Source organism: Schistocerca americana, chromosome 6, assembly GCF_021461395.2.
Source record: "Schistocerca americana isolate TAMUIC-IGC-003095 chromosome 6, iqSchAmer2.1, whole genome shotgun sequence".
In the NCBI taxonomy this organism is placed as follows: domain Eukaryota; kingdom Metazoa; phylum Arthropoda; class Insecta; order Orthoptera; family Acrididae; genus Schistocerca; species Schistocerca americana.
This window is the reverse complement of record NC_060124.1, coordinates 646,906,029-647,042,521: the sequence shown is the minus strand read 5'-3', so window position 1 is coordinate 647,042,521 and position 136,493 is coordinate 646,906,029. Positions and strand designations below refer to the sequence as shown.

General features: G+C 40.0%; 1 protein-coding gene across 1 annotated transcript; it reads left to right on the top strand.

Moving 5' to 3' along the window:
• The first annotated feature begins 20,093 nt into the window (after positions 1-20,093).
• LOC124619522 (molybdenum cofactor biosynthesis protein 1-like) lies at positions 20,094-69,373 on the top strand. Its single transcript, XM_047145970.1, has 4 exons — positions 20,094-20,303; positions 29,536-29,681; positions 42,318-42,403; positions 69,318-69,373. Exons 1-4 carry the CDS (start codon positions 20,094-20,096, stop codon positions 69,371-69,373), a joined length of 498 nt encoding a protein of 165 aa, XP_047001926.1.
• The last annotated feature ends 67,120 nt before the right edge of the window (positions 69,374-136,493 follow it).

The following is a 136,493-nucleotide window of genomic DNA, read 5'->3' as shown; positions in this document are numbered from 1 at the left end:
AGCACAATAATTATTATTTTTGGAATGTAATAATTCACTATGGCTTCATTTTAATTCTAATAAGTTTCACACTGTAATGAAACATTGTCTAAATGCCTCTCTCTCTCTCTCTCTCTCTCTCTCTCTCTCTCTCTCTCTCTCTCTCTCTCTCTCTCTCTCTCTCTCTCCCATTTGTTATAACTTACCGCTGTTATTTTGTATTTGTATTGCAGTCATTACATTAAAATTGGCTATATTGATTCTGCAATTTATACTATTATGTTATTGCTAAGAATTGATTTAAAGAATAAACGTATATATTTATTTATAAGATTTTGTAAATTTATACCACTGGAACTCTTTCAAAATATTTGATTGCGTAATACTGCCAATAAATACAATGACTTTCTTTCTTCTGTTTATGATTGTAATAGATGTTGGACACGTTGATTCCAAGTATGTTATACAGAAACGCAGTGATTTTTTACAAAAGGCAAAACTATATGTTCGAAGAATTGTGGAGAGGAGGGTACGTGATGTATTTTAAGTAGGTTATAAAGAGTGACTATAACAACAAAAACAATATATTATTTATAAAATTATTTAATTGAATAGATAAAAAATCTACTCACCAAGTGGCAGCAGAACATACACATAAAAGACTGTTATGATTGGCAAGCTTTCGGCGCCAGTGGCTCCTCCAGACAGAAGCATTGAAGGGGAAGAAAGAAGGGTAAAGGAAAAGGCCTGGAGAGTTCCAGGAAAAGGTGTAGATTTTGGGAAAGTCACCCAGAACTGCGGATCAGGCGAAAAATAGAAACGACACATGTCATATACCAGCTATTATATAAACACTGTTCAGCTTTCTACATCTGCATGACTACCACCAAATTATTAGTTACGATAAATGGGCATAGGCATAGTGTATATACTGGAAACACACAATATCCTGTTGCAGAGCATGCTCTACAACATAGCATACGTGACCCCGACACTTGTTTCACCACACATGCCACCTGGATTCTTCCGCCAGACACCAGTTTCTCAGAACTCCGCAGGTGGGAACTAGCACTACGTGTCCTTGGTTCTCACCACCCACCTTGCCTTAATTTACGTTAATTTCTCCTGTTTCAGCTTTTCTTCACTGTAATTACTCTTTGCTTCACTCCGTTTTAGCTTTCTACATCTTTCATTGTCTTTCCCGTCTATTTTCACTACCCCCTCCCGCAGCTGTTGTATACAATACGCTTAGCTTCTCACTCTTATTAACTCATGTACAGTTTTAGTAGTAATCTCTGTCTTGCATATTACCCTGTCTTCCACCTTTAAGCTCTCAGGTTTCCGAATCTTGCCCGATGCAGTCCCCAACAATTAGTCTTTCCTTCTCATCCTGTACGGTAAGTCACCCATGACCCACGGTTCTGGGTAACTTTCCCAAAATCTACCCCTTTTCTTAGACCTCTCCAGTCCTTTTCCTTCACCCTTCTTGTTTCCCCTGCAACCCTTCAGCCAGAAGAAGGAGTCACTGGCTCCAAACGCTTGCCTATCACAACAGTCTTTTATGTGTGTATTCTGCCACTGCTTGGTGAGTAGATTTTTTATCTATCCAATTAAATAATTTTATAAAGAGTATCTGTGTGTGATGTTTTTATTGGTATACAACTTGTTATAAACAAAACTTATTTTTACCATTTAATATGTTTCCAGATATTTACCAGTGGTAAAGATGAAATTGGGTTGATTGTACTTGGTTCTGACAAGACACAGACTCTACTTGATTACCCAAATGTGAGTGTGGAATTTCCTCTTGCACTGCCTACATGGCAGATGATACCCTTTGTGGAGAAATCTTTACATGAAAGAGAAATAAAAACAGATTGGATAGATGGTGTTGTTGTTGGCATGCAAGTCTTGAAAGATGAGCTAGAGTAAGTATTTAAAGCTGTCTGTTTCATGACATTCCTGGAACATGTTCCAGAATGTGTGTTACACAAATCACAGCGACATAGTTGTGACTTTATAAATTTGAATCAGTATGTTTTTGTAATGAAAAGGAAACAGAAGGCACAATACCTGCAGAAATAGGAAATTTTTTTGTGTGATTTTACTGTATGAATGTTTTTTACAGTTTTTCAGCTCAATAATTAAGGAGGTATTGATACAAGGCTTTGCCAAAAATCAATCTGTCACCTACAATTCCAGCCCTGTCACTGGCATTCCCTATCCCCACAACATGACTGGGCCACCATGAAAGCAGCCACATCATTGTCAAATTCACTGAAACTACTGCATAGCAATTTACTTGAGTATGGCTGCTGTTGTGGTCTTCAGTTTGGTTTAAGCACTGCGTCAATACCTTCTCTTCATAGCACTCGGAGGTCGCGATCTGCGACTGTTTTTACAAATGGCAAGAGAACTTTTCCTCTAGTTGCTTGTTTTTCAGTGAAAGATGCAAATATTTTAGAATGTAGTGCCTTATGTATATCTGTTAGAATAGCCACAAGGTCTGAAAGTTATTTTCAAATGATTGAGCTCTTCTACAGAGTATTGAAATTCACAGATTCTTCCAACCTGGTACACCAATGTCTTACATACTCCTCTTCCTCCATGGATTGTTTCCAGCATTTGGAGATGAAACATTAGGCAGCAAAACGTGCCTTATAACCAAAATCTAATGAACATATAATTAAATTAACCAAAGATGTAATGTTGCACTCTCAGGTAAGACTGATCTTGAATGCAAAAACCTAAGTGGAAATTAAATGTACGCTGCAACATTCATCACACTTTTTGTTATTGAAATTATTCACAGTGCCATAGGGAGAACTGAGTTTATGTGTTTTGTAGAGTCAGATACACGCTGTGGTGCAGGGTGCTGTCCGTTATTCTCCTGACTATGATGTGCAGGAATGGTAGTCTTCCTTCTTCTTTGGTCTCCATAGTGAATTTGATTTTGTGGCGTGTGGAGTTCAGATGTACAAAGAAGTCAAGAAGTTTGTCTCTTCCATGAGGCCAGATGACAAGTGTGTTATCCACATAACAGAAGAAGAAGAAGAGGAAGAAGAAGAAGGATTTCCATTTGGATGACATCAGGGCCTCTTCCTCGAAGTGCACCGTAAATATATTCACAATCTCTGGTCAGAGTGGGCTGCCTATTGTGACTCCATCTGTTTGCGGGAGGGGGGTGTGCCACGAGTCAGTGAAGTGGGAAAGCTGACCAAGTAATATGTGTGACGTGTCATACCTCGACCGATATTGAGAACAGAATAAAAAATTCAGAGGCATTACTTTTCAGCACTCCCATGCATATTCTGTATGCAAGATAAGCTTATGGAGCAGGTTTCTCATTCAGAAATTCTATTTCGGTGTTGATTGTTTACATGAAGACCGTGTTAAGCATAATGGAAGAAGGAGAAATGTTTATCAGCATTCCAGATTTGGCAGTGGCAGGCTCATGGTCTGCTGAGACTCTGGTTTATTGTTTCACTATATTGCTGCTTGCATTGCTCAGAATCTCATTTTGTGCGAACATAGAATTGGTAGGTTCAGGAGGGCCATGCTAAATGCCTTGCAGGGCCTCAGTAGTGCCACCCAACTAGCACCTGAGAGGGCAGACAAGTGTTTGCTCATGCGTACGTGATCCTGCAGTGAAGTTGTGTACATTTAGTCAGGAAGTGGGCTTGTATACAGTGAGACAAGTATCCACACAGACAATGTGATGGCATCTGGAGCAGCACAGACTGTCAAGCCCTTAATGCAGCTCTAGAGAGAGGTGAACTGACAGCGGTGCAACTAACAACAATGCCAGACACAGGAATGGCACTGTGTCATCGTATCAGATGAGTCTCGGTTCTGTAACATCGTCACAATTGATGTACTTGTGTGTGGAGGCTCTGATGCCAACAGACCTGGCCAGATTGTACCTGTCATTCCCATGCGGGTCCAGCATGTGATGTGATGGTATGGGGTGCAACTGGATACATGTCACAACCTCTGGTTCACATAGCCAGTAATTTGGACAGCAGCCATTGCATTTGTGTTTTGTTAAGGCCTATCGCTGTGCCGTATTTTCAAGGGCTCCGTGATGTTATCTTTTAACGAGATAATGCAAGACTACACATCACCTGAGCTGTACTGAGCTACCTCGATACAGAGAGTGTTCCACTGTTGCCATATCCAGCATTTTCTTCAAATCTGTCACCTGTGGAGAACATCTGTTCACAGGATGCCAAGAGATGGGTATGCCACCAGTCGCCAGCCACCAGTCGCCAACCACTACAGTTGATGAACTCTGACATATGACATACAGTTGAGTAGCATGAATTAATGTACCCATGGCTGTAATCCAACCTCGATTTGATATCCAGTGTGATGAGAGCTGTTCTGCTGTTCCAGTTTCAATACTGAAATTCATATATTATTTTTATGCTATCCTTACCAGATTGGACTGTGGTGTCATACAGCATAAAATACCTTACAACATGTTGAATCAGTGATGAGAAGTGTAGAACAGCCAGCAGGGGAAAGATGTTGGCAATGCGACAGCTTTTATGTAGAACAGCAGTACAGTGTTTTACAGTGCATAATGCTTCCTCAGATTGAGAACAAAATGTGCAGTTTGCTGTCATCCAGTTTCACAAACATAGCCTTGAAAAATAATGTTGACATTACTGTGCATTTCACTCTGAGGCATATTGCACTCTGAGAATGTTCATCAAATTCAGTTACTTAGTATTATATTTCAGTAACAGTGACATAATAGCAAATTGGACTGTATGAGTTTTTATGGATTTTTTTTCCAGAGACACACTACCATTTCTTCAGATTTATTTAATTTGGGTATAAATCCTTTCCAGCATATATGCTGTACACAAAATGTTGAACATAAAATATAGCTATCTGCTGATTTAACATCTTGCTGAGTATACCAGTACAATGTTTTGTTGTAACAAATAGTTCAATGTATTTTACACACTTATAAACTTATTTATACAGTTATAGTAATTTATACCATTACATTAATATTGTACCTTAATGTTCTGGAAGATGATATTATAAGGAACCTCATACTTTTCCTGGATGATAGAGTTGTCTATAATGAATTATTGCCTGAAAAAGATCTGTACAAATTTGAGTCAGATCATAACATTTCAAATTGGTCCAAAGATGGGCAACTGAGTTTAAGTTTTCAGAAATGTAAATTGGAGCACATCACAAAACAAATAAAAGACAGTATTGTATGACTACATTATCAAATAATCACAGTTTTAATTGGTCAACTCACACAAATATCTGGATGAAATGAAATGGTGACATAGACTCACTTGTAGGCAAAGCAGAATGCAGACTTCAATTCGTTGGTAAGATACTGGAAAATGCAATCAGTCGATAGAGGACATTGCTTACAAAATACTTGTGTGGCCCATTCTAGAATATTGCTTAAGTATGACCCATAACAAATAAGGCTAATGGCAGACATTGAATGTATACAAAATAGTGTAGCATGATTGATCATAGATTTATTTGATGCATGGGAGAGCATCAAGAAGCTACTAAAAATTGGAAATGCCAGACAAGTGAAGATAGACGCCAAATATATGACAAAACCCAACTTATGAAATTTCAGGAACATGTATTAAGCGAGGTATTTAGGGATTATACAATAACCGCATATGTATCACTCCTATAGGGGCCATGAAGGCAAGATTAATTACAGCATGCACAGAAACATTTAAAGAATCATTCTTCCCACACTCCACATGAGCACTGAATGGGAAAAAACCATAATGTGTGGTACAACAATGTACTTTGTCGGACAAACCCACAGTGGTTTATACAGTGTGCATGGAGACATGGAATCAGTTGACAGTAGTGGTAATGGTTCATATTGATTCCCATTTCTCTGTTTCAGTAGGTGATCTTATGCCTCTAATTATTTTTTCATTGCTATCTTAACTTGCATTCTTCAATTCAGTTTATTAACCCTTCTTATCTCTTTGTATTAGGGCAAATGTACAGTTAACTTTTAAGGAATTTGTATTTTCAATTTATCAACTGGAGTTTTGTTTCATATGCAGCAGCAATGTTACAAATTATTTGTTTCAGTTTGTTTAGAATAATTTGCTGTTTCACAGGTGCCCTGAAAAAAATAAAAGATCGCGAAAGTGTCTTAATGACAACCGATGGCCTCATATTGACAAGACAGCTGGTTGCCTTACAGAGGGCAGGGCTTGACGGTCTGAACATCTGCTTAGACACCCTGCAGTCCCAATGCTACAACCAGATCACGAGGAGGAAAGGCTGGGAGCGTGCCATGGCTGGCATAGATCTAGCCTTGCAACTTGAATACGACCCTGTGAAGGTATTACTAGTGCAGCTGTCATCGCATGCAGACTTTCATAAGCAAGAGATATAAATCTGTTGTTAAGAATATCAATACAAGAATCACCATTTTAAAGCAGTACGCCCTCACCCTCGACTCCATCCCCGCTCCCACCCTCACCCCTGTCTCCACACTGCAGCTGAAAGTGAAGGAAGGTATATTAAGACAGAAGAAGTAAATTTTAGCTGAAGATGCTAACAGTTTCGTAGTTTATACAACATAAAAAAGTATGCCTTGCAAGTTTACCAATTAAATATCTTATATTTTCCTCCCAAGAGAGTCTTATGAGACTCAAGATCTTTACAGTTTCTCTTTTTTTCTTTTGTGTCATTAGTTTAAAATAAGTTTCCTCTATTGTGGTGTTGTTTTGAAAAAAATACTCAATTGTTTGGAAAAATTATTCTTAATTCTGTAGTCACACTTTTGTTGTGTCTAAGTACTACTGGTTTCAGTAGCGAGTACCAGCATCAGTTCATCTTATTATCAAAAATTTCTTTGCAAAATAAAAGCTGACCACTGTGGCCGAGCGGTTCTAGGCACTTCAGTCCGGAACCATGCTGCTGCTACGGTCGCAGGTTCGAATCCTGCCTCAGGCAGGGATGTCCTTAGGTTAGTTAGGTTTAAGTACTTCTAAGTCTGGGGGACTGATGACCTCAGATGTTAAGTCCCATAGTGCTTAGAGCCATTTGAACCATTTTGCAAAATAAAAAGCTTCTGTACAACTGCAAACTAGACATACCATTTTCAGGGTGCAGTTCACATCTATTGAAAGCACAACAGTGACCTTTACTTTTAGTAGATAAGACACCTACTGGGGTAAGTGACTTGATGAATGCACACAAGAAGTTGTCATTTATTCCATATGTAGCTGCCATGCAGAATCATATTTTGTATTAGTTTGTCCTTACTCTTCCAAAAGGTTAAACCTTGTCTCTGCAGCCACAGCTTCCTCTCTTCAGCAGTTGTTTTCATCTCCATGTGTGAAGAAAATCCCATTCATTGATCATATTGTTTAAGTAGGATGTTCTCAGTCATCCCCTTGTTTTCTTACCTATGATCTTGCCTTCAGAAATGTTTTTTAAAAGATTATCATCTCCAGTTAAGTGTCCAGTGTATTTTGCTTTGCTCTGGCCTATAACTTTCAGTGGTTCCTTCTTCTCTCCTATTTCCTTTAATTTTTCTGTCAATGCAGCTAGTTCTTGTACTTCTCCTCCAGAACCACATTTCAGCAGGTTTGAGGTGAGCTTCCTTTGGCTTTTCTAATGTACAGATTTTGCATCTGTGTGTCAGAACACTCCACACAAAGGTCTTTACAAATATTTTCTTAATGTGGGAGCTGATATGTTTATTCAGTTGCAGCTTCTTCTTATTTTGGAAGGAACTCTTCACCTGTGCTATTCTTTTCTTGAATGCCTTGAAATATTGATTGTTTTCTTGCAAAATGCTACTGAGATAGTGAATTTCAGTTCCTTTCTTGAGTTGCTCATTGCCTGTTCTTGCGTCAGTCCTGCCTCCACCTCCTTTCTTGTCTGTAGCCATAACTTTTGTCTTCTTTGTCTTCATTTTTAGCTTTAGTTTTACCATTTCTTGATTTAAGGCCTGAAACATTTTATTTAGTTCCTACTCTGATTTACTATTGTGATGTCGTCAATCTGCAGTGTATATGCATGCAATTAAATTTCCATATCGACATCATGCTCCAAAAACCACCTAACTGTGTGTGACAGGGGGTACGTCTCATGCCACCAACTGACCCCCTCTGCCTTGTTCCACTTGTGAACAGTGTTTGGGAAGAATGACTGTCAGTACGCTTCTGTATTATCTCTAACTTCTCAAATTTTCTTCTCGTGATCATTTCGTGAATTGTATATGAGAGAAACTATTATGTTGTCAGACTCTTCTCGGAAACTACTCTATCGAAACATGGGTAGTAAATCTTTCCGTGATGCACAACTGCTCTCTTATGGCATCTACCACTGGAGTTGCTGAGCATCTCTGTAATGATCTCACAGTGACTAAATGATTCTGTGACAAAACACTCTGCACTTCATTGGATCTTCTTTCTCTCTTCTGTCAGTCGTACTGGGTAAGGACACAGGGGTAATTTACATTCACTTAAGATTCTTCCTGTGGATGTTAGTCTGGCATCTGCTTTTCTATTGCTGTTTTGTGTGATCATTCCACTTTAAGGTTGCTCTGAATAGTTACTTCTAGATATTTTATGGTAGATTCTGTTTCCAGCAATTTGTCATTAATAGTGTAGTTGTACAGTATTGGATTTCTTTTCCTGTGTGTGTGTGTGTGTGTGTGTGTGTGTGTGTGTGTGTGTGTGTGTGTGATATGTTACATTTATTTATGTGCAGGGTCAACTGCCAGAGCCTGCATCATTCACCAATCCTTTGCAGGTCATTGTGCAAATTGATACTGTCTTCTGTTGTTGACACTTTCTTATGGACAAGTGTAATACCTGTGAACAATATTAAGGAGCCTCTGACACTTTCTACTGGATCATTTATATACATTGTAAATGTAATGGCCCTATCACATTTCCTTGGAGTATTCCAGAAATTACCTTTTGATTCTTGTCATCTTTTCTTTGTTGTTGTTATTACTTCCTTGATGAACATATTAAGGAAGTAAGGTGATAGAAGGCACCCGTCTCTCACTGCCCTTCTGGTTTTCCTTCTTTCATATCCGGTTCAGTACTCTGACTTTTGTATATACTCAAAATTAATCATCTGTCCTTCCAGTTTGGACATTACTTTAAGGAATGATGATATAATGGTAATCTGTTTATTAAACAATATTTTAATGATACACTATGCTTTCTGATCATATAGTGGCTTGATGATGGAATTTGATACTGAAATTAGTAATCATTAGACAAAATAAAAGTGAAGCTATAATAAAAGAAAGTAATATTTTGGATCATGTCAGTCGTTGTTCCAAACAACTGCACGTCAGGAATAGGTTCAAATGGCTCTGAGCACTATGCAACTTAACTTCTGAGGTCATCAGTCGCCTAGAACTTAGAACTAATTAAACCTAACTAACCTAAAGACATCACACACATCCATGCCCGAGGCAGGATTCGAACCTGCGAACGTAGCGGTCACTCGGTTCCAGACTGTAGCGCCCAGAACCGCATGGCCACTCCGGCTGCCTAGGAATAGGTACTAAATTATTTGTCCGCTGATGACCTCACAGCTTAGAACACTAAAAAACAAATGTTAATTGTTTGTTATGTGCCCTGGTAGAGTGTACAACTGTTTACAGTTCACAATTGGTTGTTGGAGCTTGGGCGTTACTCACATAGTGTATTTGGTGCACAGTGCAGAAAAAGGCAGTGTCCAGAAAAGTAAACAAATGTAAAGGCAAAAGTTTCATGACAGGATGTTGTGTCACCATACTTGGAAGACAATTATAGCCAAAGACAGAAATTTAAAGGAACTGGCTCATTTGAGCTGTGGAGACCTAGTCGAGGATTCTCAGTAGATAATTGTTAGCACAGTAGAATTTATAAAGAGACAATGTCAGTTCATGTGAGGGAAGGTTGATTGGTAAGTACCTATCAGCTTTCTCATAAAACTCACAATTTGAAGAATACACATCAAGGAAAAGGTAGAAGTCCAACAGTGTCAAATCTAGACAATAATATCGATCATCCAACAGTTTTGCAAAATCCCCAGTTGTACTTACTTTACTTACTTACTTACTAACTTACTCAGATTTGCTGTGTACCATACAAGGAACTGGTTTCCACTAGTTCACTCGATCAGCTGCCAAGTTCTCACCTTCCTCCAAGTTTGTGTCCATGCATTGAAGATTCATTGCAAAAGTTCCAGGTGTTAAAAGGTCTTCCTGTACATCTGTATCAGTCCATTGATTTCCATAACAGTGTTGATTTTGGGATTCTTCCACCTTACATGTGTAGAACATAACCTGCAATCTTCAGTCTTCTTTCAACAATAATTTTGTGCAGGCTGTGTAGACCTCGTATTCTCAGCACTACATCGTTTGTAACTTGGTCGGGTTAACATCTTCAGAATTCATCTCTAGCATTGTTGGTGAAAAATATGGAGACTGTGTGCTGATTTTAATGACATTTTCCAAGTCTCACAAATATAAACAATAAAGGAGTACAGGCAAAGCTTTGTTGACATATTACAGACCTAATTGCCATATGGACTGATTTTCCAGTTCTGCTGGTGATTTCTGCATCTGTGACCTCATTATTACATATAATGCTACCGAGATATGGCAATCTGTCAACATCTTGTAGTATCTTCTATTGCACTGTAATCGGGGAAGAGACGAGTAATTTCCACTTACTTTGCACATTCTGTTTGCCTTATCTCTATTAATTTTCAGCTGTACACAATAGGGCATTTAATGAGAAAGCAGATAAAAATTAACTTGATGCCTTCCAAGGTGACGGTCTCTACTAAGTCTCTACTCCTTCAAGTCTGACTATGTAAGTGTAGACCAGAGATGGTTTAAATTCAGAGAAATAGTATCGACATCAATTAAGAGATATATACCAAATAAATTGAATGGATACCAAATAAATTAAAAGGGTGGTGCACAAAATATGTCAAAACTCAGCTGTAGAAGCAATGAAAAAAAGCATGTCAAAATTTAAAAGAATGCAAAATCTCCAAGATTAGCGATGTTTTACTGAAGCTCGAAAGTTAGGGTGGGTTTCAGTGGAAGATGTGTTTAATAATTCCCATAGTGAAACTTCGTTTTGAAATCTGGAAGAAAATCCAAAGAGGTTCTGGTTGAATGTATAGTACACCAATGGCAAGACACAACCAATACCTTCACTGCGCAATAGCTGTGGTAATGTTACTGATGACAGTGCTACTAAAGCAGAGTTACTAAACACGGATTTCTGAAATTTCTTCACCAAAGACAACAAAGTAAATATTGCAGTATTCAAATCAAGAACAACTGCAACTGTGAGTAACTTAGTAGTAGCTCTCCTCAGTGTCATAAACCATTTATGTTTCTTTCAGAGAATGTTGATACAATAGCTCCATTAGAAATCATATATAGCCGCTCATTTGATAAAGATCCATACCTAGAGACTGAAAAGTTGCTCAGGTCACACCAATGCTCAAGAAAGAAAACAGGAGTAATCTACTAAATAACAGACTCATATCACTAAAGTTGATTTGCATTAGGATTTTGGAACATATATTGTGTTTGAATATTTTGAATTATCTCAAAGGTAATGATTCATTGATAAATAGCTAAGATAGATTCAGAAATATCGACCTTTTAAAACACAGCTAGCTCTTTAGTCACACAAAGTAATAAGTGCTGTCGACTGGGGATCTCAAATTGATTCCATATTTGTAGATTTCCAGAAGACTTTTTGAAACAGTTCCTCACAAGCATTTTCTAATCATATTGTGTGCCTATGGAGTATTGTCTGAGTTGTACAACTGGATGTGTGGTTTCCTGTCAGAAAGGTCACAGTTCATAGCTATTGATGGAAAATCATCAAGTAAAACAGAAGTGATATCTGACATTCCTCAAGGAAGTGTTATAGACCACCTGCTGTTGCCGATCTACATTAACAATTTAAGAGAGAATCTGAGCAGTCCTCTTAGATGATGCTATCATTTACAGTCTCGCAAATCATTTACTGTCTTGTAAAGTGATCAGATGATCAAAATGAACTGCAAAATGATTTAGGCTACCTATCCATATGATGCAAAAAGTGGTAACTGACCTTAAATAATAAAAATTTTTATGTCATCTGCACGAGTAGTAAAAGGCATCTACTAAATTTTGTTTACATGATAATTCACACAGATCTAAAGGCTGTGAAGTCTACTGAATACTTAGGAATTACATTTACAAATAACTTAAATTGGAATGCTCGCATAGATAATGCGGTGGCAAAGCAAACAAAAGACTGTGATTTAATAGTAAAACATTTAGAAGATTAGGATTACTAAAGAGACTATCTACAACTATACTTGTCTGTCCTCTTTTGGAGTATTCTGCATGGTGTGGGATCCTTACCAGATAGGACTGACAGAGGACATCATTTAAAAGTTCAAAGAAAGGCAGCTCATTTTGTATTATTGGGAAACAGGAAAGTGCATGCCACAGATATCACATGTGAATTGGGGTGGCAGTCATTAAAGCAAAAGCATTTTGCTGGAGCAGGTTCTTAAAATTTCAATCATCAACTTTCTCCTCCGAATGTGAAAATATTTTGTTAGAGCCCTCTTACATAGGGAGAAATGATCATTGTAATGAAATAAGAGAAATCAGAGCTTGTACGGAAATATTGAAGTGTTTGTTTTTCCTCAAATGCTGTAGGGGAGTGGAATGGTAGATAAATAGGTTGAGGGTGGTTCTCTGAACCCTCTGCCAGCATTCAATTGTGAATTACAGACTAGTCATGCAGATATAGATAATGTAGATAGGCTTTCAATATTGTGCACCGATTCTCTAATTTTATACATTGCTCAAATACTTTCGTGGCGCTTTGGAGTGACCCCTTTAAAATAAAAATTTACCAGTCTTCTTAATATGTATTTTGGTAATGAGGTTGATAAGAAGTTACAACAATACTTTCTTATTACTCCCCAGTTTTGGGTTTTATTAATGAACAAAATCGCCGCAGTGTTCCATAACAATTACGGGTTGAAGTTTCCTGCTGATGGAACCAATATGATTTTCTGTGTTTCTGAGCATACAGGTTGTGTACGCTGTTTGGAGTCTGGTGTATGCTGAATCAAATGTTTTTATTGTTGTGATCTTCCATCTGAAGATTGGTTTCATGGAGTTGCCCATGCTAGCCTATCCTGTGTGACCCTCTTCACCTCTGCGTAACTACTACAGCGTACAATAACTTGAACTTGCTTACTGCAGTCAGTTTTTGGTCTCCTACAGTTGTTACCCCCATTATATTCACAGATGACCACATATTGTGGAAATTGCATATTGTAATGTAGGATGCAATAATAACGTACGGAAAGTTTCTGTTGAAAATTACGAATTATTTAGGAATAAAGCAGATGGCTCACCAAAAGGCAGAAGCACTGTCTCATTGATAGGCACACAAACAAAAGGTTTGTAGAATGAGATTTTCACTGTGCAGTGGAGTGTGCACTGATATGAAACTTCGTGGCAGATTAAAAGTGTGTGCCGGACTAAGAGTCAAACTTGGGACCTTTGCCTTTTGTGGGCAAGTGCTCTACCATCTGAGCTATCCATGCATGACTCACGACCCGTACTCACAGCTTTACTTCCACCAGTACCTCGTCTTCTACCTTCCAAGCTAAAAGGTACGTTGCTTGGCGAGCTTCCAGAATGCACTTTCTTTTTCTAGCTGTAGGGAAAACATGCGCGCGTGTGCACACACACACACACACACACACACACACACACACACACACACACTCACATGCACATGCATGTCTCCTTATGTTGTGGTCGCTCAACTGCCAGCTCTTTACTGGCCCATGGTGAGTGTTCTGGAGTGAGGTGGGGCTTTAGAGTGGGGTAGGATGGGGTGGGTTGAGGCAATGTGAGGGATGGAGAGAGATGGGAGGGGTTTGGAGGGCAGCATTTAGTGGCTCGTGGGAGAGTGGGGAGCCATCTGTGGGCTAGCTAGGGGTGCAGGTAGAGGGGTCAGGCGACAGACAGCTGGGCACTCATAGACTAGGGTGTGACGTGAGATAACAGCACACAACTAGCTGATTGGGAAGGGGGAAGAGGGGGGGGGAGGGGTGGGGCAGGGGCGTGTGTGTGTGTGGTGGGGGGGGGGTGCAGGGGGGCTGGTAGTTAACTTGGATTTAGGCCAGGAAGCAAAGGATGTGCTGTAAGTATGGCTACGAAAGTTGAGTATTCTTAAATAAGATCAGCTGGTGGCAATGTATTGGAAAGTAACTGGCACACAAAGTGCAATTTTGGCTCCTTTTTCTTTGTGAATTTTAAATAGTCTGCAGAGCAAATTGAATTAGGAGGATCAGGCATTTGTGTGGGTCTAGGAAAGTAAATTGTAGAGCCAGATAAAAGGCGCGCAAGACAGGAGGGGTACTACTGCTCATCACTGCTGTATCGTGCTACTAGTACATGTCAGTGTGAGTGCACCGAGAGTGGTGTTGCCGTACATGCGTCTTTAAATTGGTCACCCACTGATCATTGCAGGCTGGCTGCTGGATTCTGTCTCTGGGAGCCAAGCGTGTGGCGCGGTCGCTGCCATGCCATCTGCTGGTGACTCGCACATATATTAGTGTGGAACAGTGCTGACTGATTCTCTGTGTGATTCTAGTTTGTAATGTGCACATCAGTGTTCTGTGCCTTGTTGAGTCCTTAGAGGCATATTGTTGGGAGGTTATTATTAAAGCCATATTTGTGCGACTTGGATCACACTTCAGTATTACTTGGTTATTACATCACCACAAACATATGGACCGGGAATGTACATGCTTTGACAGTTTGCTACGTCTCTCTCTTCTAGGACTGACATGGTAGCTGCCTTGCATTTCTTAATGACTCTGACCTTGTCAACCACAAACCGAATCTTAGTACAGTCATGATTTCCCTGAAGAGATTACATGACAGCAGAGACTTGTAAAATTGTGTTACCCATTTCTCTAGCCAGTGAAGATTCATTCTGTACCTTCAGATACAGTGTCATGTAGGAGTAGAACAGCAAGAAATACGTAGCTCCTCTAACCGTAATGACAGTTTATTACCTCCCAACACTACATGTGCCAATGTTTCAGTGCATTTTTGAATATGTTTGTTAACAGATTCATCAACACAACAAAAATTTACGATCTCAGTAGCATCTTATTTCTTAACTCATACTTTACTATTCATCAGAATCTTCATCGCTGCTCTTTGATTTGTCAGAGCTCCCTGCCATACTTTGTTTTATTTCATAGTCAGAATTAGGTGAAATACCACCTACCGTATTTACTCAAATCTAAGCTGCACTCAAACCTGAAAAATGAGACTCGAAATAAAGAAAGGAAAAAAAAAATTTCCCGAATCTAAGCCGCACCTGAAATTTGAGACTCGAAGTTCAAGGGGAGAGAAAAGTTTTAGGCTGCACCTCCAAATCGAAACAAAGTCGGTCCATTGTAATATGAGACACAATTTAGGTCGAATGAATGACGATACAGCTACAGTAGTTTGGTTCGAGTCGTAAGCTTAGCACTTAAGCTTTACCAGGTAGCCTTTGCTATGCGTCAGGCCCTCCGTCCGTATTTATACTGGTACCCTTCCTTTTTCACGTGCTTCGTCTGGTTTGAATCAATTGCTTATTTTGCTTTGATCTGATAAGTGCCGTTTTCCTTGTTATAGGCGTTTATGTCACTCTAAGCTGAAAATACATTACTGTACTGTGTCATGCATTGTTTGTCGCATTCTGATGGTGCGTGTTTGCGGCCTGTCGTCGCTCGCGGCATGGCTTGCTTTTATGCACGCTACCACCGCCTACAATTAAAAAAAAAAAAAAAAAAAAAAAAAAAAGAGAGAGAAATCATCTCATTAGCGAAACAATGGCAAGAGACTATTTGTTGTTACTTACACTGCTGCTTTCTTTGATAATGATCAACAAGAACCAAATAATAGACTGCGTATGATAGAACATGTTCTGAACGAGAGTTAGGCGAAAATTTTTCTCCGTTTGAAAATCTTTGCGGCCGCTTCTTTAGTACATCAAATTCTGCACAGAAATTAGAGTCATCTTAGATTTAAAAATCTAGTCAGTTGCCGTGCTTCAGTTCTGACTGTATCACTATTAGGCATAAGAATAATACGAATATAAACATGACACGATACGTATATTCTTCCACATTTGCTGTTGTCTCACTCTAGTTTTGTAGTTTATTAGGCAGACAGGATTTAAATAAGATAGCAGCAAACACGAAAGAATACGTGGCAACATGTTTATATTCGTATTACTCTTATGATGAAGAGAATACTGCATGTGATTCACATTTCATCAGGTTCCTATAAGCAACCATCTCTTCTCACAGGTAGGAAAAAATTCAGAACGTAGAGTTGGCCATATTGACAAACATCCGAAACAGTCTTGCCAGTCGGATTTTCGTAATGCATTGAAGTTCTGCTACATTCGAAGATGAACAATATGGAATTTATATTTACTTCGTTGGATAATGTATGAAAATCGTCTTCCACCTTTTTTTTTAATTTATTTACTGACGCAGAGGTTTTGGCGCAAGTATTTATCTTTGTGCCTACGAAGCATGCCTGTGTAGCACTACATATATTGGACGGCAAAAGTTAGTTGTGGCAGCACCTACCGACATTTTTCAGAACTTCCACTTGCTTTGCACTCGATTCTAAGCCGCAGGCGGTTTTTTGGATTACAAAAACCAGAAAAAATGCGGCTTACATTTGAGTAAATACGGTACATCCTCTCCTTTGGATTCAACTTCTTAAGAATTATCTTTCAAGTCAACACCTGCTAATCTATGAGACCGAAATGATGAGCCATACTACTCTATTTCACTGTGCCTGTTTGTTTCATTTGTATAACATTTTATTCCATCATAGATGCTGCACTTACAGTTTCATATATGCATTGCAGCAGCAGACACAATAAAAGTAGCAATCAGCAGTGCTTAGTTTGTGAATGGGTAAAAAATATGCCGTCGTCCCAGTTCCACATATCCCCAAAATTTGATTCTGCCAAATTCTGTACTCTCTGAAATCGAATGTTTAATCCAAAGATGAAAGTGAACAAGTTTGATGCAGTATTGCTAATATTGTTTATTACTCATCTTGCTGGATGAAGTGCATACTGTGTCCTTTCTGAAAGGTTTGCAGAAGTAATGCACATACCAGTTTTCTAAAAACTTACATTGAGATTGTGCTCTCCTTCCTCTTGTACAAATTAGTAGAACCCTTTGGATTACTCCACAATATGCCTCTTGGCAAGGTGGTAACGACAGTATTATGAAAAGGATAGATTGGCACTCACTGTATAGTGTAGATGTTGTGTTGCAGGCAGGGGGAAAAAAAAAAAAAAAAATACACCACCCATTAAACACGTAAGCTTTTGGTGCAAACCTCCCCCCCCCCTTCCCACACACACACGCACACACACACACACACACACACACACACACACACACACACACATGCGCGCAAATGCAGATCACACATACATGACCACGGTCTCTGGCTGCTAGGGCCAGACTGGGAGCAACTGCGCATCATGGGAGAAACAACAGTCATATGTGTGTGTGTGTGTGTGTGTGTGTGTGTGTGTGTTTTGTCCACTTACGAAGAAGACTTTCTGATCGAATGCTTACGTGTTTAGTAGTCTTTTTGTTGTGCTTGTCTGTGACCTAACATTTCCTGTGTACAGTGAATAGCAATGTATCTTTTTTATAATATGGTCATTATTCCAGCCTAGATTTTCTATTGTTTGTTTCCTTTTAAGACCTTATAGAGACAGTTACTGACAATTTCTTTTTTCTTATTGGAGAAAAGTAAAACCATATGGGGGCAGACGTAGATTGTGAATGAATATGGAATAGAGTATTTTTATTCTCCCTGTATGCAGTGTCAATAACGTCACCTCACACACTTCATTTCTGGCAGCACCTCCTCCTCAACACATGACTGTCCCCCACCACCTCACCATAGTCTTCAAGTTACATCCTATAGCACTTCTGGGTGGACAAATAGATGAAGGATGTAGTTTAAAACAGTATAACTAAACTTAAAAGCCGAACTGCCCTTTTATAGAGACTGCCATCATCATTTAAACATACTAAACAACATCAAAACAGTCAAAAGAAATTGTTTTTCAAAAGAGCAGAAAATTGTAGTGAAATTCATGAAAGGATTGCTTTAAATTGTTATATCTTAAATCTGTCAGCATTTCCCAAGATTTTCTGGCTTAATTAAGACTAGGTCATGCCACCACAGTGGTCAAACAGTGGACTTGCCTTCGAGAGGACAACGGACCCGAGCCCCATCGGGCCACCAAAATTTGGGTTTTCCTTGATTTCCCTAAATGATTTAAGACAAATTCTGGGATGGTTCCTTTGAAAAAGATGACATTCAGCTGAGGAAGCTACACAGTGCTGGTGGAAGCACGAGTATTTCAGAGCACACCATCCATTGCACATTGTTAAACATAGGGCTCTGCTGCAGACAACCCCTGTATGTTCCCATGTTGACAACACAGTTGAATTACAATTTCTGTGGCTCAGGAGCATTGAGATTGGGCAGTGAATCAATAGAAATGTGTCATCTGGTTGAATCATTCGAGTTTCGCATTACACCTGCGTGACGGTTTTGTGCACATACACTGTCAACAGAGTGAATTGGTGCTTGAAAGGTGCACTTTGCTACAGACTTAGGCCAGTGGGAGCAATATTATGCTATGGAGGACATTCACCTGGTCTTCTATGGGTCCTGTGGTAGTAACTGAAGGCTCCATAACAGCTTTGTTCTGTGTGAACATTATTGTGCACTGTCCGCACCCTGTCCCTAATGAAGGTGACATGTTTCAACAATATGACTTTCAGTGTCACGAGGCCAGAATCAAATTCACCCCTTCTGAATCTGATGGAATACATCTGCAATGCTATCAGATACCAGTTCTGCACCCAGAAACCACTGATCTGCAATTTATGGGAATTACATGACCTGTGCTTAGACATGCGGTGCTGCATGATGCTGGGAACATACCTCACATAATGCTGGGAACATACCTGAAATTTGTTGAACTTGTCCCACACAAAATCACTGCTGTATTGTGTTCCAACAGTGGACAAACACATTATCAAACAGGAGGTCATAGTGTTTTGTCTCATCAGTTTATATATTCAATGCTTGAATGAAAGGTGTGCTCTTTTCCTTTTTTCTGCCATTGCGTGTATGTGTAAAGCAGGATGTTCTACCATTTGGGCTTGTTTATATGATGGCTGTCAGTATTACCACCTGCACAGATACTAAATGCTCCTTTTGTGAAGACCTTTTATCTTGAGAACACTTTCAACTTTGTCTCACAAATGGCAGCACAGTTTCATGTAATAGTTAAAATAATACCTTCAGCAAAAGATGTGTGCGTTGGAGTGGGGAAAAAGATTGGAGATGTATGTAGTTTAATTTTCATAAATTGTTAAGAAGGTTAACAGCTTGGCATGCTAAGATAAATTCAGACATTCTCTAAAAAGAGAGAAAAAGATTAATTTAACAGAATCAGTGAGGTATACAAATATAACAACAGACTTGTAGAACCATTATTTTGTAGGTTAGATTAGATTAGATTCAGCTTTTGTTCCAAGACCCAAAACATGAGACGATTCTCATGGGTGAGTAACATGCCAGAAAGTATAACATAAAAAATGTAAAACATTTGAATACCCTGATCATTTGTCAGGAGATTGTCAAACTAGGTGAATACAATACAAACTGGAACAGCTAATATTTTCAGAATTGATACGCTGTCAGACTGAAACATCGTTATGCACTATTAATAAATTTATCAAACAAAAAGTACATAATCTTGACTGTTATGGCAAAGTGCTCTCAGAACTGAAATCTAACAGACATTCTTATTTAAGCTGGCCTAACAGCCACTGTTAAGATATTCATCTATTGAGTAGGATGAGTTACCTATCAAAAAGTCTTTCAAACTCTGTTTAAACCATGCTTTATCTGATACCAAGTTTTTAATGGTGTCTTTCTTCCACAGATAAATTGTGTTGTAATGCGAGGTTTTAATGAAAATGAAGTGTGCAGTTTTGTGGAGTTAACAAAAGAGAAAAATGTTGATGTAAGATTTATCGAGTACATGCCTTTCAGCGGCAACAAATGGAATGATGGGAAGATGGTCTCATTTTGTGAAATGCTCCAAATAATTAGAAAGCAGTGGCCTAATTTTGATCCTCTTCCCAATGGGCCCAATGATACCTCAAAGGTACGTGCAGTATTACGTATGAACATACATTGAAAATAATTTAATGTTTATGACTTACTACCAATCACAAGAATACTTCACATCTGTTGGTGGTATGAGAGATGGACTGGTTTAGTTACATATTTCTCATCCCATTCAGTAAGTCTGTCCTGGCCTGGGTTTCTCTGCAGCTTTTCTGCAACTCTCCCCATTTCCTAAACCTTGACAATCCTTTTCTTTCTTCCCTTTTCCTTCCCCTTATTGTTTCTGCCAGAAGAAGAAGCCACTGGCTCTGAAAGCTTACACATTTCCATAACTTTAAGGGAAGTTAGAAGGGGAAAACATTCTTTTTCACTTTTTCGGGTTTTTATCTGATTATAAAATTTGCCATTTTCCAAATAAAATGATATGTATATTACTTATAAACTTGCGTGAGAAGTATTTTATTTTATTTTCTAAAATATAATCTACACCAGTTGAAAATGTTAAAATTTTTACATGCATTACTTCAAGACCTAATAAAATCGGTAATTTTTTATATACAGGGTAGTCCATTGATCGTGACCAGGCCAAATATCTCACGAAATAAGTGTCAAACGAAAAAACTACAAAGAACGAAATTTGTCTAGCTCGAAGGGGGAAACCAGCTGGCGCAATGGTTGGCCTGCTATAAGGCGCTGCCATAGCTCAAACTGATATCAACTGTGTTTTTTAAAATAGGAACCCCATTTTTTGTTACATATTCGTGTAATACATAAAGAAATATGAATGTTTTAGTTGGACCACTTTTTTCAGTTTGTGATAGATGGCACTGTAATAGTCACAAACATATGTCTCATAATTTTAGACGAACAGTTGGTAACAGGTAGGTTTTTTAAATTAAAATACAGAACCTAGGTACATTTGAACAATTTATTTCGGTTGTTCCAATGTGATACATGTACCTTTGTGAACTTATCATTTCTGAGAACGCATGCTGTTACGGCGTGATTACCTGTGAATACCACATTAATGCAACAAATGCTCAAATTGATGTCTGTCAACCTCAATGCCTTTGGCAATATGTGTAATGACATTCCTCTCAACAGTGAGTAGTTTGCCTTCCGTAATGTTCGCACATGCATTGATAATGTACTGACGCATGTTGTCAGGCATTGTCGGTGGATCACGATAGCAAATATCCTTCAACTTTCCCCACAGAAAGAAATCCGGGGACGTCAGATCCGGTGAACGTGCGGGACATGGTATGGTGCTTTGATGACCAATCCACCTGTCATGAAATGTGCTATTCAATACTGCTTCAACCGCACGCAAACTATGTGCTGGACATCCATCATGTTGGAAGTACATCGCCATTCTGTCATGCAGTGAAACATCTTGTAGTAACATTGGTAGAACATTACGCAGGAAATCAGCATACATTGCATCATTTAGATTGCCATGGATAAAATGGGGGCCAATTAACCTTCCTCCCTTAATGCCACACCATACATTAACTTGCCAAGGTCGCTGCTGTTCCACTTGTCGCTGCCGTCGTAGATTTTCCGTTGTCCAATAGTGCATATTATGGCGGTTTAGGTTACCGCTGTTGGTGAATGATGCTTCATCGCTAAATAGAACACTTGCAAAAAATCTTTCATCGTCTCGTAATTTCTCTTGTGCCCAGTGGCAGAACTGTTCATGACATTCAAAGTCATTGGGATGCAATTCCTGGTGCATTGAAATATGGTACAGGTGCAATCAATGTTGATGTAGCATTCTCAACACCGACGTTTTTGAGATTCCCAATTCTCGTGCAATTTGTCTGCTACTGATGTGTGGATTAGCTGCCCCAGCAGCTGAAACACCTACTAGGGCATCATCATTTGTTGCAGGTCATGGTTGATGTTTCACATGTGACTGGACACTTCCTGTTTCCTTAAATAATGTAACTATCCGGCGAATGGTCCCGACACTTCAATGATGTTGTCCAGGATACCGAGCAGCATACATAGCACACGCCCCTTGGGCATTTTGATCACAATAGCCATACATCAACACGATACCGACCTTTTCCGCAATTGGTAAACGGTCCATTTTAACACGGGTAATGTATCACGAAGCAAATACCGTCCGCACTGGCGGAAAGTTATGTGATACTACATACTTATATGTTTGTGACTATTACAGCAGCTGGCCGAAGTGGCCGAGCGGTGCTAGGCGCTACAGTCTGGAAACGCATGACCGCTACGGTTGCAGGTTCGAATCCTGCCTTGGGCATGGATGTGTGTAATGTCCTTAGGTTAGTTGGGTTTAAGTAGTTTTAAGTTCTAGGGGACTGATGACCTCAGAAGTTAAGACCCATAGTGCTCAGAGCCATTTGAACCATTTTTGACTATTACAGCTTCATCTATCCCAAAGTGAAAAAGTGGTCCAGCTAAAACATTCGCATTTCTTTACGTACTACATGAATATGTAATAAAAAATGGGGGCTCCTATTTTTAAAAAATGCAGTTGATATGAGTTTGACCTATGGCAGTGCCATTTAGCAGGCCAACCATAGCGCCATCTGGTTTCTCCCTTCAAGCTAGACGAATTTCGTTCTTTGTAGTTTTTTCATTTCATGCTTATTTCGTGAGATATTTGGCCCGGTCACTATCAATGGACTACCCTGTAGAAAGCTGTGGATTGCTGTGTTATAAAGGTTAAATTATGTGTTTCCATTGGTAGCACTGTCAAAAATAGTATCGTATCTTTTCATAGTATAAACATGCTTTGTATATCAAAGTGCTAACGTTTTTCCAAGGAGAAGTGATGAATAGACTGGTAAATCTCTCAAAAAGTATGACTCCAAAATGAAGTGTTTTTAAGAAATGTGGGTTTCATGGTAATAAATTTTTGAATAAAGAGAAACATTGTGTTCAGCATGTGGTGTGTGAAGTTGCAGACAATGAAATACTGGCAAACTCATGAGTATCTAGCGAAACACCCATTAGTGCTTCGAAGATAAAAATAAAACATAGTGATAACACAGTTATCTCAAAACAAAACTCATGTAAACGGTAGGTTAGGTTATATTCTGATACATTTACACATCCTAACAGGGGTGTTATGTGAATGTGTGTGCTGTATGTATGTGGAGGGCCAGTTAGTTTACATGAAGACATTGAGGTATCAAATGGACTAGCCAGGAAACTTACCATTAATTCTGCCATTTGTAAATACACTCATTCATTTTGGAATTCTGATAAGTGTAAAGATAATTATTTTGACATAAATGTTAGGTGGTTTTATGGATTGAGAGCTATTGGCAAAGGACACACTGCAGCAGAAACAATGTGTGTCGTGATGTATATGCCACGCCCACTTTGTAAAATGGACAAGTATGCAGGATTTATTGGAGCTGCTGTGAAATCCACTGCATGTGAGTCAATTAAGGGTGCTACAAATGAAGCTGCTGAAATAAACGATGGTATGATTGTCATATCAGTAGCTTTTGGGGCACTTGGTAGAAGCGCAGCTGCAGTTCTAAGAATTCTGTTGCTACAGTGACCAGTGTTGATACTGGAAAGCTAATAGATTTCCAGATTTTAACCAAACATTGTTATAAGTATAAATCAGGGAATGAAGAAGGGCATATCTGTGACAGAAATTATGAAGGACAACTAGTCGTACGGAGGCCTGTGCAGCTGTTGAAATTTATAATCGATCTGTAAACTAAAGGGGAGTGTGTTACACTAAGTTCTTAGGTTATGCAGACTCAAATGCATATAACAGTGTAGTAGCCACTCAGCCTTATGGTGAGAAGCTTATCACAGAACTGGAATGTGTTGCTCATGTCCAGAAGAGGATGGATACCAGATTGAGGAAGTTGAAACAAAGTTTGAGAGACAAGAAACTTTCAGGTGGTAAGACCATAAGAAGCAGGCTGACAGACAACATGATTGATGAACTACAACAGTATTATGAGATTGCCATTAGAAATAATACTGAGGATTTGTTGAAAATGAAGCAGGCAGTATGGGCTACCTTCTTCCAGAGACTGTCAGCTGATGATAAACCAGTACACCATCTTTGCCCTCCTAGATCTGGTTCATGGTGCAATTACCGCAATGCCCAGTACTCAAACAGGTCATACAGCCATAAACATTCTATCCCAGCAGCAGTTGTGGATATCATAAAACCTGTTTACAGAGACCTGGCAATCCTGAATTATTGAAGAAGTGTCTGCATTGTCAGACTCAAAATCCGAGTGAGTCGTTCAATAATCTTATTGTGTCAGTGTCGTTGTAACTGCCATCTGCGTCACGTCTGCTGTGCAGCGAGCTATGCTAATTGAAGTATTAACTCTATTTTTCTTACTTGTCACTTCCTTTTCCGTGTGTTTTTGCTTTTAGGAAGCTTTAATTGTCGGGTGCTAGTAATAGTGTTCCATAGATTTCGTGTTTGTTTTGAATACAGTCAGAGAGAGTCCGTTTAGTCAGCCATAGTGCCAGTAGTGCTAGTGTTTGTTTTCAATACAGTCCAGAGACAGGTAGTGCTATTTTCATTGTTTTCTACAGGAAGTGTCTAGTAACCACAGTTTAGTCAACTATCAGCCGCCTTTAGTGAATTAGCAGTCTAGTTATAAGTTGATTAACTCTCTACAGTAAATTGATTTCTTATGATGGATAGGATGTGTGACTGCTGTGTACGGACACAGGAGGAGCTGGCCACTGTTCGCAAACAGCTGAATGTGTTGAAGCCGCAGTTAGCCATCTTCAGGCTGCTGCCTCAGAGTGTAGCGGCAGTGGGGAGTCTGGTGCGTTGCATGGTACACCCCAGGTGTTACATTACATGCTTCACCCACTGACCCTGCTGTCAAGACATCTTTGCGGCTACCGGGCACGGTTGGGCCACCCTCTTCCCAAGGGGAGTGGCGGGTTCAGCGGCATTCGCGGCGCATGAGGCGGAGGGTCAGTGTGGAGGCTGGCCGTGTGGCATCGCCCGTTCTGCCTGTGAGTGGACATGTGGCCACTCCTTCAGCAAGGTCCGAGCAGGCACATGGGGGGAGGGGTATATTAGTTATTGGGAGCTCCAACGTTAGGCGGGTGATGGAGCCCCTTAGGGAAATAGCGGAAAGGTCGGGGAAGAAGGTCAGTGTTCACTCTGTCTGCTTGCCGGGGTCTCATCTGAGATGTGGAGGAGGCCGTGCTGGCAGTGATAGAGAGCACTGGGTGCACCCGACTGCAAATTGTTGCTCATGTCGGCACCAGTGACTCCTGTCGTATGGGTTCAGAGGTCACCCTCAGTTCGTACAGGCAGTTAGCGGAGTTGGTGTAGGCGGAAAGCCTCGCGGGGTGGAATCTGAGCTAGCTACTTGTTGTATCGTTCCCAGAACCGATAGTGGTCCTCTGGTTTGGAGCCGAGTGGAAGGCTTAAACCAGGGGCTCAGACGATTCTGCGGAGATCTGGGGTGCAAATTTCTCGACCTCCGCTATCGGGTGCAGAAATGTAGGGTCCCCCTGAATAGGTCACGCGTGCACTACATGCAGGAAGCGGCTACAAGGGTAGCGGAGTATGTGTGGAGTGCACATGTGGGTTTTTTAAGTTAGAGAACTCCCTCCCTAGGCCCGACAAGACACCTCCTGAGATGCGGCAAGGTAGGAGTAGACAAAATGCAGCAGGGAATAACAATATTAATGTGCTAATAGTAAACTGCAGGAGCGTCTATAGAAAGGTCCCAGAACTGCTCTCATTAATAAACGGTCACAATGCCCACATAGTACTAGGGACAGAAAGTAGGCTGAAACCAGATGTAAACAGTAATGAAATTCTATACTCAGATTGGAATGTATACCGCAGAGACAGGCTGGACAGTGAAGGGGGAGGCATGTTTAATGCGATAAGAAGTGCAATAGTATCGAAGGAAATTGATGGAGATCCGAAATGTGAAATAATTTGGGTGAAGGTCACGGTTAAAGCAGGCTCAGACATGGTAATTGGATGTCTCTATAGGCCCCCTGGCTCAGCAGCTGTTGTGGCTGAGCACCTGAAGGATAATTTGGAAAATATTTTGAGTAGATTTGCCCACCATGTTATAGTTCTGGGTGGAGATTTTAATTTGCCGGATATAGACTGGGAGACTCAAACTTTCATAATGGGTGGCAGGGACAAAGAATCCAGTGAAATTTTTTAAGAGCTTTATCTGAAAACTACCTTGAGCAGTTAAACAGAGAACTGACTCGTGGCGATAACATATTAGACCTTCTAGTGACAAACAGACCCGAACTATTTGAAACAATTAACGCAGAACAGGGAATCAGAGATCATAAAGCGGTTACTGCAGCGATGATTTCAGCCGTAAATAGAAATATTAAAAAAAGGTACGAAGATTTTTCTGGTTAGCAAAAGTGACAAAAATCAGATATCAGAGTACCTAACGCCTCAACACAAAAGTTTTGTTTTAAGTACAGATAGTGTTGAGGATCAGTGGACAAAGTTCAAAACCATCGTACAATATGCGTTAGATGAGTATGTGCCAAGCAAGATCGTAAGAGATGGAAAAGAGCCAGCGTGGTACAACAACCGAGTTAGAAAACTGCTGCGGAAGCAAAGGGAACTTCACAGCAAACATAAACGTAGCCAACACCTTGCAGACAAACAAAAATTACGTGAAGTGAAATGTAATGTGAGGAGGGCCATGCGAGAGGCGTTAAATGAATTCGAAAGTAAAGTTCTATGTACTGACTTGGCAGAAAATCCTAAGAAATTTTGCTCTTATGTCAAAGCGGTAGGTGGATCAAAACAAAATGTCCAGACACTCTGTGACCAAAAAGGTACTGAAACAGAGGCTGATGGACTGAAGGCCGAAATACTAAATGTCTTTTTCCAAAGCTGTTTCACAGAGGAAGATTGCACTGTAGTTCCTTCTCTAGATTGTCACACAGATGACAAAATGGTAGATATTGAAATAGATGACAGAGGGATAGAGAAACAATTAAAATCACTCAAAAGAGGGAAGGCCGCTGACCTGATGGGATACCAGTTCAATTTTACACAGAGTATGCGAAGGAACTTACCCCCCTTCTTGCAGCAGTGTACCGTAGGTCTCTACAAGAGCGTAGCGTTCCAAAGAATTGGAAAAGGGCACAGGTCATCCCCGTTTTCAAGAAGGGACGTGGAACAGATGTGCAGAACTATAGACCTATATCTCTAATGTCGATCAGTTGTAGAATTTTAGAACATGTATTATGTTCGAGTATTATGATTTTTCTGTAAACTAGAAATCTACTCTGTAGGAATCAGCATGGGTTTCGAAAAAGACGATCGTGTGAAACCCAGCTCGCACTATTCGTCCACGAGACTCAGAGGGCCATAGACACGGGTTCCCAGGTAGATGCTGTGTTTCTTGACTTCCGCAAGGTGTTCGATACAGTTCCCTGCAATCATTTAATGAACAAAGTAAGAGCATATGGGCTATCAGACCAATTATGTGATTGGATTGAAGAGTTGCTAGATAACAGAACACAGCCTGTCATTCTCAATGGAGAGAAGTCTTCCGAAGTAAGAGTGATTTCAGGTGTGCTGCAGGGGAGTGTCGTAGGACCGTTGCTATTCACAATACACATAAATGACCTTGTGAATGACATCAGAAGTTCACTGAGGCTTTTTGCGGATGATGCTGTGGTATATCGAGAGGTTGCAACAATGGAAAATTGCACTGAAATGCAGGATGATCTGCAGCGAATTGATGCATGGTGCAGGGAATGGCAATTGAATCTCAATGTAGACAAGTGTAATGTGCTGCGAATACATAGAAAGAAAGATCCCATATCATTTAGCTACAATATAGCAGGTCAGCAATTGGAAGCAGTTAATTCCATAAATTATCTGGGAGAATGCATTAGGAGTGATTTAAAATGGAATGATCATATAAAGTTGATCATCGGTAAATCAGATGCCAGACTGAGATTCATTGGAAGAATCCTAAGGAAATGCAATCCAAAAACAAAGGAATTAGGTTACAGTACACTTGTTCCCCCAATGTTTGAATACTGCTCAGCAGTGTGGGATCTGAACCAGATAGGGTTGATAGAAGAGATAGAGAAGATCCAACAGAGAGCAGCATGCTTCGTTATAGGATCATTTAGTAATCATGAAAGCATTACGGAGATGTTAGATAAACTCCAGTGGAAGACTCTGCGGGAGAGACGCTCAGTAGCTCGGTATGGGCTTTTGTTGAAGTTTCGAGAACATACCTTCACTGAGGAGTCAAGCAGTATATTTCTCCCTCCTACGTATATCTCACGAAGAGACCATGAGGATAAAATGAGAGAGATTAGAGCCCGCACAGAGGCATACTGACAATCCTTCTTTCCACGAACAATACGAGACTGGAATAGAAGGGAGAACCAATAGAGGTACTCAAGGTAGCCTACACCATCAGGTGGCTTGAGGAGTATGGATGTAGATGTAGATGTAGACCAAAAAATGTTTTTCTTGTAATGAAGACACTAAAGTGGGGGTCAGTCATGCTGTTATTGCTTTTAATGATGGCAACATTGGTAGCGTGAAAGTGCTACAACATATGGGAATTAATTCTGGAGCAAACTGCATCAGAGAATTTGAAGGGATGGACAAGGTTTGCACTGGTAAAGCAGAGTATGCAGCACAGTTGGCCACTACGGAGTCCAGAAAGAAGAAAACAAAAAAAACTTAAAAAAGATCAAGAGGATGATATACAGTATGGTGCAGGGTGCTTCTGAGTGACTAAAAATAAAATGTTAAGCATATATTGAGTTACAGTCTATTGAAACTTTAAAAACTCTTCCTGAAAATTTAGATTTTCTCTTGCATTTTTCCCTAAATCTCCGAAACTACGGCAAGTAGCGAATTCAGATTTTCAGAGAGTAATGACATATGTATCCTGAGTCTTCTGAACTAAAAGAAAAACGTAATGTTATGTATAAATAAAATTATTTAGAATAACATACAAAAAGGTACACAAAATTTTAACTGTGTAATTAAAAAATTGTATTTCCAAAAGCAGTGGCTGAAATGCAATTATTGTAAGACTCAGAACATATAGTTTAATGTCCTGTAAAAGTTTCTTGTCAATGGCTACAGTTGTTCCTGAAGTACGGGGAAGTTAAGTCACTAAATGTAACATTGTCAGGATAGGGCGTTCAAACTCCCCTTAATGCACATTTTCTCCTTCCTCCACTTGGTGAGCAACACATTTATAGTATTTTCACAACAGCAGTACCTATTTTCTTACAATTTCTTTTTGCAGGCATACCATGTCCCGGGCTTCAAGGGACGTGTGGGATTTATTACCTCAATGAGTGAACACTTCTGTGGCACGTGCAACCGTTTACGGATAACAGCTGATGGCAATTTGAAGGTGTGTCTCTTTGGGAATTCAGAGATATCTCTCAGGTGAGTGATGAAACACAGAATAATCATGTCCAAGTGAAAATTCATGCGAGGAAACCATAAAATTACTAGAAGACTGACAGACTGATCAGTATTTTACCTTCAGGAGGTGAAATTCCAAAACTTCTTATAGACACATTTGTTCCTCTTGTCCTCACATTAGTTGTGGAGTCCGAGTGACCTTTCAGACCTTCAGAAACTTATCCCTCTTTCCTCTCTCATGAAGGAACTGATAGTTCCAAATGCTGAGTATAGAATAATACTTTCAAACTGTTTGCCATGCACATTAGGTATGTGGTTGGTATATGGAAGAGATAAACTGCAGTTAAATCCAGCAGGTATGAAATGAGTAATCTTTTCTTGAAGTTTTCAGCTTGCACCCTCCTCCCTCCCAGACATACAAACCAGATACCTCTAGCTAAATAATTTGTGAGTATATATAATTTGCCTCTGTCAACATCATGTTACACTAACCTATTTGTTAGATTAAATTAAAGGAAAGTAATCAGAACTGGAAATTATGTAAAGACATTTTTAGCTATGTCCCTATGTTGTATTAAAGTTAACACAGTATTTCTGTCCGTGTGATGGTAACTATGATTCGCCAGCCACCGTTGCCGAGCGGTTCTAGGCGCTTCAGTCCAGAACTGCGCGACTGCTACGGTCGCAGGTTTGAATCCTGCCTTGGCTCAAATGTTAAGTCCCATAGTGCCCAGAGCCATTTGAACTGTGATTCATGATTATCAGAGTCTATATGTTCCAAATAAAAATTGGAACTTCATGTGTATAAATGTACAAATTATTAGACAATGGGACCAACAACTGACACTTTTAAATTGATGACTAGACTAAGAGATTAATAATAGGAAAAAAACTGCAAGATACTTGGCGAAAAGTTTGTTTCCGGACAAGGTAAGGGGGGTGAGGGGTGGGAAAATCAGCTCTCTCTTTGTGAGCATACCAGAAATCCTTTATCAACCGAAGGTAAAATAAGATATAAAAATACAGGGTCAAACAATTAATTTAAGTATCTTAAAAACCAAATGACTAATAAAATTGGAAGCTAAGAAAAGTAAGTTCGTAGTAAGTAGGGTGAAACACAGGGGGCTGCAACATATTGCCATTGTTGTTTGACTTGTCTATCAAAGAAAAAAGAAATGGATCAAAAGAAAATAAAAGTGAGAATGGAAATGTATCAGAAGCAAATAGGAATAAGCAAGGAACGTATTCTTTAATAAAAAAAAAAAAAAAAAAAAGTGACATGTGAGGCATATGTTCCTACAATTTTATGTTCAAAGCACAGCAGTCTGTGAAAGCAAAATATTTATGACATTGAAAAAAGAAAATCAATGAGTGAAAAGTGTGTGTAGGTGAATTGTGGTGAAAGACTGGATATTGGAACTTCTGTTAGGCTGCCCAGTATTAGTTAACTTGGTAGTAAAGGAGCAAGTTTGCAAGGGCAGATAACTGTTTGGCTACGTAAAATAGAGTGGGAGTATGGAAAAGCTAGTCCAAGATAGGATGAAAAAGATAACAGCAACTTAAAAAATGAATTGATAAGTTACCATGAACCCCATTCCAATCTAGTGAATCCAGTGGTTGACAATATCTTGTGACATTCGCCTATAAGGCTCAAACAATAATTGCTAAATAAAATTACAAAATGTTGACAAGACTGTATCTAAGCTGTCACTCTCTTTTGAAACAAGGGTGTTTAAACCAAGAAACACGCAGGAAAGCAGGGACAACTCGCACACTAGAGGAGGATGGGAAGTATCATTGAAGGAGTGAGCATAAACCGTGTGGAATATGTGTGGTACAAGTAATGATAGTAAAAAAAAAAAAAAAAAAAAAAAAAAACGAAGAAGAGGAAGAGGAAAAGTCTTGATCTGGAAACAAGGGAATAAAAATTTGCCACGTGAAGAGACAATATGATACTGTGCTGATGAGTGTGTACAAGTGGTGATATACAATATACATAGATAAAGGAACTCTGCATTGGGCCCAGAAGACCACGCAATGCTCTTCGAGAGATGTCCTCTACTATAAATCTATGGAGAGTTAGGGGGTCAGTATACAACTCTCCAGGCTGTTATCAACTTCCAGAAGTTGAAGACACTACTTCTCACTTGAGTATCTCCTCAGCTGGAACTACAAGCAGAGTGTACCCTATTCCAGTCTGTCCACCGAGCAGAATTTCCCGGCTCTACAAGGAATTGAACCTGATCGCTTTCTATGGCACACCTGTGGCATACTGACTGCGTGGCTGTGGCAAGAGTCATAATATACACTTGTGAACAATTGAGTTATAACTATTCTGTTTATTAGGGAGAGAGTATGTATATAGCCACTGTGAATGAAACAGTTTAGTGTATCATAACTGGAATGTATTCAGACCTCGTACTTGTTGTGTGAGAGCGCAGTGTCTTAGACACTTGTAGTGTTTGTCTTAGCATGTACTAACCGGTGTGCCTTACTTTCTAGTATTTTTAATTGTATATCATTACTGGTGCCTCTGGCACTTTTGTGTTGCAATAGCAATAGCTTGCAATAGCAAACATTGAGTCAACCATGGTTTTTGGATTAGAAGTAGAGGTCAGCTGGGTTGACATTGGGAATAGAGTGATGGGAAGTGGACAATAAGCAGTTATATCGAAGGGTGCATTATTTGATATGTTAAGGTTAATTACAAAATGTGAATTGGAGAATTTTTCACGTTGAGCAGAAGTAACTTTACAGGACCAGGTGTCAAATTACACATGATCAGTGTGAATCCCTATAGTCAGCATGAACACTGGCACACAGAATAATTTATAGGTAGCCTTGCTGTATATAAAAAATCAGATTTGTGCTGAACTGTCATGAACAAACTGTCACTTCTCTGGAATAAATAGACTCTGATTTGTTAATTACATCTGTGTAAATGAAAAATATAGGAAAACATAGATTGCTGCTTACTGTAAAGGAGACATGTTACATTGTAGACAGGCACAATTAAAAAGGCACTTACACAAAGCTTTCGGCCACAGCCTTCATCAGCAAAAGAGATACAGAGAAACACACACATTCATACACACAGGCAAGCACATGTCACACACATATGACTGCCAACTCCAGCAGCTTGCCCCTAGCTGCTGGACTTGGCAGTTTTTTTTCTCTGTGTGTGTGCAGGGAAAGATAGATCACTATTTACCATAAAGAAAACAAAGTTGCACCAGGCACAACACACAAGCAATCATTACGTATCCTGTTTCAGACCTCACGCCCTCCTTTTTTAACTTAGCGCGTGCCTTTCGGCTTCCTCTCATTGTGTCTAGGCTGTCTTGTCTAGACACAACAATTTTTGGCGACAAGTCAACGGAAAGGGTCTTGTTCTTTCAAATTGCTTACATTTACTTGTGTCATGGCTTCGCCAGATGTACTGTCCGAATTTTATCACTTGCAGAATCAGCAGACACAGGCGTTATTGGATGCCCTTGGACGGCTCGTCCAGGGTCAACGTGAACTGCACAACGATGCGGCAGCCACCGCTCTACTACTACCGCAGCCACAACTCGCAGTTGCACCGCCTTTTAGGCCGTTTGACCCAGCTAAGGAAACATGGACGGAGTGGTCACGCCAGTTTGGATTTCATCTCGCCGCCTACAGAATTCAAGGTAACGAGCGGCAGCCTCATTTATTGGCATGTGTAGGGGTGCAAACGTACCGTGTGATAATGAAATTATTTCCCCAATGCGACGTAGCAACTCTGTCCTACGAAGAACTTTTGTCTGCTTTAGATGCCTATTTCAAGGAAACAGTTAATGTAGTTGCAAAAAGGTATACGTTCTTTCGTACAAAACGTACGGCCGGTCAAACTAATAGGGAGTGGGTTGCAACATTGCAAGGCCTTACAAGGGATTGTGCTTTTGAGTGTGAATGTGGACTCCCTTATTCAGATACAATGGTCCGTGATGCAATTGCACAGAACGTTTCTGATGTTCGTATATGGGAACAGATTTTGAAACTAGTTAATCCCTCCCTTCAGCAAGTGATAGACATATTAGATAGACAAGACACACTTCACTTTGCTCAGGAATCATTTGCAACTTCGCCAGCCTTGTGTAACATTAACCAGCCCGCCGGGCGCGCTGCACGGCCCGGTAAACTGCCCTCGCGCACGTCCACGCAGCTGCCACTACGCTCTAAACCAGGTGTGCCGCGACAGCATACAACTGCAGTAAAATCATGCCCGCAGTGTGCTACTAGACATTCGTGTGAAAATTGCCCGTCACGCCAAGCTATTTGCTTTTTCTGTAATAAGAAAGGACATGTTCAAAGTGTTTGCCAGAAAAAGCTCAGATCAGACAATCACAACCATTCCAGGCCTTTTGCTTCGCGCCGGAATCGAACCAAGGACACTCAGGCTCGTGGACCTTCGCCCATGGACATTCATGTAGTGAATTCCACCCCGTCCAGTGCCACTTTCTCACACAGTGACAGTGTTCATCCCACACAAAGTGTGCGTCGATGTCGCCGGAAATCACGTCAATTAGCAAGTGATGCTGTACCTGTATCAGTTCAAATTGCACGAGACAGTTGCTCTTGTCGTCAGCAGGACAATAAACTTTTTGTAGATTTGGATTTTAATGGAATGGTCATACCATTCCAGCTCAATACCGGAGCTGCAGTTTCGTTGCTCAATCACGACACGTACAAACAACTGGGCAAACCTCCGTTGCGTCCCGCAAATGTTAAGTTAAATAGTTATTCAGGTCAGAATATCCCCTGTGTTAGGACAGTGCAGCCTTCTTGCAACATACAAGGGACAAACAAAACTTGTCTCATTTTACGTTCTTCGTTCTTCTACTGCAGTGAACTTGTTTGGTTTCGATTTATTTCAGTTGTTTAACATGTCTATAGTAAATCAGGTCCTATCAGTGAATCAGACTGTGCCTTCAGACAGTGTTTCTCGTCTGTGTGAAGAATTTGCAGACATTTTTGCGCCGGGCTTAGGTTGCGCTAAAAACTATGAAGCACATTTGGAACTGAAAGTCAACGGGCAACCGAAATTTTTCAGAGCGTGCAATGTTCCTCACGCATTGCGTGATGAGGTTGCAAGAACATTACACGATTTAGAATCACAAGGTGTAATTGAACGTGTGCAGGCTTCTCTCTGGGCCTCACCATTAGTAATTTTGCCCAAACCTTCCGGAAAACTGAGACTTTGTGTGGACTTCAAGGCCACTGTGAATCCACAACTAGTGTTTGCAACTTTTCCATTACCCCGCCTGGAAGATCTTTTTGACAAACTGTGCCCGGGTAAATATTTTTCAAAGTTGGACGTCACAGATGCGTACTTCCAAATCCCAGCGCGTCTTGGTGGTTAACACGCATCTTGGTTTGTACCGATTCAAAAGACTGCCATTCGGGTGTGCATCCGCCCCTGCATTGTTTCAGCAATATTTACAAACTGTTTGTGCATCAGTCCCAACTGCTGCGAACTATCTGGACGATATTGTGATCTCCGGAAAGACAGCAGACGAGCATTTAGCACACCTACGAACATTATTTCAGGTATTGCGACAAAATGGTCTTCGCTTGCGGAAGGACAAATGTGTGTTTTTTGCTCGTGACTTACCATACCTGGGACATGTCATCAATGCCCAAGGCATACATCCGAGTCCAGAGCACCTCCGTGCCATACAAGACTTGCCTTCACCGCAGAATTTGAAGCAGCTACAGAGTGTGTTGGGTAAAATTAACTATTATCATCGCTTTCTGCGCAATGCCTCTTCCATTTCAGCTACGATTCATAGCTTACGCCGTAAGGGTGTTCCGTTCGTCTGGACGACGGAATGCGAATGCGCCTTTCGCCAGTTGAAATCGGCGTTGCTTTCTAATACTTGCCTTACGCCATTCAATCCCCAGAAACCCCTTTTGTTGATGGTAGATGCATCGGATTTCGGGATCGGTGCTGTGCTTGCGCACAAAGATGGGTCGCATGATCGCCCTATTGCCTTTGCATCCAAATTGCTCTCGTCTGCGCAAAGAAATTATTCACAGATAGAGAAAGAAGCTTTGGCTCTCGTGTTTGGTGTTACTAAGTTCCATGATTTCTTGTATGGTCGTCACTTTACCATCATCACAGACCACAAACCTTTGATGTCGCTTTTTCATCCAAACAAGCCTGTACCTCCGCGTACAGCGCAGAAATTCATTCGCTGGTCTATTTTCCTCTCGCAGTACCGCTACGATATCTTGTATCGGTCCACTGCTAAGCACGGAAACGCCGATGCGTTGTCCCGTTTGCCTGTTGCTGAGGATAGAGCATTCGATTCTTCTGAACTTGCTTGCATGTTCATTGATTCGGAAACCGATGACGTGGTCGACTCGTTTCCGATTGATTTTCGTCGTGTAGCTACAGCCACAGCTGCTGACCCGGTCCTTGCTACCGTTTTGCATTTTGTTGTTACGCAATGGCCTTTGTCAAAGTCTCGGATCGAGGATCCGTTGGTTTGCTGATTTTTTGCTCACAAGGAGAGACTTTTTGTTCGACGCGGTGTTTTGTTGTTGCGTTCTGATAATGATCAGTCCAGAATCGTGGTCCCACGTTCGTTACAGTCCTCTGTTTTACGGCTACTTCACCAAGGACATTGGGGTATAGTGCAAACGAAACAACTTCCTCGTCAGCACTGTACTTGGTTCGGAATCGATGCTGCGATTACGAATATGTGTTCTTCTTGCATGGCGTGTGCCAAAGAACAATCCGCACTGCCGCGGAAAGTCTTTGCATGGCCAAAAGCCACTTCCCCTTGGCAACGCTTGCACATCGATTTTGCTGGTCCATTCTGGTATGCTCGGTGGTTTGTTCTGGTAGATGCCTTCAGTAATTTTCCTTTTGTTGTCCGGATGTCTTCCACGACATCAACTGCCACCATCCAAGCGTTGTCTGCATCTTTTGCATTGAAGGTCTTCCGCAGACTATTGTTTCCGACAATGGCCCACAATTCATGTCCGCAGAATTTCAGTCATTCTGCCAGGCCAATGGTATTCAACATCTGACATCCGCGCCGTTTTCGCCTCAGTCAAACGGTGCCGCTGAACGATTGGTCCGGACTTTCAAGTCACAGATGTTGAAGTTGAAAGAGTCGCATTCTCGGGAGGACGCGTTGTTGCTCTTTTTGTCTTTGTATCGCTCTCAGCCCCGAGATGGTCGCTCGCCAGCTGAGTTGCTCCACAGTCGTCCTCATCGAACCTTGATGTCTTTGCTGCACCCGCCGCATCAGGTTCCTGTGCAGCGGCAGACTTCTGCTTTTGCTCCAGGCGACGTTGTATTTTATCGCAACTATCAAGGTTCACGGCGTTGGCTCGCAGTGCACATTCTTCGCTGCCTCGGCCGCATGATGTATTTGGTTTTGGGGGCCTCTGGTGAGGTGCGTCGGCATCTCAATCAGCTGCGCCTCTGTCGTCGCACGGGTTCTGCCGCTCCCCGTCTGCTTTCAGCGACGGTGCCATCCGGTCAGCGCCCTGGGGACCCATCTACTGGCTCGCCTCATCCCCAGGTGTTACCAACGATGCCTTCCATTTTGCCCCATGGCGACGCGCCGCTGCCGCCTCCGCCGCCGCCGCCTGTCCAGCTGGTGCCGCCCGCAGTGGACGCTTCGCTGCAGCCACCAAGCGCCTCCCTGGGTCACACGCCGCCGATCGCTTCCCGTGACCAGCTGTCCTCCGCCATGGAACTCTTGCCCGCTCCGGACCACATGGCGTCTTCGCGCGTCAGGTACCCCGACGCAATGGAGGTCGACCCTTCGGCCCCTCCTGTCTCTTTACGGGCACATACACCGCATGTTGACGTGCACCCTGGACTAGGTTTTCAGGTGTTTCCTAGCTCCCCTTGGACCGAATGGCCGCGTGCGGGTGGCACAGCCTCGCCTGTTGTTAGGCTCCCCATCTCATCGCATACGTCAACATGGGGTTCTCCCCACGGCGGGCGGAAGCCTTATAACACGACCATTCGCCGATTTGCAGGGGAGGAATGTGGTGTCACCGCCAGACACCACACTTGCTAGGTGGTAGCTTTAAATTGGCCAGGGTCCATTAGTACATGTCGGACCCGCGTGTCGCCACTGTGTGATTGCAGACCGAGCGCCACCACAAGGCAGGTCTCGAGATACGGACTAGCACTCACCCCAGTTGTACGGACGACTTTGCTAGCGACTACATGGACGAAGCATTGCTCATTAGCTGAGCCGATAGTTAGAATAGCCTTCAGCTAAGTCAATGGCTACGACCTAGCAAGGCGCCATTAGTAACATTGCATGTATATAAAGAGTCTCACTTGTATCACCACAATCTCCAGATGTACCAAAAGGATGGATTAAAGTTAAGTATTCCAGAAGCTACGTACTTTTCTTTATAGCATTCATTACGTATCCTGTTTCAGACCTCACGCCCTCCTTTTTTAACTTAGAGCATGCCTTTCGGCTTCCTCTCATTGTGTCTAGGCTGTCTTGTCTAGACACAACATGAAGCATGCAGGAAGGTCGTCTGTCTGATGATTTGCGGTACATATTGCCAAGGTGGCAGGGAGCAAAATAAGGAGTGATCAAAAAACTTCCATTTTAAGGCTGCATAGTTCAGATCAGATCAGTATGCCACACACACACACACACACACACACACACACACACACATATCCATCCACACATATACCCTGCTTGTGTCTGTATATGTGCGGATGGATATATGTGTGTGTGTGTGTGCGAGTGTATACCTGTCCTTTTTCCCCCCTAAGGTAAGTCCTTCCACTCCCAGGATTGGAATGACTCCTTACCCTCTCCCTTAAAACCCACATCCTTTCGTCTTTCCCTCTCCTTCCCTCTTTGCTGATGAAGCAACTGTGGGTTGCGAAAGCTTGAATTTTGTGTGTGTGTTTGTTTGTGTGTCTATCAACATACCAATGCTTTCGTTTGGTAAGTTACATCATCTTTGTTTTTAGATATATTTTTCCCATTTGGAATGTTTCCCTGTATTATATTATATATCAGTGCTTTCCTCTCCCACAACTATCCTGCAGACCTTGTCCACAAACAGATCTCCCAAGCAATACATTCCTCCCCACCCAACAACAATGGTACTACCCCCAGACCACACAGAAGCATCCCCCTTGTCACCCAATATTATCCTGGCCTCGAATACATCAACTAATTACTCCGCCAGGGATATGACTTTCTCAAGTCAAGCCCTGAAATGAGATCATCCCTTGACAATATTCTCCCCACACCACCCAGAGTTGCCTTTTGCCAACCCCCTAACCTCCGTATCATCCTTGTCAAACCCTACAATATTCCCAGACCACCTTCTCTACCCAGCGGTTCCTACCCCTGTAACCGACCCCGATGCAAAACCTGAATCCACTTTCCCTTCTTCCCCTTTTTTCCCCTCTCTCCTCCCTGATGAAGGAACGAAGTTCCGAAAGCTAGGATACGTCAATTTTCTGTTCTGTTTTGTGTATGTATCGGCTGTACTGAGCTGAGGTAAGTACTGGCCAGGCCCTCTATCTCTTTGTTAGTATTTGTTTCATATATATAAACACACACACACACACACACACACACACACACACACACACACACACACACACAGACAGGGTGATGCGTATTAACATTTAAAAACCTCCAAAGCACTGTAGATGACCCTGAGACAAGTAATTTAATACAAGACACATGGGATCACAAATGTTGGATATGATACAAATGTTGGGAAATGTGTCAAAAGTGAATGATAAATGTCACCAGATGATGTACCTTGTCATGCTTGCAGTGGTAGAGCCTCTCGGTCTGTCACACTTGATCATCCCAACCCAAGTCAAGTATTCATATCATTGTGGCTACGGACACACATGTGCGACTTTAGTGATGGCGTTCAGGATTTGAGTCTTGCATCTGGCAGGCAGTATTTTTTCATTGTGTTTAACAATTATGTATTTATATTGAAGTTTATTATTTTATTTACCGATCTTGCATTTTCCTTGATTTCTTGCAAAGTACAGTACAAATCAAAACCTACCGTATTGCATAAAAAGTAGATGAGTATAAACTTCAGAATAGCATCATTGCCATTAAATGACCTATGTTTTCTTTACTAACTAATGTCTGTAAACAAAAAGAGGACAGAAGCAAAAAGCACAAAATCAGAACTGCTTTTGCTTGATTACAGCAGGGACAATAATTTTGTAACATCTACATTTACAACAGATCATATTTACAAAATGTTTTCGAAATTTGCTCTGTTTGCTCAAATGAAAGTATTGCACTGCTCAATCATTCCTTTACACTCAACCCCGACTGCTGCACATGCTGTGGGGTATGTCATCTGGTTATGTCATATGTTCAGTGTTTCTCGCCAATTTTTGGGGTATTTTGAAGTGTACAAAAAGGCAAATGCAGAAAATTATCACATTTGGCTGCACATTACCTGCGTCACAGAAAAATAATGTATACGAATCTTCTCAGATTTTCCACTGAATAACTTTGTGCAAGCCTCACAATATTTCACCAACACAACTGTTCGTCATCTTCAGGTAGTGGTGGGTCCTGTCATCACTGCTGCAAGATGTGACTGGTGATATTTGCACAGCAGAATTGAAATTTGTCAGGCTAGAAGCAGGAGTACGAAGGCACTCCCAGTTGGATGGAAATGCCATTCATAGTAGCCTTCTGCTTATGTGTTGTGGGCAATGACTGCACTTCTGGACACTCGTGTGGTTAAACGCTGAATTAACTCTCTGCAAGGTGCTGCATCAGGTCATACATCGGAGGATCTGGTTTCTACTGTTTTAATTTCATGGCAGTCAGTGCTGGATTCTGGGCAGTGCTTAGTCAAAATTCCATATTCCTGTTGGTAAGATTGCCCACCGTATGGATACATGCCTCATTCTTAAAAACACAATCCTAGAGTGATGATCCTGAGAATAAAATTTCAGTCCTCTTGGGAAACATGTGGTGCCCTGTATTCAGGCAGTGCTCTGCTACCACTAATTTACTGGGTGGCATTTTTGTCAGCGCTGTTGAACACAGTGTTCTTGCACAATGTGAGGTGTCTGCCCTATATAAGATTTCCCATAATGGCATCAGATCTTATATATGATCTGTGTTTTCTAAGGTCAAGATTGTCTTTAACTGAACACAAACAATTCCTTAGTTTTGCTGGTAGACAAAAAACACACTTGATTCTGTTTCTCTTAGTGATTCTTTCTATTTTTGAAAACATGCCGCTGAAATATGGTAGGAAAGCCATTTGCAGTGCTTGTCTAAGTAACTTCATTTACATCCCTACACTGAACTTGCTTTGCTCAGAACACATTGCAAATCTGTTTACAAGAATAAACATTCTGCTGGAACACTGTTCTTAGGTGTTACAGTTCACCAGGCAGACTGTCGGTATCTGAGATCACGTGTGCTCTATGCGCCAGGGAGTGTAAGACACCACCACATTGTGCAGGGTGACGGCAAATTTTGGACCGCAAATATAACTCTGCGTGTATCAGTTTGCAGTAGAGACTAAGCCCCAGTGTTCTGTCAGCTTTTCTTCTAACCGTGACATCCAGGAATGGTAAGCTGCTATCTTTTTGTACTTCCACAGTGAACTGAATATTTAGATGGACCGAGTGCAAATGCTGCAGGAACATAGGTAGTGTCTGTATTATGTGGGCCACACCACAAATGTCTCTTCAGCATTCTGCCAGAAGGAGGAATGTTTGATATTTACTAAGGGAAATAGAGGATCTCCCATGGGAACACTGTCCACTTGATTAAAGTAGTTGGTGTTACATAAGAAATAGGATGAGGTATGCACATTTTTAAACAGCACCACAATTTCTTTCTCAAACTTGCTGCTAATAACCTCTAATGAGGGCTGCAGGGCACTTTTGTAAGTAATGATATAGCATTTGAGCTAACTAAAAGATCTGAAAGTTCTAGTTTAAGCATTTTCAGGTATTCTATGAAATCCTCTGAATTCTAAATATGATGGTCATAGTCATCCACATGATAAATTTCAAAGCTGTCATGTGGAAATTGCCAGTTCCATCTTGCAGCAGTGATGGTGGAAATCACCATCACCTGAAGATGCCAAAACGTTGTGTCACTGAAATATTGAGGGAGGGACTTGCATAATGTTGTCTGGTGGGGAACCCAAAGTGTTTTTGCAACAGATCTATCAGGCAAGCCTGAAAAGTCACATATACTCCAAGCAGTAAGTACCTGTTGTAAAATGGTCACATTAGTGAGCTTGGCAATTAATTAAGAGTTTATCAATAAATTTGGCTTCATTTTGCAAGAAATTGTGCTGTGTTCCAGTACTCCCTCTTCAACAAAACTAATGTCAGTTTCTGCTCCACCTCTTCAGCCCGAGATCCTATGTATACTCTTGAGCATTTGTGTAAGATACCTGTTTATTTATAAAAATGAAAGTAACTTCTATCATGACTTTCCCATTTTTGTCCAGTGGGTTTGTTATCCTGCTGTTGCCTACTGCAGACTACAAGATTACTGTTGAAGATTTCTGCAAAGTTTTTCTTCCTTTTTAGTGTACCAACATTTCACTGTGTGGTGTTGGCCTGGTACTGTTTAACGGGTGTTTTAACTGTTGTTTCAGAGATGCAATACGAAGCAAATGCAGTGAGGATGACTTGCTTGCCATGATTGGGGCAGCAGTGAGAAGAAAGAAGAAACAACATGCAGGTAAGATACATTACAGCAAATGTAACTCTATAGATAGAAAGAAAATTTCTGCTTAACAAGTCATAGCAAACATAAGAGCAAAACAGAACGAAAAACAACAGTGATAGAACCTGAGTTTTTTGTGTAAAATTGGATTTAATTTTTTATTTAGTATTCATTCTGATTAATGCCCATTGGTCAACAGTACATTTCAGCCCTAGAATTTGGTTCTGCAAGGTCCACCAGATAACCATATATGGCTGTTGTAACTCCTTTATTGGACTTCAGAAGTTTTCCAGCAACAAATCTTTTTTTTTTCTTTCTTTCTTTTTTTTTCTCTTGTTTAAAAATAGCTAAAATGCAGAAAACATCATAAAGGAAACACTCACAGAAAAGCATCAGTGTCCTTGAAACAATGGAAACTCCAGTAGGAATATCAACAATGTTGGAAAAGACAGATTACTACTTACTGATGAAGGCTGTGGCTGAAAGCTTTATGTAAGTGTCTTTTAATTCTGCCCATCTGCAGCCTAAGGTATCTTCTTTATGGTAAGTAACAGTCTGTCTTTTCCTTCATTATTCATTAGTGTTCTTTGTTTTTATTGCTGTTTAGCAAGCATCGTGTGGTATATAAGGGATGTGAATAGCGTCAGATGTTGAATCATCACTCTGGAGGATATGAAGGTGCTGCATATTGGTGTGAGACAGCATTATCTGATGAGAGTTTGAAAGAAACCTCATTGTGGATGTCCATTTGGTCGCCTGGTTAAACCTTGCAACATCTGTATTTTTGGAGTATTTGGATCTGACAGTGGCCTGATGTTGGAAAGTAAGGGCATACTCATCATCAATCTTCCAGTTGACTACATCAGACCGCTACAAGGGAGCATCACTGTGTAGTGTACTGAGTACATTGTAATCTGTTCATGTCTGTGACTGCCATCTGAGAACAAGTACAGTAAACTCTCGTGCAGCTACACTTTTGGCTAGCTAGATTGACGCTTGACAAGTTTCAATTTGCATGCACCTGGAGCCAAGCATTTGCTAGTGTTTTTTGGCAATCTACTGCTAATCAGTGCACTGGTGCGTGTCAAAATTCCAAGTATCATCAATTCGTGCGTGTGTTGGTTGAAGCTCTAGTGTGTTTCTTATTCGTATGCCACTGCCATCTATTGGAACTCCTTGGAAGTACAGTACATACAGTATTGTTCTATGCAGCGCAACGTAGCCCTGTCGAAACCGACAATTAGAGTGCGCCGCCTAACACTTTCCACTTGTTGTCGGTACACCAAAGCTGAGTGTTTAACAGTGAACGTACAACACCCTGTTGTGTTGCCACGTGGGCTTGGGTAGAACAGAGGAAATGGCATAGATGTATCGAATGCTTTCATTTGATGGCTGCCACAGCCTGGTTTCAAAAATCAAAAGTTTGTCTAGTGCATCTCGAGTGTTGTCAAGTTTTGCATCTGTGTGTTTCTGATTTGAGGTTTTGTGCTCCCACTATGTGCCTTAAAGTGTCCAGAGATAAAAGGGGCCAAAAACCATAAAGGACTCAGTCGAGTGTCTGTAAAAAGAACACTGAACGTGACTACGGGCACAAAACATAAAACGAATGTGATCTTGTTGGAAAAAGAGCTTCACACTTTGCAGATAATTGATGCTGGTGAGCCACCCACAAAAGTTGCTGCAGAGTAGGAGTACAATTACTGATCGGAAGACAAATCGATCAGGAATTGAAAAATTTTGTTCCATCCAAGCATTGGGCAGCGCAGTGAAATCTTGAAAAACAATGAGAAAAGGTGCACATCCTCAGTTAGAAGAGGCATTATTTTTGTGGCACGAATAAATAAGAGCCAAAGATGTGTCAGTTTCACGTCCTCTACTTTGTCAAAATGAGCTGATGAGCTGATTGAAGGAAAGAAGCAAGAATTCCTCGGAAGTAATGGCCGGCAGGATTGTTTCAAGAAGCGGCATGGCATTCATGAAATTGCCATCAGTGCCAAATCATTATCTGGGGATGAAGCTGCTATGCTGATTTTAAGAAGAAACTGCACACAATCATTGACAAAGGAGGTTATACTGGCAATCAACTTTACAAATGTGATGAGACTGAGTTGAATTACAAAATGCTGCCAACGAAAACCCTTGCCTCTAAAGAAGAAGAAATGGCTTCCGGATACAAAAAAATCAAAGAAAGATTTACTGTCCTCACTTGCAGTAATGCCACTGGCAATCATAAACTGTGTCTTACTTTAATTGGCAAATCCAAAACACCAAGAGCATTTAGACACCAACCAACCAGCTTTGCCACTGAGGTACACGAATCAGTCTTAAGGCATGTATGAACAGTGCCATCTTCAGAGAGTGGTTCCAGGCAGAGTTTGTTCCAGCTGTAGTAAATTACATGGAAGGAAAAGGACTTCCTTGAAAAGCGCTACTTCTTGTGGATAATGCTCCTTATCACCCAGGTGATCTGCAAGATGGGGATATCAAAGTTGTATTTCTCCCACAAAATGTCACATCTCTATGTCAACCGATGGACCAAGGTATTCTTGAGGCGATAGAAAAACATTACAGACGCAAGATGCTGGAATACTTAATAGGTGTGATTGATGCTGCAGATGATTTTGTGGAAGCTCTTAAAAAAATCGATGTTTTAAGTGTCATTCATTGATTGCTGAAGCTTGGAATCTAATTCCTCCAGTTCCTCTTGTTAGGTCTTGGAAAAAACTCTTAGATCGTAAGGCAACCTAAGTGGTGGGAAGGAGGAGGCAACACCGAAACTCAAGCTGACATAATTTTGGTGAATTTACTGGAGAAGCTGGTTGTAAAGACACACACTTCGAAGACATTGAAGAGTGGATGGAAAATGGCATTTTTTCATGTGACTGAGGATGAAATCGTCCAAATTGTGACCGATCATAAAGCGTTAGAAGACTATGTTTCTGATGATGAATCAGAGAAAAATATTCCTCACACATTCTGTTACGAAGTGATCCAAACTGCCCTGGAGTACATCAGCCAACAGGAGGAGACGATTTATCCTGAAATAGTTTGATTTCAATGTTGGAGATGTATTGTTGCAGCAATAGTTTCTCAAGCAAAAAAACAAAAAAAAAAAAAAAAAAAGACATTCGTGACTTCGTTACCAAAAAATAAACTCTAATGAAGCATCCTAGAACTTCTATGTTGATAACTTAAAAGGTTTCTTTTTTTTAATTTTCTTGAAAGTTCCTCTAGACAGACTTTTCGTTCCTTTGAGTAATCTCTAGATTTATTTCACAATTTTGTTCAGTAGTTTATTTTTTATTCAAAAGAGCAGGTAATAAAATTAAAACTCCTGTTTTTTCCTGCTGCCAAATAAGGGAGATTTTTTTCTGTAAGAATGCAAAATAAACGAGCTTTGTTATACAGCATTTAAAAACTTTGAGTTTTCAATCATAGTTTGGTGCCTTTTTAACATGTCAACACAATTTTTTCAGTAAAAAAGTACAGGGTTATTTGCAACCGTATCAGAAACGTTTTACATACCCTACGCACGTTTTACGATCGTATTTCGCAATATTGACACAATTTGGAGTGTTCACATGTGAAAACAGGGGGACTTTGATTTATCTGAAATTTTCGTTATCAGAACCGGCCACCGTCCTGATCATTTCGGATAAACAGGAGTTCACTGTAATAGACTCCTTGCAACATGCTGTGTCATACAGCTAGGAGCAGCCAGACTATGGCATTGCCATCCTGCGCATAGGCTGCCATTAACACTCAAGCAAATGACTGCATGCGAAGTGGTGCCATGATCGAGAAGTATGGACTGCTAATGAATGGTGTCACATTATGTTCATTAATGAGTCCCAGTCCTGCACTGCTCCAAATGACTATCGTGGAGAAGTTTGACAGTGACCCGGGGAGATTGGGAGAGGTCCCATTCTTCCACATTTTTGGGGGGGGGGGGGGGGGGTCAGAAAGGAGTCCCATGGTGTGGGGAGCCATTGGGTATGACTTCAAGTCTCGGCTTGTAATGGCCGAGGGAACTCTGATGGTACAGCAGTGTGTAATAGTATTGTGGTGCTATTTTTCAACAGGCCAGTGCTTGTCCACATGTAGTATGTGTCTCTTTAAATTGTCTGTGTGATGTTGATATACTCCTGTGGCCAGCAAAATCCCCATATCTGTCCCCGATAGAACATTATGGGACCAACATGGACGTCAACTCCGTCCCACTGCCTGTATCCATGATTGCAATGTCCAGTTACAACAGTTGTGGATCACCTTTCTCAGGAGGGTATGCAGCAGCTTTATGACATCCTCCCGCACTGTCCAGGCCAGACAGGGTGCATTGCTGTATTGATAAGTGGGCTCAAACTGATAAGTTCTGTGTAAATTTGACTCTGTTTTGTTATCACTGATATAACATCACATATCCTCTAAATTCGCTATGTTTCAATTTGTTTTCTCCCCACCTTCTGAGTGTCTCACTTTTTTTCAAGCAGTGTAATTTAAGACAGACATAAGAATATGAAAATGGGATGGCATATCACATTGCTATTCAACTATGCCCCTAAGAAAATGGTAAGGTAATGGAGAAGAGCAGGTGCACTATTACACTGACTAGAACGTAAACTTAAAGATAGAATTATATTGTGTAACCTATACCGATGACATAATACTAATTGACAAAAACATTACTGATGTGCTAAAGCAATTTGAAATATTAAGGGAGCAAGCTAGGAAAATTGGACTACTAATTTCACCTGGAGAAAAAATTCTTGGCTGATACCAAAATGGCACTAGTTGAACTTATATAGTCAACAACATAGTATTTGGTGTTAAAGAGTTTAAATAATTAGGTGAAAAAGACCACTGAACATCATAATGAAAAGAAGGCCATAGAATCCAGACCTCAGAAAATACAAACTGTCTCTCAGTTAATTAAAAGTATTTTTCCTGGAACTTTAAAATCTAACATTGTACAACAGTGATCAAATTAGAATTTCTTTATGCATGAGAGAGACTCTTTGTCCAACACAAGACATGAAAACAGCAAACTGAATTAGAAGAATGTAAAATTGTAGTAAAAATCTTAGGCCCAAGAATAAAAGATGGAACACATCACACAGAACCCAGCGTGAAATCTCCATCAAATTCCTAAAAACTCTTGTTACAATGTGTCTCCAAAGAATCCAACTTGTGGGACATACAGAAAGAATGTGTCCAAACAGGCAGCTCATTGGATTCCCACATACTTGAAAAATAAGATCCAACTGATGAAAACAAACAGGAAGAGACCTTAAGAAATTGGAATCACTACATTTACAGTATTCTGATGTAGTGATGAGTCACACAGAGTGCAGTTTCACAGTAGCTTGATCGATGCTTGTACTTGTGTATGTAGTATATGCAAGTGTGTACAGCGTCTATTCTGGTGTACTCACAATATGCTAATTTAGTGGCCGAGCAGTAAACCGGATCCCTACTCGGTTCCAGTGTGCTGTGCTAATTATTCTTCTTCACTTGACATTTATGCTTGGAGCTGCAAGAGAGGTCATTTTCCAGATAGTGCCACAAAAACAACAAATTCTCAGATATCAGTTTAACTTACACGCTTCAACATCATAGACAACATTTCACATTAATATGTAGTAGAACACTAGATTAGTGTTAAAATTGCCAGAGTAAACATTGTTCTCCATGTGACAGATTGTCACCCGACGTCCAAAATCGATAAATTTTATATCTCTGCACAGAGAAGCAGCTGGTTGGTCATTGTCATGTGTGGTGCTAATCAATGGGTCGAGCTCGTTGCTGGCACAGCGCCACCACAGAGTAAGTGGCCCCTCATCCCAGCAGGTGGCGATGTTTTAACACCCGTATAGCTCCCCAGACTTACCACATCTGTGGATAACTCCGTCTCTGCACAGAACTTCCCACATTTCCCACACAGTGGGCCATAGTGTCTTTTACACACAATAAATCTTCAAACTTATTTCATTGGCTAAGTTAAATTTCGAGTGTGACATGCTATTTAGTAAAAAATAGCAAACGGTAGACATGGATGTTATTGTGACTCTTTCCTAAGGCAACATTTGTGTATTACACTTGTAGAAGTGCACTGCAAAATAAAACAGTAGACCGTAAGTTCAAACAATGGAAACTCCAGGTTGGAATATCAGCAGTGTAGGAAAAGATAGAGTGCTAATTACCATAAAGATGGCACGTTAAAATGCAGACAGGCGCAGTTAAGACACTTACACATAAGCTTTTGGCCACAACCTTCATCAGAAAAAGAAATAGAAATACACACCATTCATTCACACAAGCAAGCACACCTCACACACACATGACCGCCAACTCCGACAGCTCAGAGCAGAATGCTAGTCTCTAAGTTTGCTACACAATAAAATAATTACTCTGAGCTACAAGAAAAATGAATTCAAAGAACTAAACTGCTTGAAGAAAAAAAAGGGAAGCTCCCTGAAGCAACGTAGTTTCACGAGTGTGCATACCAGTGGTAAATTATGAGAGTCGCAACTCTCTGAAATGGATACAAAGGCCACCAGATTGCATTAGCTTTGTTTGTGTCTCGGATTGTTACCATGAATGGTAGGAGCTATAAGAGATGTGAAGAGTGTAAGATGTTGAGTGATCCCTGTGAAGGACACAGATGCCCTGTACTTCTGTGAGTCAGCATTATCAGCACGTAACAAAATTTGAAGGGGCCTAATTGTGTGTCTCCATTTGCCAGGCTGATTGAATTATGCAATATGCAGATTTGTGAGACATTCAGATGTGGTAGTGGCCCCATGTTGGACTGCTTGGGAACGTAAGGGCAGCGTGCTTGTCAGCAAGCTTCCAGTTGACCGTGTCTGACGAGCCCATGGGAGAATCGCTGTAATGTACACCGAGCACATTGTAACCCTTTCACACCTGCACCTGTCATGTGATCAGCAGTGAGTCACATTCTGCAAGACCCGCGATTGCAGTTGTCAGTCAGTATGACAACGACATAGGGAGAGGGCATGTGGGGCAGCATCGGATATGACTTCAGGTCACTCTGACAGCACAGCAGTATGTCATGGACATCCTATATCCTCATTTGCTACCTCCATGTCCAACGGAGTTACAAGAGACAGAGCAGTGAAAACATATCCAGTTGTTGACTCACAAAATGGTTTTGAGCTGTGACGCATATAGTCTTAAGTGAATCATTCATACAAAAAGAAAAGAAGAAGAAGCTAAAGTCAGAATGTGAAAAAATTGGAGAATGGAATAGATATTTGAAGACTTCACACTTGAAACTCCCAGTTTTCCTATTGTGAAAGTGCCTTTGTGACCATATGCATTTCACTGACGATAAACTTTTTTTTTCCCCCTGGGTCTTGGCTCCATGTTTTTTCATCCAGTTGAGTCAGAATACTTGCATAGTATTTGTGAGGTATTGTTTCAGTCTTGCAAGCTAATCTAAAATACAAATCCCTTTTGCATCCTAGAAAACAATGACCACTCTTTCTCTCCGATGAAGTCACCTTGGCTATTTTTGTGCAACTGCTGTTTCATTTCGGTCATCTCTCATCCACGGGAACAGATTGGTGCATAGAATCAGTTGTGTGTCAGATTGTCCCAAATTGTTTTTCACATTAGGTTGTAGTGAGGCTTCAACAGATATGCCACTCACTTTCTGGTACAGCCACGGCATCAACTGTTTTGCACATCTTTTTAATTACTGATCTTGCAATATCACACTGTGTTCTTTCTCAGCATTTTCATATTTGATTGTAATTCTAGGAAATTGTTCATGAGTCATCTTACAGACATATGCCACATATGAATTCAGCCACCCATTCCTTAACTGTTGACTATGAAGGAACTCCCCTCATGAACCATGGACCTTACCGTTGGTGGGGAGGCTTGCGTGCCTCAGCGATACAGATGGCCGTACTGTAGGTGCAACCACAATGGAGGGGTATCCGTTGAGAGGCCAGACAAACATGTGGTTCCTGAAGAGGGGCAGCAGCCTTTTCAGTAGTTGCAGGGGCAACAGTCTGGATGATTGACTGATCTGGCTTTGTAACATTAACCAAAATGGCCTTGCTGTGCTGGTACTGCGAACGGCTGAAAGCAAGGGGAAACTACAGCCATAATTTTTCCCGAGGACATGCAGCTCTACAACTAGACTAGAAGAAGAGATCGGTTGGTAGGACACGTTTTGAGGCATCAAGGCATCACAAATTTAGCATTGGAAGGCAGCGTGGAGGGTAAAAATCGTAGAGGGAGACCAAGAGATGAATACACTAAGCAGATTCAGAAGGATGTAGGTTGCAGGAGGTACTGGGAGATGAAGAAGCTCGCACAGGATAGAGTAGCATGGAGAGCTGCATCAAACCAGTCTCAGGACTGAAGACCACAACAACAACAACATGAATGAACTGACTCCTAATAAGTAAGATGATGCCTGTAGAAAAGTACAGCAAAACAGTAATCTCAAAAAAGGACAGGATAGACAGCACATTCTGTAGGACATATTAAAAATGATTGGTAAAAGAGACTTGGCGTGTTAAATGCAGCTTTTGATTACATGATAATTGAATTGGATAGATAAACAATCTACTCGCTAAGTGGCGGCAGAACACACACATAAAAGAAGATTATAATTAGGCGAGCTTTCAGAGCCAGTAGCTCATTCTTCAGGCAGAAGGGTTGAAGTGGAAGGAAGAGGGGTGAAGGATAGGTCTAGGAAAAAGGTTAGATTTTGAGAAAGTTACCCAGAACTGCAGATCAGGGGAGACTTTCCAGATGGGATGAGAAGGAAAGACTGATTCCACATCTACATACATACTCCACTAGCCACCATATGGTGCATGGCTGAAGGTACCCTGTCTCACTACAATAGTCTGAATAAAATTACTTGATAGTTGACATCAATCACTTGCTGCAACAATGTTGCCACATTGGCTACCAGCTACCGTTTGGTTACAGGTGACAACAAACAAGCGGCTCACTTCACAAATTATGTTAAATGTTTAACACAGAGCAATTTTTCTAGTGGCTGGTGCAAGGTATGTCAGAAATGTTGGATACTCTGTTGACTATTGATTTAAAGTGACCAGTGACTGAACTGGGGCAGACAACGCGTTTTGTATCCCTGACTGTAAACTTGTGTCCTAACCCAGCTGAGAAAATTGTGGTCAACAGTCTGCAGCAGTACTAATATCATTATCGCTTTGTTCATGGCGATTAAAGCTAACCCTTAAGGGTAAACTCAAGACAACAAAAACTCAATTTCAGGGCTGAAAGCAAATTGAAATTTCTCCGTGTCATTTGTTACCTGTAACTATCCTTAAACTAGCTGCACATGCTGCCATGTTTGAAACCAGTGAACAGTCCGTGTGGGCCCTTAGTCGTGGATTATAGATGACTGAGACAGATTCCAAATGAAGAAATAATGACAAGATGAAAAATAAGACCAAATAGAACAGTCAAAACAATGATGAAAAATGATGCAACGAAGTATTAAAAATAAAAAAAATACATTTAAACCAATTAATTGAATGAAAATAATAATCACACTCATTTGGTTAGATTTAGAATTAAAAATTTTGCTACATTGATGAGATTCAAACCTACGACATGCTACACATTAGATTAATCTGCCAACCATTGTGCTATGCCACAGCACTGCATGAAGTATTTATATATGTGAATGTAGTGACCCAGTTCCAACTATGAATTGCAACCTTAAAAATTTCAGTTTCACGCAGTGTAGTGAAAAGCTTATCTAATGTAAGATGATCTCTGTGAATATGATAACTATAAGTATGATACTGAATTACACCTTGTGCTGATTTATTCAGTAGTGTTTGGTTAGTGCTATGAATGAAATATGTGTCTTTCATTAGCATTGTTAATGTGTGTTGTTTTTGGTGTAGTTATCATGTGTCATGAAATACATAATAAAAGTGTCGGGCTCATAATTCGGGATACAAATACATCAAGAAAGAATGCTGTACCAGGAATTGGAAGTGACTGGCCAATTTTGGAGGAGTTTGGCAACAGCAGACAGTTCAAGTGTGACGCTGACAACTCTTATTGGCGTTTGAAGTGCCAACTATCAAGTAATTTTAATTCGACTGTAGTCAGTTCCTTTCCCGTTCCATCTGCCAATCGAGTGGGGAAAAAGTGAATGTCTATATGCCTCTCTATGAGTCCTAATTTGTCATCTCTTATCTTCGTGGTCCCTATGCGTAATGTATGTTGGTGCAAGCAGAATTGTTCTGCAGTCAGCACAGTGTTCCTCAAAATCCCTCCAGGGATTCCCATTTGAGTTCCAGAAACATCTCCATAATACTTGTATGTTGTTGTTTCAACCTACTGTTAACAAATCTAGTATCCTGCCTCTGAAATACCTCAATGTCTGCTTTAATTTGACCCCTTGCGGATCCCAGACACTCAAACTGTACTCAAGAAGAGATCACACTAGCACCCTATATGTGATGTCCATCACAGCTGAGCCACACTAGTAAAATCCACCCAACAAACGAAAGATGATTATTCACCTTCCCTACCATGACCCTCACAAGTTTGTTCCATTTCATATCACATTGCAAAGTTATGTCCAGATATTGAAACAATATGACTTCTTCATTCATGACACTACTAATGCAGGATTCTGGCATTATGGATTTGTTTTTCCAACTCATTTGCAGTAACTTATACTTATCTACATTTAGGGTTAGCTGTCACTTATTGCACCAACTGGGAACTTTGTCCAAGTCATCTTTTATCCTCCTAAATCACTCAACAATGACACCTTCCATACACCACATCATCATCAGCAAACAACCATAGATTACTGTCCACTTTGTCCATCAGATCAGTTATGCACATAGAAAATATGAGTAATAGCGCTCCTAGCACACATCCCTGGAACGATCCTAATGATACCCTAGTCACTGATGGACACTCACCGTCGGGATAATGTAGTGGGTTCTATTACTTCAGAAGTCTTTGAGCCACTCACATGTCTGGGAACCTATTCCATGTGCTTGTACCTTTGTTAAAAGTCTGCAGTGAGGCACTATGTCAAATGCTTCTCGGAAATCAAGAAATATGGAATCTGGGTTTGTGAATTTTTGATGGCAAAGTTAGAGGAGCAATGCATCTGCATTAAATTTTGCGTGAAACTCAAGAAAACCTTTACAGAGACACACCAAATGATGCAGGGAGCCTATAGCGATGAGTGCTTAAGCCATACTCGGTGTTACGTATTATTCACACGTTTTAAAAATGGCTTTACAAAAGTCAAAAATAATCCTTGTTCAGGACGCTCTTAGATGTCCCCTGATGACGCTTGTGTCAGGAACGTCAACGAAATTGTGTGTGCCAGTCGAAGATTCACTGTCCGAGAGATTGTAGAAGAATGTAACATTTCAAGTGGATCATGTTATGAAATGACACAGCATCTTGGAATGCATTGTGTTGCCGCCAAGTTCATTCCACGGCTCATGAGTCAAAACCAAAAAAACTTTTTGGATCTCACAAAAGAGAATGAGATGTTCCATGTGAGAATAGTATGACCCCTGCAGACTTCTTTTTATTTCCAAAGTTGAAAAGGATGAAGTTTTGCAATGGTAGATGAGATAAAAGAAAATTCGCAGACAGCACTTTATGCGACCCAGCAAGAGGTGTGTCAAGACTGCTCCTGGAAGTGGAAATGATATTGGGAGCAGTGTATCAATTGTGGAGGAGAGTATTTCGAAGGAGACAATCCATAGTAACTAAAAGATAAGCATAGAAAATTTTGTGGACAAAGTTCTGGAATTTTTTGAACAGACGTCGTATGACAAAAGAGCATGCTGAGTTGCCCATGAGTGATGCTTTGTACTGATTTGTGGACATAAACTTATTGGTCACTATGAAACTGATTAGATTCAAACCCAGAATATGTACAAGAATTCTGCAGCAAACTGATGTTACGGATTGGTCTGTAATTTCGTAGGTCTGTTCTTTCGCCCTTCGTATTTACAGGAGACGCCTCTGTATTTTTTTCCCCAGTTGCTTAGGTCTTTCTGCTGGGTGAGAGATTCACAATAAATACAAGCTAAGTAAGGGTCCAGTGCCATATAGCACTCTTTGTAAAACCAAATTGAGATTCCATCTGCAACTGGCGACTTATTTGTTTTTAATTATTTCAGGTGTCAGGGATGCTTACGAGGGTGGTTTGAAAAGTTCTTGAAACAGAATAGAAAAAAAGTACTTATGTCACTGAAACTTTTTTGTTTTTCAATGTACCCTGCTTGTAGATTAATTCACTTGGTCCAACAGTGTTCCAATACCTTGATCCCATCTCGACAATGATTTTCCTCCAGGCCCACAAAATAGTTGTCAACTCAGGCTACCAATTCTTCATTTAAGTGAATCTTCATCCACAAAGAAAAATTTTCAGTTTAGGGAAGAGGCACGTGTGGCAACAATTCATACCTTAGTTTGTGTAATTTTACCATGGCGATGGCACACGCGTGTGAGCGTGCATTGGCTTGATGCTAGATGACTTTCTTCCTTATTAAACCTGGCCTTTTTCGCATACCTTTTGTTATAATTTGTCCAGAAGGTTAGCATAGTATTCTCCAGTAATTGTTTGCCCAGTGGGGAGACAATGTACAAACAGAATCCCCTTCTCGTCCCAGAACACTGATGCCATGATCTTCCCCGCTGAAGGAATTTGGTGGCGCATCCCAGAACACTGACGCCAAGTCCTTCCCCGCTGAAGGAGTTTGGCGGCGGAGATTCAGCATGTTTCCACTGCTTTGATTGTTGCTTTGTCTCTGGGGTATAGTAGTAAAACAAAGTTTCTTCGTGGTCACAAACCAGCACAAAAGATCTTGTTTGTTTCTCCTAAAACAGGCCAAACATTGTTGTGATATGTCCATTCTCATGCGTTTTTGACCCAGCGTCAAGAGTCGCGGCACCCATCTTGTGAATACCTTTCAGATACATCTGGCAAGCGTGAGCAATTTCATGCCCTCTAAATTGGTGATCCTCCTTGATCATTATGCGCACTTTTGCAATGATTTCTAGAGTAGTGACACATCTTGGCTGACCTATTCATGGATGATCATCATCTAAGCTCTCCTGACCAAATTTAAATTCATTTATCCACTTGGCAACAGTTGAAGACAAAGGAGCAGAGTCCCCTGGTGTATTCTGGAAATCAGCATGAATGTCCTTCGCTTTCATACCTTTCTTTATGAAGTTCTTAATTACTGCTTGAATCTCGACCCCCCCCCCCCCTGTACCGTCCCGTCATTGCAGATCACTACACAGGAACAACAACAGAGCCGTGTCACTGCCACAGCTCTCTTCCAAGAGCACTGACATGGCATGTGTTTACAGGCAACAGTCCAACGAATATCATGTGAACAACTTGTGCTAGCGCTGGCCTCTTGTGGTGATTGTTGTTAGGTGTCTTTGTGCTATTGTCAAATGACGGTATGTTTATATGATTCTCTTGCATGAATGATTTCTTGAATGCAAAATTTAAAACATTTATCTCCTACTGCCACACCAGACTGGTCAAGTGACTTGATGGAAAACTTTGACTCACTTAGTGATTTTACATAGGACAATAATTTCCCCTGCTTCTCAGCCAGATCTTTTGCTGAGGTATGACAGTGGTAGTAACCTTTCCTTGTTGGCATTTGGCATTCTCGTTTGAACTAAGAGTGCAGTAGCTTTTCCTTCCTCAGTATTTTCTGAATTTCATTGTTAAACCACAGTGGCTCTTTTGCATCCATAATTCGTTTACTAGGTACAGACTTGTTGAGAGTGCAATTCATGATCTATTTAAGCTTTGACCATAATCTCTCTATGTCCATCTTAATGGAACTAAGTGGGAACTAAGTGATGTCAGTTCTGTCTAAATGAGATGCTAACATCTGCTTATCTGCTCTTTCTGGCATGAACATTTTCCTAGCCTTCTTGACTGATTTATTAATTTTTGTAATCTTTGTTGTTATGATGTTATCATGATTATTAATCCCCATCTCTATGCTGAAGTCATTGATGATATCTGGGCTGTTTGTAACTACAAGGTCTAAGATATTTCCATTGCATGTGGCATGCCAAACTAGGTGCTCAAGACAATTTTCGAAAACCACATTCAAAAGTGCTTCACAAGATTGACTGCACCCCCTGAAATAAAGCCATAGGCTACCATCTATACTCAGTAGGCTAAATTAACCTCCAACTAGCATTGCATGATCTAGGTATTTACGTGCTACTGTCTGTAGACTTTCTTTGAATGGCTCCAAAACTGTCATAGCAAAACCGGGTGGATGATTAAAACATCCATTAATTAACGTGATTTCACATAGACTTGTTATAGGCAACCAGGTAACTTCACTGTCACAATCAGCTTTGACCTCAATAGAGACAATGGACACTCCCTCTCCTACAGTGTCTAACCTGCCTTTCCGATATATATTCCATTAATCACTAAATATGTGAGAGCTTTCTACTCTGGGTTTCAGCCAGCTCTCAGTCTCTGAGAATAATTTGAGTGGGAGACTTTCCTGGATGGCAGTAAATTCGGAAACTGTGTTACAAGTACTTTGACAACTGATAAAATTTTGAGAATCTACACTGGAGTGAATTCAAAAGATAAACCTCAACCAACATTGAATGTATCTTGGTGATAAAGAGCCAAAATAAATAAATTGATGATTTTATTCCATTTCATCTGATTGAATGAAACACACACAGCATAACTACTCAGAAAACAACTATAGTGCGGATTACATTTACTATCATACATGTAGCACTCTGAGAACATTTCACCTTGTCATAGTAGTCCTGTGTTTTGGAACTAGGCAGTGCTTCATTTCACAAAGCGAAAGGAATAGCTTGTGTAAAAAAAAAAGAAGAGGAAATAGTGGTTGCTGGTGTTTTTAACACTATCATTCAATTTAGTTCCTACTGTGAACTTTGCAGCTAGGATATGTAAATGCTCTGAGACTGCTATTGATAATATCTTTATGAACAAATCTAGAGGAAAAAAGTCATATCACAAAACCAATAGTAAATGGACTATCTGATCACGACATGCAGCATCTTGTGTTAAATGTTGAAACTTGTCAGGATAAAAAAATATTAAATCTGAGTACAGGAGGATAATAAATAAGCCAGAAATTGAGGAATTCAGGAAATTGCTCAAAGACATGAACTGGAGAGATGTTTACCTGACTCAAATGGAAAATACAAAGCATTTATTAATAAAGTTACCTCCTCTTTTGAAAATTGTTTTCCCCTAAAGGTAACTCAGATCACACAGAAGTCAAAAGATAAACCATGGATTACACAAGGAATAAAGATATCATGTGGGGCAAAAAGGAGACTGTATCTACTATCTAGGAACATTTCTGATATTAGAATTGTAATGCATTGCAAAGAATACTGCAAAATATTGAATCAAGTGATCCAGAAATCGAAGTAGCTTTATTAAGAGAAAAAGATAATTGTATCGGGCAACAAAATAAGAACTGTATGGGATATAGTGAAGACAGAGAGAAGTGGGGCCAAAAAGGAAGTGGAACCGATAGCTCTAAAAGTAAATGAGACTTTGGTAACAAGTGCATGTAGTGCTGTAAATCTCTTAAGCAAGACTTAATTTTTGTTACTGACGGCTCGGGGTTATCAGGTTTGGTGAATGGTGCAATGGAGTATCTGGGACCAGTCTTTGAAGAACATCGTGCAGAACCTATACGAGGAACTTTGAATTCCAACCATTGCTTCTCAGTATACTTACTCCATAATGAAATTTGATGCAAGTTATATATCTATATTTCCAACAAATAGCTCAATACATATTATCAATACTAGGAATAAGAACAATCTACATAAAGACCTAAAATCACTTATGTTGGTCCAAAAGGGGGCCCAATATTCAGGAACACACATTTTCAATAAATTACCAGCAACCATTAAAAACTTGGTTTCAGATAAAGCACAGTTTAAACAGAGTTTGAATGACTTTTTGATAGGCAATGCCTTCTACTCTACAGATGAATATCCTAACAGAGACTGTTAGGCCAGCGTAAGTAAAAATATGTTAGATTTAAGTTTTGACAGTACTTGGTTGCAACAGTCAATATTAGGTATTTTGTGTATGCTAAATTTATTAATAGTGCATAACATAAATTTATTAATAGTGCATAACAATGTTTCCCCCCCCCCCCCCCCCCCCACCCCATGAACCATGGACCTTGCCGTTGGTGGGGAGGCTTGCGTGCCTCAGCGATACAGATAGCCGTACCGTAGGTGCAACCACAATGGAGGGGTATCTGTTGAGAGGCCAGACAAACGTGTGGTTCCTGAAGAGGGGCAGCAGCCTTTTCAGTAGTTGCAAGGGCAACAGTCTGGATGATTGACTGATCTGGCCTTGTAACAATAACCAAAACGGCCTTGCTGTGCTGGTACTGCGAACGGCTGAAAGCAAGGGGAAACTACAGCCGTAATTTTTCCCGAGGGCATGCAGCTTTACTGTATGATTACATGATGATGGCGTCCTCTTGGGTAAAATATTCCGGAGGTAAAATAGTCCCCCATTCGGATCTCCGGGCGGGGACTACGCAAGAGGATGTCGTTATCAGGAGAAAGAAAACTGGTGTTCTACGGATCGGAGCGTGGAATATCAGATCCCTTAATCGGGCAGGTAGGTTAGAAAATTTAAAAAGGGAAATGGATAGGTTGAAGTTAGATATAGTGGGAATTAGTGAAGTTCGGTGGCAGGAGGAACAAGACTTCTGGTCAGGTGACTACAGGGTTATAAACACAAAATCAAATAGGGGTAATGCAGGAGTAGGTTTAATAATGAATAGGATAATAGGAATGCGGGTAAGCTACTACAAACAGCATAGTGAACGCATTATTGTGGCCAAGATAGATACGAAGCCCACGCCTACTACAGTAGTACAAGTTTATATGCCAACTAGCTCTGCGGATGACGAAGAAACTGAAGAAATGTATGATGAAATAAAAGAAATTATTCAGATTGTGAAGGGAGACAAAAATTTAATAGTCATGGGTGACTGGAATTCGAGTGTAGGAAAAGGGAGAGAAGGAAACATAGTAGGTGAATATGGACTGGGGGACAGAAATGAAAGAGGAAGCCGCCTGGTCGAATTTTGCACAGAGCACAACATAATCATAACTAACACTTGGTTTAAGAATCATGAAAGAAGGTTGTATACATGGAAGAACCCTGGCGATACTAAAAGGTATCAGATAGATTATATAATGGTAAGACAGAGATTTAGGAACCAGGTTTTAAATTGTAAGACATTTCCAGGGGCAGATGTGGACTCTGACCACAATCTATTGGTTATGGCCTGTAGATTAAAACTGAAGAAACTGCAAAAAGGTGGGAATTTAAGGAGATGGGACCTGGATAAACTAAAAGAACCAGAGGTTGTACAGAGATTCAGGGAGAGCATAAGGGAGCAATTGACAGGAATGGGGGAAATAAATACAGTAGAAGAAGAATGGGTAGCTTTGAGGGATGAAGTAGTGAAGGCAGCAGAGGATCAAGTAGGTAAAAAGACGAGAGGTAGTAGAAATCCTTGGGTAACAGAAGAAATATTGAATTTAATTGATGAAAGGAGAAAATATAAAAATGCAGTAAGTGAAACAGGCAAAAAGGAATACAAACGTCTCAAAAATGAGATCGACAGGAAGTGCAAAATGGCTAAGCAGGGATGGCTAGAGGACAAATGTAAAGATGTAGAGGCCTATCTCACTAGGGGTAAGATAGATACCGCCTACAGGAAAATTAAAGAGACCTTTGGAGATAAGAGAACGACTTGTATGAATATCAAGACCTCAGATGGAAACCCAGTTCTAAGCAAAGAAGGGAAAGCAGAAAGGTGGAAGGAGTATATAGAGGGTCTATACAAGGGTGATGTACTTGAGGACAATATTATGGAAATGGAAGAGGATGTAGATGAAGATGAAATGGGAGATATGATACTGCGTGAAGAGTTTGACAGAGCACTGAAAGACCTGAGTCGAAACAAGGCCCCCGGAGTAGACAATATTCCATTGGAACTACTGACGGCCGTGGGAGAGCCAGTCCTGACAAAACTCTACCATCTGGTGAGCAAGATGTATGAAACAGGCGAAATACCCTCAGACTTCAAGAAGAATATAATAATTCCAATCCCAAAGAAAGCAGGTGTTGACAGATGTGAAAATTACCGAACTATCAGCTTAATAAGTCACAGCTGCAAAATACTAACACGAATTCTTTACAGACGAATGGAAAAACTAGTAGAAGCCAACCTCGGGGTAGATCAGTTTGGATTCCGTAGAAACACTGGAACACGTGAGGCAATACTGACCTTACGACTTATCTTAGAAGAAAGATTAAGGAAAGGCAAACCTATGTTTCTAGCATTTGTAGACTTAGAGAAAGCTTTTGACAATGTTGACTGGAATACTCTCTTTCAAATTCTAAAGGTGTCAGGGGTAAAATACAGGGAGCGAAAGGCTATTTACAATTTGTACAGAAACCAGATGGCAGTTATAAGAGTCAAGGGACATGAAAGGGAAGCAGTGGTTGGGAAGGGAGTAAGACAGGGTTGTAGCCTCTCCCCGATGTTGTTCAATCTGTATATTGCGCAAGCAGTAAAGGAAACAAAAGAAAAATTCGGGGTAGGTATTAAAATTCATGGAGAAGAAATAAAAACTTTGAGGTTCGCCGATGACATTGTAATTCTGTCAGAGACAGCAAAGGACTTGGAGGAGCAGTTGAATGGAATGGACAGTGTCTTGAAAGGAGGATATAAGATGAACATCAACAAAAGCAAAACAAGGATAATGGAATGTAGTCTAATTAAGTCGGGTGATGCTGAGGGAATTAGATTAGGAAATGAGGCACTTAAAGTAGTAAAGGAGTTTTGCTATTTGGGGAGCAAAATAACTGATGATGGTCGAAGTAGAGAGGATATAAAATGTAGGCTGGCAATGGCAAGGAAAGCGTTTCTGAAGAAGAGAAATTTGTTAACATCCAGTATAGATTTAAGTGTCAGGAAGTCATTTCTGAAAGTATTCGTATGGAGTGTAGCCATGTATGGAAGTGAAACATGGACGATAAATAGTTTGGACAAGAAGAGAATAGAAGCTTTCGAAATGTGGTGCTACAGAAGAATGCTGAAGATTAGATGGGTAGATCACATAACTAATGAGGAAGTATTGAATAGGATTGGGGAGAAGAGAAGTTTGTGGCACACTTGACCAGAAGAAGGGATCGGTTGGTAGGACATGTTCTGAGGCATCAAGGGATCACCAATTTAGTATTGGAGGGCAGCGTGGAGGGTAAAAATCGTAGAGGGAGACCAAGAGATGAATACACTAAGCAGATTCAGAAGGATGTAGGTTGCAGTAGGTACTGGGAGATGAAAAAGCTTGCACAGGATAGAGTAGCATGGAGAGCTGCATCAAACCAGTCTCAGGACTGAAGACCACAACAACAACAACAACAACAATATTTCATTCTGACAGCGTATTAATTCTGTAAATATTAGCTTCTCCAGTTTACTGTATTGTATTCACCTATTTTGACAATCTCGTGACAAATGATCAGGGTAGTATTCATTATATTAAAATGTTTTGTGTTATACATTCTGACATGTTCCACACCCTTGAGAATCATCTCATTTTTTCGGTGTATGTAACGAAAACTGAATCAAATCAAATGCAATCACCATCTCTCATCATGTAATAACTTCACTTCTTCTTCTTCCCTTGTCGTCTCCTGTTTTTCCAGTACTCATCCATCTCCTCCTCATGTTTTTCCCCCTTTATTCTATTCGTGTTGTTCTCAATCCCCTATTTCTTCTGCATCGAAAGCCTTTTATTTTTATTTATTTATTTTTTTTATCGAGGTGAGTCTTTATGGACTGCGTGGTAACAACCGACTTCACTGTAGTGTCCATGTCTTGTTCTTGCTCCAGCTTTGACTTCCTGCCAGTATCTTCTGAGCCCCTCCAAGAAGTACCTTTTTATGCCCTTCAGATAAGGGTCCTCACTGTCTTTCGGATGTTGATGCCATGTTAAAACCTTGGTAGTTGGTCACCATTCTTCTAAATTTGTTCCTTTCAGGAATTTCTCTCTGAGATACCAATCTGCTTAAGATCTTTTTCACATTCTTTGAACCATCTCGGCCTCGTTTTCTTAGATAGGATGAAACTCTGTATTCTTTTTGATAGTCGATCACCGTCCATTTTCATGAGATGACCATAAAAAACAATCATTTCTTTGTAATGGATGCTGTGATAGGTTCTGTCTTGCTGCACGATTCCTCATTTGCTCTCATTCGCCATTGTCCATCGACCCATCTATTACCTTAGGATTTTCCTTAATATCCTACACTCACGCTTTTCCAGCCGCTCAGCTTGACCTTGTCTATTCGTGGTCAAAGTTTTGGATGCTTATAAGCCCTCAGGTTTTACAACTGTATTATAATGTTGGAACTTGGCCCACATACTCATAGACTTTTTGTTATAAGTATTCTTTGTCAGTTGGTATGCTTGGTCTAACTTCCTCATCCTGGCAATTGCTTCTTCTTTTAATCCATTCTCCTGGTGGATGACTTCACCGAGATACCTGAAATTCTTAACTCATCCGATTTTTTCCCAGGTTGGTTATCATCCATTCAGGTCCGTTACAGATGTTCGTCATATATTTTGTCTTTTGAATAGAGATCTGGAGTCTAACTTTTTTCAGCAATTTCTGACAGCCTATTTATCTTGTTGACTGCTGACTCTATGTTGTTAGCAAAAATGGCCAGGTCAGCCGCAAAATCTAAGCAGTCAATGCACACCCCTTTGTTCTTAGGACCAAGTCTGAACCACTCTTCATTTGTTTCTTCTTGGGCTAATAACTTTCTCCACTCTCGAGTGACCTTTTCCAAGACACAATTGAAAAGGAGAGGGATAGTCCATCTCCTCGTCTTATGTCCGTTCTGATTGTAAAGGGTTTAGATACCTCACCCATAAATTTAATTTTTGACGCTGTGTTAGTAAGAGTTTGTTTGATCAGCTTTCTTGAGGTATTATCCATCCCAAACTTTTCCAAAATATTCATTAATGCCTGTCAGTCGATGGAGTCATATACTTTTTGAAAATCAACAAACATGACCACATAGTTATTTCTTCCAGTTTTTTGGACCTGATGATGTTCTTCAGGCTAAAGATCTGTTCTGCGCAAGAATCGCCCTTTCGGAAACCAGCTTGATAGTCCCCAATCAGTTGGTTACAATGACCTTCTATTCTATTCTGTATCACTTTGGAGAGAATCTTATATGGAACAGATACTAATGAGGTACCCCTATAGTTATTGACATTCTATTTATCACCTTTTTTGTGTAGACGATGGATTAAAGCTGACTGCCGTTCAGTTGGTATCATCCCAGCTCTCCAGATCTCCTCAAAAAGTTGGACTAGTATATCTAGAGTTTCATTATTTGCCAGCTTCAGTAGTTCCACCACTATTGAATCCTCTCCAGCTGCCTTATTATTCTTAAAGTTGTTGATGATCTCTTTGGTCTCCTCTTTACTAGATGGAGATTAGGGGTAGTTTGTGGATTGGGGCACATGCAGGGAATCTTTCTTTCGGTTCATCACAATTAAGTAGGTTTTCAAAGTAACGAGACATGATCTTGCAGTTTTCTTTGTTGGTCAGGCCGAGTGTGGTGTGCATACTGTAAGACCTTCAGTACACACACCATCAGATTATTTGACTTGTTGCTCTAACGAAGTAAGCGAGTGTCAGCAATATGTCTCGTGGTCTTATCATGGTGTGTTTATCTTCTGCCATTCGGTCAGATGATAGAAATGCCACTTGCATGCTTAGAGTAGCAGATTGACGGTGACCAACTTTAAACAGAATTTGATTAATTTTCACACACATTTACTAAAATAATAACAAATATAAAAATTACTTAACTTGGTTCTGGATGCTATTTACAGTTGACAATCTGAAGTTCTTTGGGATTGGTACGTTAATCTTATTCTCACATATATCTCAGATACTTGACAAAAGTGTCTATACATTTATCTTCATGGCTATGTACAGGAATATGGTAATCTTATCAGGCGCAGACTGAATCTTGACTATGGACTGGTACAGACAATTGTAGAACTCGACGGACTGGTACAGACTAATGCAGACTGGTACAGACTAATGCAGACTCATACAGACTGGTGCAGACAAATGCAGACTGACTGATCGAAGGTCTTTACACTCGTTATAATACCTCGCACGTTCATGTATCACTGCGCGAGTGTGATGCGCGAGGAGAAAATGTTCTATGTTAGCAGCAATCTCATTGGCTGCGTTACATACACTCCTGGAAATGGAAAAAAGAACACATTGACACCGGTGTGTCAGACCCACCAGACTTGCTCCGGACACTGCGAGAGGGCTGTACAAGCAATGATCACACGCACGGCACAGCGGACACACCAGGAACCGCGGTGTTGGCCGTCGAATGGCGCTAGCTGCGCAGCATTTGTGCACTGCCGCCGTCAGTGTCAGCCAGTTTGCCGTGGCATACGGAGCTCCATCGCAGTCTTTAACACTGGTAGCATGTCGCGACAGCGTGGACGTGAACCGTATGTGCAGTTGACGGACTTTGAGCGAGGGCGTATAGTGGGCATGCGGGAGGCCGGGTGGACGTACCGCCGAATTGCTCAACACGTGGGGCGTGAGGTCTCCACAGTACATCGATGTTGTCGCCAGTGGTCGGCGGAAGGAGCACGTGCCCGTCGACCTGGGACCGGACCGCAGCGACGCACGGATGCACGCCAAGACCGTAGGATCCTACGCAGTGCCGTAGGGGACCGCACCGCCACTTTCCAGCAAATTAGGGACACTGTTGCTCCTGGGGTATCGGCGAGGACCATTCGCAACCGTCTCCATGAAGCTGGGCTACGGTCACGCACACCGTTAGGCCGTCTTCCGCTCACGCCCCAACATCGTGCAGCCCGTCTCCAGTGGTATCGCGACAGGCGTGAATGGATGGACGAATGGAGACGTGTCATCTTCAGCGATGAGAGTCGCTTCTGCCTTGGTGCCAATGATGGTCGTATGCGTGTTTGGCGCCGTGCAGGTGAGCGCCACAATCAGGACTGCATACGACCGAGGCACACAGGGCCAACACCCGGCATCATGGTGTGGGGAGCGATCTCCTACACTGGCTGTACACCACTGGTGATCGTCGAGGGGACACTGAATAGTGCACGGTACATCCAAACCGTCATCGAACCCATCGTTCTACCATTCCTAGACCGGCAAGGGAACTTGCTGTTCCAACAGGACAATGCACGTCCGCATGTATCCCGTGCCACCCAACGTGCTCTAGAAGGTGTAAGTCAACTACCCTGGCCAGCAAGATCTCCGGATCTGTCCCCCATTGAGCATGTTTGGGACTGGATGAAGCGTCGTCTCACGCGGTCTGCACGTCCAGCACGAACGCTGGTCCAACTGAGGCGCCAGGTGGAAATGGCATGGCAAGCCGTTCCACAGGACTACATCCAGCATCTCTACGATCGTCTCCATGGGAGAATAGCAGCCTGCATTGCTGCGAAAGGTGGATATACACTGTACTAGTGCCGACATTGTGCATGCTCTGTTGCCTGTGTCTATGTGCCTGTGGTTCTGTCAGTGTGATCATGTGATGTATCTGACCCTAGGAATGTGTCAATAAAGTTTCCCCTTCCTGGGGCAATGAATTCACGGTGTTCTTATTTCAATTTCAAGGAGTGTGTTAATACGCGGATCGGCGGAAGCAGAATTTGGTCCGTCTCTATGGCAGCGCCATCTCATAGTGCGGAGATGGATGAGCGCTGCGCCTGCGCTGTTTTGATTAGCGGGGCGCACTCTAGTGGGAAATTTGTGTACGCGCTGAATATGCGGAACTATGTACACAACACTGAGCTTTCCATTTTCGTCTTTAAAACAAAAACTAGGGGCTTGGTATCCTTTCAAGTTCGATTTGAACGTCTGATAGAAGTCTCTGACATTGTTTATCTGGAAACGCTGATCGATCTATTCTAACTGCTGTTTCTCATGCAATTGCTTAGACCTTCATAGAGTTCTGGCTGCATATTTTCGAACTTCATGGAATACATCAAAATCATCAGGACTCCTGGTAGAATTCCACTTTTTGCATGCACTTGCTGTTTGGGCCACCACCTCACCACAAACCTCATTCCACCATGTATGATTCCTCTTTTTAGCTGTCAGGATTGTAGTATTAGCTGCTTGTTGGATCATGGAGGCAATGTCTGCCCATTTATGGGATTCAACTGTCAGTTACTGGTGGCATTGTTCCAATATGTTTTGATTGATTTTGATCTTCGCAATATCATATTTATGAATTTTATTTCCGGTTTTCACGGTCTTATTGAGAGGGATGAAATTAATTTTGATCTTGGAGAGGTGATGATCCTTTTAAATTCAGTATTTTATCTGTAAAAAGGTTTCTTTCTATTATTTCTGATTGTTTGATGTTGTTTCTTTCTTATTTCTGTAATCCATGCTATCATTGAGTCCTTCTTCCAGTACTACTCATTCAGTAGAGGTCTCTAAAAAAAGATTAATCTTCTTTTAGCCATTACTTCTGATATTTTCTCAAAATTTTTGTAGATCTCCTCATTACTTCTCATTTTCCAGCCATCTGTAGCTTGTATTGCAACCATTATTTTCTAATAATGCTCCTTTGAGGAACCTCTGTTCTGTCCAGCTTATAGTTCATCATTAGGCATCCTCATCCATATAAACATCCTGGTCATACCACTGTGGGATAGTGTTTTAGTTTTGTTTTTTTAGTTGTACATTTCTTGTTGTAAATATCCTTTGTAAAACGATTTGCTCTCTCCAGTTTTCTGACTCTTGCATCTACTGTTAATTCTTCTAGTCCATTTTGTTGTACAGTTTGTCCAATATATTTAAATTTACTTACTAATGCTATTTTACATTTTTGTTTTTCTAAGAATGTTGATGCATTGTTTGAAATTGTCATCAATGTTGTTTTTTCGGCTGAAATTTTGGGACCAGCTCTCTTTGCTATTTCTTCCAAAAGATTTCTTTCAATAACTGTCTGTCAGATTTTTTGAAAGTATATCAGAATCATCTGCAGAAGCCAGGCAGTTTACCTTAATTCCATTTGTTATTCGTCCTAAAATTATTGGTTCAATTTTGTAATTTTTTTTTCTCCAAATTCCAGATACTTTCTATTTTTTCTAGAATGCAGTGTTACAGTAAAGGTGATAAACTGTCCCCTTGTCTAACACCAGTTTTTATTTCAAATGGTTGAGATACTTCTCCCATAAATTTAGCTTCAGTCATCCTATTTGCTAGTGTTTTGAGGATTATGTTTGCTTTAATACAAAATTCTTTGATGATTTTACCTATAATTTCTCTGCCTACCAAATCAAAAGGTTTCTTGAAACCAATACATGATACTATTATAGGTTTGGTGATTAGCAGTCTGTGGAGGATTATCGATTTTCTAATAAACATCTGCTCTGTGCAGGGTCTTCCCTTTCTAGAGCTACTCGAGATTCTCCCAGTTATTTGTCTAAAGTTTCTACAACTCTGTCCAGAGAATTTTTGATAATATTTTGTATACCACTGGCAGAAGTGAGGCATCTCTGCCATTGTTGACATTTTGAGTGTCCCCTTTTTTTCATAGCTGTGGATTAATGCTTTCCATAATCTCTTCAGCTTTCCAAATGTTCTCAAACAGCAGTTGTAGATCATTTGTGTGTTCTGACTATTTCAATAATTTTGCTGTAGTGGAGTCTTCATTTGTTGCTTTGAAGTTTTGGAAGATTTGATGGCTTCATGAATTTATTGCTCTGTTAGTGGAAAATCTTCCTCCAGATGTTGTGGGACTGCTATTATATATTGCTACAATGTGCTGTTATTGTTGTTGTTGTTGTTGCTGTTGTTGTTTGGTTGCCTGTTCTTCAGCACTTTCTTTCTGTTTCCTTTATCTATTTGCCGCCATTTTAGCCGGTTTACCGGTATTTTCAGCTTGTTCTTCACTTATTTGACCTTTTGGTGGCTCCTCTTGAAGAGATCTTATTTCTCAGCATTTAAAATTACATCATCTGCTGCTCTTTCGCAACTGAATTTCATCATGTCCATCTTCCTTGACTCAAGATCCTGAATTTTCATCCTTAATTCTTGAACAGTCTCATTTCTCTTTTTGTGTTTTCCAGATGAAGAAACTTTTGGTCCTCAAAGCTAAGATTAGTATCAGTTTTTTTATTTGTTTCTGCCTATGGCTGCTATATCTCTTTAGTTAGAATATTTTCTCTCTCTGTATTTGATTATAGTCTAAGTCTGAATATTTTTATAAGTACATTTATTGCTGTAGCAATGAGTAAAATAAATTGTATTGCACTGCCTGTAGCATGTAGCACCATTTTGACTTTTAGTCCTCTTGCTGTACAAAAAGTAGCTTTGATGATTACTTAATGCAAGTATTTTGTAAGAGCTGTGGAACGGTTAGTATCTGTTTATATTTTTCTGATTAATTCAAGCTCGTCAATGCACATCCTGTGTTAAGGAAATATTTGCACTGAATTTACTGTGTGTTAAATATAAGCAGTGGATCCATTGGGGTAGTCTGTTTGGTAGAAATATGTCAAGGTGAACAAAACAGGAGATGGTGAAGGAAGAGAGGGAAAAGAACAACATTTGCTTCTCATCAGCATTATAACTGGGTTGCAACATTCAGTGAAAATTATCTGTGACAGGAAGTTGTCATAAATACATTTTTTGAAGAAACTTTATGTATGTATAAGCATTTATTAAATTTAAAAAGTTGGATTTCATCTGTTAATACAAAAGATAATGTTTTGCATTGCAGGCATGATGAACCTGTCAAAGATGAAGAATCGGCCAATGATTCTTATTGGAGGATAACAGTATGTATAACTTAAACTTGAGATTCTTGAAAATAAAGCTAGTCAGTATTTCTTAACAGTACTGATTTAAATACATCTAAAAGATCGCTGTTACCTAAATGAAAGTTGACGAGCAAAGTCTTAGTGGACATTTGTATAAAATTGTCATAGGTGTTATTTACAAGAAGAGTAAATAGTTTCAATAGGAATGTGGTGAGACATTTAACAAATGTCATGACCACACATTAATAGGACCTTATAACACTACCATTATGATATTAGTATGCTTTTACGTAAATAACAGAAACCCTGTCTCTATGTTGCCACGTATAACCCTCTTACTAAAATTTAGTTTAGTTTTAAAATAAAATACACTATCGAAGGATAGTCCTGTTTACAGGAAAAGATAATCAATAGAGTTATCCTTCTTACAGGATTTACCGTGTGTTGCGTCTAATGGATAAGTAAATTGGACTATTCACTTCTTTTCCTAAGATCTTACCCAGTGGCTAGATAGGAACACAGTATGAATAATAATATACTGAAGCTAGGAAAACTCATTTCCAAGTTCATTTAGTGGTTTAAAACATGTACTTAATGGTCACCAACCTATCCTGGCAATGAAATAGTGAAGTATTGGAGAAGCAGAAATGTGAATTTTGCCTACTTTCTTGCTACTGTTTAGTTTGGCACTTCAAATAAATTACCCCACTTAAACAATTTTGGGCTACATCTTTATACATTATGTTTTTAAAAAAGAAAAAGCCCAGTAGATAACTTCAAGGAAGGTAAAAAAAATTAGCCGGGGTGGGGGGGACTACCTTTAGAAAAGCACTTTCCATAATCAAGAAACTTAAATACTTAGACACTAAAGCACACACTTTTTAACTGAACATTTCACTTAAAGAAAACCTCTTTCTTGGTGGAATTTACATTCAAAAGCTATTATTCTTTGAAATAATTCTGTGTAGCCATCTAACAGGTTCTAGTAACTTGGCTTCACTCTGATTGAATTTTATGTAAGCAAACCATAACACTTTGCAATAGTTAAGAAAACATTTTTATTATTTACACTAAAGCAATTTAAATGGTGCCTCTTTATATTAACTTGGCACTTCACTCTGATTGAATTTTATGTAAGCAAACTATAACACTTTGCAATAGTTAAGAAAACATTTTTATTATTTACACTAAAGCAATTTAAATGGTTCCTCTTTATATTAACTTGGCACTTCATAAGTCCGTAAAACAGGACACTCGGATCAATCAAACACCAGGAAGGAACCCTATACAGATGTATGATTAGGATGAAATGACAGGGTGAGCCAGTTTCCGTAAAGTTCAAGAATGATTATTAAAACACATTTTAAATTAATGGTTCATGCTGTACAAAGGTAAAAATAGAAAAAAATCTTATCTGGTGGCTGTAGGCTTGAGTGTGGTGAACAGTTATGATGGCTACACTACCCACACTACAGCCTGCAAGTTTCTTGCTGTATGGGCTCAATTTCTCTTCTTGGCTTCATTCAGTTTTACATACAGTAGCTCAACAACTCGCAGCTATGCTGTAAGCTGTTTGCAGTCTTCAACCGAGGCATTTTTATGAAAATTTGCAGGCAAAGCTTCTGCTCCACAAAGGAGTTACCTCAATCACTGCTGCCTTCAGACTGTGTGACTTACTTCCCGAACTTGCTCAAGGTAGCACGCCAATTCGCCTTTCGCACCTCTTCCGTGCGTCACAGCCATTTTCGTTTCAAACAAAAGCACACTGGTTTTTACATAACACCTATTTCTTACATTGTTCCTAAGCATGACCATTTCTTAAATTGTCAAATATACATCAACATGAACAATTTATACACACACATATTTTTAAATACAAAATGTTATCAAAACATTATTTAGACACTTGGTATCCTTTGTAGAGGACTTGGGCAGGTTTGTCCCATCCTAGTACACATTATTTTGTTACTTCCCTTCAGATATTCCATTTAGCTACATCTACAATAATTCCCAATGTTCTGACTTTTGAGGTGTCCAGTGTGGGTTGCTCTCCACTTCCTGGGTGTATTGTATCGAGTTAGCTTTTTCAAATTTCCATGAGGGTTTATCAATGTATTTTGTAACTGATATTTCAGCACCAATGATAACTTTTGTGAGCCAATGTACACTCCTTGAAAAATGTTTAGGTACTACTATTGAGTGATTCAGTGGTAATTTGTTCTCATCAGTGGAAAAGATGGATGGGTCAGGTTTTGTATCAGTTTCCATCTGCCTGCCCAAAACTTTTTAAATTCCTTGGCATCAAACTTAGATAATTTCTTGTGTGTTGATCCATTCGAACAATGGTTCTCTATTTTTGTCTCTATTTATGTATCTCCAGGTTGTGTTTTGGAATTAAAATCTTAAACATATACGTGCTGTCTAGTTGCTGTGTGTAAGACTAGTGTCAGACACTTTCCGTTAGGTGATTTGTGGACTGATGTAATAACCAGGCCTTTGAGTTTTATCCTAATTACTTCTACATCACTAATTTTCTGACAGCTTAAGCCAGCATAATCCAAGAGCTGTTTCTTTTTTCATTTATTGTGGATGCACCTAACAATTGAGAGGAGTATTGATATTGCTTTATATTGCGTAATCTTGCATGTAGCTGCTGAATTATCACCTAAATGCATTTCCTTTAGAGCTATAATACTGATGGCATGCTCATCATTTAATTTGCTTTGGTAACTGCATTTGTCACTTGTTAATCCTACATTAATTTGCATAATATGGACACCTTGCCTGATAATTTTTGACTGTAAGCTCTGAGACGTGCTGGACCATCTTTTGTGTAGAGTTTTTGCTGTCTGCTCCTGCAGTCACACAGCCTTGGTGCACCATCTCAGGGGTTGTCTACATGCCCCACAACAGTCTTTTTGGTGTCCAGTGTGAATGATTCACTGGTAAATATCCTGTCCCATACACTTTTGTTTGTAGACAATACTACTGTGTTAGCTGAAAATAGAAACCCTGAGCCAGGAAGCAGTAGTCTCAGTACCTCAGAGAATTAGTTTCAGGTAAAGTATATGGATCTAACATATCTAAAATGCACATGGTTTAGTTTGGAAACCACACAGACAGCCAAATGTACACACCCGCAGTAGCTGCTAGGGGTGGGGGGGCAGAGTGATTGGAGAAGACAGTACATGGTCTGAATGGGAAAAGATTGGTGGGTACAGAAGAGAGAAGGGAAAAGGTAAAGTGATACAGTGGGAAACAAATTAGCAGAGGTTTAGGTCAGGTGGATGGCACTAGATGTGCTGGAGAGACAATTTCCACCTGTGTAGTTCAGAGAAACTTGCACTGGAAGGGAATATCCAAATGGTATGTCTAGTGAAGCAGTTGTTGAAGTGGTGTACAGCCTCTTGGCAACTGCAATGTCAGGTCTGTGGTTTCCACAGTTTGGTGCTAGACATTACTGCGAGTGAACAGTTGGTTACTTGTCATCCCTACATGGAAAATTGTATGGTAATTGCAGCATAGCTGATTTTTAACAGGTTGCTTTTGCACATGATCGTGCCTTTTATATGGTGGGAGATGCCTGCGACTGGACTGCTGTAGGAGGTGGTGGGTGGATTTGTGGGACAGGTCTTGCACCTGGGTCACTCACAGGATTAGTGGCGGAGAAGTATGTTCTCTAGACTGTGCAGGCCGTGGAACACTACTTTGCAGGACATTGACCGTGAAAAACAGAGATTGCATCGGGATTGAATACAAAACACACAATGCCAAGTTCAGTACAAGAAGAGTGAATCTTCTAAGAGTTTGTGCTTCCAGCGGCTCCTGGGAGACCAGTATTAGATTCCGATGCACCAGTGCAGGTTTACTGTATCCTTTATACCTTCACATTGACCATGAAACACAGAAATTCGATCGGGATTGAATACAAAATGCACAATGCCGTCTTAAGTACATTAGGAGTGAATCTTCTAAGAGTTTGTGCTTTGAGTTTCTCCTGGGAGACCAGTATTAGACTCCGATGCACCAATGAAGGTTTACTGTATCCCTTGGTCTTTCACATTGACCACGAAACACAGAAATTGCATCGGGATTGAATACAATTGGCACAATGCAGACTTAAGTACAAGAAGAGTGAATCTTCTAAGACTTTGTGATTTGAGCGGCTCCTGGGAGACCAGTAATAGATTCCGATGCACCAGTGCAGGTTTACTGTATCCCTTGGACCGTAATATTGACCATGAAACACACAAACTGCGTGGGGATTGAATACAAATAACACAATGCCAACTTAAGTACAAGAAGAGTGAATCTTCTAAGAGTTTGTGTTTTGAGCGGCTCCTGGGAGACCAGGATTAGAATCCGATGCACCAGTGTAGGTTTACTGAATCCGTTGGACCTTCACATTGACCATGATACATAGAAATTGCATCGGGATTGAATACAAAAGGCACAATGCCAACTTAAGTACAGGACGAGTGAATCTTCTAAGAATTTGTGCTTTGAGCGGCTCCTGGGAGACCAGTATTAGATTCCGACGACCCAGTGCACGTTTACTGTATCCCTTGTACCTTCACATTGACCATGAAACACAGAAGTTGGATCGGGATTGAATAGAATAGGCACTATGACGACTTAAGTACAAGAAGAGTGAATCTTCTAAGATTTTGTGCTTTGAGTGGCTCCTGGGAGACCAGTATTAGATTCAGATACACCAGTGCAGGTTTACTGTATCCATTGGACTTTCAGATTGACATGGAACACATAAATTGCATCGGGGCTGAATACAAAAGGCAGAATGCCGACTTAAATACAAGAAGAGTGAATCTTCTAAGAGTTTGTGCTTTGAGCGGTTCCTGGGAGACCAGTATTAGATTCCGTTTCACCAGTGCAGGTTTGCTGAATCCCTTGGACCTTCACATTGACCATGAGACACAGAAATGCATCAGGATTGAATACAAAAGGCACAATGCCGGCATAAGTACAAGAAGAGTGAATCTTCTAAGAGTTTCTGCTTTGTACAGATTATGGAAGACCAGTATTAGATTGCGGTGCACCAGTGCAGGTCTGCAGAATCCCTTGGACGTTCACATTGACCATGAAACTCCGAAATTCCATCGTGATTGAATACAATTGGCTCTAATCCGACTTATGTACAAGAAGAGTGAATCTTCTAAGAATTTGTGCTTTGAGCGACTCCTGGGGGTAAAGTATTAGATTCCGTTGCACCAGTGCATGTTTACTGTATGCCTTGTACCTTCACTTTGACCATGAAACACAAAAATTGGATCGGGATTGAATAGAATAGGCACTATGGCGACTTAAGTACAACAAGAGTGAAACTTCTAAGAGTTTGTGTTTTGAGCTGCGCGTGGCAGACCAGTATTATATTCCAATGCACCAGTGCAGGATTACTGTATCCCTTGGACTTTCACAGTGACCGTGTAACACAGAAATTGCATTGGGATTGAATACTAATGGCACATTTACGACTTAAGTACAGAAACAGTGAAACGTCTATGAGTTTGTAGTTTGAGCGTCTCCTGGGAGACCAGTAATAGACTCCGATTCACCTGTGCAGGTTTACTGAATCCTTTGGACCCTCACATTGATCATGAAACACAGAAATTGCATCGGGATTGAATACAAAAGGCACAATGCCGATTTAAGTACAAGAAGAGTGAATCTTCTGAGAGTTTGTTCTTTGAGCGGCTCCTGGGAGACCAGTATTAGATTCCGATGCAGCAGTGCAGGTTTCCTGTATCCCTTGGACCTTCTCATTGACCGTGACACACAGAAATTGTATCGGGATTGAATACAAAAGGCACAATGCCGACTTAGGTACAAGAAGACTGAATCTTCTAAGATTTTGAACTTTGAACGGCTCCTGGGAGACCAGTATTAGATTCCGATGCACCAGTGCAGGTTTACTGAATGTCTTGGACCTTCACAATGTGCATGAAACACAGATATTGCATCAGGATTGAATACAAAAGGCACAATGCCGACTTAAGTACAAGAGGAGTGAATCTTCCAAATGTTTGTGCTTTGAGTGGCTCCTGTAATACGTGTATTAGATTCCCATGCACCAGTGCAGGTTTACTGAATCCTTTGGACCTTCACATGGCCAGGATGCACAGAAATTGCATCGGGATTGAATACAAAACACCCAATGCCGACTTAAGTACATGAGGAGTGAATCTCCTAAGTGGTTGTGCTTAGAGCGTCTCCTGGGAGACCAGTATTAGATTCCGCTGCACCAATGCAGGTTTACTCTATCCCTTGGACTGTCACACTGACCATGTAACACAGAAATTGGATCGGGATTGAATACAAACGGCTTAATGCCGACCTAAGTACAAGAAGAGTAAATCATCTAAGAATTTGAGTTTTGAGCGGCTCCTGGGAGACCAGTATTAGATTCCAATGCATCCATGCAGGTTTACTGTATCCCTTCGACTTTCACATTGACCATGATACACAGAAAATGCATCGGGATTGAATTGAAATGGAACAATGCCGACTTAAGTACAGGAAGAGTGTATCTTCCATGCGTTTCTGCTTTGAGCGTATCCTGGGAGACCAGTATTACATTCCGATGCACCAGTTCAGGTTTACTGTATCCCTTTGACCTTCATATTGACCATGAAACGCAGAAATTGCACCGCAATTGAATACAAAAGACACAATGCCGAATTAAGTACAAGAAGAATGAATCTTCTAAGAGTTTGTGATTTGAGCGGCTCCTGGGGGACCAGTATTAGATTCCGATGCACCAGCGCAGGTTTACTGTATCTTTTCGACTTTCACATTAATCACGAAACACAGAAATTTCATCTGCATTGAATACGATAGGCTCTACGCCGCCTTATGTACATGATGAGTGAATCTTCTAAGAGTTTGTGCTTTGAGCGACTCCTAATGGGTAAAGTATTAGATTCCGATGCTGCAGTGCAGGTATACTGTATACCTTGGACCTTCACATTGACCATGAAACACAGAAATTGCATCGGGATTGAATACAAAAGGCTTAATGCCGACATAAGTACAAGAAGAGTGAATCATCTAAGAATATGAGTTTTGAGCGACTACTGGGAGACCAGTATTGGATCCCGATGCACCAGTGCAGTTTTACTGTGTCCCTTGGACCTTAACATTGACCATGAAACACAGAAATTGCATCATAATTGAATACAAAACACCGAATGCCGACTTAAGTACAAGAGGAGTAAATCTCCTAAGAGGTTGTGCTTAAAGCGTCTCCTGGGAGACCAGTATTAGATTCCGCTGCACCAATGCAGGTTTACTCTATCCCTTGGACTGTCACATTGACCATGAAACACAGAAATTGCATCGGGATTGAATTCAAATGGAACAATGACGACTTAAGTACTAGAAGAGTGAATCTTCTAAGAGTTTGTGATTTGAGCGGCTCCTGGGGGACCAGTATTAGATTCCGAAGCACCAGTGCAGGTTTATCGATTCCCTTGGACTTTCACATTGATCATGAGACATAGAAATTACATCGGGATTGAATACAAAACACACAATGCCGACTTAAGTACAAGAAGAGTGATTCTTCTAAGATTTTGTGTATGAGCGGCTCCTTGGGGACCAGTATTAGATTCCGATGCACCAATGCAGGTTTACTGTATCCCTTGGACCTTCACATTGACCATGAGACACAGAAATTGCATCGGGATTGAATACAAAAGGCACAATGCCGACTTAAGTACAAGAAGAGTGAATCATCTAAGAGTTTGAGCTTTGAGCGTCAACTGGTAGACCAGTATTAGATTCCAATGCACCAGTTCAGGCTAACTGTATCCCTTGAAAACTCACATTGATCATGAATTTGAGCAAATGGCATCGCGATTGAATACAAAAGGCACAATACCGGCTAAAGTGCAAGAAGAGTGAATCTTCTAAGAGATTGTGGATGAGCGGCTCCTGGGAGACCAGTATTAGATTCCGATGCACCAATGCAGGTTTACTGTATCCCTTGGACCTTCGCATTGACCATGAGGCACAGAAATTGCATCGGGGTTGAATACAAAATGCAAAATGCCGACTTTAGTACAAGAAGAGTGAAGCTTCTAAGAGTTTCTGCTTTGAGCGGCTCGTGGGAGACCAGTATTAGATTCTGATGCACCAGTGCTGGTTAACTAAATCCCTTGGACTTTCAAATTGATCATGAAACACAGATAGTGCATCGGTATTGAATACAAAAGGCAGAATGCCGACTTAAATACAAGAAGAGTGAATCATCTAAGAGCTTGTGCTTTGAGCGGCTGCTGGGAGACCAGTATTAGATTCCGATGCACCAGTGCAGGTTTATTGAATCCCTTGGACCTTCAAATCGAACATGAAACACAGAAATTGCGTCGGGATTGAGAACAAAAGGCACAATGCCGAATTAAGTACAAGGAGAGATAATCTTCTAAGAGTTTGTGCTTTGAGAATCTCCTGGAGTCCTGTATTAGATTCCGATGTACCAGTGCAGGTTTAGTGAATCCCCTGGACCCTAACATTGACCATGAAACACAGAAATTGCATCGGGATTGAATACATAAGGCACAATGCCGACTTAAGTACAAGAAGTGTGAATCTTCCAAGTGTATGTGCTTTGAAAGGCTCCTGGGTGACCAGTATTAGATTCCAATGCACCAATTGAGGTTTACTGTATCCCTTGGAACTTCACATTGATCATGAATCACAGAAATTGCATCGAGATTGAATTCAAGAGGCAAAATGCCGACTTAAGTGCAAGAAGAAAGAATGGTTTAAGAGTTTGTGCTTTGTGCAGCTCCTGGGAGACCAGTATTAGTTTCCGATGCATCAGTGCTGGTTTACTTTATCCCTTGGACCTTCACATTGACCTTGAGAGACATAAATTACATCGGGATTGAATACAAAAGGCACAATGCCGACTTAAGTAAAAGAAGAGTGAATCTTCTAAGAGTTTGCGGTTTGAGCGCTCCCTGGGAGACCAGTATTAGATTCCGATGCACCAGTGCAGGTTTAATGAATCCCTTAGACCTTCACATTGACCATGAGAGACAGAAACTACATCGGGATTGAATACAAAAATCACAATGCAGACTTAAGTACAAGAAAAGTGAATCTGCTAAGAGTTTCTGCTTTAAGCGACTCTTGGGAGACCAGTGTCAGATTCCAATGCGCCAGTGCAGGTTTACGGTATACCTTGGACCTTCACATTGACCATGAAACACACAAAAACATCGGGATTGAATACAAAAGGCACAATGCAGACTTAGGTACAAGAAGAGTGAATCTTCTAAGAGCTTGTGTTTTGAGCTGCTCCTGGGAGACAAGAATTAAATTCCGATGCACAAGTGCAGGTTTGCAGCATTCCTTGGACCTTCTCATTGACCATGAGACACTGAAAATGCATCGGGTTTCAATACAAAATGCACAATGCCGACTTAAGTACAAGAAGAGTGAATCTTCTAAGAGTTTCTGCTTTAAGCGACTCCTGGGAGACCAGTGTTAGATTCCAGTGCACCAGTGCAGATTTACTGTATCCCTTCGACTGTCACATTGACCATGAAAAACAGAAATCGCATGGGGATTGAATACCAAATCCTTAATGCCGACCTAAGTACAAGAAGAGTGAATCTTCTAAGAATTTGTGCTATGGGCAACTCCTGCGAGACCAGTATAAGATTCCGAAGCACCAGTTCAGGTTTACTGTATACTTTGGAGCTTCCTATTGACCATGAAACGCTGAAATTGCATCGCGATGAAATACAGAAGGCACAATGCCGACTTAAGTACAAGAAGAGTGAATCTTCTAAGAGTTTGTGGTTTGAGCGGCTCCTGGGAGACCAGTTATTGATTCCGATGCACCAATGCAGGTTTAGTGTATCCCTTGGACCTTCACATTGTGCATGAAACACAGAAATTGCATCGCGATTGAATACCAAAGGCACAATGCCGACTTTAGTACAATTAGAGTTAATCTTCTAAGAGTTTGTGTTTGAGCGGACCCTGGGGGTCAAGTATTAGATTCCGATGCACCAGTGCAGGTTACTGTATACCTTGGACCTTCGCATTGACCATGAGACACTGAAAATGCATCGGGATTGAATACAAAATGCACAATGCCCACTTAAGTACAAGAAGAGTGAATCTTCTAAGTGTTTGTGCTTTGAGCGGTCCCTGGGGGGCAAGTATTTGATTCCAATGCACCAGTGCATGTTACTGTATACCTTGGACCTTCAAATTGACCATGAAGCACAGAAAATGCATCAGGATTGAATACAAAAGGCACAAAGCCGACTTAAGTACATGAAGAGTGAATCTTCTAAGAGTTTGTGCTTTGAGCGGCTCCTTGGAGACCAGTATTAGATTCCAATGCACCAGTGCAGATTTACTGTATCCCTTGGACTTTCACAGTGCCCATGAAACACAGAAAATTCATTGGGATTGAAAACAAAAGGCACACTGCCGATTTAAGTACAAGAAGTGTGAATCTTCCAAGTGTTTGTGCTTTGAGTGGCTCCTGGGAGACCTGTATTAGGTTCCCATATACCAGTGCAGGTTTACTGAATCCCTTGGACCTTCACATTGACCATGATGCACAGAAATTTCATCGGGATGGAATACAAAAGGCTCAATGCCGACTTAAGTACAAGAAGAGTGAATCTTCTAAGAGCTTGTGCTTTGAGCTGCTCCTGGCAGACCAGTATTAGTTTCCGATGCACCAGTGCAGGTTTACTGTATCCCTCGGACGGTCACATTGTGCATGAAACACAGATAATGCATCGCGATTGAATACCAAAGGCATAATTCCGCTTTAAGTACAATTAGAGTTAATCATCTAAGAGTTTGTGCTTTGAGCGGCCCCTGGGGGTCAAGTATTAGATTCCTATGCACCAGTGCATGTTTCTGTATACCTTGGACCTTCACATTGACCACAAAACACAGAAATTGGATCAGGATTGAATACAAAAGGCACAATGCCGACATAACTAGAAAGAATACTGAAACTTCTAAGAGTTTCTGCTTTGAGCGGCTCGTGGGAGACCAGTATTAGATTCTGATGCACCAGTGTGGGTTAACTAAATCCCTTGGACTTTCACATTGAGCATGAAACACAGATAGTGCATCGGGATTGAATACAAAAGGCAGAATGCCGACATAATACAAGAAGAGAGAATCTTCTACGAGTTTGTGCTTTGAGCAGCTGCTGGGAGACCAGTATTAGATTCCGATGCACCAGTGCAGGTTTATTGAACTCCTTGGACGTTCAAATTGAACATGAAACACAGAAATTGCGTCGGGATTGAAAACAAAAGGCACAATGCCGACTTAAGTACAAGGAGAGTGAATCTTCTAAGAGTTTGTGCTTTGAGCATCTCCTTTGGTCCAGTATTAGATTCCGATGCACCAGTGCAGGTTTAGTGAATCCCTTGGACCCTAACATTGACCATGAAACACTGCAAATGCATCGGGATTGAATACAAAAGTCACAATGACGACTTAAATACAAGTATAGTGAATCTTCTAAGAGTTTGTGCTTTGAGCGGCTCCTTGGTGACCAGTATTAGATTCCTATGCACCAGTGCTGGTTTACTGTATCCCTTCGACTTTCGCGTTTACCATGAAACACAGAAATTGCATCGGGATTGAATACATAAGGCACAATGCCGACTTAAGTACAAGAAGTGTGAATCTTCCAAGTGTATGTGCTTTGAGTGGCTCCTGGGAGACCAGTTTTAGATTCCCATGCACCGTTGCAGGGTTACTGAATCCCTTGGACCTTCACATTGACCATGATGCACAGAAGATGCATCGGGATTGAATACAGAAGGCTCAATGCCGACTTAAGTACAAGAATAGTGAATCTTCTAAGAGTTTCTGCCATGTTCAGCTACTGGGAGACCAGTATTAGATTCCGATGCACCAATGCAGGCTTACTGTATCCCTTGGACTTTCACATTGACCATGAAACACAGAAATTGCACCGCGATTGAATACAAAATACACAATGCCGCATTAATTACAATAAGAGTGAATCATCTAAGAGTTTGTGATTTGAGCGGCTCCTGGGAGACCAGTATTAGATTCCGATGCACCAGTGCAGGTTTACTGAATCCCTGGGACCTTGACATTGACCTTGAGAGACATAAATTACATCGGGATTGAAAACAAAAGGCACAATGCCGACTCAAGACCAAGAAGTGTGAAGCTTGTAAGAGTTTCAGCTTTGTGCGGCTCCTGGGATACCAGTATTACATTCCGATGCACCAGTGTAGGTTTACTGTATCCTTTGGACCTTCACAATGACCATGAAACACAGAAATGGAATCGGGATTGCATACAAAGACACAATGCCGACTTAAGTACAAGAAGAGTGAATCTGCTATGAGTTTGTGCTTTGAGCGTCTCCTGGGAGACCAGGATTAGATTCCGATGCACCAGTGCAGGTTTACTGAATCCCTTGGACCTTCACATTGACCATGAAACACAGAAAATGCATCTGGATTGAATACAAAAGGCACAATGCCGACTTAAGTACAAGAGGAGTGAATCTTCTAAGAGTTTGTGGTTTGAGCGGCTCCTGGGGCACCAGTATTAGATTCTGATGCACCAGTGCAGGTTTACAGTAACCCTTGGACATTCACATTGACCATGAAGCACAGAAATTGCATCGGGATTGAATACAAAAGGCACAATGCCAACATAACTACAAGAAGAGTGAATCTTCTAAGATTTTGCGCTTTTAGCAACTCCTGGGAGACCAGTATTAGATTCCGATGCACCAGTTCAGGTTTACGGTATACGTTGGACCTTCCTATTGACCATGAAACACAGAGATTGCATCGCAATTAAATTCAAAAGGCACAATGCCGACGTAAGTACAAGAAGATTGAATCTTCTAAGAGTTTGTGGTTTGAGCGGCTCCTGGGAGACCAGTTTTTGATTCCGATGCACCAATGCAGGTTTACTGTATCCCTCGGACCTTCACATTGTGCATGAAACACAGAAATTGCATCGCGATTGAATACCAAAGGCACAATGCCGACTTTAGTACAATTAGAGATAATCTTCTAAGAGTTTGTGCTTTGAGCGGACCCTGGGGGTCAGGTATAAGATTCCGATGCACTAGTGCAGGTTACTGTAACTCTTTGACCTTCACATTGACCATGAGACACAGAAACTACATCGGGATTGAATACAAAATGCACAATGCCGACTTATGTACAAGAAGAGTGAATCTTGAAAGAGTTTCTACTTTAAGCGACTCCTGGGAGACCAGTATTAAATTCCGATGCACCAGTGCAGGTTTACTGTATCCCTTTGACTTTCACATTGACCATGAAACACAGAAATTTCATCGGGATTGAATACAATAGGCTCTACGCCGCCTTGTGTACAAGATGAGTGAATCTTCTAAGAATTTGTGCTTTGAGCGATTCCTGATGGGTAAAGTATTAGGTTCCGATGCACCTGTGCAGCTATACAGTACACGTTGGACCTTCACATTGACCATGAAACACAGAAAATGTATCAGGATTGAATACAAAAGGCACAATGCCGACTTAAGTACATGAAGAGTGAATTGTCTAAGAGTTTGTGCTTTGAGTTTGTCCTGGTAGACCAGTATTAGATTCCGATGCACCAGTGCAGGATTACTGAATGTCTTGGACCTTCACATTGGGCATGAAACACAGAAATTGCATCGCGATTGAATACCAATGGCACAATGCCGACTTATCTACAATTGTAGTTAATCTTCTAAGTGTTTGTGCTTTGAGCGGCCTCCTGGGGGGCAAGTATTAGATTCCAATTCACCAGTGCATGTTACTGTATACCTTGGACCTTCACATTAACCATGAAGCACTGAAAATGCATCGGGATTGAATACAAAAGGCACAATGCCGACTTAAGTACAAGAAGAGTGAATCTTCTCAGAGTTTGTGGTTTGAGCTGCTACTGGGAGACCCGATCTAAATTCCGAAGCACAAGTGCTGGTTTAAAGCATTCGTTGGACATTCACATTGACCATGAAACACAGAAATTGAATCGGGATTGAATACAATATGCACAATGCCGTCTTAAGTACAAGAAGTGTGAATCTTCTAAGAGTTTGTGCTTTGAGCGGCTCCTTGCAGACCAGAATTAGATTCCAATGCACCAGTGCAGATTTACTGTATCACTTGGACCTTCACAGTGCCCATGAAACACAGAAAATGCATTGGGATTGAATGTAAAAGGCACAGTGCCGACTTAAGTACAAGAAGAGTGAAACTTCTAAAAGTTTCTGCTTTGAGCGGCTCCTGGGAGATCAGTATTAGATTCCGATGCACCAGTTCAGGTTTACTGTATCCCTTTGACCTTCATATTGACCATGAAACACAGAAATTGCACCGCGGATGAATACAAAAGGCACAATGCCGACTTAAGTACAAGAAGAGTGAATTTTATAAGAGTTCGTAATTTGAGCGGCTCCTGGGTCACCAGTATTAGAGTCCAATGCAGCAGTGCAAGTTTACTGTTTCCCATGAACCTTCCCATTGACCATGAAACACAGAAATTGCATCGGGATTGGATACAAAAGGCACCAACCAATTAGCATACTGCCTGCTGTTTCCAAAGCACTCGAATATATTGTTCATGACCAAATCACTGAACACTTGCATGAATTCAGCCTATATCACAAATTTCAATCTGGTTTCCGTAAACATCACAGCACAAACACTGCTCTAATTAAAGTTTTAGATGACCTGAAATGTGCCATCGACAATCGAAAGGCAGCAATATTGACGCTACTGGACTTCAGCAAAGCTTTTGACACTGGTAACTTTGACATATTGCTCAAAAAAATGCAACAGCTTAATTTCTCTGTTAGTGCAGTGAGATGGTTTGAAAGCTACTTAAAAGACAGACAGCAATGTGTTGTCTGCGTAAATGAAAAATCTTCCTGGAAACATCTTTCCTCGGGACTGCCACAAGGATCAGTCTTAGGACCACTTTTGTTTTCTTTATATGTCAACTATATTTCGTCGGTTCTGTCCTGTAAATATCATTTCTATTCCGACGACCTCCAGCTCTACCTAAGCGTCCGACCTGAAGACGTAAACACTGCAAACGCTCAGATGAATGATGATCTGTCTTCGGTAGTGACATGGGCGAAAAGCCTGGGGCTTAAACTAAATGCAAAAAAGACGCAAGTAATCTTAATAGCCCATCAGAAATTAATAAGTTCAGATCTCCGCGAATGGCTACCTTCTATTCTGCTCGATGGTACCCCAATACCATATCAGAAAACAGTGAAAAATTGGGTGTAACTTTGGATGAGCATCTCAACTGGGCGGAGAATACAGTCGCAGTGTGGCGAAAGACGTCTGCTTGTCTCTATGCTCTCAAAAAGTTTCAGAACATATTTCCACTGGACTTGAAACGCCAGCTCGTGCAAGCACTCTTTCTACCGAACCTCCACTATTGTGATGTGATTCAACAAGGCACGGGTAGTGAAAAGAAAATACGGCTAGAGATAACCATGAATGCCTGTGTGCATTACACCTGCAACATTCGCCAATATGATCATGTTAGTGCTTCATACTCCGAGCTAAAGTGGCTGCGGCCGGACAAATTGCGTGACTACCACACTCTATGTCTACTTCACAAACTCTTCGTCGTGCAAGCACCCCAGTACCTTGCTTCAGAGATTAAAAACCTGTCGTGCCATCAGAATCGAAACACGAGGTCACTCTTATTTGGTATCCTAACTGTGCCCTCTCACAAAACAAAAACTTTTGCAAACTCCTTCTCAGTTGCCGCTGTCAGCATCCGGAACAAACTGCCCCTTACCTTGCGCAAAATTCAATCTCCTGCTGCTTTTAAGAAGAAGTTGAAGCATTTCGTACTATCATCCTCATAAAGTTCTCCACAAAATTAATGTACCAGGCCAATCCTCTCATCTGTCAAATAGCAAAGCTAGCGTCTCCCATCTTGCTCCTGAGATGCCTTCCCATTCATCTATCTCTATTAGCCAGGCAATCTTCTTTTCCTTTATATTTCCTTAATTATGTTTCATCATGTGTATTCTTCTCCTCCGTTCACAATGAGTGTCCCTCATACTCCCTGCTGCCAGCACTCCTATCTAAAATTTCTCTCTTCAATAATGTCTAATTATAACAGTACCTATGATCTACGAATATAAACTCTATATGTATATATTTTTCCAGGTGTACCTTTTTAATTGTTTATTTCACTTTTTGTAGAAATGTAGTTTAACATGCCTACTTAAACATATGAATGTAATATAAGTGGGATGCCTGGTTAGATGTAAGAGAGGGCCTGATGGCCCTAATCTTGCAAGGTTAAATAAATCAATAAATAAATAAATAAATTAATTAAGTACAAGAAGAACGAATCTTCTAAGAGTTTCTGATTTCAGCGGCACCTGGGAGACCAGTATTAGATATCGATGCACCAGTGCAGGTTTACTGTATCCCATGGCCTTTCACATTGACCATGAAACACAAAAATTGCACTGTGATTGAATACAAAAGGCACAATGCCGACTTAAGTACAAGAAGAAAGAATCATCTCAGAGTTTCTGCTTTGGGCGGCTCCTGTGAAACCAGTATTAGATTAAGATGCACCAGTACAGGTTTACTGTATCCCTTGGACCTTCACATTGACCATGAAACACAGAAATTCCATCGGGATTGAATACAAAAGGGACAATGCCAACTTAAGTACAAGAAGAGTGAATCTTCTAAGAGCTTGTGCTTTGACCGGCTCCTGGGAGACCAGTATTAGATTCCGATGCATCAGCACAGGTTTAGTAAATCCCTTGGACACTCAAATTGACCATGAGACACAGAAATTGCATCGGGATTGAATACAAAAGGCACAATGCCGTCTTAAGTACAAGAAGAGTGAATCTTCGAAGAATTTGTGCTTACAGCGGCTACTGGGAGACCAGTATTAGATTCCAATACACCAGTGCAGGTTTCCTGTATCTCTTGGACCTTCACAATTACCATTAAATTCAAAAACTGCATCGGGATTGAATACCAAAGGCACAATGCTGACTTTAGTACTAGAAGAAAGAATCTTCTAAGAATTTGTGCTTTGTGCGGCTCCTGGGAGACCAATATTAGATTCCGATCCACCAGGCAGGTTTAATGTATCCCTTGGATCTTCGCAATGACCATGAAACACAGAAATCGCATTGGGATTGAATGCAAAAGGCACAATGCCGACTTAAGGACAAGAAGAGTTAAACTTCTAAGAGTTTGTCCATTGAGCTGCTCCTGGGAGACCAGTATTAGATTCCGATGCACCAGTGAGGGTTTACTGTATTCCTTCGACCTTCACATTGACCATGAAACACAGAAATAGCATCGGGATTGAATACAAAAATCACAATGCCGACTTAAGTACAAGAGGACTGACTCTTCTTACATTCCATGAATTGAACCATTCGTGTGAGATCAGTTTTAGATTCCGATGCTTCAATTCAGGCTCACTGTATCCTTTGGACCTGCTTATTGACGATGATACACAGAAATTGCATCGGAATTAAATACAAGACGCACAATGCCGACATAGGTACAAGAAGACTGACTCTTCTTACTGTCTATATTTTGAACCTTTCCTGTGAGACCAATTTCAGATTCCTATGCTTCATTTCAGGTTTACTGTATCCCTTCGAACTTCTTATTGACGATGAAACACAGAAATTTTATTGGAAATTAATATAAAAGTCACAATGCCGACCTAAGTACAAGACGACTGACTCGTCTTACTCTCTATGTTTTGAACCTTTCCTGTGGGACCAGTTTTGATTACGATGCTTCACTCCAGGTTTACTGTATCCCTTGGACCTTCTTATTGACGAAGAAACACAGAAATTGCATCGGCATTAAATACAAAATGAACAATGCCGATTTAAGTCAAGAAGACTGACTCTTCTTACTGTCTATGATTTGAACCTTTCCTGTGAGACCTGTTTAAGATTATGGTGCTTCACTTCAGGTTTACTGTATCCCTTGAACCTTCTTATTGACGATGAAACACAGAAATTGAATTGGTATTAAATACAAAAGGCACAGTGCCGACTTAAGTACAAGAAGACTGACTCTTCATGATGTCTATGCTTTTGAACCTTTACTGTGAGACCAGTTTTAGATTCCGATGCTTCACTTCAGTGTTAATGTATCCCTTGGACCTTCTTATTGACTATGAAACACAGAAATTGCATCGGAATTAAATACAAAAGCCAAAATGCCGACCTAACTACAAGAAGACTTACTCTTCTTACAGTCTATCCTTTGAACCTTTCCTGTGAGACCAGTTTTAGATTCCGATGCTTCACTTTGGTTTACTGTATCCCTTGCACCTTCATATTGATGATGAAACACAGAAATTGCATCGGAAATAAATACAAAAGGAACATTGCCGACCTAAGTACAAGAAGACTGAGTCTTCTTACTGTCTATGATTTAAACCTTTCCTGTGAAACCAGTTTTAGATTCCTATGCTTCATTTCAGGTTTACTTTATCCCTTGGACCTTCTTATTGACGATGGAACACAGAAGCTGCATCGGAATTAAATACAAAAGGCACAATGCCGACTTAAGTACAAGAGGACTGTCTCTTCTTACATTCCATGATTTGAACCTTTCCTGTGAGATCAGTTTTTGATTCCGATGCCTCACTTCAGGTTTACTGTATCCCTTGGACCCGCTTATTGACGATGATACACAGAAATTGCATCGGAATTAAATACAAAAGTTACAATGCCGACTTAAGTACAAGAAGACTGACTCTTCTTACTGACTATATTTTGATCCTTTCCTGTGAGACCAATTTTAGATTCCGATGATTCATTTCAGGTTTTCTGTATCCCTTGGAACTTCTTATTGACGATGAAACACAGAAATTTTATTGGAATTAAATACAAAAGTCACAATGCCGACCGAAGAACAAGACGACTGACTCTTCTTTCTCTCTATGTTTTGGACCTTTCCTGTGAGCCCAGTTTTGATTCCGATGCTTCACAACAGATTTACTGTATCCCTTGGACCTTCTTATTGACGATGAACCACCGAAATTACGTCGGAATTAAAAACAAAAGGCAAAATGCCGACTTAAATTCAAGAAGACTGACTCTTCTCACTGCCAATGATTTGAACCTTTTCTGTGAGACCAGTTTCACATTCCGATGCGTTACTTAAGGTTTCCTGTAGCCCTTGGATCTTCGTATCGACGATGAAACACAGAAATTGTTTCGGAATTAATTAAAAAGGCACAATGCCGACTTAAGAACCAGAGGACTGACTCTTCTTACATTCTATGATTTGAAACTTTCCTGTAAGGCCAGTTTTAGATTCCGAAGCTTCACTTCAGGTTTACTGTATCCCTTGGATCTTCTTATTGACGAAGAAACACAGAAATTGCATCGGGAATAAATACAAAAGGCACAATGCCGATTTAAGTACAAAAAGACTGACTCTTCTTACTGTCTATGTTTTGAACCTTTCCTGCGTGACCTCTTTTAGATTACGATGATGCACTCCAGGTTTGCTGTATCCCTTGGACCTTCTGACTGACGATGAACCAGAGGAGTTGCATTGGAATTAAATACAAAAGGCACAATGTCGACTTAAGTACAGGAAGACTGACTCTTCTTACGTTCTATGTTTTGAATCTTTACTGTGAGACCAGTTTTAGATTCCAATGCTTCACTTCAGGTTTACTGTATCCCTTGGACCTTCTTATTGACGATGAAACACAGATATTGCATCGGAATTAAATAGAAAAGTCAAAATGGCGACTTAAGTACAAGAAGGCTGGCTCATCTTACTGTCTTTATTTTGAACCTTTCCTGTGAGACCCGTTTTATATTCTGATGCTTCACTTTGGTTTACTGTATCCCTGGTACCTTCTTATTGACGATGAAACACAGAAATTGCATCGGAGTTAAATACAAAAGGCACAATGCTGACTTAAGTACAAGAGACTCTTCTTACGTTCTACGATTTGAATCTTTCCAGTGAGACCAGTTTTGATTCCGATGTTTCACTTCAGGTTTACTGTATCCCTTGGATCTTCATATTGACGATGAATCACAGAAATTGCATCGGATTTAAATACAAAAGGCCCAACGCCGACTTAAGTACAAGAGGACTGACTCTTCTTATATTCTATGATTTGAACCTTTCCTGTGAGACCAGTTTTAGATTCCGAAGCTTCACTTCAGGTTACTGTATCAGTTGGACCATTTTATTGATGATGAAACACAGAAATTGCTTCGGAATTAAATACAAAAGGCACAATGCCGACTTAAGTACAAGAAGACTGACTCTTCTTACTGTCTATGTTTTGAACCATTCCTGTGAGACCAGTTTTAGTTTCCGATGCTTCACTTCAGGTTTACTGTATCCCTTGGACATTCTTATTGACGATGAATGACAGAAATTGCAACGGGATTAAATACAAAATGCACAATGCCGGTATAAGTACAAGAAGACTGACTCTTCTTACTGTCTATGTTTTGAACCTTTCCTGCGAGACCTGTTTTAGTTTACGATGCTGCACTTCAGGTTTGCTGTATCCCTTGGACCTTCTGACTGACGAGGAACCACAGAAGTTGCATTGGAATTAAAAACAAAAGGCCCAATTCCGCTTTAAGTACAAGAAGATTGACTCTTCTTACTGTCTATGTTTTGAATCTTTACTGTGAGACCAGTTTTAGATTCCGATGCTTCACTTCAGGTTTACTGTATCCCTTGGACCATCTTATTGACGATGAAACACAGAAATCGCATCGGAATTAAATACAAAAGGCACAATGCCGACTTAAGTACAAGAAGACTGACTCCTCTTACTGTCTATGTTTTGAACCTTTGCTGTGAGACCAGTTTTGATACCGATGCTTCACTTCAGGTTTACTGTATCCCTTGGACCTTGGCCAGCCGAAGTGGCCGTGCGGTTATAGGTGCTGCAGTCTGGAACCGCTAGACCACTACGGTCGCAGGTTCGAATCCAGCCTTAGGCATGGTTGTTTGTGATGTCCTTAGGTTAGTTAGGTTTAACTAGTTCTATGTTCTAGGGGACTAATGACCTCAGCAGTTGAGTCCCATAGTGCTCAGAGCCATTTGAACCATTTGAACCTTGGAACTTCTAAATGACGATCAAACACAGAAATCGCATCGGAATTAAATACAAAAGGCACAATGCCGACTTAAGTACAAGAAGACTGACTCTTCTTACTGTCTATGTTTTGAACTTTTCCTGCGAGACCTGTTTTAGATTACGATGCTTTACTTCAGGTTTACTGTATCCCTTGGACCTTCTGGCTGACGATGAACCACAGAAGTTGCATTGGAATTAAATACAAAAGGAACAATGCCGACTTAAGTACAAGAAAACTAACTCCTCTTACTGTCTATGTTTTGAACCATTTCTGTGAGACCAGTTTTGATTCCGATGCTTCACTTCAGGTTTACTGTTTCCCTTGGACTTACTTATTGACGATGAAACACAGAAATTGCGTCGGAATTAAATACAAAGCCACAATGCATACATAAAAACAAGAAGACTGACTCTTCTTACTGTCTATGTTTTGAACCTATCCTGTGAGACCAGTTTTAGATGCCGATGCTTTACTTCACGTTTACTGTATCCCTTGGACCATCTTATTGACGATGGAACATAGAAATTGCATCGGAACTAAATACAAAAGGCACAATGCCGACTTAAGTACAAGAAAACTGACTCTTCTTACATTCTATGAATTGAACCTTTCCTGTGAGACCAGTTTTAGTTTCCGATGCTTCACTTCAGGGTTAATGTATCCCTTGGACTTTCTTATTGACGATGAAACACAGAAATTGCATCGGAATTAAATACAAAAGTCAAAATGCCGACTTACGTACAAGAACACTGACTCTTCTTACTGGCTATGTTTTGAACATTTCCTGTGAGACCAGTTTCAGATTCCAATGCGTGACTTTGGTATTACTGTATCCCTTGGACCTTCATATTGACGATGAAACAGAGAAATTGCATCGGAAAGAAATACAAAAGGCACATTGCAGACCCAAGTACAAGAAGACTGAGTCTTCTTACTGTCTATGATTTAAACCTTTCCTGTGAGACCAGTTTTAGAGTCGTATCCATATTTTCAGGTTTACTGTATCCCTTGGACCTCCATATTGACGATGAAACACAGAAATTGCATCGGAAAAAAATATAAAAGGCACAATGCCGACTTAAGTACAAGAGACTCTTCTTACGTTTTACGATTTGAACCTTTCCTGTGAGACCAGTTTTGATTCCGATGTTTCACTTCAGGTTTACTGTATCCCTTGGATCTTCATATTGACGATGAATCACAGAAATTGCATCGGAATTAAATACAAAAGGTACAACGCCGACTCAAGTACAAGAGGACTGACTCTTCTTACATTCTATGATTTGAACCCTTCCTGTGAGACCAGTTTTAGATTCCGATGATTCACGTCAGGTTTACTGTGCCCCTTGGACCTTTTGACTGACGAAGAACCACAGATGTTGCATTGGAATTAAAATCAAAAGGCACAATGCCGCCTTAAGTACAAGAAGACTGACTCTTCTTACTGTCTATGATTTGAACCTTTCCTGTGAGACCTGTTTTAGATTACGTTGCTTCACTTAATGTTTACTGTATCCCTTGGACCTTCTGACTGACGATGAACCACAGAAGTTGCATTGGAATTAAATACAAAGGGACAAATGCCGACTTAAGTACAAGAAAACTAACTCCTCTTACTGTCTATGTTTTGAACCATTCCTGTGAGACCAGTTTTGATTCCGATGCTTCACTTCAGGTTTACTGTTTCCCTTGGACTTTCTTATTGACGATGAAACACAGAAAATGCGTCGGAATTAAATACAAATGCCATAATGTCCACTTAAAGACAAGAAGACTGACTCTTCTTACTGTCTATGTTTTGAACCTATCCTGTGAGACCAGTTTTAGATGCCGATGCTTTACTTCAAATTTACTGTATCCCTTGGACCTTCTTATTGACGATGGAACATAGAAATTGCATCGGAACTAAATACAAAAGGCACAATGCCGACTTAAGTACAAGAGAACTGACTCTTCTTACAATCTATCATTTGAACCTTTCCTGTGAGACCAATTTTAGATTCCGATGCTTCACTTCAGGTTTACTGTATCCCTTGGACCTTCTTATTGACGACGAAACACAGAATTTGCATCGGAATTAAATAGAAAAGGCACTATGCCGACTTAAGTACAAGAAGACTGTTCTTCTTACTGTCTATGTTTTGAACCATTCCTGTGAGACCAGTTTAGATACCAATGCTTAACTTCAGGCTTAGTGTATCCCTTGGACCTTTTTATTGACGATGAAACACAGAAATTGCGTCGGTATTAAATACAAAAGGCACAATGTCGACTTAAAAACATGAAGACTGACTCCTCTTACTGTCTATGTTTTGAACCTTTCCTGTGTGATCATTTTTAGATTCCGATGCTTTAGTTCAGGTTTACTGTATTTCTTGCACCTTCTTATTGACGATGAACCACAGAAGTTGCATTGGAATTAAATACAAAAGGAACAATGCCGACTTGAGTACAAGAAGACTGACTCTTCTTAATGTCTATATTTGAATCTTTACTGTGAGACCAGTTTTAGATTCCGATGCTTCACTTCAGGTTAACTGTATCCCTTGGACCTTCTTATTGACGATGGAACACGGAAATTGCAACGGAATTACATACAAAAATCAAAATTCCGACTTAAGTACAAGAAGAGTGACTCATCTTACTGTCTATATTTAGAACCTTACCTGTAAGACCAGTTTTTGATTCCGATGCGTCACTTTGGTTTACTGTATCCCTTGGACCTTTATATTGTCAATGAAACACAGAAACATCATCGGAATAAAATACAAAAGGCACAATGCCGACTTAAGTAAGGAAGACTGACTCTTTTTACTGTCTATGTTTCGAACCTTTCCTGTGAGACCAGTTTTAGATTCCTATGCTTCATTTCAGGTTTACTGTATCCCTTGGACCTTCTTATTGACGATGAAACAAGAAATTGCATCGGATTTAAATACATAAGGCACAATGCCGATTTAAGTACAAGAGGACTGCCTCTTGTTACATTCTATGATTTGAACCTTCCTGTGAGACCAGTTTTAGTTTCCGATGCTTCACTTCAGGTTTACTGTATCCCTTGGACCTTCTGACTGACGATGAATCACAGAAATTGCATTGGAATTAAATACAAAAGGAACAATGCCGACTTGAGTACAAGAAGACTGACTCTTCTTAATGTCTATATTTGAATCTTTACTGTGAGACCAGTTTTAGATTCCGATGCTTCACTTCAGGTTTACTGTATCCCTTGGACCTTCTTATTGTCGATGAAACACGGAAATTGCAACGGAATGACATACAAAAATCAAAATGCCGACTTAAGTACAGGAAGAGTGACTCATCTTACTGTCTATATTTTGAACCTTTCCTGTGAGACCAGTTTTAGATTCCGATGCGTCACTTTGGTTTACTGTATCCCTCGGACCTTTATATTGTCAATGAAACACAGAAACATCATCGGAATAAAATACAAAAGGCACAATGCCGACTTAAGTACAAGAAGACCGACTCTTTTTACTGTCTATGTTTTGAACCTTTCCTGTGAGACCAGTTTTAGATTCCTATGCTTCATTTCAGGTTTACTGTATCCCTTGTACCTTCCTGTTGGCAATGAAACACAGAAATTGGATCGGAATTAAATACAAGAGGCACAATGCCGACTTAAGTACAAGAAGACAGATTCCTCTTACTGTCTATGTTTTGAACCTTTCCTGTGAGACCAGTTTTGATTCCGATTCTTCACTTCAGGTTTACTGTATCCCTTGGACCTTCTTATTGACGATGAAACACAGAAATTGCATCGGAATTAAACACAATATGCACAATGCCGACTTAAGTACAAGAAGACTGACTCAGTTTACTGTCTTTGTTTTGAACCCTTCCTGTGAGACCAGTTTTGATTCCGATGCTTCACTTCAGGTTTACTGTATCCATCAGACTTTCTTATTGACGGTGAAACATAGAAATTGCATCGGAATTAAACACAATATGCACAATGCCGACTTAAGTACAAGAAGACTGACTCAGTTTACTGTCTTTGTTTTGAACTCTTCCTGTGAGACCAGTTTTGATTCCGATGCTTCACTTCAGGTTTACTGTATCCATCAGTCTTTCTTATTGACGGTGAAACACAGAAATTGCATCGGAATTAAATACAAAAGGCACAGTGCCCACTTAAAAACAAGAAGACGGACTCTTCTTACTGTCTATGTTTTGATCCTCGCCCGTGAGACCAGTTTCAGATGCCGATGCTTTACTTCAGGTTTACCGTATCCCTTGGACATTCTTATTGACGATGAAACACAGAAATTGCATCGGAATTAAATTCAAAAGGCACAATGCCGACCTAAGTACAAGAGGACTGACTCTTCTTATTTTCTACGATTTGAACCTTTCCTGTGAGACCAGTTTTGATTCCGATGCTTCACTTCAGGTTTACTGTATCCCTTGGATCTTCATATTGACGATGAAACACAGATATTGCGTCGGTATTAAATACAAAAGGCACAATGTCGACTTAAAAACATGAAGACTGACTCCTCTTACTGTCTATGTTTGATTCTTTCCTGTGTGATCAGTTTTAGATTCCGATGCTTTAGTTCAGGTTTACTGTATCCCTTGGACATTCTTATTGACGATGAAAAACAGAAATTGCATCGGATTTAAATACAAAATGCACAATGCCGACTTAAGTACAAGAGGACTGGCTCTTCTTACATTCTATGACTTGAAGTTTCCTGTGAGACCAGTTTTAGTTTCCGATGCCTCACTTAAGGTTTACTGTATCCCTTGGCCCTTCTTATTGACGATGAAACACAGAAATTGCATCGGAATTGAATACAAAAGCCAAAATGGCAACTTAAGTACAAGAAGACTGACCGATCCTACTGTCTTTATTTTGATCCTTTCCTGTGAGACCCGTTTTAGATTCCGATGCTTCACTTTGGTTTACTGTATCCCTTGGACATTCATATTGTCGATGAAACACAGAAATTGCATCGGAATTACATACAAAAGGCACAATGCCGACTTATGTACAAGGAGACTAAGTCTTCTTACTGTCTATGATTAAACCTTCCCTGTGAGCCCAGTTTAGATTCCGATGCTTCACAACAGATTTACTGTCTCCCTTGTACCTTCTTATTGACGATGAAACACAGAAATTGCATCGGAAATAAATACAAAAGGCACATTGCCGACCTAAATACAAGAAGACTGAGTCTTCTTACTGTCTATGATGTAAACCTTTCCTGTGAGACCAGTTTTAGAATCCTATGCTTCATTTCAGGTTTACTGTATCCCTTGTACCTTCTTATTGACGATGAAATACAGAAATTGCATCGGAATTAAATACAAAAGGCACAATTCCGACTTAAGTACAAGAGGATTGACTCTTCTTACATTCCATGATTTGAACCTTTCCTGTGAGACCAGTTTTGATTCCGATTCTTCACTTCAGGTTTACTGTATCCCTTGGACCTTCTTATTGACGATGAAACACAGAAATTGCACCGGAATTAAACACAATATGCGCAATGCCGACTTAACTACAAGAAGACTGACTCAGTTTACTGTCTTTGTTTTGAACCCTTCCTGTGAGACCAGTTTTGATTCCGATGCTTCACTTCAGGTTTACTGTATCCCTTGGATCTTCATATTGACGATGAAACACAGATATTGCGTCGGTATTAATTACAAAAAGCACAACGTCGACTTAAAAACATGAAGACTGACTCCTCTTACTGTCTATGTTTGAATCTTTCCTGTGTGATCAGTTTTAGATTCCGATGCTTTAGTTCAGGTTTACTGTATCCCTTGGACATTCTTATTGACGATGAAAAACAGAAATTGCATCGGATTTAAATAGAAAATGCACAATGCCGACTTAAGTACAAGAGGACTGGCTCTTCTTACATTCTATGACTTGAAGTTTCCTGTGAGACCAGTTTTAGTTTCCGATGCCTCACTTAAGGTTTACTGTATCCCTTGGCACTTCTTATTGACGATGAAACACAGAAATTACATCGGAATTAAATACAAAAGCCAAAATGGCAACTTAAGTACAAGAAGACTGACCGATCCTACTGTCTTTATTTTGATCCTTTCCTGTGAGACCCGTTTTAGATTCCGATGCTTCACTTTGGTTTACTGTATCCCTTGGACCTTCATATTGTCGATGAAACACAGAAATTGCATCGGAATTACATACAAAAGGCACAATGCCGACTTACGTACAAGAAGACTGAGTCTTCTTACTGTCTATGATTTAAACCTTTCCTGTGAGACCAGTTTCAGAATCCTATGCTTCATTTCAGGTTTACTGTATCCCTTGTACCTTCTTATTGACGATGAAACACAGAAATTGCATCGGAATTAAATACAAAAGGCAGAATGCCGACTTAAGTACAAGAACACTGACTCTTCTTACTGTGTATGTTTTAAACCTTTCCTGTGTGACCAGTTTTAGAATCGGATGTTTCATTTTAGGTTTACTGTATCCCGTGGACCTTCTTATTGACGATGAAACACAGAAATTGCATCGGAATTAAATATAAAATGCACATTGCGACCTAAGTACAAGAGGACTGATTCTTCTTACTGTCTATGATTTAAACCTTTATTGTGTGACCAGTTTTAGAATCCGACGTTTCATTTCAGGTTTACTGTATCCCTTGGACCTTCTTATTGACGATGAAACACAGAAATTGCATCGGAATTAAATACAAATGCACATTGCGAACTAAGTACAAGAGGACTGATTCTTCTTACTGTCTATGATTTAAACCTTTCCTGTGAGACCAGTTTTAGAATCCGATGTTTCATTTCAGGTTTTGCTGTATCCCTTGGACCTTCTTATAGACGATGGAACACAGAAATTGCATCGGAATTAAATACAAAAGGCACAATGCCGACTTAAGTACAAGAGGACTGACTCTTCTTACATACCATGATTTAAACCTTTCCTGTGAGACCAGTTTTAGATTCCGATGCTTCACTTCACGTTTACTGTATCGCTTAGACCTGCTTATTGACGATGATTCACAGAAATAGCATCGGACATAAAAAAAAAAAACGCACAATGCCGACTTAAGTGCAAGAAGACTGACTCTTCTTACAGTCTATGTTTTGAACCTTTTTTGTGAGACCAGTTTTAGATTCCTATGATTCATTTCAGGTTTACTGTATCCCTTGTACCTTCTTATTGACGACGATACACAGAAATTGCATCGGAATTAAATACAAGAGGCACAATGCCGACTTGAGTACAAGAAGACTGACTCCTCTTACTGTCTATGTTTTAAACCTTTCCTGTGAGACCAGTTTTGATCCGATGCTTCACTTCAGATTTACTGTATCCTTTGGACCTTCTTATTGACGATGAAACACAGAAATTGCATAGGAATTAAATACAATACGCACAATGCCGACTTAAGTACAAGAAGACTGACTCTTCTTACTGTCTATGTTTTGAACCCTTCCTGTGAGACCAGGTTTGATTCCGATGCTTCACTTCAGGTTTACTGTATCCCTCAGACTCTCGTATTGACGATGAGACACAGAAATTGCTTCGGAATTAAATACAAAAGGCACAATGCCGACTTAAGTACAAGAGGACTGACTCTTCTTACATTCCATGATTTGAACCTTTCCTGTGAGACCAGTTTTAGATTCCGATGCATCACTTCAGGTTTACTGTATCCCTTAGACCTGCTTATTGACGATGATACACAGAAATTGCATCGGACATAAATACAAAACGCACAATGCCGACTTAAGTACAAGAAGACTGACTCTTCTTACTGTCTATGTTTTGAACCTTTCCTGTGAGACCAGTTTTAGATTCCTATGCTTCATTTCAGGTTTACTGTATCTCTTGGACCTTCTTATTGACTATGATACACAGAAATTGCATCGGAATTAAATACAAGAGGCACAATGCCGATTTAAGTACAAGAACACTGACTCTTCTTACTGTCTATGTTTTAAACCTTTCCTGTGAGACCAGTTTAGATTCCGATGCTTAACTTCATGTTTGCTGTGTCCCTTGGACCTTCACATTGACGATGAAACTCAGAAATAGCATCGTAGTTATATAAAAAAGGCACAATGCCGACATAAGTACAAGAAGACTGACTCTTCTTACGGTCTATCTTTGAACCTTTCCTGTGAGACCAGTTTTAGATTCCGAAGTTTCATTTCAGGTTTAATGTATGCCTTAGACCTTCTTATTGACGGTGAAACACAGAAATTGCATGGGAATTAAATACAAAAGGCACAATGCCGACTTAATTACAAGAAGACTGACTCTTCTTACTGTCTATATTTTGAACATTTCTTGTGAGACCAGTTTAGATTCTGATGCTTCACTTCAGGTTTACTGTATCCCTTGGACTTTCTTATTGACGATGAAACACAGAAATTGCGTCGGTATTAAATACAAAATGCACAATGCTGACTCAAAAACAAGAAGACTGACTCCACTTACTGTCTATGTTTTGAACCTTTCCTGTGAGATCAGTTTTAGATTCCGATGCTTTACTTCAGGTTTACTGTATCCCTTGGACCTTCTTATTGACGATGAAACACAGAAATTGCATCGGGAATATATACAAAGGGCACAATGCCGACATAAGTACAAGAAGACTGGCTCTTCTTACTGTCTATGATTTGAACCTTTCCTGTGAGACCAGTTTCAGATTCCTATGCTTCACTTCAGGTTTACTGTGTCCGTTGGACCTTCTTATTGACGATGAAACACAGAAATTGCATCGGAATTAATTACTAAACGCACAATGCCTACTTAAGTACAAGAGGACTGACTCTTCTTACGGTCTATACTTTGAACCGTTCCTCTGAGACCAATTTAAGAATCCGATGCTTCACTTCAGGTATACTGTATCCCTTGGAGCTTCATATTGACGATGAAACACAGAATTTCGATCGGAACTAAATACAAAAGGCACCATGCCGAATTAAGTACATGATGTCTGACTCATCTTACTGTCTATGTTTTGAAACTTCCCTATGAGACCTGTTTTAGGTCCTATGCTTCATTTAAGGTTTACTGTATCCCTTGGACTTTCGTATTGACGATGAAACACAGAAATTGCATCGGAATTAAATACAAAAGTCAAAATGCCGACTTAAAGACATTAATACCGACTCTTCTTACTGTCTATGTTTTGATCCTTTCCTGTGAGACCGGTTTTAGATTCCTATGGTTCACTTCAGGTTTACTGTATCCCTTGCACCTTCTAATTGGCGATGAAACACAGAAATTGCATCGGAAATAAATACAAAGGGCACAATGCCGACTTTAAGACAAGAACACTGACTCTTCTCACTGTCATTGTTTTGAACCTTTCCTGTGTGACCAGTTTTAGATTCCGACGCTTTACTTCAGGTTACTGTATGCCTTGGACCTTCTTATTGACGTTGAAAGACAGAAAGTGCATCGGAATTAAATACAAAAGGCACAATGCCGACTTAAGTACAAGAAGACTGACTCTTCTTACCGTCTATGTTTTCAATCTTTACTGTGAGACCCGTTTTAGTTTCCGATGCTTCACGTCAGGGTAACTGTATCCCTCCGACCCTCTTACTGACGATGAAACACAGAAATAGCATCGGAATTAAATACAAAATGCACAATGAAAACATAAAAACAAGAATACTGACTGTTCTTACTGTCTGTGATTTGAACTTTCCTGTGAAACCATTTTTGATTCCGATGCTTCACTTCAGGTTTACTGAATCCCACAGACTTACTTATTGACGGTGAAACACAGAATTTGCATCGAAATTAAATACAAAAGGCACAATGCCGACTTAAAGACACGAAGACCGACTCTCCTTACTGTCTAAGTTATGAACGTTTCCTGTGTGAACAGTTTTAAATTCCGATGCTTTACTTCAGGTTTACTGTATGCCTTGGACCATCTTATTGACGATAAAACACAGAGAGTGCATCGGAATTAAATGCAAATGGCACAATGCCGACTTAAGTACAAGAGGACTGACTCTTCTTACATTCCATGATTTGAACCTTTCCTGTGACACCAGTTTTAGATTCCGATGCTTCAGTTCAGGTTTACTGTATCCCTTGGACATTCTTATTGACGATGAAAAACAGAAATTGCATCGGATTTAAATAGAAAATGCACAATGCCGACTTAAGTACAAGAGGACTGGCTCTTCTTACATTCTATGACTTGAAGTTTCCTGTGAGACCAGTTTTAGTTTCCGATGCCTCACTTAAGGTTTACTGTATCCCTTGGCACTTCTAATTGACGATGAAACACAGAAATTACATCGGAATTAAATACAAAAGCCAAAATGGCAACTTAAGTACAAGAAGACTGACCGATCCTACTGTCTTTATTTTGATCCTTTCCTGTGAGACCCGTTTTAGATTCCGATGCTTCACTTTGGTTTACTGTATCCCTTGGACCTTCATATTGTCGATGAAACACAGAAATTGCATCGGAATTACATACAAAAGGCACAATGCCGACTTACGTACAAGAAGACTAAGTCTTCTTACTGTCTACGATTTAAACCTTTCCTGTGAGACCAGTTTCAGAATCCTATGCTTCATTTCAGGTTTACTGTATCCCTTGTACCTTCTTATTGACGATGAAACACAGAAATTGCATCGGAATTAAATACAAAAGGCAGAATGCCGACTTAAGTACAAGAACACTGACTCTTCTTACTGTGTATGTTTTAAACCTTTCCTGTGTGACCAGTTTTAGAATCCGATGTTTCATTTCAGGTTTACTGTATCCCTTGTACCTTCTTATTGACGATGAAGCACAGAAATTGCATCGGAAATAAATACAAATGGCAGAATGCCGACTTAAGTACAAGAACACTGACTCTTCTTACTGTGTATGTTTTAAACCTTTCCTGTGTGACCAGTTTTAGAATCGGATGTTTCATTTTAGGTTTACTGTAACCCGTGGACCTTCTTATTGACGATGAAACACAGAAATTGCATCAGAATTAAATATAAAATGCACATTGCGACCTAAGTACAAGAGGACTGATTATTCTTACTGTCTATGATTTAAACCTTTATTGTGTGACCAGTTTTAGAATCCGACGTTTCATTTCAGGTTTACTGTATCCCTTGGACCTTCTTATTGACGATGAAACACAGAAATTGCATCGGAATTAAATACAAATGCACATTGCGACCTAAGTACAAGAGGACTGATTCTTCTTACTGTCTATGATTTAAACCTTTCCTGTGAGACCAGTTTTAGAATCCGATGTTTCATTTCAGGTTTTGCTGTATCCCTTGGACCTTCTTATAGACGATGGAACACAGAAATTGCATCGGAATTAATTACAAAAGGCACAATGCCGACTTAAGTACAAGAGGACTGACTCTTCTTACATACCATGATTTAAACCTTTCCTGTGAGACCAGTTTTAGATTCCGATGCTTCACTTCAGGTTCACTGTATCCCTTGGACCTGCTTATTGACGATGATACACAGAAATTGCATCGGAATTAAATACAACAGGCACAATGCCGACTTAAGTACAAGAAGACTGATTCTTCTTACTGTCTATGCTTGGAACCTTTCCTGTTACACTAGTTTTAGATTCCGATGCTTTACTTCAGGTTTACTGTATGCCTAGGACCTTCTTAATGACGATGAAACACAGAAATTGCATCGGAATTAAATACAAAAGGCACAATGCCGACTTAAGTGCAAGATGACTAACTCCTCTTACTGTCTCTGTTTTGAACCATTCCTGTGAGACCAGTTTAGATTCCGATGCTTCACTGCAGGTTTACTGGATCCCTTGGACTTTCTTATTGACGATGAAACACAGAAATTGCGTCGGAATGAAATACAACTGGCACAATGCCCACTTAAAAACAAGAAGACTGACTCTTCTTACTGTCTATGTTTTGAACCTTTCCTGTTAGACCAGTTTTAGATTCCGATGCTTCACTTCAGGTTTACTGTATCCGTCGGACCTGCTTATTGACGATGAAACACATAAACTGCATCGGAATTAAATACAAAAGGCACAAAGCCACTTAAGTACAAGAGGACTGACTCTTCTTACTGTCTATGCTTGGAACCTTTCCTGTTAGACCAGTTTTAGATTCCGATGCTTTACTTCAGGTTTACCGTATGCCTAGGACCTTCTTATTGACGATGAAACACAGAAATTGCATCGGAATTAAACACAAAAGGCACAATGCCGACTTAAAAACAAGAAGACTGACTCTTCTTACTGTCTATGCTTTGAACCTTTCGTGTGAGACCAGTTTTAGATTCCGATGCTTCACTTCACGTTTACTGTATAGCTTAGACCTGCTTATTGACGATGATACACAGAAATAGCATCGGACATAAAAAAAAAAAACGCACAATGCCGACTTAAGTACAAGAAGACTGACTCTTCTTACAGTCTATGTTTTGAACCTTTTTTGTGAGACCAGTTTTAGATTCCTATGATTCATTTCAGGTTTATTGTATCCCTTGTACCTTCTTATTGACGATGATACACAGAAATTGCATCGGAATTAAATACAAGAGGCACAATGCCGACTTGAGTACAAGAAGACTGACTCCTCTTACTGTCTATGTTTTAAACCTTTCCTGTGAGACCAGTTTTGATCCGATGCTTCACTTCAGATTTACTGTATCCTTTGGACCTTCCTATTGACGATGAAACACAGAAATTGCATCGGAATTAATTACTAAACGCACAATGCCTACTTAAGTACAAGAGGACTGACTCTTCTTACGGTCTATACTTTGAACCGTTCCTCTGAGACCAATTTAAGAATCCGATGCTTCACTTCAGGTATACTGTATCCCTTGGAGCTTCATATTGACGATGAAACACAGAATTTCGATCGGAACTAAATACAAAAGGCACCATGCCGAATTAAGTACATAATGTCTGACTCATCTTACTGTCTATGTTTTGAACCTTCCCTATGAGACCTGTTTTAGATCCTATGCTTCATTTAAGGTTTACTGTATCCCTTGGACTTTCGTATTGACGATGAAACATAGAAATTGCATCGGAATTTAAAAAAAAGGCACAATGCCGACTTAAGTACAAGCAGACTGACTCTTCTTACCGTCTATGTTTTGAACCTTTACTGTGAGACCAGTTTTAGATTCCGATGCTTCACTTCAGGTTTACTGTATCCGTTGGACCTTCTTATTGACGATGAAACACAGAAATTGCATCGGAATTAAATACAAAAGTCAAAATGCCGACTTAAAGACATTAATACCGACTCTTCTTACTGTCTATGTTTTGATCCTTTCCTGTGAGACCGGTTTTAGATTCCTATGGTTCACTTCAGGTTTACTGTATCCCTTGCACCTTCTAATTGGCCATGAAACACAGAAATTGCATCGGAAATAAATACAAAGGGCACAATGCCGACTTAAAGACAAGAACACTGACTCTTCTCACTGTCATTGTTTTGAACCTTTCCTGTGTGACCAGTTTTAGATTCCGACGCTTTACTTCAGGTTTACTGTATGCCTTGGACCTTCTTATTGACGTTGAAACACAGAAAGTGCATCGGAATTAAATACAAAAGGCACAATGCCGACTTAAGTGCAAGAAGACTGACTCTTCTTACCGTCTATGTTTTCAATCTTTACTGTGAGACCCGTTTTAGTTTCCGATGCTTCACGTCAGGGTTACTGTATCCCTCCGACCCTCTTACTGACGATGAAACACAGAAATAGCATCGGAATTAAATACAAATTGCACAATGAAAACATAAAAACAAGAGTACTGACTGTTCTTACTGTCTGTGATTTGAACTTTCCTGTGAAACCATTTTTGATTCCGATGCTTCACTTCAGGTTTACTGAATCCCACAGACTTACTTATTGACGATGAAACACAGAACTTGCATCGAAATTAAATACAAAAGGCACAATGCCGACTTAAAGACAAGAAGACCGACTCTCCTTACTGTCTATGTTATGAACCTTTCCTGTGTGAACAGTTTTAAATTCCGATGCTTTACTTCAGGTTTACTGTATGCCTTGGACCATCTTATTGACGATAAAACAAAGAGAGTGCATCGGAATTAAATGCAAATGGCACAATGCCGACTTAAGTACAAGAGGACTGACTCTTCTTACATTCCATGATTTGAACCTTTCCTGTGACACCAGTTTTAGATTCCGATGCTTCAGTTCAGGTTTACTGTATCCCTTGGACCTTCTCATTGACGATGAAACACAGAAATTGTGTCGGAATTAAATACAAAAGGCACAATGCTGACTTTAGTACAAGAAGACTGTCTCTTCTTACTGTCTATGTTTTGACCCTTTCCTGTGAGACCAGTTTTAGTTTTCGATGCTTCACTTCAGGTTTACTGTATCCCTTGGACCTTCTTATTGACGATGAAACACAGAAATTGCATCGGAATTAAATACAAAAGTCAAAAAGCCGACTTAAGTACAAGAAGACTGACTCTTCTTACTGTCTATGTTTTGAATCTTTAAGTGAGACCAGTTTTAGATTCCGATGCTTCACTTCAGGTTTACTGTATCCCTTGGACCTATTTATTGACGTTGAAACACTGAAATAGCATCGGAATGAAATACAAAATGCACAATTCCGACTTAAGTACAAGAAGACTGACTCCTCTTACTGTCTATGTTTTGAAGATTTCCTGTGAGACCAGTTTCGATTCCGGTGCTTCACGTCAAGTTTACTGTATCTCTTGGACCTTCTTATTGACGTGAAACACAAACATTACATCGGAATTAAATACAAAAGCCACAATGCCGACTTAAGTACAAGGAGACTGACTCTTCTTACTGTCAATTATTTTAACCTTTCCTGTGAGACCAGCCTCAGATTCCTAGGTTTCCTTTCATGTTTACTGTATCCCTTGGACCTTCTTATTGACGATGAAACACAGATTTTGCATCGGAATTAAATACAAAAGGCAGAATGCCGACTTCAGTACATGAAGACTGACTCTTTTTACTGTCTATGTTTTGAACCTTTCCTGTGAGACCAGTTTTAGATTCCGATGCTTCATTTCAGGTTTACTGTATCCCTTGGACCTTCTTATTGACGATGAAACACAGGAATTGCATCGGAATTAAATACAAAATGCACAATGCCGACTTAAGTACAAGAAGACTGAGTCTTCTTACTGTCTATGCTTTGAATCTTTCCTGTGAGACCAGTTTTACATTCCGATGCTTTACTTCATTTTTACTGTATCCCTTGGACATTCTTATTCACGACAAAACACAGAAATGGCATCGGAATTAAATACAAAAGGCACAATGCCGACTTAAGTACAAGAGGACTGACTCTTCTTACATTCTATGATTTGAACCTTTCCTGTGAGACCAGTTCTAGTTTCCGAAGCTTCACTTCAGGTTTACTGTATCCCTTGGACCTTCTTTTTGACGATGAAACACAGTAATTGCATCCGAATTAAATTCAAAAGTCACAAATGCCGACTTATGTACAACGAGATTGTTTCTTCTTACTGACTATGATTTGAACTTTTCCTGTGAGACCATTTTTAGATTACGATGCTTCACTTCAGGTTTACTGTATCCCTTGGACCTTCTTATTGACGATGAAACACAGAAATTGCATCGGAATTAAATACAAAAGCAAAATGCCGACTTAAGTACAAGAAGACAAACTCTTCTTCCTCCTCTCAATGAGTTGAACCTCTCCTGTGAGACCAGTTTTAGCTTCCGATGCTTCACTTCAGGTTTACTGTATCCCTTGGACCTTCATGTTGACGATGAAACACACAAATTGATGTGTCGACAGAAGTGCCGACACAGTGTCATTTTGAGGGGGCCGATAGGCACGCTATCTATCGCAGACGGGCGTGAAGTCTGGAACAGGATGACTATTGAATGGTAGCAAGAAAAGTACGTAGCTGGAATATACTTAACTTTATTCACTCCTGGTGATACATCTCTCTCGACTATACTAATGCGACTCGTAAGATACATGCACTGTTACAATTGGCGCCTTGCTAGGTCGTAGCCATGGACTTAGCAGAAGGCTATTCTAACTGTCTCTCCGCAAATGAGAGGAAGGCCTCGTCCGTATTGTCGCTAGCAATGTCGTCGTACAAGTGGGGCGAGTGCTCTATCGTATATCGAGACCTGCCTTGTGGTGGCGCTAGGTCTGCGATCACACAGTGGCGACACGCGGGTCCGACATGTACTAAAAGGGCCGCGGCCGATTTAAGCTACCACCTAGCAAGTGTGGTGTCTGGCGGTGACACCACACAAATTGCATCGGAACTAAATACGAAAGGCACAATGCCGACTTAAGTACAAGATGACTAAATCTTCTTACTGTCTATGATTTGAACCTTTCCTGTGAGACCAGTTTTAGATTCTTATGCTTCATTTCAGGTATACTGTATTCCTTGGACCTTCTTATTGACGATGAAAAACAGATATAGCGTCGGAGTTAAATACAAAAGGCACAATGCCGACTTAAGTACAAGATGACTGACTCTTCTTACTGTCTATGTTTTGAACCTTTCCTGTGAGACCAGTTTTACGTTCCGATGTTTCATTTCAGGTTTACTGTGTCCCTTGGACCTTCTTATTGACGATGAAACACAGAAATTGCATCGGAATTAAATACAAAAGGCACAATGACCACATAAAAACAAGACGACTGACTCTTCTTAATGTCTATGGTTTGAACCTTTCCCATGAGACCAGTTTTAGATTCAGATGCTTTACTTCAGGTTTACTGTATCCCTTGGACCTTCTTATTGACGATGAAATACAGAAATTGCATCGGAATTAAATACAAAAGGCACAATGCCGACTTAAGTACATGAAGACTGACTCTTCTTACTGTCTATGTTTTGAACGTTTCCTGTGAGACCAGTTTTAGATTCCGATGCTTTACTTCAGGTTTACTGTATCCCTTGGATCTGCTTATTGACGATGAAACACAAAATTGCATCGGAATTAAATACAAAAGGCACAATGCCGACTTAAGTACAAGATGACTGACTCTTCTTGCTGTCTATGATTTGAACATTTCCTGTGAGACCAGTTTTACATTCCGATGTTCCATTTCAGGTTTACTGTGTCCCTTGGACCTTCTTATTGACGATGAAACACAGAAATTGCATCGGAATTAAATACAAAAAGCACAATGCCGACTTAAGTACAAGAAGACTGACACTCCTTACTGTCTATGTTTTGAACCTTGCCTGTGAGACCAGTATTAATTTCCGATGCTTCACTTCAGGTTTACAGTATCCCTTGGACCTACTTATTGACGATGAAACACAAAAATTAAATCGGAATTAAATACAAAAGGCACAATGCCGACTTAAGAACAAGATGACTCTGTCTTCTTACTGTCTGTGATTTGAACCTTTCCTGTGAGACGAGTTTTAGATTCCGATGCCTTACTTCAGGTTTGCTGTATCCCTTGGACCTTCTTATTTACGATGAGACACAGAAATTGCATCGGAATTAAATGCAAAAGGCACAATGCCGACTTTCGTACAAGACGACTGACTCTCCTTACATTCTATGATTTGAACCTTTCATGTGAGACCAGTTCTAGATTCCGATGCTTTATTTCAGGTTTACTGTATCCCTTGGACCTTCTTATTGTCGATGAAACACAGATATTGCATCGGAATTAAATACAAAAGGCACAATGCCGACTCAACTACAAGAAGACTGACTCTTCTTACTGTCTATGCGTTGAACCTTTCCTGTGAGAGCAGTTTTACATTCCGATGCTTTTCTTCAGGTTTACTGTTTCCCTTGGACCTTCTTATTCACGATGAAACACAGAAATGGCATCGGAATCAAATACAAAAGTCACAATGCCGACTTAAGTACAATAGGACTGACTCTTTTTACATTCTATGATTTGAACCTTTCCTGTGAGACCAGTTCTAGATTCCGAAGCTTCACTTCAGGTTTACTATATCCCATGGACCTTCGTAATGACGATGAAACACAGATATTGCATCGGAATTAAATACAAAAGGCACAATGCCGACTTCAGTACATGAAGACTGACACTTCTTAATGTCTATGTTTTGAACCTTTCCTGTGAGACCAGTTTTAGATTCCGATGCTTTACTTCAGGTTTACTGTATCTATTGGACCTTCTTATTTGCGATGAGACACAGAAATTGCATCGGAATTAAATGCAAAAGGCACAATGCCGACTTTCGTACAAGACGACTAACTCTTCTTACATTCTATGATTTGAACCTTTCATGTGAGACCAGTTTTAGATTCCGATGCTTCATTTCAGGTTTACTGTATCCCTTGGACCTTCTTATCGACGATGAAACACAGATATTGCATCGGAATTAAATACAAAAGGCACTATGCCGGCTTCAGAACAAGAAGACTGACTCTTCTTGCCGTCCATTTTTAAAAACCTTTCCTGTGAGACCAGTTATAGATTCCGATGCTTCACTTCAGGTTTGCTGTATCCCTTGGACCTTCTTATTGACGATCAAACAAAAAAAATTGCATCGGAATTAAATACTAAATGAACAATACCGACTTAAGTACAAGAAGACTGACTCTTCTTACTGTCGACGATTTCAACGATTCCTGTGAGACGAGTTTCAGATTCCTATGTTTAGTTTCAGATTTACTGTATCCCTTGGACCTTCTTATTGACGATGAAACACAGAGATTGCATCGGAATTAAATGCAAAAGGCACAATGCCGGCTTTCGTACAAGACGACTAACTCTTCTTACATTCTATGATCTGAACCTTTCCTGTGAGACCATTTTTAGATTACGATGCTTCACTTTAGGTTTACTGTATTCCTTGGACCTTCTTATTGACGATGAAGCACAGAAATTGAATTGGAATTAAATACAAGTGGCACTATGCCGACTTCAGAACAAGAAGACTGACTCTTCTTGCTGTCTATATTTTGAACCTTTCCTGTTCGACCAGTTATAGATTCCGATGCTTCACTTCAGGTTTGCTGTATCCCTTGGACCTTCATATTGACGATGAAACACAGAAATTGCATCGGAATTAAATACAAAAGTCAAAATGCCGACATAAGTACAAGAAGACTGACCCTTCGCACTGTCTATAATTTGAACTTTTCCTCTGAGACCACTTTTAGATTCCGATGCTTCACTTCAGGTTTACTGTATCCCTTAGACTTTCATGTTGACGATGAAACACACAAATTGCATCGGAACTAAATACAAAAGGCACAATGCGGACTTAAGTACAAGAGGACTGACTCTTCTTACATTCCATGATTTGAACCTTTCCTGTGAGACCAGTTTTAAGATTCCGATGCTTCACCTCAGGTTTACTGTATCCCTTGGAATTGCTTATTGACGATGAAACACAGAAATTTCATCGGAATTAAGTACAAAACGCACAATTCCGACTTAAGTACAAGAAGACTGACTTTTCTTACTGTCTATGTTTTGAAGGTTTCCTGTGAGACCAGTTATAGATTCCGATGCTTCACTTCAGGTTTACTGTATCCCTTGGACTTTCATAATGACGATGAAACACAGAAATTGCATCGGAATTAAATACAAAAGTCAAAATGCCGATTTAAGTACAAGAAGACCGACTCTTCTTTTTGTCTATAATTTAAACCTTTCCTGAGAGTCCAGTTTTAGATTCCGGTGCTTCACTTCAGGGTTAGTGTATCCCTTGGACCTTCATATTGACAATGAAACACAGAAATTCGATCGGAATTAAATACAAAAGGCACAATGCCGACTTAAGTACAAGATGACTGAGTCTTCTTACTGTCTGTGGTTTGAACCTTTCCTGTGAGACCATTTTTAGATTCCTATGCTTCATTTCAGGATTACTGTATCCCTTGGACCTTCTTATTGACGATGAAGCACAGAAATGGCATCGGAATTAAATACAAAAGGCACGATGCCGACTTAAGTACTAGAAGACTGACTCTTCTTACTGTCTATGCTTTGAACCTTTCCTGTCAGACCAGTTTTACATTCCGATGCTGTACTTCATTTTTACTCTATCCCTTGGACCTTCTTATTCACGATGAAACACAGAAATGGCATCGGAATTAAATACAAAAGGCACAATGCCGACTTAAGTACAAGAGGACTGACTCTTCTTACATTCTATGAATTGAACCTTTCCTGTGAGACCTGGTTTAGATTCCGAAGTTTCACTTCAAAGTTACTGTATCCTTTGGACCTTCTTATTGACGATGAAACACAGTAATTGCATCCGAATTAAATACAAAAGGCACAATGCCGACTTAAGTACAAGAAGATTGACTCTTCTTTCTGTCAATGTTCTGCACCATTCCTGTGAGACCAGTTTTTGATTCCGATGCTTTACTTCAGGTTTACTGTATCCCTTGGACCTTCTTATTGATGATGAAACACAGAAATTGCATCGGAATTAAATGCAAAATGCACAATGCCGAGTTAAGTACAAGAAGGCATACTCTTTTTACTGTCTATGTTTTGAAGCTCTTGTGTGAGACCAGTTTTGATTCCGGTGCTTCACGTCAGGTTTGCTGTATCCCTTGGACCTTCTTAGTGACGTGAAACACAAAAATTACATCGGAATTAAATACAAACGCCACAATGCCGACATAAGTACAATGAGTCTGACTCTTGTTACTGTCTATGATTTGAACCATTCCTGTTAGATCAGCCTCAGATTCGTAGGTTTTCTTTTCAGGTTTACGGTATCCCTTGGACCTTCTTATTGACGATGAAACACAGATATTGCATCGGAATGAAATACAAAAGGCACAATTCCGACTTAAGTACATGAAGACTGTCTCTTCTTACTGTCTATGTTTTGAACGTTTCCCGTGAGACCACTTTTAGATTCCGATGCTTTGCTTCAGGTTTACTGTATATCTTGGACCTTCTTATTGACGACGAAGAACAAAAATTGCATTGGAATAAATACTGAATGAAGAATGCCGACTTAAGTACAAGAAGACTGAATCTTCTTACTGTCTATATTTTGAAGCATTCCTGTGAGACCAGTTTTGATTCCGGTGCTTCACTTCAGGTTTACTGTACCCCTTGGACATTCTTATTGACGATGAAACACAGAAATTACATCGGAATTAAATACGATAGGCGCAATGACTACCTGAGTACAAGAAGACTGACTCTTCTTACTGTCTATGATTTGAACCTTTCCTGTGAGACCAGTTTTAGATTCCGATGCTTTACTTCAGGTTTACTATATCCCTTGGACCTTCTTATTTACGATGAGACACAGAAATTGCATCGGAATTAAATGCAAAAGGCACAATGCCGACTTTCGTACAAGACGACTGACTCATCTTACATTCTATGATTTGAACCTTTCCTGTGAGACCAGTTATAGATTCCGATGCTTCACTTCAGGTTTACTGTATCCCTTGGACTTTCATAATGACGATAAAAGACAGAAATTACATCGGAATTAAATACAAAAGTCAAAATGCCGATTTAAGTACAAGAAGACTGACTCTTCATACTGTCTATAATTTAAACCTTCCCGTGAGACCAGTTTTAGATTCCGGTGCTTCACTTCAGGTTTAGTGTATCCCTTGGACCTTCATATTGACGATGAAACACAGAAATTCTATCGGAATTAAATACAAAAGGCACATTGCCGACTTAAGTACAAGATAACTGAGTCTTCTTACTGTCTATGAATTGAACCTTTCCTGTGAGACCATTTTTAGATTCCTATGCTTCATTTCAGGTTTACTGTATCCCTTGGACCTTCTTATTGACGATGAAATAAAGAAATTGCATCGGAATTAAATACTAATGGCACAATGCCGTCTTAAGTACAAAAAGACTGACTAATCTTACTGTCTATGTTTTGAACCATTCCTGTGAGACCAGATTTGATACCGATGCTTCACTTCAGGTTGACTGTATCCCTTGGACTTTCTTGTTGACGATGAAACACAGAAATTTGTCCGGAATTAAATACAAACGGCACAATGCCAACTTAAAAACAAGAAGACTGACTCTCCGTACTGTCTGTGGTTTGAACCTTTCCTGTGAGACCAGTTTAAGATTCCGATGCTTTACTTCAGGTTTACTGTATCCCTTGGACGTTCTTATTGACGATGAAACACAGAAACTGCATCGGAATTAATTACAAAGGGCACAATGCGGAAATAAGTACAAGAAGACTGACTCTTCTTACATTCCGTGATTTGAACCTTTCCTGTGAGACCAGTTTTAGTTTCCGATGCTTCACTTCAGGTTTACTGTATTCCTTGGACCTGCTTATTGACGATGAAACACAGAAATTGCACCGGAATTAATTACAAAAGGCACATTGCCGACTTAAGTACAAGAAGACTGACACTTCTTACTGTCTGTGGTTTGAACCTTTCCTGTGAGACCAGTTATAAATTCCGATGCTTCATTTCAGGTTTAATGTATCCCTTGGACCTCCTTATTGACGATGAAACACAGAAATTGCATCGTAATTAAATACAAAATGCACAATGCCGACTTAAGTACAAGAAGACTGACTCTTCTTATTGTCTATGTTTTAAAGCTTTCGTGAGAGACCAGTCTTGATGCCGGTGCTACACTTCAGGTTTACTGTATCCCTTGGACCTTCTTATTGATGTGAATCACAAAAATTACATCGGAATTAAATACAAAACCCACAATGCCGACTTAGGTACATGGACACTGACTCTTCTTACTGCCTACGATTTGAACCTTTCCTGTGAGACCAGCTTCAGATTCCTATGTTTCCTTTCAGGTTTACTGTATCACTTGGACCTTCTCATTGACGATGAAACACAGATATTGCATCGGAATGTAATACAAAAGGCACAATGCCGACTTAAGTACAAGAAGACTGACTCTTCTTACTGTCTATATTTTGAACGTGTCCTGTGAGACCTGTTTTAGATTCCGATGCTTTACTTCAGGTTTACTGTATCCCTTGGACGTTCTTATTGACAATCAAACACAGAAATCGCATCGGAAATAAATAATGAATGAACTATGTTGACTTAAGTACAAGAAGACTGACTCTTCTTACTCTCTATGTTTTGAAGCTTTGCTGTGAGACCAGTTTTGATTCCGGTGCCTCACTTCAGGTTTAGTGTATCCCTTGCACCTTCATATTGACGATGAAACACAGAAATTCTATCGGAATTAAATACAAAAGGTACAATGCCGACTTAAGTACAAGATGACTGATTCTTCTTACTGTCTATGATTTGAACCTTTCCTCTGAGACCATTTTTAGATTCCTATGCTTCATTTCAGGTTTACTGTATCCCTTGGACCTTCTTATTGACGATGAAAAAAGAAATTGCATCGAAATTAAATGCAAAAGGCACAATGACGACTTAAGTACAAGAAGACTGAATCTTCTTACTGTCTATGATTTGAACTATTCCTGTGAGACCAGTATCAGATTCCTATGTTACCCTTCAGGTTTACTGTATCGCTTGGACCTTCTTATTGAAGTTAAAACACAGATATTGCATCGGAATCAAATACAAAAGGCACAATGCCGACTTCAGTACATGAAGACTGACTCTTCTTACTGTCTATGTTTTGAACCTTCCCCGTGTAACCAGTTTTAGATTCCGTTGCTTTACTTCAGGTTTCCTGTATCCCTTTGACCTTCTTATTGACGATGAAACACAGAAATTGCATCGGAATTAAATGCAAATGGCACAATGCGCACTGTAGTACAAGAGGACTGACTCCTCTTACATTCTATGATTTGAACCTTTCCTTTGGGAAGAGTTTTAGATTCCGATGCTTCATTTCAGGTTTACTGTATTCCTTGGACCTTCTTATTGACGATGAAACACAGAATTTGCATCGGAATTAAATACAAAAGGCACAATGCCGACTTAAGTACACGAAGACTGACTCTTCTTACTGCCTATGCTTTGAACCATTCCTGTGAGATCAGTTTTACATTCCGATGCTTTACTTCAGGTGTACTGTATCCCTTGGACCTTCTTACTGACGATGAAACACAGAAATTACATCGGAATTAAGTACAAAAGGCGCAATGACGACTTAAGTACAAGAAGACTGACTCTACTTACTGTCTATGACTAGAACCATTCCTGTGAGACCAGTTTCAGATTCCTATGGTTCCTTTCAGGTTTACTTTATCCCTTGGACCATCTTATTGACGATCAAACACAGAAATTGCATCGGAATTAAATACATAAGGCACAATGCCGACTTTCGTACAAGACGACTGTCTCTTCTTACATTCTATGATTTGAACCTTTCATTTGAGACCAGTTTCAGATTCCGATGCTTTACTTCAGGTTTACTGTATATCTTTGACCTTCTTTTTGACGATGAAGAACAAAAATTACATCGGAATTAAATACTAAATGAACAATGCCGACTTAAGTACTTGAAGACTGAGTCCTCTTACTGTCTATGTTTTGAAGCATTCCTGTGAGACCAGTTTTGATTCCGGTGCTTCACTTCAGGTTTACTGTATCCCTTGGACCTTCTTATTGACGATGAAACACAGAAATCACATCGGAATTAAATAAAATAGGCGCAATGACGACCTAAGTACAAGAAGACTGACTCTTCTTACTGTCTAGGTTTTGAACCTTTCCTGTGAGACCAGTTTTAGATTCCGATGCTTTACTTCAGGTTTACTATATCCCTTGGACATTCTTACTTACGATGAGACACAGAAATTGCATCGAAATTGAATGCAAAAGGCACAATGCCGACTTTCGTACAAGACGACTGACTCTTCTTACATTCTATGATTTGAACCTTTCATGTGGGACCAGTTTTAGATTCCTATGCTTCATTTCAGGTTTACTGTATCCCTTGGACCTTCTTATTAACGATGAAACACAGATATTACATCGGAACTAAATACAAAAGGCACAATGCCGACTCAAGTACAAGAGGACTGACTATTCTTACTCTCTATGTTTTGAACCTTTCCTCTGAGACCAGTCTTAGATTCCGATGCTTTACTTCAGGTTTACTGTATCCCTTGGACCTTCTTATTGACGATGAAATACAGAAATTGCATCGGAAATAAATGCAAAAGGCACAATGCCGACTTCAGTACAAGAGGACTGACTCCTCCTACTTTCTATGTTTTATACCTCTCCTGTGAGACCAGTTCTAGATTCCGAAGCTTCACTTCAGGTTTGCAATGTCCCTTGGACCTTTTTATTGAAGATGAAACACAGAAATTGCATCGGAATTAAATACAAAAGGCACAATGCCGACTTAAGTACAAGAAGACTGACTCTTCTTACTGTCTATGCTTTGAACCTTTCCTGTGAGACCAGTTTTACATTCCGATGCTTTACTTCAGGTTTACTGTATCCCTTGGACCTTTTTATTCACGAACAAACATAGAAATGGAAACGGAATTAAATTCAAAAGGCAAAATGCCGACTTAAGTACAAGAGGCATGACTCTTCTTACATTCTATGAATTGAACCTTTTCTGTGAGACCAGTTTTAGATTCCGATGCTTCATTTCAGGTTTACTGTATTCCTTGGACCTTCGTATTGACGATGAAACACAGAATTTGCATCGGAATTAAATACAAAAGGCACAATGCCGACTTAAGTACAAGAAGACTGACTCTTCTTACTGCCTATGCTTTGAACCATTCCTGTGAGATCAGTTTTACATTCCGATGCTTTACTTCAGATGTACTGTATCCCTTGGACCTTCTTACTGACGATGAAACACAGAAATTGCAACGGAATTCAATGCACAAGGCACAATGCCGACTTTAGTACAAGAGGACCGACTCCTCTTACATGCTATGATTTGAACCTTTCCTGTGAGACCAGTTTTAGATTCCGATGCTTCATTTCAGGTTTACTGTATCCCTTGGACCTTCTTATTGACGATGAAACACAGAAATTGCATCGGAAATAAATACAAAAGGCGCAATGCCGACTTAAGTACAAGAAGACTGACTCTTCTTACTGTCTATGCTTTGAACCTTTCCTGTGAGACCAGTTTTACATTCCGATGCTTTACTTCAGGTTTACTCTATCCCTTGGACCTTCTTATTGACGATGAAAAAAAGAAATTACATCGGAATTAAATACAAAAGGCGCAATGACGACTTAAGTACAAGAAGACTGACTCTTCTTACTGTCTATGACGAGAACCATTCCTGTGAGACCAGTTTCAGATTCCTATGGTTCCTTTCAGGTTTACTTTATCCCTTGGACCTCCTTATTGACGATGAAACACAGAAATTGCATCGCAATTAAATACAAAATGCACAATGCCGACTTAAGTACAAGAAGACTGACTCTTCTTATTGTCTATGTTTTGAAGCTTTCATGTGAGACCAGTCTTGATTCCTGTGCTACACTTCAGGTTTACTGTATCCCTTGGACCTTCTTATTGATGTGAATCACAAAAATTACATCGGAATTAAATACAAAACCCACAATGCCGACTTAGGTACAAGGACACTGACTCCTCTTACTGCCTACGATTTGAACCTTTCCTGTGAGACCAGCTTCAGATTCCTATGTTTCCTTTCAGGTTTACTGTATCCCTTGGACCTTCTCATTGACTATGAAACACAGATATTGCATCGGAATGAAATACAAAAGGCACAATGCCGACTTAAGTACAAGAAGACTAACTCTTCTTACTGTCTATATTTTGAACGTGTCCTGTGAGAGCTGTTTTGGATTCCGATGCTTTACTTCAGGTTTACTGTATCCCTTGGACGTTCTTATTGACAATCAAACACAGAAATCGCATCGGAAATAAATAGTAAATGAACAATGCCGACTTAAGTACAAGAAGACTGACTCTTCTTACTGTCTATGTTTTGAAGCTTTGCTGTGAGACCAGTTTTGATTCCGGTGCCTCACTTCAGGTTTAGTGTATCCCTTTCACCTTCATATTGACGATGAAACACAGAAATTGCAACGTAATTCAATGCACAAGGCACAATGCCGACTTTAGTACAAGAGGACCGACTCCTCTTACATGCTATGATTTGAACCTTTCCTGTGGGAGAAGTTTTTGATTCCGATGCTTCATTTCAGGTTTACTGTATTCCTTGGACCTTCTTATTGACGATGAAACACAGAATTTGCACCGGAATTAAATACAAAAGGCACATTGCCGACTTAAGTACAAGAAGACTGACACTTCTTACTGTCTATGGTTTGAACCTTTCCTGTGAGACCAGTTATAAATTCCGATGCTTCATTTCAGGTTTAATGTATCTTTTGGACCTTCTTATTGACGATGAAACACAGAAATTGCAACGGAATTCAATGCACAAGGCACAATGCCGACTTTAGTACAAGAGGACCGACTCCTCTTACATGCTATGATTTGAACCTTTCCTGTGGGAGAAGATTTAGATTCCGATGCTTCATTTCAGGTTTACTGTATTCCTTGGACCTTCTTATTGACGATGAAACACAGAATTTGCATCGGAATAAAATACAAAAGGCACAATGCCGACTTAAGTACAAGAAGACTGACTCTTCTTACTGCCTATGCTTTGAACCATTCCTGTGAGATCAGTTTTACATTCCGATGCTTTACTTCAGGTGTACTGTATCCCTTGGACCTTCTTACTGACGATGAAACACAGAAATTGCAACGGAATTCAATGCACAAGGCACAATGCCGACTTTAGTACAAGAGGACCGGCTCCTCTTACATGGTATGATTTGAACCTTTCCTGTGAGACCAGTTTTAGATTCCGATGCTTCATTTCAGGTTTACTGTATCCCTTGGACCTTCTTATTGACGATGAAACACAGAAATTGCATCGGAATTAAATACAAAAGGCACAATGCCGACTTAAGTACAAGCAGACTGACTCTTCTTACTGTCTATGCTTTGAAGCTTTGCTGTGAGACCAGTTTTGATTCCGGTGCCTCACTTCAGGTTTAGTGTATCCCTTGCACCTTCATATTGACGATGAAACACAGAAATTCTATCGGAATTAAATACAAAAGGCACAATGCCGACTTAAGTACAAGATGACTGATTCTTCTTACTGTCTATGATTTGAACCTTTCCTGTGAGACCATTTTTAGATTCCTATGCTTCATTTCAGGTTTACTGTATCCCTTGGACCTTCTTATTGACGATGAAACAAAGAAATTGCATCGGAATTAAATGCAGTAGGCACAATGCCGACTTCAGTACATGAAGACTGACTCTTCTTACTGTCTATGTTCTGAACCTTCCCCGTGTAACCAGTTTTAGATTCCGTTGCTTTACTTCAGGTTTACTGTATCCCTTTGACCTTCTTATTGACGATGAAACACAGAAATTGCATCGGAATTAAATACATAAGGCACAATGCCGACTTTCGTACAAGACGACTGTCTCTTCTTACATTCTATGATTTGAACCTTTCATTTGAGACCAGTTTTAGATTCCGATGCTTCATTTCATGTTTACTGTATCCCTTGGATCTTCTTATTAACAATGAAACACAGATAATGCAGCGGAATGTAATACAAAAGGTACAATGCCGACTTAAGTACAAGATGACTGACTCTTCTTACTGTCTATGTTTTGAAGCATTCCTGTGAGACCAGTTTTGATTCCGGTGCTTCACTTCAGGTTTACTGTGTCCCTAGGACCTTCTTATTGACGATGAAACACAGAAATTGCATCGGAATTAAATACAAAAGGCATAATGCCGACATATGTACGAGAAGACTGACCCTTCTTACTGTCTATGTTTTGAAGCTTTCCTGTGCGACCAGTGTTAATTCCGATGCTTCACTTCAGGTTTACTGTATCCCTTGGACCTTCTTGTTGACGACGAAACAAAGAAATTGCATCGGAATTAAATACAAAAGGCACAATGCAGACATATGTACAAGAGGGCTGACTCTTCTTACATTCCATGATATGAACCTTTCCCGTGAGACCAGTTTTAGATTCCAATGCTTCACTTCAGGTTTACTGTATCCCTTGGACCTGCTTATTGACGATGAAACACAGAAATTGCATCGGAATTACATACAAAAGGCACAATGCCAACTTAAGTACAAGAAGACTGAGTCTTGTTACTGTCTATGTTTTACAGCTTTCCTGTGAGACCAGTTTTGATTCCGATGCTACACTTCAGATTTACTGTATCCCTTGGACCTTCTTATTGACGATGAAACACAGAAATTACATCGGAATAAAATACAAAAGGCACAATGCCGACTTAAGTACAAGAAGACTGACTCTTCTTACTGTCTATGATTTTAACCTTTCCTGTGAGACCAGTTTTAGATTCCGGTGCTTCACATCAGGTTTGCTGTATCCCTTGGACCTTCTTATTCACGATGAAACACAGAAATGGGATCGGAATTAAATACAAAAGGCTCAATGCCGACTTAAGTACAAGTAGACTGACTCTTCTTACTGTCTATGTTTTGAACCTTTCCTGTGAGACCAGTTTTAGATTCCGATGGCTCTCATCAGGTTTACTGTATCCCTTGGACCTTCTAATTGACGATGAAACACAGAAATTGCATCGGAATTAAATACAAAAGGCACAATGCGGACTTAAGTACAAGAAGTCTGACTCTTCTTACTGTCTATGATATTAACCTTTCCTGTGAGACCGGTTTCAGATTCCAATGCTTCATTTCAGGTTTACTGTATCCCTTGGACCTTCTTATTTACGATGAAACACAGATATTGCATCGGAATTAAATACAAAAGGCACAATGCCGACCTAAGTACATGAAGACTGACTCTTCTTACTGTCTATGTTTTGAACCTTTAGGGTGAGACCAATTTTAGATTCCGATGCTTTACTTCAGGTTTACTGTATCCCTTGGACCTTCTTATTGAAGATGAAACACAGAAATTGCATCGGAATTAAATGCAAAAGGCACAATGCCGACTTAAGTACAAGAGGACTGACTCTTCTTACAATCTATGATTTGAACCTTTCCTGTGAGACCAGTTTTAGATTCCGATGCTTAATTTCAGGTTTACTGTATCCCTTGGACCATCTTATTGACGATGAAACACAGAAATTGCATCGGAATTAAACACAAACGGCACAATGCCGACTTAAATACAAGAGGACTGACTCTTCTTGTCTTCTATGCTTTGAACCCATCCTGTGAGACCTGTTTTACATTCCGATGCTTTACTTCGGGTTTACTGTATCCCTTGGACCTTCTTATTCACGATGAAACACAGAAATGGCGTCGGCATTAAATACAAAAGGCACAATGCCGACTTAAGGACAAGAGGACTGACTCTTCTTACATTCTATGAATTGAAAATTTCCTGTGAGACCAGTTTTAGATTCCGAAGCTTCACTTCAGGTTTACTGTATCCTTTGGTCCTTCTTATTGACGATGAAACACAGTAAATGCATCCGAATTTAATACAAAAGGCACAATGCCAACTTAAGTACAAGAGGATTGATTCTTCTTACTGTCTATGCTTTGAACCTTTCCTGTGATACCATTTTTAGATTACGATGCCTCACTTCAGGTTTACTGTATCCCTTGGACCTTCTTATTGACGATGAAACACAGAAATTGAATTGGAATTAAATTCAAAAGGCACTATGACGTTTTCAGAACAAGAAGACTAACTCTTCTTGATGTCTATGATTTGAACCTTTACTGTGAGACCAATTTTAGATTCCGATGCTTCACTTCAGGTTTACTGTATCCCTCGGACCTTCTTATTGACGATGAATCACAGAAATTACATAGGAATTAAATATAAAATTCAAAATGCCGACTTAAGTATAAGTAGAGTGACTCTTCTTACTGTCTATGTTTCGAGCCGTTCCTGTGAGACGAGTTTTGGATTCCGATGGGTCTCATCAGGTTTACTGAATCCCTTGGACCTTCTAATTGACGATGAAACACAGAAATTGCATCGGAATTAAATACAAAAGGCACAATGCGGAATTAAGTACAAGAAGACTGACTCTTCATACTGTGTATATTTTGTACCTTCCCTCCGAGACCAGTCTTAGATTCCGATGCTTCACTTCAGGTATACTGTATCCCTTGGACCTTCATATTGGCGATGAAGCACAGAATTTGCATCGGAATTAAATACAAATGGCACAATGCCGACTTAAGTACAAGAAGACTGACTCTGCTTACAGCCTGTGATTTGAACCTTTCTTGTGAGACCAGTTTCAGATTCCGAAGCTTCACTTCAGGTTTAGTGTATCCCTTGGACCTTCTTATTGACGATGAAACACTGAAATTACATCGGAATTAAATACAAAATGCACAATGCCGACTTTAGTACAAGAAGACTGACTCTGCTTACAGCCTACGATTTGAACCTTTCCTGTGAGACCAGTTTCAGTTTCCTATGCTTCATTTCAGGTTTACTGTATCCCATGGACCTTCATATTGATGATGAAACACAGAAATTGCGTCGGAATGAAATACAAAAGGCACAATGCCAACTCATAAACAAGAAGACTGACTCTTCCTACTGTCTATGATTTGAACCTTTCCTGTGAGACCAGTTTTAGTTTACGATGCTTCACTTCAGGTTTACTGTATCCCTTGGACCTTCTTATTGACGATGAAACACAGACATTGCATCGGAATTAAATAAAAATGGCACAATGCCGACTTAAGTACAAGAAGACTGACTCTTCTTACTGTCTACGTTTTAAACGTTTCCTGTGAGACCAGTTATGATTGCGATGCTTCAATTCAGGTTTACTGTATCCCTTGGACCTTCGTATTGAGGATGAAACACTGAAACTTCATCGGAATGAAATACAAAAGTCAAAATGCCGACTTAAGTACAAGTAGACTGACTCTTCTTACTGTCTATGTTTTGAACCTTTCCTGTGAGACCAGTTTTAGATTCCGATGGCTCTCATCAGGTTTACTGTATCCCTTGGACCTTCTAATTGACGATGAAACACAGAAATTGCATCGGAATTAAATACAAAAGGCACAATGCGGACTTAAGTACAAGATGACTGAGTCTTCTTACTGTCTATGATTTGAACCTTTCCTGTGAGACCAGTTTTTGATTGCTATGGTTAATTTCAGGTTTGCTGTATAACTTGGACCTTCTTAATGACGATGAAACACAGAAATTGGGTGGGAAGAAATACAAAAGGCACAATGCCGACTTAAGTACAAGTAGACAGACTCTTCATACTGTCTATGTATTGAACCTTTCCTGTGAGACCAGTTTTACATTCCGATGCTTCATTTCAGGTTTACTGTATAACTTGGACCTTCTTAATGACGATGAAACACAGAAATTGCATCGGAATTAAATACAAAATGCATTATGCCGACTTATGTACAAGAAGACTGACTCTTCTTACTGTCTATGTTTTGAAGCTTTCCTGTGAGACCAGTTTGATTCCGGTGCTTCACTTCAGGTTTACTGTATCCCTTGGACCTTCCAATTGACGATGAAACACCGAAATTACATCGGAATTAAATACAAAAGGTACAATGCCGATTAAAGTACAAGAAGACTGACTCTTCTTACTGTCTATGATTTGAACCTCTCCTGTGAGACCAGTCTCAGATTCCTATGTTTCCTTTCAGGTTTACTGTATCCCATGGACCTTCTTATTGATGATGAAACACAGAAATTGCGTCGGAAAGAAATGCAAAAGGCACAATGCCAACTTAAAGACAAGAAGACTGACTCTTCTTACTGTCTATGATTTGAACCTTTCCTGTGAGACCAGGTTTAGATTCCGATGCTTTACTTTCGGTTTACTGTATCCCTTGGATCTTCTCATTGACGATGAAACACAGACATTGCATCGGAATTAAATACAAATAGCACAATGCCATTTTAAGTACAAGAGGACTGACTCATCTAACATTCTATGATTTGAACCTTCCCTGTGTGACTAGTTTTAGATTCCGATGCTTCACTTCGGGTTTACTGTATCCCTTGGACCTTCTTATTGACGATGAAACACACATATTGCATTGTAATTGAATACAAAAGGCACAATGCCGTCTTAAGTACAAGAAGGCTGAATCTTCTTCTGTCTATGTTGTGAACCTTTCCTGTTTGACCAGTTTAGTTTCCGATGCCACACTTCGGGTTTACTGTATCCCTTGGACCTTCTTATTCACGATGAAACACAGTATTAGCATCGGAATTAAATACAAGAGGCACATACCCGACTTAAGTACAAGAAGACCGACTCTTCTTACTGTCTATGTTTTGATCCTTTCCTGTGAGACCAGTTTTAGATTCCTATGGTTCACTTCATGTTTACTGTATCCCTCGGACCTTCTAATTGACGATGAAACACAGAAATTGCATCGGAATTAAATACAAAGGGCACAATGCCGACTTAAGTACAAGAAGACTGACTCTTCTTACGGTCTATGGTTTGAACCTTTTCTGTGTGACCAGTTTTAGATTCCGATGCTTTACTTCAGGTTTACTGTGAGCCTTGGACCTTCTTATTGACGATGAAAGACAGAAAGTGCATCGGAATCGAATACAAAAGGCACAATGCCGACTTAAGTACAAGAGGACTGACTATTCTTACATTCTATGATTTGAACCTTTCCTGTGAGACCAGTTTTAGATTCCGATGGTTCATTTCAGGTTTACTGTATAACGTGGACCTTCTTAATGACGATGAAACACAGAAATTGCATCGGAATTAAATACAAAATGCATTATGCCGACTTATGTACAAGAAGACTGGCTCTTCTTACTGTCTATGTTTTGATGCTTTCCTGTGAGACTAGTTTTGATTCCGGTGCTTGACTTCAGGTTTACTGTATCCCTTGGACCTTCGTATTGACGATGAAACACCGAAATTACATCGGAATTAAATACAAAAGCCACAATGCCGATTAAAGTACAAGAAGACTGACTCTTCTTACTGTCTATGATTTGAACCTTTCCTGTGAGACCAGTTTCAGATTCCTGTGTTTCCTTTCAGGTTTACTGTATCCCATGGACCTTCTTATTGATGATGAAACACAGAAATTGCGTCGGAATGAAATACAAAAGGCACAATGCCAACATAAAAACAAGAAGACTGACTCTTCTTACTGTCTATGATTTGAACCTTTCCTGTGAGACCGGTTTTAGATTCCGATGCTTTACTTCCGGTTTACTGTATCCTTGGACCTTCTTATTGACGATGAAACACAGACATTGCATCGGAATTAAATACAAATGGCACAATGCTGACTTAAGTACAAGAGGACTGACTCTTCTAACATTCTATGATTTGAACCTTTCCCGTGAGACTATTTTTAGATTCCGATGCTTCACTTCAGGATTACTGTATCCCTTGGACCTTCTTATTGACGATGAAACACAGATATTGCATCGGAATTAAATACAAAAGGCACAATGCCGATTTATGTACAAGAAGACTGACTCTTCTAACTGTCTACGTTGTGAACCATTCCTGTGAGACCAGTTTCAGTTTCCGATGCTTCACTTCGGGTTTACTGTATCCCTTGGACCGTCTTATTGACGATGAAAAACAGAATTAGCATCGGAATTAAATACAAAAGGCACAAAGCCGACTTCAGTACAAAAAGACAGACTCTTCTTACTGTCTATGATTTGAACCTTTCCTGTGAGACAAGTTTTAGATTCCGATGCTTCACTTCAGGTTTACTGTATCCCTTGGACCTTCTTATTAACGATGAAACACACATATTGCATTGCAATTGAATACAAACTGCACAATGCCGTCTTAAGTACAAGAAGGCTGAATCTTCTTCTGTCTATGTTGTGAACCTTTCCTGTGAGACCAGTTTAGTTTCCGATGCCTCACTTCGGGTTTACTGTATCCCTTGGACCTTCATATTGACGATGAAACACAGAATTAGCATCGGAATTAAATACAAAAGGCACAAAGCCGACTTAAGTACAAGAAGACCGACTCTTCTTACTGTCTATGTTTTGATCCTTTCCTGTGAGACCAGTTTTAGATTCCTATGGTTCTCTTCAGGTTTACTGTATCCCTTGGACCTTCTTATTGACGATGAAAGACAGAAAGTGCATCGGAATCGAATACAAAAGGCACAATGCCGACTTAAGTACAAGAGGACTGACTATTCTTACATTCTATGATTTGAACCTTTCCTGTGAGACCAGTTCCAGAGTCCGATGCTTCACTTCAGGTTTACTGTATCCCTTGCACTTTCTTATTGACGATGAGACACAGAAATTGCGTCGGAATTAATTAAAAAAGGCACAATGCCGACTTAAGTACAAGAAGACTGACTCTTCTTACTGCCTATGTTTTGGACCTTACCTGTGAGACCAGTCTTAGTTTCCGATGCTTCACTTCAGGTATACTGTATCGCTTGGACCTTCTTATTGACGTTGGAACACAGAAATTGCATCGGAATTAAATACAAAAGGCACAATGCCGGCTAATGTACAAGAAGACTGACTCATCTTACTGTCTATAATTTGAACCTTTCCTGTGAGACCAGTTTTTTATTTCGATGCTTCACTTCAGGTTTACTGTATCCTTGGACTTTCATATTGACCATGAAACACAGAAATTGCATCGGAATTAAATACAAAAATCATAATGCCGACTTAAGTACATGATGACTGAGTCTACTTACTGTCTATGATTTGGACCTTTCCTGTGAGACCAGTTTTAGATTCCTAAGCTTCATTTCAGATTTACTGTAACCCTTGAACCTTCTTTTGTACGATGAAACACAGAAATTGCATCGGAATTAAATACAAAAAGCACAATGCAGACTTAAGTACAAGATGACTGACTCTTCCTACTGTCTATGTTTTGAACCTTCCCTGTGAGACCAGTTTAGGTACCTGTGCTTCATTTCCTGTTTACTGTATCCCTTGGACCTTCTTATTGACGATGAAACACAGAAATTGCATCGTAATTATATACAAAAGGCACAATGCCGACTTAAGTACAAGAAGACTGACTCTTACTACGGTCTATGTTTTAAGTCTTTTCTGTGAGACAAGTTTTAGATTCCGATGCTGCATATCAGGTTTAATGTATGCCTTGGACGTTCTATTTGACAATGAAACACAGAAATTGCATCGGAAGGAAATACAAAACGTATAATGCTGTCTTAAGTACAAGAAGTCTGACTCTTCTTACTGTCTATGATTTGAACCTTTCCTGTGAGACCAGTTTTAGATTCCGATGCTTTACTTCAGGTTTACTGTATCTCTTGGACCTTCTTATTGACGATGAAACACAGAGATTGCATCGGAATTAATTACGAAAAGCACAGTGCCGACTTGAGTTCAAGAAGACTGACTCCTCTTACTGTTTACGTTTTAAACCTTTCTTGTGAGACTAGTTTTGATTCCGATGCTTCACTGCAGGTTTACTGTATCCCGCAGACTTACTTATTGACGATGAAACACAGAAATTGCATCGGAATTACATACAAAAGCCACAATGCCGACTTAAAGACAAGAAGACCGACTCTTCTTACTGTCTATGTTTTGAACCTTTCCTGTGAGACCAGTTTTGGATTCCGATGCTTTACGTCGGGTTTACTGTATCCCTTGGACCTTCTAATTGGCGATGAAACACAGAAATTGCATCGGAATTAAATACAAAGGCCACAATGCCGACTTAAGTACAAGAAGACTGACTCTTCTTACGGTCTATGGTTTGAACCTTTCCTGTGAGACCAGTTTTTGATTCCGATGCTTCACTTTCGGTATACTGTATACCTTGGACCTTCATATTGACGATGAAACACAGAATTTGCATCGGAATTAAATACAAAAGGCACAATGCCGACTTAAGTACAAGATGACTGACTCTTCTTACTGTCTATGTTTTGAACCTTCCCTGTGTGACCAGTTTTATGTTCCTGTGCTTCATTTCCTGTTTACTGTATCCCTTGGACCTTTTTATTGACGATGAAACACAGAAATTGCATCGTAATAATATACAAAATGCACAATGCCGACTTAAGTACAAGAAGACTGACTCTTACTACGGTCTATGTTTTGAATCTTTCCTGTGAGACCAGTTTTAGATTCCGATGCTTCATATGAGGTTTAATGTATGCCTTGGATCTTCTATTTGATAATGAAACACAGAAATTGCATCGGAAGTAAATACAAAAGGCACAATGCCTACTTAAGTACAAGAAGACTGACTCTTCTTACTGTCTAAGTTTTGAAGCTTTCCTGTGAGACCAGTCTTAGTTTCCGATGCTTCACTTCAGGTATACTGTATCCCTTGGACCTTCTTATTGACCATGAAACACAGAAATTGCATCGGAATTAAATACAAAAAGCATAATGCCGAATTAAGTACAAGATGACTGAGTCTACTTACTGTCTATGATTTGAACCTCTCCTGTGAGACCAGTTTTAGATTCCTATGCTTCATTTCAGGTTTACTGAAACCCTAGGACCTTCTTTTGTACGATGAAACACAGAAATTGCATCGGAATTAAATACAAAACGCACAATGCCGAATTAAGTACAAGATGACTGACTTTTCTTACTGTCTATGTTTTGAACCTTCCCTGTGAGACCAGTTTCAGGTACATGTGCTTCATTTCCTCTTTACCGTATCCCTTGGACCTTCTTACTGTCGATGAAACACCGATATTACATCTGATTAAATACAAAAGGCACAATGGCGGCTTAAGTGCAAGACGACAGACTCTTCTTACTGTCTATGTTGTGAACCTTTCCTGTGAGACCAGTTTTAGTTTCCGATGCTTCACTTCAGCATTACTGTATCCCTTGGACCTTCTTACAGACGATAAAACACAGAAATTGCATCGGAATTAAATACAAAAGGCACAATGCCGACTTAAGTACAAGAAGACTGACTCTTCTTACTGTCTATGATTTGAACCTTTCCTGTGAGTGCAGTTTCAGATTCCTATGTTTCAATTCAGGTTTACTGTATCCCTTGGACCTTCTTATTGACGATGAAACACAGAAATTGCATCGGAATTAAATACAAAAGGCACAATGCCGACTTAAGTACAAGAAGACTGAATCTTCTTACTGTCTATGTTTTGAACCATTCCTGTCAGACCAGTTTGGATTCCGATGCTTCGCTTCAGGTTTACTGTATCCTTTGGACCTTCGTATTGACGATGAAACACAGAAATTGCGTCGGAATAAAATACAAAAGGCACAATGCCGATTCAAGTACAAGAGGACTGACTCTTCTTACATTCTATGATTTAAACCTTTCCAGTGAGACCAGTTTTAGATTCCGAAGCTTCACTTCAGGTTTAATGTATCCCTTGGACCTTCTTATTGACGATGCAACACAGAAATTGCATCGGAATTAAATTCAAATGTCACAATGCCGACTTACGTACAAGAAGACTGAATCTTCTTACTGTCTATGTTTAAACCTTCTCTGTGAGACCAGTTTTAGATTCCTATGCTTCTTTTCTGTGTTACTGTATCCCTTTGACCTTCTTATTGACGATGAAACACAGAAATTGCTTCGGAATTAAATACAAAAGGCACTATGCCGACTTAGGTACAAGAAGACTGACTGCTCTTACTGTCTATATTTTGAACCCTTCCTGTGAGACCAGTTATAGATTCCGATGCTTTACTTCAAATTAACTGTATCCCTTGAACCTTCTTATTGACGATGAAACACAGAAATTCGACCGAACGAAATACAAAAGGCACAATACCGACTTAAGTACAAGAGGACTTTCTCTTCTTACATTCTATGATTTGAACCTTTCCTGTGAGACCAGTTTTAGATTCCGATGCGTCACTTCAGGTTTGCTGTATCCCTTGGACTTCCATATTGACGGTGGAACATAGCAAATTACATCGGAATTAAATACAAAAGGCACTATGTCGACTTAGGTACAAGAAGACTGACTCTTCTTAAGGTCTACGTTTCGAACCTTTCCTGTGAGACTAGTTTTGATTCCGATGCTTCACTTCAGGTTTACTGTATCCCTTGGACCTTCATATTGACGATGACACAGAAATTGCATCGGAATTATATACAAAAGGCACACTGCCGACTTAAGTACAAGAAGACAGACTCTTCTTGCGGTCTATGTTTTGAACCTTTCATATGAGACCAGTTTTAGATTCCGATGTTTCATTTCAGGTTCAATGTATCCCTTGGACCTTCTTATTGACGATGAAACACAGATATTGCATGGGAATTAAATACAAAATGCACAATGCCGACTTAAGTACAAGAGGAGTGACTCTTCTTACGTTCTAAGAAATGAACCTATCCTGTTAGACCAGTTTTGATTCCGATGCTCCACTTCAGGTTTACTGTATCCCTTGGATCTTCATATCGACGATGAAACACAGAAATTGCATCGGAATAAAATGCAAACGGCACAATGCCGACTTAAGTACAAGAAGACTGAGTTTTCTTACTGGGTATATTTTGAAGTTTTCCTGTGAGAACAGTTATAGATTCCTAAGCTTCATTTCAGGTTTACTGTATCCCTTCGACCTTCTTATTGACGATGAAACACAGAAATTGCATCAGAATAAATACAAAAGGCACAATGCCGACTTTAGTACAAGAAGACTGACTCTTCTTACTGTCTATGTTTTGATACATTCCTGTGAGACCTGTTTTGATTCCGATGCTTCACTTCAGGTTTATTCTATACCTTGGACTTTCTTATTGACGATGAAACAAAGAAATTGCGTCGGAATTAAATACAAAAGGCACAATTCCCACTTAAAAGCAAGAAGACTGACCCTTTTTACTATCTATGATTTGAACCATTCCTGTGTGACCAGTTTTAGATTCCGATGCTTTACTTCAGGTTTACTGTATCCCTTAGACTTTATTGACGATAAAACCCAGAAATTGCATCGGAATTAAATACAAAAGTCACAATGCCGACTTAAGTACATGAAGACTGACTCTTCATACTGTCTATGTTTTGAACCTTTCCTGTGAGACCAATTTTGATTCCGATGCTTCACTTCAGGTTTACTGTATCCCGGACCTTCTCATTGACGATGAATCACAGAAATTGAATCGGAATTAAAAACAAAAAGCACAATTCCGACTTAAGTACAAGAAGACGGACTCTTCTTACTGTCTATGCTTTGAACCTTTCCTGTGGGACCAGTTTTAGATTCCGATGCTTCACTTCAGGTTTACTGTATCCCTTGGACCTTCTTTTGGACGATGAAACACAGAAATTGCGTCGGAATTAAATACAAAATCAAAATGCCGACATAAGTACAAGACGACTGACTCTTCTTACTGTCTATACTATGAACATTTCCTCTGAGACCAGTTATAGATTCCGATGCTTTACCTTAGGTTTACTGTATCCGTTGGACCCTCATATTGACGATGAAACATAGAAATTGCATCGGAATTATATACAAAAGCTTAATGCCGACTTAAGTACAAGAGGACTGACTCTTCTTGCTGACTATGGTCTGATCCTTTTAAGTGAGACCAGTTTTAGATCCCGATGCTTTACTTCAGTTTCACTGTATCCCTTGGACCTTCTTATTGACGAAGAAACACAGATATTGCATCGGAATTAAATACAAAAAGGAACAATGCAGGCTTGAGTACAAGAGGACTTACCCTTCTTACATTCTATGATTTCAACCTTTCCTGTGAGACCAGTTTTAGATTCCAATGCTTCACTTTAGGTTTACTGTATGCCTTGGACATTCATATTGACGATGAAACACAGAAATTGCATTGCAATTAAATAAAAAATCCACAATGCCGACTTAAGTACAAGAAGACAGACTCTTCTAATTGTCTATGTTTTGAACCTTTCCTGTGAGACCAGTGTTAGTTTCCGATGCTTACCTTCAGGTTTATTGTATCCCTTGGACCTTCTTATTGACGATGAAACACAGAAATTGCATCGGAATTAAATACAAAAGGCACAATGCCGACTTTAGTACAAGAAGACTGACTCTTCTTACTGTCCATGTTTTGAACCATTCCTGTGAGACCAGTTTTGATTCCGATGCTTCACTTCCGGTTTACCGTATCCCTTGGACTTTCTTATTGACGATGAAACACAGGATTTGCGTCGGAATTAAATACAAAAGGCACAATGCCGATTTCAGTACAAGAGGACTGACTCTTCTTACATTCTATGATTTGAACCTTTCCTGTGAGACCAGATTTAGATTCCTATGCTTCATTTCTAGTTTACTGTATCCCTTGGACATTCGTATTGACGATGAAACACAGAAATTGCATCGAAATTAAATACAAAAGGCACAATGCCGACTTTAGTACCAGAAGACTGACTCTTCATACTGTCTATGTTTTGAACCATTTTTGTGAGACCAGTTTTAGTTTCCGATGCTTCATTTCTGGTTTACTGTATCCCATGGACCTACTTATTGACGATGAATCACAGAAATTGCATCGGAATTAAATACAAAATGTAAAATGCCGACTTAAGTAAAAGAAGACTGACTCTTCTTACAGTCCATGCATTGAAACTTTCCTGTGAGACCAGTTTTGATTCCGATGCTTCACTTCAGATTTACTGTATCCCTTGGACCTTCTTATTGACGATGAAACACAGAAATTACATCGGAAATAAATACAAAAGGCACAATGCCGACTGAAGTACAAGAAGACTGACAGTTCTTACTGTCTATGATTTGAACCTTTCCTGTAAGACCAGTTTCAGATTCCTATGCTTCATTTCCGTTTTACTGTATCCATTGGACCTTCTTATTGACGAAGAAACACAGAAATTGCACCGGAATTAAATACAAAAGGCACAATGCCGATTTAAGTACATGAAGACTGACTCTTCTAACTGTCTATGTTTTGAATCTTTACTCTGGGACCAGTTTTAGATTCCGGTGCTTCACTTCAGGTTTACTGTATCCCGTGGACATTCTTATTGACGATGAAACACAGAAATTGCGTCGGAATTAGATACAAAATCAAAATGCCGACATAAGTACAAGACGACTGACTCTTCTTACTGTCTATTCTTTGAACATTTCCTCTAGACCAGTTATAGATTCCGATGCTTTACCTTAGGTTTGCTGTATCCGTTGGACCCTCATACTGACGATGAAACACAGAAATTGCATCGGAATTATATACAAAAGCACAATGCCGACTTAAGTACAAGAGGACTGACTCTTCTTACATTCTATGATTTGAACCTATCCTGTGAGACCAGTTTTGATACCGATGCTCCACTTCAGGTTTACTGTATCCCTTGTTCCTTCTTACTGACGATAAGACACAGAAATTACATCGGAATTAAATACAAAAAGCGCAATGCCGACTTAAGTACAAGAGGAATGACTCTTCTTACATTCTATGATTTGAAACTTTCCTGCGAGACCAGTTTTAGATTCCGATTCTTCACTTCAGGATTACTGAATCCTTTGGATCTGCTTACTGACGATGAAACACAGAAATTGCATCGGAATTAAAAACAAAAGCACGATGCCGACTTAAGTAAAAATTGACTGACTCTTCTTACTTTCTATGTTTTGAACCTTTCCTGTGACTCCAGTTTTAGATTCCGCTGATTTACTTCAGGTTTACTGTATCCCTTGGACCTTCTTATTGACGATAAAACCCAGAAATAGCATCGGAATTAAACACAATAAGCACAATGCCGACTTAAGTACAAGAGGACTGACTCTTCTTACATTCTTTGATTTGAACCTTTCCTATAGGACCAGTTTTAGATTCCGATGCTTCACTTCAGGTTTACTGTATCCCTTGTACCTGCTTATTGACGATGAAACACAGAAATTGCATCGGAATTAAATACAAAAGGCACAATGCCGACTTAAATACAAGAGGACTGACTCTTCTTGTGGTCTATATTTAGAACGTTTCCTCTGAGACCAGTTTTAGATTCCGATGCTTCACTTCAGGTATACTGTATCCCTTGGCCCTTCAAATTAACGATGAAACACAGACTTTGCATCGGAATTAAATACAAAAGGCACAATGCCGATTTAAATACAAGAAGACTGACTCTTCTTGCTGACTATGGTCTGATCCTTTTAAGTGAGACCAGTTTTAGATCCCGATGCTTTACTTCAGGTTCACTGTATCCCTTGGACCACATTATTGACGATGAAACACAGAAATTGCATTGGAATTAAATGCAAAAGGCACAATGCCGACTTACGTCTAGGAAGACTGACTCTTCTTACTGTCTATAATTTGAACCTTTCCCGTGAGACCAGTTTTGATTCCGATGCTTCACTTTAGGTTTACTGTATCCCTCAGACTTACTTATTGACCATGAAACGCAGAAATTGGATCGGAATTAAGTACAAAAGGCACAATGCCGACTGAAGTACAAAAAGACAGACTCTTCATACTGTCTATGCTTTGAACCTTTACTTTGAGACCAGTTTTAGTTTCCGATGCTTCACTTCAGGTTTACTGAATCCCTAGGGCCTTCTTATTGACGATGAACCACAGATATTGCATCGGGATTAAATACAAAAGGCACAATTCCGACTTAAGTACAAGAAGACTGACTCTTCTTACCGTTTTTGTTCTGAATCTCTAGTGTGAGACCAGTTTTAGATTCCGATGCTTTACTTCAGGTTTACTGTATGCCTTGGACCTTCTTATTGACGATGAAACACAGATATTGCATCGGAATTAAATACAAAAAGGCACAATGCAGGCTTGAGTACAAGAGGACTTACCCTTCTTACATACTATGATTTGAACCTTTCCTGTGAGACCAGTTTTAGATTCCAATGCTTCACTTTAGGTTTACTGTATGCCTTGGACCTTCATATTGACGATGAAACACAGAAATTGCATCGGAATTAAATACAAAAGGCACAATGCCGACTTTAGTACAAGAAGACTGACTCTTCTTACTGTCTATGTTTTGAACCATTCCTGTGAGACCAGTTTTGATTCCGATGCTTCACTTCAGGTTTACCGTATCCCTTGGACTTTCTTGTTGACGATGAAACTCAGAATTTGCGTCGGAAATAAATACAAAAGGCACAATGCCCGCTTAAAAACAAGTAGACTCACTCCTCTTACTGTCTATGTTTTGAACCTTTCCTGTGTGACCAGTTTTAGATTCCGATGCTTTACTTCAGGTTTACTGTGTCATTTGGACCTTCTTATTGACGATAAAACCCAGAAATTGCATCTGAATTAAATACAAAAGGCACAATGCCGATTTCAGTACAAGAGGAATGACTCTTCTTACATTCTAAGATTTGAACCTTTCCTGTGAGACCAGATTTAGATTCCTATGCTTCATTTCTAGTTTACTGTATCCCTTGGACATTCGTATTGACGATGAAACACAGAAATTGCATCGAAATTAAATACAAAAGGCACAATGCCGACTTTAGTACCAGAAGACTGACTCTTCTTACTGTCTAAGTTTTGAACCATTCCTGTGAGACCAGTTTTGGTTTCCGATGCTTCATTTCTGGTTCACTGTATCCCATGGACCTTCTTATTGACGATGAAACACAGAAATTGCATCGGAATTAAAAACAAAATGTAAAATGCCGGCTTAAGGAAAAGAAGACTGACTCTTCTTACAGTTTATGCTTTGAAACTTTCCTGTGAGACCAGTTTTGATTCCGATGCTTCACTTCAGATTTACTGTATCCCTTGGACCTTCTTATTGATGATGAAACACAGAAAATGCATCGGAATTAAATACAAAAGGCACAAAGCCGACTTAAGTATAAGAAGACTGACTCTTCTTACTGTCTATGTTGTGTACCTTCCCTTTGAGACCAGTTTGAGTTTCCGATGCTTCACTTCAGGTTTACTGTATCCCTTGGACTTTCTCATTGACGATGAAACACAGAAATTGCATCCGAATTAAATTCAAAAGGCACAATGCCGACTTTAGTACCAGAAGACTGACTCTTCTTACTGTCTAAGATTTGAACCATTCCTGTGAGACCAGTTTTAGTTTCCGATGCTTCATTTCTGGTTCACTGTATCCCTTGGACCTTGTTATTGACGATGAAACACGGAAATTGCATTGGAATTAAATTAAAAATTCACAATGCCGTCTTAAGTACAAGAAGACATACTCTTCTTACTGTCTATGTTTTGAACCTTTACTGTGAGACCAGGTTTAGATTCCGATGCTTCACTTCAGGTTTACTGTATCCCTTGGACCTTCTTATTGACGATGAAACACAGAAATTGCATTGGAATTAAATACAAAAGGCACAATGCCGATTTAAAAACAAGAAGACTGAGTCTTCTTACATTCTATGACTTGAACCTTTCCTGTGAGATCAGTTTTAGATTCCGATGCTTCACTTCAGATTTACTGTATCCCGGACCTTCTCATTGACGTTGAATCACAGAAATTGCATCGGAATTAAACACAAAAGGGACAATTCCGACTTAAGTACAAGAAGACGGACTCTTCTTACTGTCTATGCTTTGAACCTTTCCTGTGGGACCATTTTTAGATTCCGATGCTTCACTTCAGGTTTACTGTATCCCTTGGACCTTCTTTTTGACGATGCAACAAAGAAATTGCGTCGGAATTAAATACAAAATCAAGATGCCGACATAAGTACAAGACGACTGACTCTTCTTACTGTCTATCCTTTGAACATTTCCTCTGAGACCAGTTATAGATTCCGATGCTGTACCTTAGGTTTACTGTATCCGTTGGACCCTCATATTGACGATGAAACACAGAAATTGCATCGGAATTATATACAAAAGCACAATGCCGACTTAAGTACAAGAGGACTGACTCTTCTTACATTCTATGATTTGAACCTATCCTGTGAGACCAGTTTTGATACCGATGCTCCACTTCAGGTTTACTGTATCCCTTGGTCCTTCTTACTGACAATAAAACACAGAAATTACATCGGAATTAAATACAAAAAGCGCAATGCCGACTTAAGTACAAAAGGAATGACGCTTCTTACATTCTATGATTTGAACCTTTCCTGCGAGACCAGTTTTAGATTCCGATTATTCACTTCAGGATTACTGTATCCTTTGGATCTGCTTATTGAC

Coding starts and splice junctions, on each gene's coding strand:
- LOC124619522 (XM_047145970.1), top strand. CDS start 20,094: ATGCGAGGTTTTAATGAAAATGAAGTGTGCAGTTTTGTGGAGTTAACA. Junction 20,304..29,535: donor GGCCCAATGATACCTCAAAG/GTACGTGCAGTA, acceptor TTCTTTTTGCAG/GCATACCATGTCCCGGGCTT. Junction 29,682..42,317: donor AATTCAGAGATATCTCTCAG/GTGAGTGATGAA, acceptor CTGTTGTTTCAG/AGATGCAATACGAAGCAAAT.